This window comes from Pan paniscus, chromosome 14 (genome assembly GCF_029289425.2).
Source record: "Pan paniscus chromosome 14, NHGRI_mPanPan1-v2.0_pri, whole genome shotgun sequence".
In the NCBI taxonomy this organism is placed as follows: domain Eukaryota; kingdom Metazoa; phylum Chordata; class Mammalia; order Primates; family Hominidae; genus Pan; species Pan paniscus.
Genome location: NC_073263.2, coordinates 47,051,980 through 47,196,158, shown reverse-complemented (window position 1 = coordinate 47,196,158; position 144,179 = coordinate 47,051,980). Strand labels below are relative to the sequence as shown.

At 36.8% G+C, this 144,179-nt stretch overlaps 1 protein-coding gene across 3 annotated transcripts; it reads left to right on the top strand.

Annotated features, from left to right (window-relative positions):
• Positions 1-36,807: 36,807 nt before the first annotated feature.
• Positions 36,808-109,781, top strand: LOC117974809 (MAM and LDL-receptor class A domain-containing protein 1-like). Of its 3 annotated transcripts, XM_055096755.2 has the most exons (10): positions 36,808-37,804; positions 41,276-41,442; positions 48,538-48,630; positions 51,254-51,461; positions 57,407-57,553; positions 66,276-66,373; positions 75,427-75,600; positions 85,222-85,342; positions 106,903-106,979; positions 109,659-109,781. In XM_055096755.2, the coding sequence occupies exons 5-9, from the start codon at positions 57,487-57,489 to the stop codon at positions 106,965-106,967; spliced, it is 525 nt and encodes a 174-aa protein (XP_054952730.1). In that variant the 5' UTR covers positions 36,808-37,804; positions 41,276-41,442; positions 48,538-48,630; positions 51,254-51,461; positions 57,407-57,486; the 3' UTR covers positions 106,968-106,979; positions 109,659-109,781. The 3 variants fall into 3 exon arrangements, with proteins under 3 accessions (XP_054952730.1, XP_063451841.1, XP_063451840.1); XM_063595771.1 differs by lacking the exons at positions 36,808-37,804; positions 41,276-41,442; positions 48,538-48,630 and having other exon boundaries at positions 50,499-51,461; XM_063595770.1 differs by lacking the exons at positions 36,808-37,804; positions 41,276-41,442; positions 48,538-48,630; positions 51,254-51,461 and having other exon boundaries at positions 56,199-57,553.
• Positions 109,782-144,179: the final 34,398 nt, after the last annotated feature.

Genomic DNA, 144,179 nt, shown 5'->3' with positions numbered 1-144,179 from the left:
TTAGCGGTGTAGATATTTTCACACTTATAGAGATTGCGGTTTAGATATTTCCACGTTTATACGGATAGCGGTGTAGATATTTCCACGTTTATATAGCGGTATAGATATTTCCACGTTTATAGAGTTAGCAATGTAGATATTTCCAGGTTTATACAGATAGCAGTGTAGATATTTCCAGGTTTATACTGATAGCGGTGTAGATATTTCTCATTTATAGAGATAGCAGTGTAGATATTTCCACATTTACAGAGATACCGAGGTAGATATTTCCATGTTTACAGAGACATCTGTGTAGATATTTCCACGTTTATAGAAATAACGGTGTAGATATTTCCACATTTATAGGGACAGCCCTGTAGATATTTCCACGTTTATAGAGATAGCGGTGTAGATATTTCCATGTTTATAGAGACAGCGGTGTAGATATTTGCATGTTTATAGAGATAACGGTGTAGATATTTCCATGTTTTTAGAGACAGCGGTGTAGATATTTCCATGTTTATACAGATAACGTTGTATATATTTCCATGTTTATAGATACACCGGTGTAGTTATTTCCATGATTATACAGATAGCGGTGTAGTTATTTCCATGTTCATACAGACAGCGGTGTAGATATTTCCATGTTTATAGACATAGCGGTGTAAATATTTCCATGTTTATACAGATTGCCATGTAAATGTTTTCACGTTTATAGAGATAGCGGTGTAGATATTCCCACGTTTCTACAGATAGCGGTGCAGATATTTCCACGTTTATAGAGATAGCGTTGTAGATATTTCCACGTTCGTACAGATAGCGGTGAAGATATTTCCACGTTTATACAGATAGCGGTGTAGATATTTCCATGTTTACACTGATAGCGGTGTAGATATTTCCATGTTTATACAGATAGCAGTGTAGATGATTCCAAGTTTATACAGTTAGCGGTGGAGATATTTCCATGTTTATGCAAATAGCGATGTAGATATTTCCATCTTTATACAGATAGCGGTGGAGATATTTCCATGTTTATACAGATAGCGGTGGAGATATTTCCATGTTTATAGAGATTGTGGTGTAGATATTTCCATGTTCACACAGATAGCTGTGTAGATATTTCCATGTTTATACAGATAGCGTTGTAGATATTTCCATGTTTATACCGATAGCGGTGTAGGTATTTCCATGTTTATAGAGATTGCGGTGTAAGAATTTCCATGTTTATACAGATGACTGTGTAGACATTTCCATGAGATTACAGATGGCAGAGTAGATATTTCCAAGTTTATACAGATAGCAGTGTGGCTATTTCCATGTTTGTACAGATAGCGGTGTAGATATTTCCATGTTTATAGAGATGGCTGTGTAGATATTTCCATGTTTATACAGACAGTGATGTAGATATTTCCATGTTTATACAGATGACTGTGTAGGTATTTCCATGTTTATACAGACGGCAGTGTAGATATTTCCATCTTTACAGAGATAGCCATGTAGACATTTCAATGTTTATACAGATAGCGGTGTAGACATTTCCATTTTTATAGAGATGGCGGAGTAGATATTTCTATGTTTATGGAGATAGCGGTGCAGATAATTCCATGTTTATATAGATGGCAGTGTAGGTATTTCCATGTCTATATAGATAGTGGTGTAGATATTTCCATGTTTATACAGATAGCGGCATACATATTTCCATGTTTATACAGATAGCGGAGTTGGTATGTACATGTTGATACAGATAGCGGTGTAGATGTTTCCATGTTTATACAGCTCGCGGTGTAGATATTTCCATGTTAATACAGATGGCAGTGTAGATATTTCCATGTTTATATATATAGCAGTGTAGATATTTCCATGTTTACACAGATGGCGGTGTAGATAGTTCCATGTTTATGGAGATGGCGGTGTATATATTTTCATGTTCATAGATATGGCAGTGTAGATAATTGCCTTTTTCTAGAGATTGCGGTGTAGATATTTCCATGTTTATAGAGATAGCCATGTAGGAATCTCCTTGTGTATAGAGATAGCGGTGCAGATGTTTCCATGTTTATACTGACGGCTGTGTACATATTTCCATGTGTATACAGATGGCAGTGTAGATATTTCCATGTTTATACAGATGGAGGTGTAGATATTTCCATGTTTATACAGATGACTGTGTAGATATTTCCATGTTTTTACAGATGGCTGTGTAGATATTTCCATGTTTATACAGATAGCGGTGTAGGTATTTCCCTGTTTATGTAGATAGCGATGTAGATATTTCCATGTTTATTCAGATGGCGGTGTAGATATTTCCATGTTTATTCAGATGGCCGTGTAGATATTTCCATGTTTATACAGATAGCGGTGTAGATATTCCCATCTTTATACAGATAGCGGTGTAGATATTAGCATGTATACACAGATAGCAGTGTAGATATTTCCATCTTTGCACAGATTGCGGTGTAGATATTTCCATTTTTACACAGATAGCGGTGTAGATATTTCCATCTTTGCACAGATAGCGGTGTAGACATTTCCGTCTTTACACAGATAACGGTGTAGTTATTTCCAAGTTTATACAGATAGTGGTGTATATATTTCCATGTTTATGCAGATAGAAGTGTAGATATTTCCATGTTTATAGAGATAGCGGTGTAGACATTTCCATGTTTATAGAGATAGAGGTGTAGACATTTCCATATTTATGCAGATAGCAGTGTAGATATTTCCATGTTTATACAGATAGCGGTGGAGATATTTCCATGTTTATACCGATGGAGGTGTAGATATTTCCATGTTTATACAGATGACTGTGTAGATTTTTCCAATTTTTTACAGATGGCGGTGTGGATATTTCCATGTTTATACAGATAGCCGTGTGGTTATTTCCATGTTATACAGATAGCGGTGTAGATATTTCCATGTTTATAGAGATGGCTGTGTAGATATTTCCATGTTTATACAGTTGGCAGTGTAGATATTTACATGATTATACAGATAGTGGTGTAGATATTTCCATGTTTATACAGACGACTGTGTAGGCATTTCCATGTTTATACAGATGGCGGTGTAGTTATTTCCATGTTTATAGAGATGGCCATGGAGATATTTCCATGTTTACACAGATAGCAGTGTAGACATTTCCATGTTTATACAGATAGCGGTGTAGAGATTTCCATATTTATACAGATAGCGGTGTAGATATTTCCAGGTTTTTAGAGGTGGAGTTGTAGATATTTCCATGTTCACAGATCGCGGTGTAGCTATTTCCGTGTTTATACAGATCGCGGTGTAGATATTTCCATGTCTCTACTGATGTCGCTGTAGGTATTTCTATGTTTATACAGATGGCGGTGTAGGTATTTCCATGGTTTTACAGATGGCGGTGTAGATATTTCCATGTTTATTGAGATAGCGGTGTAGATATTTCCATATTTATAGAGATGACTGTGTAGATATTTCCATGTTTTTACAGATGACGGGGTAGATATTTCCATGTTTATACAGATAGCGGCGTCGCTATTTCCATGTTTCTACAGATAGCGGTGTAAACATTTTCATCTTTACAGAGATAGCATTGTAGATATTTCCATGTTTATAGATATAGCGGTGTAGATATTTCCATGTTTATAGAGATAGCGGTGTACATATTTCCATGTTTATAGAGTTAGCGGTATAAATATTTTCATCTTTATACAGATAGCGGTGTAAATATTTTCATGTTCATACAGATAGCGGTGTAGATAATTCCATGTTTATACAGATAGCGGTGTAGATATTTCCATGTTTATAGAGACAGCAGTGTAGATATTTCCATGTTTATACAGATAGCGGTGCAGATATTTCCATCTTTATACAGACAGCGGTGTAGGTATTTCCATGTTTATACAGATAGCGGTGTATATATTTCCATGCTTATAGAGATAGCAGTGTAGATATTTCCATGTTTATAGAGATATAGCTGTAAATATTGCCATGTTTATAGAGATACCATTGTAAATATTTCCATGTTAATACAGATAGCGGTGTAAATATTTTCATGTTTATAGTGATAGCGGTGTAGATATTTCCACATTTATACAGATAGCCGTGTAGATATTTCCACGTTTGTAGAGATAGCGATGTAGATATTTCCACGTTTATACACATAGCGGTGTAGATATTTCCACGTTTATACACATAGCGGTGTAGATATTTCCACATTTATACAGATAGCGCTGCAGGTATTTCCACGTTTGTAGACTTAGCGGTGTAGATATTTCCACGTTTATGCAGTTATCGGTGTAGATATTTCCCCATTTATACACATAACGGTGTAGATATTTCCACATTTGTAGAGACAGCGGTGTAGATATATCCACGTTTATAGAGATAGCGGTGTAGATATTTCCATGTTTATAGAGACTGCAGTGTACATATTTCCACGTTTATAGAGATAGCGATGTAGATATCTCCATGTTTCTAGAGACAGCGGTGAAGATATTTCCACGTTTATAGAGATAACGGTGTAGATATTTCCATGTTTATACAGAAAGTGGTGTAGATATTTCCACGTTTACAGAGATCACGGTGTAGATATTTCCACGTTTATATAGAAAGTGGTGTAGATATTTCCACGTTTACAGAGATAGCGGTGTAGATATTTCCACGTTTACAGAGATAGCGGTGTAGATATTTCCACGTTTTCACAGATACCGGTGTAGATATTTCCACTTTTATAGAGATAGCTGTGTAGGTATTTCCATGTTTATACACGTAGCGGTGTTGATATTTCCACATTTCTACTGATAGCGGTGTAGATATTTCCACGTTTATAGAGATAACCGTGTAGATATTTCCACATTTTCAGATATAGCGGTGTGGATAATTCCATGTTTACAGAGACACCAGTGTAGATATTTCCACGTTTATAGAGATAGTGGTGTAGATATTTCCATGTTTATACAGACAGCGGTGCAGATATTTGCATGTTTATAGAGATAGCGGTGTAGATATCTGCATGTTTATAGAGACAGCGGTGTAGATATTTGCATGTTTATAGAGATAGTGGTGTAGATATTTCCGTGTTTATAGAGACAGAGTTGTAGATATTTCCATGTTTATACAGATAGCAGTGTAGATATTTCCATGTTTATGGAGACAGCGGTGTAGATATTTCCAAGTTTACGCAGATAGCCGTGTAGACGTTTCCATGTTTATACAGACAGCTGTGAAGATATGTCCATGTTTATAGAGATAGCGGTGTAGATATTTTCATGTTTATACAGACAGTGGTGTAGATATTTCCATGTTTATAGAGATACCGGTGTAGTTATTTCCATGTTGATAGAGATAGTGGTGAAGATATTTCCATGTTTATAGAGATAGCGGTATAGATATTTCCATGCTTATAGAGAGAGCGGTGTAGATATTTCCATGTTTATAAAAATGGCTGTGTAAATATTTCCATGTTTATACAGACAGCAGTGTAAATGTTTACACGTTTACAGAGATAGCGGTGTAGACATTTCCACGTTTATACAGATAGCGGTGTTGATATTTCCACGTTTACTGAGAGCGGTGTAGGTATTTCCACGTTTATACAGTTAGCGGTGTAGATATTTTCACACTTATAGAGATTGCGGTTTAGATATTTCCACGTTTATACGGATAGCGGTGTAGATATTTCCACGTTTATATAGCGGTATAGATATTTCCACGTTTATAGAGTTAGCAATGTAGATATTTCCAGGTTTATACAGATAGCAGTGTAGATATTTCCAGGTTTATACTGATAGCGGTGTAGATATTTCTCATTTATAGAGATAGCAGTGTAGATATTTCCACATTTACAGAGATACCGAGGTAGATATTTCCATGTTTACAGAGACATCTGTGTAGATATTTCCACGTTTATAGAAATAACGGAGTAGATATTTCCACATTTATAGGGACAGCCCTGTAGATATTTTCACGTTTATAGAGATAGCGGTGTAGATATTTCCATGTTTATAGAGACAGCGGTGTAGATATTTGCATGTTTATAGAGATAACGGTGTAGATATTTCCATGTTTTTAGAGACAGCGGTGTAGATATTTCCATGTTTATACAGATAACGTTGTATATATTTCCATGTTTATAGATACACCGGTGTAGTTATTTCCATGATTATACAGATAGCGGTGTAGTTATTTCCATGTTCATACAGACAGCGGTGTAGATATTTCCATGTTTATAGACATAGCGGTGTAAATATTTCCATGTTTATACAGATTGCCATGTAAATGTTTTCACGTTTATAGAGATAGCGGTGTAGATATTCCCACGTTTCTACAGATAGCGGTGCAGATATTTCCACGTTTATAGAGATAGCGTTGTAGATATTTCCACGTTCGTACAGATAGCGGTGAAGATATTTCCACGTTTATACAGATAGCGGTGTAGATATTTCCATGTTTACACTGATAGCGGTGTAGATATTTCCATGTTTATACAGATAGCAGTGTAGATGATTCCAAGTTTATACAGTTAGCGGTGGAGATATTTCCATGTTTATGCAAATAGCGATGTAGATATTTCCATCTTTATACAGATAGCGGTGGAGATATTTCCATGTTTATACAGATAGCGGTGGAGATATTTCCATGTTTATAGAGATTGTGGTGTAGATATTTCCATGTTCACACAGATAGCTGTGTAGATATTTCCATGTTTAAACAGATAGCATTGTAGATATTTCCATGTTTATACCGATAGCGGTGTAGGTATTTCCATGTTTATAGAGATTGCGGTGTAAAAATTTCCATGTTTATACAGATGACTGTGTAGACATTTCCATGAGATTACAGATGGCAGAGTAGATATTTCCAAGTTTATACAGATAGCAGTGTGGCTATTTCCATGTTTGTACAGATAGCGGTGTAGATATTTCCATGTTTATAGAGATGGCTGTGTAGATAATTCCATGTTTATACAGGGGGCAGTGTAGATATTTCCATGTTTATACAGACAGTGATGTAGATATTTCCATGTTTATACAGATGACTGTGTAGGTATTTCCATGTTTATACAGACGGCAGTGTAGATATTTCCATCTTTACAGAGATAGCCATGTAGACATTTCAATGTTTATACAGATAGCGGTGTAGACATTTCCATTTTTATAGAGATGGCGGAGTAGATATTTCTATGTTTATGGAGATAGCGGTGCAGATAATTCCATGTTTATATAGATGGCAGTGTAGGTATTTCCATGTCTATATAGATAGTGGTGTAGATATTTCCATGTTTATACAGATAGCGGCATACATATTTCCATGTTTATACAGATAGCGGAGTTGGTATGTACATGTTGATACAGATAGCGGTGTAGATGTTTCCATGTTTATACAGCTCGCGGTGTAGATATTTCCATGTTAATACAGATGGCAGTGTAGATATTTCCATGTTTATACAGATAGCGATGTAGATATTTCCATGATTAAACAGACAGTGATGTAGATATTTCCATGTTTATAGAGATGGCTGTGTAGATATTTCCATGTTTATACATTTGGCAGTGTAGATATTTACATGATTATACAGATAGTGGTGTAGATATTTCCATGTTTATACAGACGACTGTGTAGGCATTTCCATGTTTATACAGATAGCGGTGTAGTTATTTCCATGTTTATAGAGATGGCCATGGAGATATTTCCATGTTTACACAGATAGCAGTGTAGACATTTCCATGTTTATACAGATAGCGGTGTAGAGATTTCCATATTTATACAGATAGCGGTGTAGATATTTCCAGGTTTTTAGAGGTGGAGTTGTAGATACTTCCATGTTTACAGATCGCGGTGTAGCTATTTCCGTGTTTATACAGATCGCGGTGTAGATATTTCCATGTCTCTACTGATGTCGTTGTAGGTATTTCTATGTTTATACAGATGGCGGTGTAGGTATTTCCATGGTTTTACAGATGGCGGTGTAGATATTTCCATGTTTATTGAGATAGCGGTGTAGATATTTCCATATTTATAGAGATGACTGGGTAGATATTTCCATGTTTTTACAGATGACGGGGTAGATATTTCCATGTTTATACAGATAGCGGCATCGCTATTTCCATTTTTCTACAGATAGCGGTGTAGATATTTCCATGTCTATAAAGATGTCTGTGTAGATATTTCCATCTTTATACAAATGGCGGTGTTGGTATTTCCATGTTTATACAGATGGTGGTGTAGACATTTTCATGTTTACACAGATGACAGTGAAGGTATTTCCATGTTTATGCAGATGGCGGTGTAGATATTTCCAGGTTAATACAGATAGCGGTGTAGATATTACCATGTTTACACAGATAGCGGTGTAGATATTTCCATCTTTCCACAGATTGCGGTGTAGATATTTCCATCTTTACACAGATAGCAATGTAGATATTTCCACCTTTGCACAGATTGCGGTGTAGACATTTCCATCTTTTCACAGATAGCGGTGTAGATATTTCCAAGTTTAAACAGATAGCAGTGTAGATATTTCAATGTTTCTACTGATGGCAGTGTATATATTTCTATATTTATACACATTGCGGTGTAGATATTTCCATGTTTATACAGATGGCTCTGTAGATACTTCCATGTTTATAGAGATGGCGGTGTAGATGTTTCTATGTTTATAGAGATAGCGGTGTAGATAATTCCATGTTTACAGAGAAGGCGGTGTAGGTATTTCCATGTTTATAGAGATAGTGTTGTATATATTTCCATGTTTATACAGATAGCGGTGTAGATATTTCCATGTTTATACAGATAGTGCTGTTGTTATTTCCATGTTTATACAGAAAGCGGTGAAGATATTTCCATGTTTATACAGCTCGTGGTGTAGATATTTCCATCTTTATACAGACGGCAGTGTAGATATTTCCATGTTTATACAGATAGCGGTGTAGATATTTCCATGTTTACACAGATGGCGGTGTAGATAATTGCATGTTTATGGAGATGGCATTGTATATATATTCATTTTTATAGAGATTGCAGTGTAGATATTTCCATGTTTATAGAAATAGCGGTGTAGGTAGTTCCATGTGTATAGAGATAGCAGTGCAGATGTTTCCATGTTTATACTGATGACTGTGTAGATATTTCCATGTGTATACAGATGGCAGTGTATACATTTCAATGTTTATAGAGATAGCGGTGTAGGTATTTCCAAGTTCATAGAGATAGCAGTGTAGATATTTCCATGTTTATATAGATGGCTGTTTAGATATTTCCATGTGTATACAGACGGCTGTGTATATATTTCCATGTTTATACAGATGGAGATGTAGATATTTCCATGTTTATACAGATGACTCTGTAGATATTTCCATGTTTTTAGAGATGGCGGTGTAGATAATTCCATGTTTTTACAGATATTGGTGTGGATATTTCCATGTTTTTACAGATAGCGGTGTATATATTCTCATGTTTATAGAGATAGCGATGTTGATATTTCCATGTTTATACAGATAGTTTTGTAGATATTTCCATGTTTATACAGATAGCAGTGTAGATATTTCCATGTTTATAGAGATAGCGGTGTAGATTTTTCCATGCTTATACAGATAGCGGTGGAGATATTTCCATGTTTATACAGATGGCGGTGTAGATATTTCCATGCTTATGCAGATGGCGGTGCAGATATTTCCATGTTTATACAGATGGCGGTGTAAATATTTCCATGTTTATACAGATAGCGGTGTAGATATTTCCATCTTTGCACAGATTGCGATGTAGATATTTCCATGTTTACACAGATAGCTGTGTAGATATTTCCATCTTTGCACAGATAGCTGCGTAGATATTTCCATGTTTATACAGATAGCGGTGTAGATATTTCCATGTGTATACAGATGGCAGTGTAGATATTTGCATGTTTATACAGATGGAGGTGTAGATATTCCCATGTTTATCAAGATGACTGTGTAGATATTTCCATGTGTTTACAGATGGCAGTGTAGATATTTCCATGTTTATACAGATAGCGGTGTCTCTATTTACATGTTTATGCAGATAGCGGTGTAGATATTTCCATGTCTATAAAGATGGCTGTGTAGATATTTCCATCTTTATACACATGGCGGTGTAGATATTTCCATGTTTATAGAGATGGTGGTGTAGACATTTTCATGTTTATACAGATGACTGTGTAGGTATTTCCATGTTTATGCAGATAGCAGAAAGTTATTACCATGTTTACACAGATAGCAGTGTAGATATTTCCCTCTTTGCTGATATTGCGGTGTAGATATTTTCATCGTTACACAGATAGCGGTTTAGATATTTCCATCTTTGCACAGATTGCTTTGTAGATATTTCCATCTTTACACAGATAGCGGTGTAGATATTTCCATGTTTACACAGATAGCGGTGTAGATATTTCCATGTTTACACAGATAGCGTTGTAGATATTTACACGTTTATACAGATAGCGGTGTAGATATTTCCATGTTTATACAGATAGCTGTGTAGATATTTCCATGTTTACACAGATAGCATTGTAGATATTTCCATGTTTATACAGATAGCAGTACAGATATTTCCATGTTTATACAGATAGCGGTGTAGATATTTCCATGTTTATACACATAGCCGTGTAGATATTTCCATGTTTATACAGATAGCGGTGGAGATATTTCCATGTTCATACCGATGGCAGTGTAGATATTTCCATGTTTATACAGAAAGCGTTGTAGATATTTCCAAGTTTATACAGATAGCGGTGTAGATATTTCCATGTTTATGCAGATAGCGGTGTAGATATTTCCATGTTTATACAGATAGCGGTGTAGGTATTTCCATGTTTATAGAGATAGCAGTGTAGATATTTCCATGTTTATACAGATGGCTGTGTATATATTTCCATGTGTATACAGATGGCTGTGTATATATTTCCATGTTTATACAGATGGAGCTGTAGATATTTCCATGTTTATACAGATGTCTGTGTAGATATTTCCATGTTTTTACAGATGGCGGTGTAGATAATTCCATGTTTTACAGATATTGGTGTGGATACTTCCATGTTTTTACAGATAGCAGTGTATATAATTTCATGTTTATAGAGATAGCGATGTTGATATTTCCATGTTTATACAGATAGTTTTGTAGATATTTCCATGTTTATACAGATAGCAGTGTAGATATTTCCATGTTTATACAGATAGCGGTGGAGATATTTCCATCTTTACACAGAGAGCAGTGAAAATATTTCCATGTTTTCAAAGATGTCTGTGAAGATATTTCCATCTTTACACAGATAGCTGTGTAGATATTTCCATGTTTACAGAGAGAGCGTTTTAGATATTTCCATGTTTATAGAGATATCGGTGTAGATATTTCCATGTTTATACAGGTAGCAGTGTAGATATTTCCATGTTTATACAGATAACGATGCAGTTATTTCCAGGTTTATGCAGATAGCGGTGGAGATATTTCCAATTTTATACTCATAGCAGTGGAAATATTTCCATGTTTATACAGATGGCAGTGCAGATATTTTCATGTTTATACAGATAGCGGTGTAGATATTTCCAAGTTTATACATATGGCCGTCTAAATATTTCCATATTTATACAGATAGCGATGTAGGTATTTCCATGTTTATGCAGATAGCGTTGTAGGTATCTCCATATTTATAGAGATAGGCGTGTAGATATTTCCATGTTTATACTGATGATTGTGTAGATATTTCCATGTGTATACAGATGGCAGTGTAGATATTTCCATGTTTATAGTGATGGAGGTGTAGATATTTCCATGTTTATGCAGATGACTGTGTAGATATTTCCATGTTTTTACAGATGGCGGTGTAGATATTTCCAAGTTTATACAGAGAGAGGTGTGGATATTTCCATGATTATACAGATGGCGGTGTTGATATTTTCATGTTGATACAGATGACGGTGCAGATATTTCCATTTTTATACAGATCGCTCTTTAGATATTTAGATGTTTTTGCAGATGGTGGTGTAGATATTTACATGTTTATAGAGATAACGGTGTAGATACTTCCATATTTATACAGAAAGCTGTGTAGATATTTCCATGTTTATACAGATGACTGTGTAAATATTTCCACGTTTATACAGACGGAGGTGTTGATATTTCCATCTTTATACTGATAGCGGTGTAGGTATTTCCATGTTTATACACGTAGCCGTGTAGATATTTCCATATTTATACAGATAGCAGTGGATATATTTCCATGTTTATACAGATAGTGGTGGAGATATTTCCATGTTTATAGAGATGGCAGTGTAGATATTTCCATGTTTATACAGAAAGCGGTGTAGATATTTCCAAGTTTATACAGATAGCGGTGTAGATATTTCCATGTTTATACAGATAACGGTGTAGATATTTCCATGTTTATACAGATAGCGGTGTAGGTATTTCCAAGTTCATAGAGATAGCAGTGTAGATATTTCCATGTTTATACAGATGGCTGTGTACATATTTCCATGTGTATACAGACGGCTGTGTATATATTTCCATGTTTATACAGATGGAGATGTAGATATTTCCATGTTTATACAGATGACTGTGTAGATGTTTCCATGTTTTTACAGATGGCGGTGTAGATAATTCCATGTTTTTACAGATATTGGTGTGGATATTTCCATGTTTTTACAGATAGCGGTGTATATATTCTCATGTTTATACAGATAGCGATGTTGATATTTCCATGTTTATACAGATAGTTTTGTAGATATTTCCATGTTTATACAGATAGCAGTGTAGATATTTCCATGTTTATACAGATAGCGGTGTAGATTTTTCCATGCTTATACCGACAGCGGTGGAGATATTTCCATGTTTATACAGATGGCGGTGTAGATATTTCCATGCTTATGCAGATGGCGGTGTAGATATTTCCATGTTTATAGAGATGACGGTGTAGATATTTCTATGTTTATAGAGATAGCGGAGTAGATAATTCCATGTTTATAGAGATGGTGGTGTAGATATTTCCTTGTTTATAGAGATAGTGGTGTAGATATTTCCATGTTTATAGAGATACCGGTGTAGATATTTCCATGTTTATACAGATAGCGGTGTAGATATTTCCATGTTTTTTCAAATGACGTGTAGATATTTCCATGTTTATACAGATAGCGGTGTAGATATTTCCATGTTTATACAGATAGCGGTGTAGATGTTACCATCTTTACACAGATAGCGGTGTAGATATTTCCATCTTTGCACAGATTGCGATGTAGATATTTCCATGTTTACACAGATAGCTGTGTAGATATTTCCATCTTTGCACAGATAGCTGTGTAGATATTTCCATGTTTATACAGATAGCGGTGTAGATATTTCCATGTGTATACAGATGGCAGTGTAGATATTTGCATGTTTATAAAGATGGAGGTGTAGATATTCCCATGTTTATAAAGATGACTGTGTAGATATTTCCATGTGTTTACAGATGGCAGTGTAGATATTTCCATGTTTATACAGATAGCGGTGTCTCTATTTACATGTTTATGCAGATAGCGGTGTAGATATTTCCATGTCTATAAAGATGGCTGTGTAGATATTTCCATCTTTATACAGATGGCGGTGTAGATATTTCCATGTTTATAGAGATGGTGGTGTAGACATTTTCATGTTTATACAGATGACTGTGTAGGTATTTCCATGTTTATACAGATGGCGGTGTAGATATTTCCAGGTTTATAGAGATAGCCGTGTAGATATTTCCGTGTTTATACAGATAGCAGAGTAGATATTTCCTTGTTTATACAGATAGCGGTGCAGATATTTCCATGTTTATACAGATTGTGGTGTAGATATTTCCATGTTTATACAGATAGCGGTGTAGATATTTCCATGTTTATATATGTAGCGGTGTAGATATTTCCATCTTTCTACAGATGGCTGTGTAGGTATTTCAATGTTTGTACAGATGGTGGTGTAGATACTTCCATGCTTATGCAGATGGTGGTGTAGGTATTTCCATGTTTATAGAGATGACGGTGTAGATATTTCTGTGTTTATAGAGATGGTGGTGTACATATTTTGATGCTTATGCAGATGGCGATGTAGATATTTCCATCTTTCTACAGATGGCTGTGTAGATATTTCAATGTTTATACAGATGGCGGTGTAGATATTTCTTTGCTTATGCAGATGGCGGTGTAGATAGTTCCATGTTTATAGAGATGACGGTGTAGATATTTCTATGTTTATAGAGATATCGCAGTAGATAATTCCAGGTTTATAGAGATGGTGTTGTAGATATTTCCTTGTTTATAGAGATAGTGGTGTAGATATTTCCATGTTTATAGAGATACCTGTGTAGATATTTCCATGTTTATACAGATAGCGGTGTCGATATTTCCATGTTTATTCAGATGGCGGTGTAGATATTTCCATGTTTATACAGTTGGCGGTGTAGTTATTTCCATGTTTATACAGATAGAGGTGTAGATATTACCATCTTCACACAGATAGCGGTGTAGATATTTCCATCTTCGCACAGATTGCGGTGTCGATATTTCCATCTTTACACAGATAGCCGTGTAGATATTTCCATGTTTATACAGATAGCGGTGGAGATATTTCCATGTTTATAGAGATGGCAGTGTAGATATTTCCATGTTTATACAGAAAGCGGTGTAGATATTTCCAAGTTTATACAGATAGCGGTGTAGATATTTCCATGTTTATACAGATAACGGTGTAGATATTTCCATGTTTATACAGATAGCGGTGTAGGTATTTCCAAGTTCATAGAGATAGCAGTGTAGATATTTCCATGTTTATACAGATGGCTGTGTACATATTTCCATGTGTATACAGACGGCTGTGTATATATTTCCATGTTTATACAGATGGAGATGTAGATATTTCCATGTTTATACAGATGACTGTGTAGATGTTTCCATGTTTTTACAGATGGCGGTGTAGATAATTCCATGTTTTTACAGATATTGGTGTGGATATTTCCATGTTTTTACAGATAGCGGTGTATATATTCTCATGTTTATACAGATAGCGATGTTGATATTTCCATGTTTATACAGATAGTTTTGTAGATATTTCCATGTTTATACAGATAGCAGTGTAGATATTTCCATGTTTATACAGATAGCGGTGTAGATTTTTCCATGCTTATACCGACAGCGGTGGAGATATTTCCATGTTTATACAGATGGCGGTGTAGATATTTCCATGCTTATGCAGATGGCGGTGTAGATATTTCCATGTTTATAGAGATGACGGTGTAGATATTTCTATGTTTATAGAGATAGCGGAGTAGATAATTCCATGTTTATAGAGATGGTGGTGTAGATATTTCCTTGTTTATAGAGATAGTGGTGTAGATATTTCCATGTTTATAGAGATACCGGTGTAGATATTTCCATGTTTATACAGATAGCGGTGTAGATATTTCCATGTTTTTTCAAATGACGTGTAGATATTTCCATGTTTATACAGATAGCGGTGTAGATATTTCCATGTTTATACAGATAGCGGTGTAGATGTTACCATCTTTACACAGATAGCGGTGTAGATATTTCCATCTTTGCACAGATTGCGATGTAGATATTTCCATGTTTACACAGATAGCTGTGTAGATATTTCCATCTTTGCACAGATAGCTGTGTAGATATTTCCATGTTTATACAGATAGCGGTGTAGATATTTCCATGTGTATACAGATGGCAGTGTAGATATTTGCATGTTTATAAAGATGGAGGTGTAGATATTCCCATGTTTATAAAGATGACTGTGTAGATATTTCCATGTGTTTACAGATGGCAGTGTAGATATTTCCATGTTTATACAGATAGCGGTGTCTCTATTTACATGTTTATGCAGATAGCGGTGTAGATATTTCCATGTCTATAAAGATGGCTGTGTAGATATTTCCATCTTTATACAGATGGCGGTGTAGATATTTCCATGTTTATAGAGATGGTGGTGTAGACATTTTCATGTTTATACAGATGACTGTGTAGGTATTTCCATGTTTATACAGATGGCGGTGTAGATATTTCCAGGTTTATAGAGATAGCCGTGTAGATATTTCCGTGTTTATACAGATAGCAGAGTAGATATTTCCTTGTTTATACAGATAGCGGTGCAGATATTTCCATGTTTATACAAATTGTGGTGTAGATATTTCCATGTTTATACAGATAGCGGTGTAGATATTTCCATGTTTATATATGTAGCGGTGTAGATATTTCCATCTTTCTACAGATGGCTGTGTAGGTATTTCAATGTTTGTACAGATGGTGGTGTAGATACTTCCATGCTTATGCAGATGGTGGTGTAGGTATTTCCATGTTTATAGAGATGACGGTGTAGATATTTCTGTGTTTATAGAGATGGTGGTGTACATATTTTGATGCTTATGCAGATGGCGATGTAGATATTTCCATCTTTCTACAGATGGCTGTGTAGATATTTCAATGTTTATACAGATGGCGGTGTAGATATTTCCATGCTTATGCAGATGGCGGTGTAGATAGTTCCATGTTTATAGAGATGACGGTGTAGATATTTCTATGTTTATAGAGATATCGCAGTAGATAATTCCAGGTTTATAGAGATGGTGTTGTAGATATTTCCTTGTTTATAGAGATAGTGGTGTAGATATTTCCATGTTTATAGAGATACCTGTGTAGATATTTCCATGTTTATACAGATAGCGGTGTCGATATTTCCATGTTTATTCAGATGGCGGTGTAGATATTTCCATGTTTATACAGTTGGCGGTGTAGTTATTTCCATGTTTATACAGATAGAGGTGTAGATATTACCATCTTCACACAGATAGCGGTGTAGATATTTCCATCTTCGCACAGATTGCGGTGTCGATATTTCCATCTTTACACAGATAGCCGTGTAGATATTTCCATGTTTTTACAGATAGCGGTGTAGATAATTCCTTGTTTATAGAGATAGCGGTGTAGGTATTTCCATGTTTATAGAGATTGCAGTGTAGTTATTTCCATGTTTATAGAGATAGCGGTGTAGATATTTCCATGTTTATACAGATAGCGGTGTTGGTATTTCCATGTTTATACAGATAGCAGTGTTGATATTTCCATGTTTATACAGCTCGCAGTGTAGATATTTCCAGCTTTATGCAGAGGACAGTGTAGATATTTCCATGTTTTTACAGATAGCGGTGTAGATATTTCCATGTTTACAGAGACGGCAGTGTAGATAGTTCCATGTTTATGGAGATGGCAGTGCAGATGTTTTCATTTTTATAGAGATGGCGGTATAGGTATTTCCATGTTTATACAGATGGCAGTGTAGATATTTCCATGTTTATAGAGATAGCGGTGTAGGTATTTCCCTGTGTATAGAGATAGCGGTGTAGATATTTCCATGTTTTTACAGATGTCTGTGTAGATGTTTCCATGTGTGTACCGATTGCAGTGTAGATATTTCCATGTTTATAAAGATGGTGGTGTAGATATTTCCATGATTATACAGATGACTGTTTAGATATTTCCATGTTTATACAGATGGCGGTGTAGATATTTCCATGTTTACACAGATAGCGGTGTAGATTTTCCATGTTTATAGAGATAGTGGTGTATATATTTCCATATTTATAGAGATTGCAGTGTAGGTATTTCCATGTTTATTCAGAGGGCGGTGTAGCTATTTCCGTGTTTATGCAGCTCTCCGTGTAGATATTTCCAAGTTTATAAAAATAGCGGTGTAGATATTTCCATGTTTATACAGATAGCGGTGTAGATATTTCCACGTTTACACAGGTAGCAGTGTAGATATTTTCATGTTTTTACAGATAGCGGTGGAGATATTTCCATGTTTTTACAGATAGCGATGTAGATATTTCCATGTTTATACAGAAAGCGGTGTAGATATTTCCATGTTTATGCAGATAGCGGTGTAGTTATTTCCATGTTTATACAGATAGCGGTGGAGTTATTTCCATGTTTATACTGATAGCGGTGTACATATTTCCAAGTTTATACATATAGCCATGTAATTATTTCTCTGTTTATACAGATAGCGGTGTAGATATTTCCATGTTTATGCAGATAGTGTTGTAGATATTTCCATGTTTATAGAGATAGTGGTGTGGATATTTCCATGTTTATACTGATGGTTGTGTAGATATTTCCATGTGTATACAGAAGGCAGTGTAGATATTTCCATGTTTATAGTGATGGAGGTGTAGATATTTCCATCTTTATACAGATGACTGTGTAGATATTTCCATGTATTTACAGATGGCGGTGTAGATATTTCCATGTTTATACAGTTAGCGGTGTGGATATTTCCATGATTATGCACATGGCGGTGTTGATATTTCCATGTTTATACAGATGACCATGCTGATATTTCCATGTTTATACAGATGGCTGTGTAGATATTTAGATGTTTATGCAGATGGCGGTGTAGATATTTACATGTTTATAGAGATAGCGGTGTAGATATTTCCATATTTATACAGAAAGCTGTGTAGATATTACCTTGTTTATACAGGTGACTCTGTAGATATTTCCACGTTTATACAGAGGGAGGTGTAGATATTTCCATGTTTATAGAGATAGCGGTGTAATTATTTAAATGTTTATACAGATAGCAGTGTAGATATTTCCACGTTTATAGAGATAGCTGTGTAGTTATTTCCATATTTGTACATATAGCGGTGTAGATATTTCCATGTTTATACAGATAACGGTGTACATATTTCCATGTTTATACAGATAGCGGTGTAGATATTTCCATTTTATACAGATATTAGTGTAGGTATTTCCATGTTTATAGAGATAGTGGTGTAGATATTTCCATGTTTATACAGATGGCTGTGTAGATATTTCCATGTGTATACAGATGGCAGAGTATATATTTCCATGTTTATACAGATGGAGGTGTAGATATTTCCAAGTTTATAAAGATGAATGTGTAGATATTTCCATGTTTTTACAAATGGCGGTGTAGATATTTCCATGTTTATACAGATAGTGGTGTGGCCCTTTCCATGTTTATACAGACAGTGGTGTAGATATTTCCCGTCTATAATGATGGCTGTGTAGATATTTCCATGTTTATACAGATTGGGGTGTAGATATTTCCGTGTTTATAGAGACAGCGGTGTAGATATTTGCATGTTTATAGAGACAGCGGTGTAGATATTTCCATGTTTATACAGACAGCAGTGTACATTTTTCTATGTTTATAGAGATAGCAGTGTACATATTTTCATGTTTATACAGACAGCGGTGTAGATATTTCCATGTTTACAGAGATAGCGGTGTAGATATTTCCATGTTTATACACATAGCGGTGTAGATATTTTCATGTTTATAGAGACAGCAGTGTACATATTTCCGTGTTTATACAGATAGCTGTGCAGATATTTCCATCTTTATACAGACAGTGGTGTAGATATTTCCATGTTTATAGAGATAGCGGCGTAGATATTTCCATGCTTATAGAGATAGCGGTGTAGATATTTCCATGTTTATAGGGATATAGGTGTAAATATTGCCATGTTTACAGAGATAGCGTTGTAAATATTTCCATGTTTATACAGATAGCGGTGTAAATATTTTCACGTTTATAGAGATAGCAGTGTAGATATTTCCACATTTATACAGATAGCAATGTAGATATTTCCACGTTTATAGATATAGCGATGTAGATTTTGCACGTTTATACACATAGGGGTGTAGATATTTCCACGTTTATACACATAGCGTTGTAGATATTTCCACGTTTATACAGATAGCGGTGTAGATATTTCCACGTTTATACAGATAGCGGTGTAGATATTTCCACGTTTGTAGAGACTGCGGTGAACATATTTCCACGTTTATAGACATTGCGGTGTAGATATTTCCATGTTCAGAGAGACAGCAGTGTTGATATTTCCACGTTTATAGAGATAGCGATGTAGATATTTACATGTTTAAAGAGACATCTGTGTAGATATTTCCACGTTTATAGAGATAGCGGTTTAGATATTTCCACGTTTATACAGAAACGGGTGAAGATATTTCCACGTTTACAGAGATATCAGTGTAGATATTTCCACGTTTATACAGATAGCGGTGTAGATATTTCCACATTTTTATAGATACCGGTGTAGATATTTCCACTTTTATAGAGATAGCGGTGTAGTTATTTCCACGTTTATACAGATAGCGGTGTAGATATTTCCAAGTTTATAGAGATAGTGGTGTATATATTTCCACGTTTACAGAGATAGCAGTGTAGATAATTCCATGTTTACACAGACACCGGTGTAGACATTTCCACGTTTATAGAGATAGCATTGTAGATATTTCCATGTTTATAGAGACAGCAGGGTAGATATTTTCATGTTTATAGGGATAGCGGTGTAGATATCTCCATGTTTATAGAGACAGCGGTGTAGATATTTGCATGTTTATAGAGATAGCAGTGTATATATTTCCATGTTTATAGAGACAGAGGTGTAGATATTTCCATGTTTATACAGATAATGGTGTACATATTTACATGTTTATGGAGACTGCGTTGTAGATATTTCCATGTTTATACAGATAGCGGTGTAGATGTTTCCAAGTTTATACAGACAGCGGTGAAGATATTTCTATGTTTATAAAGATAGTGGTGTAGATATCACCATGTTTATAGAGATAGCGATGTAGATATTTCCATGTTTATAGAGATAGCGCTGTAAATATTTCCATGTTTATAGAGATAGCGGTATAAGTATTTCCATGTTTATGCAGATATCAGTGTAAATATTTCCATGTTTAAAGAGATAGCGGTGTAAATATTTCCATGTTTATAATGATAGCCGTGTAAATGTTTACACGATTTTAGAGATAGCGGTGTAGATATTTTCACGTTTACACTGATAGAACTGTAGCTATTTCCATGTTTATACAAATGGCAGTGTAGATATTTCCATGTTTATAGAGATAGCGGTGTAGATATTTCCATGTTCCTACTGATGGCGCTGTAGAAATTTCCGTGTTTATAGGGATAGAGATGTAGATATTTTCATGTTTATACAGATAGCGGTGAAGATATTTCCATGTTAATACAGAAAGCGGTGAAGATATTTCCATGTTTATACAGATAGCGGTGTAGACATTTCCATGTATATAGAGATATCGGTGTAGATATTTCCATGGTTATGCAGATAGCAGTGAAGATATTTCCATGTTTATAGAGGCAGCGTTGTAGATATTTCCATGTTTATAGAGATTGCGGTGTAGATATTTCCATGTTTAAAGAGATACCAGTGTAGTTATTTCCATGTTTATAGAGATAGCAGTGTAGATTTTTCCATGTTTAAACAGATTGCTGTGTAGATATTTCCATGTTTATGCAGTCAGCGGTGTAGATATTTCCATGTTTATTTAGATAGCTGTGGAGATATTTCCATGTTTATACAGATTGTGGTGTAGATATTTCCATGTTTATAGAGATAGCGGTGTAGATATTTCCATGTTTATAAAGATGTCTGTGTAAATATTTCCATGTTTATACAGAGAGCAGTGTAAATGTTTACACGTTTACAGAGATAGCGGTGTAGACATTTCCAAGTTTATACAGATAGTGGTGTAGATATTTCTACATTTACAGAGATAGCGGTGTAGATATTTCCACGTTCATACAGTTTGCAGTGTAGATATTTTCACGCTTGTAGAGTTAGCGTTGTAGATATTTCCATGTTTATTCAGATAGCTGTGTAGATATTTCCATGTTTATACAGATTGTGGTGTAGATATTTCCATGTTTATAGAGATAGTGGTGTAGATATTTCCATGTTTATAGAGAGAGCAGTGTAGATATTTCCATGTTTATAAAGATGGCTGTGTAAATATTTCCATGTTTATACAGAGAGCAGTGTAAATGTTTACACATTTACAGAGATAGCGGTGTAGACATTTCCACGTTTATACAGATAGCGGTGTAGATATTTCTACGTTTACAGAGATAGCGGTGTAGATATTTAGACGTTCATGCAGTTTGCGGTGTAGATATTTTCACGCTTATAGAGATAGCGGTGTTGGTATTTCCACATTTATACGGATAGCGGTGTAGATATTTCCACGTTTAGATTGTGGTGTAGATATTTCCACGTTTATAGAGATAGCGGTGTAGATATTTCCATGTTTATAGAGACAGCGGTGTAGATATTTCCATGTTTATACAGACAGCGGTGTAGATATTTCTATGTTTATAGAGATAGCGGTGCAGATATATTCATGTTTATACAGACAGCGGTGTGGATATTTCCATGTTTTTAGAGATAGCGGTGTAGATATTTCCATGTTTATAGAGATAGCGGTGTATATATTTCTATGTTTATAGAGATACAGGTGTAAATATTTCCATGTTTATAAAGATAGCGGTGTAAATATTTCCATGTTTATACCGATAGCGGTGTAAAGATTTTCATGTTTATAGAGATAGTGTTGTAGGTATTTCCATGTTTATACAGACAGCAGTGTACATATTTGCATGTTTATAGAGACAGCGGTGGAGATATTTCCATGTTTATAGAGACAGCGGTGTAGATATTTGCATGTTTATACAGATAGTGGTGTAGATATTTCCAGGTTTATACAGACAGCGGTGTAGATATTTCTATGTTTATAGAGATAGCGGTGCAGATATTTTCATGTTGATACAGACAGCGGTGTAGATATTTCCATGTTTACAGAGATAGCGGTGTCGATATTTCCATGTTTATAGTGATAGCGATGTAGATATTTCCATGTTTATAGAGACTGCGGTGTATATATTTCCATGTTTGTAGAGATAGCGGTGTAAATATTTCCATATTTATTCAGATAGTGGTGTAAATATTTTCATGTTTATACAGATAGCGGTGTAGGTATTTCCATGTTTATAGATATAACGGTGTAGATATTTCCATGTTTATAGGGATAGCGGTGTACATATTTTCATGTTTATAGAGTTAGCGGTATAAATATTTCCATGTTTATACACAAAGCGGTGTAAATATTTTCATGTTCATAGAGATAGCGGTGTAGATATTTCCACGTTTATACAGACAGCGGTGTAGATATTTCCATGTATATAGAGACAGCAGTGTAGATATTTCCATGTTTATACAGATAGCGGTGTAGATATTTCCACGTTTATAGAGATAGCGATGTAGATATTTCCACTTTTATACACATAGGGGTTTAGATATTTCCACGTTTATACACATAGCGGTGTAGATATTTCCACGTTCATACAGATAGCGGTGTACATATTTCCACGTTTGTAGACATAGCATTGTAGATATTTCTACCTTTTTACAGATATCGGTGTAGATATTTCCACGTTTATACAGATAGCGGTGTAGATATTTCCACGTTTGTAGAGACAGCGGTGTAGATATATCCACGTTTATAGAGATAGCGGTGTAGATATTTCCATGTTTATAGAGGCAGCAGTGTAGATATTTCCACGTTTATAGAGATAGTGATGTAGATATCTCCATGTTTATGGAGACAGCGGTGGAGATATTTCCACGTTTATAGAGATTACGGTGTAGATATTTCCACGTTTATACAGAAAGTGGTGTAGATATTTCCACGTTTATAGAGATAGCGGTGTAGATATTTCCACGTTTATACAGATAGCAGTATATATATTTCCACATTTGTAGACATAGCGTTGTAGATATTTCCAAGTTTATACAGATAGCGGTGTAGATATTTCCACGTTTATGCAGATAGCAGTGTAGGTATTTCCACGTTTGTAGAGACAGCGGTGAAGATATTTCCACGTTTATAGAGATAGCGGTGTAGATATTTCCATGTTCATCGAGACAGCAGTGTTGATTTTTCCACTTTTATAGAGATAGCGATGGAGATATCTACATGTTATAGAGACATCGGTGTAGATATTTCCTCGTTTATAGAGATAGCGGTGTATATATTTCCACGTTTATACAGAAAGTGGTGTAGATATTTCGACGTTTACAGAGATAGCGGTGTAGATATTTCCACGTTTATACAGATGGCGGTGTAGATATTTCCACGTTTTTATAGCTACCGGTGTAGATATTTCCACTTTTATAGAGATAGCGGTGTAGGTATTTCCACGTTTATACAGATAGCGGTGCTGATATTTCCACGTTTATACTGATAGCGGTGTAGATATTTCCACATTTATAAAGATAATCTTGTAGATATTTCCACATTTACAGAGATAGCGGTGTAGATAATTCCATGTTTACAGAGACACCTGTGTAGATATTTCCACCTTCATAGAGATAGCGGTTTAGATATTTCCATGTTTATAGAGACAGCAGGGTAGATATTTGCATGTTTATAGGGATAGCGGTGTAGATATCTCCATGTTTAGAGAGACAGCGGTGTAGATATTTGCATGTTTATAGAGATAGCGGTGTAGATATTTCCATGTTTTTAGAGACAGAGATGTAGATATTTCCATGTTTATACAGATAGCAGTGTAGATATTTCCATGTTTATGGAGACAGCGGTGTAGATATTTCCATCTTTATACAGATAGCGGTGTAGTCATTTCCATGTTTATACAGACAGCGGTGAAGATATTTCCATGTTTATACAGATAGCGGTGTAGATATTTCCATGTTTATAGAGATAGCGGTGTAGATATTTCCACGGTTATGCAGAAAGCGGTGAAGATATTTCCATGTTTATAGAGGCAGCGTTGTAGATATTTCCATGTTTATACAGATAGCGGTGTAGATATTTACATGTTTATAGAATCAGCGGTGTAGATATTTCCACGTTTACAGAGATAGCAGTGTAGATATTTCCACGTTTATACAGATAGCGGTGTATATATTTCCACGCTTATAGAGATAGCGGTGTAGATATTTCCACTTTTATACAGATAGCGGTGTAGATATTTCCATGTTTATACAGATAGTGGTGTTGATATTGCCACGTGTATAGAGATAGCGGTGTAGATATTTCCATGTTTATACAGATAGCGGTGTAGACATTTCCACGTTTATACAGATAGCAGTGTAGCTATTTCCATGTTTATACAGATAGCAGTGTAGATATTTCCACGTTTATACAGATAGCAGCGTAGATATTTCCTCATTTATGGAGACAGCGGTGTAAATATTTCCATGTTTATACAGATAGCGGTGTGGATATTTCCACGTTTATAGAGACAGCGTTGTAGATATTTCCAAGTTTATGCAGATAGTGGCGTAGATATTTCCACGTTTATAGAGACAGCGGTGTAGATATTTCCACGTTTATACAGATAGCGGTGTAGATATTTCCACTTTTATATAGACAGCATTGTAGATATTTCCACATTAATAGAGATAGCGGTGTAGATATTTCCACGTTTATACTGATAGCGGTGTAGATATTTCCAAGTTTATAGAGACAGCGGTGTAGATATTTCCACGTTTATAGAGATAGTGGTGTAGATATTTCCACGTTTATAGAGATAGCGATGTAGATATTTCCACGTTTTTAGAGACAGCGGTGTAGATATTTCCACGTTTATACAGATAGCGGTGTAGATATTTCCACGTTTATTCAGATAGCGGTGTAAAAATTTCCACGTTTATACAGACAGCGGTGTAGATATTTCCACGTTTATGCAGATAGCGGTGTAGATGTTTCCACGTTTATACAGACAGCGGTGTAGATATTTCCACGTTTATACAGACAGCGTTGTAGATATTTCCACGTTTATACAGATAGCGGTGTAGATATTTCCACGTTTATACAGACAGCGGTGTACATATTTCCACTTTTATACAGATAGCACTGTAGATATTTCCACGTTTATTTTGGGCAGGAAGAAGGTAGAAATAAGAAGGGGCAATGTTTTTGGCCTTATCATTGGCTTGACTATTTCATCTGGGTAACTTTATTTGCTAGGCAGGCTAACAAAGCTGAATATTTAGCTTTTAGCCTTTGGAATAGAGGTAAGTAAGGAGAACAGACTTATGAGTGGAATAAGCAAATATATTAGCTACAGAAACTGGAAGTCAACAATGTTTAGAAGTAAACTCCAACTTTCTTTGAAAATCTGTTCCCTCTCGTTCATTCCCTGTTTTAGTCATTGGCAGTTGTTTTTTCTCACTCAAAAAGTTCAGAGTAATTTTTACATATTCTTCTCTTTTTTTCACCTTTATATCAATTTGGCTAAAAAGTATTATGGAGGGAATGTCCTTCCTTATTTCTTAAATTTTCTCCTCTCATTTATTACTACTATTTATCCAACCCTGACTTTGTTCCAGCCCACATTTTTTCCCCCTATGGGATTTTTTTTTCTTCCAATTTTAATGTATTCTACTCAACAATCTACTTCCAACAGATTATACTTTATAACAGACTCCTATGGCCAGGTCTCCACTTCTCATAGATCCATCAATAAGTCTTACTGCCTCCAGGACAGAATTCAAATATTTTATCATCATATTAGCTCCTCACGATACTGCTCTTTTTCAGTAGTCCAATGTCCTCCTTCACAATTCCCCCAAGAATCCCATACTCTGGTCAAAACAAATTACTTGTGAGTTCAGCAACACAGTGTCCTCTAATTCTTGGGTATTATGCAAACCTCTTTTCCTCTGCCCGAAAGCCTCATTCCATGACTTTTCTTTTTCTTCTTCTTCTCATTTTTCCTCTCCTTCATCCTCTCCCTATCCTCCCCACCTTCTCTTCCCTCTTTTCTCCCCATTCCTCTCCCCTCTGTCCTCCTCCTACATTTCTCCTCCCTCCTTCCTCCACCTCCCTTGCCTTCTTCCTCTCCTTTCCTTTTTCTTCCTTCTTCTCCCTTCTGCCTTCTTTGTTCCTTCCTTTTCTTTCTTTCTTTCTTTCTTTTTTTTTTTTGATATGTCCTTCCACCATTTATCCTCAGGTTTCTGAGCAAAAGTTTCTTGTGAGTTGAGGTTTCTTGTGCAGCTAATTTTCCCTTATAGACTATCCCTCCACATTGCCACTACCACCCCCTACACACACACACACACACACACACACAGACACACACACACAGACACATGTGTATTGATTTATCTCCATGACTAAATTCTAAGTGCCTTGACGCATAGTTCCTACCCTGTCTGATTCATTTGTGGACCCTAGAACAGAACAAGCACTTAATAAATATAGATTGACCAAATGATTGAACAAAGAACATGTGCAGTTATTCAAATGCCAAATATTTGAGATTTTGGATTATTTCTTCTTCCTTGTGAGATACATATGCTCTATTCCATAAAAAAAGCAGATTTAAATAAAATATCAAGGGAAGATGTTTTTAACAGTACTTACATTTGTGCTAAGTATATTATATTATTTCTAGGTTTTTGTTTTAGTATGAGAAATGAAGCTAAGTCCTCAAACTATATAATGAGGCTTTATTGAAGAAGAATTAATCTGGGCCAAGCATTTCCCATATTTTAATAGACATACAAGTACTTTTGCCATATTATAACAGAAATATTGTTTTTAGAAATGAGTGGACTTAAAGAAAATGAGTGGACTTAAGTTGTAACATAGCTGTCTTGTGGTAAGTCTTTTTGGTTTATAGAAATGATTGTTTAGGAGGCTGAGGTGGACAGATCACTTGAGGTCAGGAGTTCAAGACCAGCCTGGCCAACATGGTGAAACCCCATCTCTACTAAAAATACAAAAATTAGCTGGGAATGATGGCGTGCCACTGTAATCCCAGCTACTCCAGAGGGTTGAACCTGGGAGGTGGAGGTTGCAGTGAGCTGAGATGGCACCACTGCACTCCAGCATGGGTGACAAAAAAAGACTCTGTCCTGGAAAAAAAATGATATTTAGATTTCCTAAAAAGACTTCTTTTCACATACGTGGGCCACTATGCACCTGCCCTACACACCCCAGGGCTAGTATATTAGTCTATTATGGCTGCCATAACAAAGTACCTCAGACTGTGTTACTCAAACAATAGAAATTTATTTTTTCTTGATTATTGAGGCCAGACATCCAAGTTCAAAATGTCAGCAGGATTGATTGAGTTTTGTGTCCTTTCTTCTTGGCTTATAGATGGCTGTTTTCTCCCTGTGTCTTCACATGGTCATTCTATACCTGACTATGACCTAAACTCTAGTTTAAGTACACCAGCCATATTGGATTAGGGGCACCCTGGTTACCTCATTTTACCTTAGTTAGCTCTATAAATGCTGTATTTCCAATACAGTCACTTTCAGTAGTACTTTGGGTTAACACTTCAACATAGGAATTTTGGGAGGCATGATTTAGCCCATAATAACCAAGTTCCAGACAACTAGAAACAGCTTCTATGTTCTAGGGCCTGCTGACATCATTAAAACTAGCCAGTCCTAGGCTTGCTTACCCTGCCTCCCCTGCTTCTTCTCCTAGAAACCAGAAGAAAATTTCTTACCCACATTTCACTCCTCTTCCTCTGCCTCCTGACTGACGCTGGGACTTTCCCACGTGCTCCCTCTTCTTGGAGAGGAGGTGTCTAGAGACACCCAAGAGGAGGTCTATACTCTGGGTGACCAAATAATCTGTATAACAGACTCCCATGACACGAATTTACCTATATAACAAACCCACATATGTACCCCGAAGTTAAATTAAAAGCTTTTTTTTTAAAAGTAAAAAACAACTCATAGAGCTGAATACTGGAAAATAGGAACTTTACCATATGTAAATTTATAAATAAATTTGAAAATGAAATGACCAACTTTTAAAGTTGAAAAATTCTGAGATGAGGAAGTTTATAATATATGGCTTATTTATTATACTGTTATTTATGAAAATGAAACTATTATTTTACCATATATATTTCTCTTTACTCTAAAAATATATCATGAAGTCAGGAGTTCGAGACCAACCCGGGCAACATGGTGAAACCCTGTATCTACTAAAAATATAAAAATTAGCCAGGTGTGGTGGCACATACCTGTAATCCCAGCTACTGGGGAGGCTGAGATGGGAGAATCGCTTGAACTCAGGAGGCAGAGGTTGCAGTGAGCTGAGATCATGGCACTGCACTCCAGCCTGGGTGACAGGGTGAGATCCCATCTCAAACAAAAGAAAAAAGAAAAAAATACATATAAGCTATTTTATTTATAAAACTGCTTAGTATTAGGTATGTTCACAGTTTCTGAACACTTTGCAAATTGGACAATAAAACTAATTTTTAATATGAAAGAAATTGTTTAGCCTATTTCCAGATTTTCAAACAATACCGTTCTAACCTCTGCCCCTTCCAAGATATGAAATTTTATTGTACATTTATTGAAAAGAGGATCACTTTAGATTTTACCAAAGTAGCTAGTATGAAAAAAAAATCAAGCCTTGCTATTGTGATTAAATAAGAACATGTTTAATCACTGATTCTTGAATAACACTGATTCTTAAAGAAACAGCTGATTATAATTTTGTATAACGATTTCATGCTGTGGCTCACAATCAGAATATTTTGAATATTCTGTGAATATTTTTAGATTGGTTTTTCAGGACTTTGCCTAAGTCTCATTTGTAAAGCCCTCAAATATACCAATCATCCCTTTATTAGAATCTGAATGATGCATATATATTATCCAGTAACTAAGGACCTTTTTTATTTTAGTAGCTTCCAGTTCTCTTTTAAGAGACAGTAACTGTTCCTTCCTTGAAATCCACTACAAATAAGGATAACTGACACATTGTCTAAAACCTCTGGAGTAAAAACTGGATGTCAATTATAACTTTTACCACAATGGCCTTGAGACTTGGACTTCATTTTCTACCCTCTGAGAGTGTCTGGACAATTTCATTTAATCTGTTTGTGCAAGATAAGATTGGAAGGATGGCAGGCCCTAGACATGTGACTTCAGTGGTACAGACACCTTGAAATGGTTGGCAAAGCCTTATTCCACTAATCATGTATCATTGATGGAGGATTTGAAAACCCCTAAACTAATATTGTACTGCCAGATTGTGGTACAATGTAAGAATAAGAGAAAGAGAGTTGGGCACAGTGGCTCACACCTGTAATCTCAGCACTTTGGGAGGCTGAGGTGGGCAGATCACCTGAGGTCAGGAGTTCGAGACCAGCCTCAACCTGGCCAACATGACAAAACCCTATCTCTACTAAAAATACAAAAATTAGCCAGGCGTGGTCGTGGGCCCCTGTAGTCCCAGCTACTGGGGAGGCTGAGGCAGGAGAATCGCTTGAACCTTAGAGGCAGAGGTTGCAGTGAGCCGAGATTGTGCCACTGCACTCCAGCCTGGGAAACAGAGTGAGACTCTGTCTCAAAAAAAAAAAAAGAAAGAAAGAAAGAAAGAAAGAAAGAGTGAGAGGAGAGAGGGAAGAAGGGAGAATTAATATGAGTATAAATAACTGACATCTTTAAATAGCTTTGAGCTCTGAGATTGAATGCACTAAAATAAAAATAGCTGTCCAGATTTATTAATTGACAATTTATGCATACCAGGCCAAAATACTTACTCATATACCACTGGTTTTATGGTTGTAAATTCCAGTTTTCAGGCCAAAGGTAGTTAAAGTGGTAGACACTGGTGAAAGAAATGTAACACTTTTGACAAAAGCTACGTTTTTAATTCCATGCAATTTGTACTCAACTGTTTTGCTATTTTTGTTTATAGTGCTTCTGGGTTTTTTTTTGTCTTGTGTAAATAGTGATGAATTAGAGATAATATGCAACATTTAACTGAACTATGGCCAATATTTAGTTATGTAGCTCTAGGGACAGAAGATTTGTAGCTATTATAGGAATCTACAAAAATTACAGTTTTAATTGTTTCATGGTAATCGTTATTGTGCAATCTTAGCTTCATTTATTGCCAACATTCCCTTAATTGCATATGCAGCTTTGTTTTCAGTGCATCTTACATTCAAGAGGATTTGCATATTCATCATTTGTAAACTCCCATTATGAGAAACCAGATTGTGGATGCATTCATAAATCATTTCCATAACCAATTGCTTCAGTTTTATCACAAATAAAAGTGAACATGATGTATATTGAGTCTACAATGTTTTAAAATTTTTCATCAGGTTGTTCTTAGGCCATTTATTCATTTATCAAACAAGTATACATTGAGCACCTATTATGCCAATAAGTTTTTTAGATAGTCGTGTGATAGCAGTGAAAAGGCAAATAGTAATCATTGCGTTCACCAAGCTTACAATTTAGTCAGGGAGAAAAATGATACTAAGCAAATAAATAAAAAATATAGTTTATGTCAAGTGGTGATATTTGCTATGGAGAACAGTAAAACAAAAAACTGTGATAAGAAGTTCTAGAAATGAGGATGAGATGGTGATGTTTAAATAGTCAGTATGGTCACATTAAAACATATAATCTGAGAAAAATAGCCAAACAATAGAGGAAATAAGCCATGTGAATATTACATATGTTGACAAAAAGAGTCAAGCTTTGTAAAATATTAAAAGAGATTTATTCTGAGCCAAACATGAGTGATCAATGGCTCATGACACAGTCCTCAGGAGATCCTGAGAACAGGTGCCCAAGGTAGTTGGGCTACAAGTTGGTTTTACACAATTTGAGGAGACATAAAATATCAATCAATGAATGCAAGATGTACATTGGTTGAGTTTAGAAATGCAGAACAACTGGAAGAGGGGGCTTCCAGGTCATAGGTAGATTCATAGATTTTCTGGTTGACCATTGGTTGAGTTATTATCTGAAGACCTGGAATCAATAGAAAGTAATGTCTAGGTTACAATAAGAGCTCGTAGAGACCAAGGTTTTACCATGTAGATGAAGCCTCCAGATAGCAAGCTTCAGAGAAAATAGACTGTAGATGTTTCTTATCATACTTAGTTTGTTCTACCAGCAATTGCAAAAGGGAGGAGGGTATAATGAGGCATGTCTGGCTTCACTTTCCCATCATGGCCTGAACTAGTTTTACAGGTTAACTTCGGAATGTCTGTAGATGAGAGGAGGAGTCCATTCAGATGGTTGGGGGCTTAGGATTTAATTTTTTTATTTATATATCCAGCTATAAATGCAGAGGCCTTGAGGAAAGAGGCTTTGGTTTATATGAGGAAGGTCATAGTAAGGCATTGATGTTTACTTCATGTAGGATGAAAACCCATTGAAAGGCTTTAAGCAGAGGAGACATGATCTGACCCTCAAGATTATAGTGGAGCAGGGACAAGGACAGAAAGACAAATTAAGAAGTTACTAAGATGATCAGGAAAGAGATGATGTTTCCTGAGCCAGAGTTGGTAGTAGTAGTGGAGGTCGTAAGATGTAGTTGGATTCTGGATGTGGTTTATTGATAATGCAGAAATTTGCTGATGGATTGCATATTTGGTGAGAGAGAGAGAAAGAGATGAGTCTTGGAAGACCCCAAATTTCTCGCCTTAACTAGAAGGATGGAGTTTCATTAACTGGGATAAGAAAGGCTGTGGGAAGAGAAAGTTTACGTTGAGAAAAATCAGAAGTTTATTGAGATAGTAACCGCCCAAGGGGTTCACCTTGCCAGCTGCCTGGGCAGAGCCAATTCATCAAGATGGGAATTGCAATAGAGAAAGAGTAATTCATGCAGAGCCGGCTATGTGGGAGACTGGAGTTATATTATCCCGCAAATCAGTCTCGCTGAGCATTCAGGGATCAGAGTTTTTAAGGATAACTTGGTGGGTGGGGGGAAGCCAGTGAGCCAGGAGTGCTGACTGGTCAGAGATGAAATCATAGGAAGTCGGAGCTGTCTTCTTGTGCTCAGTTGGTTCCTGGGTTGAGGCCACAAGATCAGATGAGCCAATTTATTGACCTGAATGGTGCCAGTTGATCCATCAAGTGCAGGTTCTGTGAAATATGTCAAGCACTGATCTTAGAAGCAGTCTAGGGAGGGTCAGAATCTTGTAGCCTCCAGCTGCATGACTCCTAAACTATAATTTCTATTCTTGTGGCTAATGTTAGTCCTACAAAGGCAATCTAGTCCCCAGACAAGAAAGAGGTCTGCTCTGGGAAAGGGCTGTTTCCGTCCTTGTTTAAACTATAAACTAAGTTCCTCCCAAAGTTAGTCCAGTCTCCACCCAGGAATGAGCAAGGACAGCTTGGAAGTTAGAAGCAAGATGGAGTCGATTAAATTAGATCTCTTTCACTGTCTCAGTCATACTTTTGCAAAGGTGGTTTCAAGATTTACACCTATTTCTGTGACCCAAGGGAAGAGGCTTAAGTCAGTATCAGGATACTGCTGGAGTGTAGAGTTGGAGTCCACAAAAATTTGGGGCCTGAGGTATAATTTTATGAGTCCCCAGCATTTAGGAAAGGGTTTAATAGCATGTTACTAGGTGATATTAACAAGGTTGTGGGTGTGTAGAGAGGAGAAGAGATGGAGGGACTGAGCTTCCAGGCAGTCTCATGTTGAGCAGATGAGGGAAAACCACAAGAGAGACTGAGAAAAAAAATAGGTGGTAACACAATCAGAAAACCAGAAAAGAGTTTTATGCAAAAGCCTGGTGAAGAAAATATTTCAAGAAAAAGGGAGGGATCAGCTCTGTCCAATATTACTGATATGTCAAATATGTTGATGAAAAAAATTAAATATGAGATTTAGCGATATAGAGGTCAATCTTGATATATGCAGTTTCAGGGGAGCGGTAAAGGTGATGAAAAAACAAACAAACAAATAAGGAATAAAATACTGATCCATGCTACAACATGGATGAACCTCAAAAACATTTTGCTGAGTGAAAGGAACCAAGCACAAAGGCTACAGCCTGCCTGATTCCATTTATGTGAAATAGCAGAGTCGGCAAATCCATAGAGATAGAAAGCAGATGTAGTGGCTGCCAGGGTAGGGGGGAGAAGAGAGAATGGTGAAGTGACTGCTGGGTACAAGTGATGAAAATGTCTTGGAATTAGGTAGTTTGATGATTGCACAACATTTCAAATTTAATAAAAGCCACTGACTTGTACACTTTTTTGTTGTAGTTGTTGAAGCAGAGTTTCGCTCTTGTTGCCCAAGGTGGAGAGCAGTGGCACGATCTCAGTTCACTGCAACCCTGCCTCCTGGGTTCAATTGATTCTCCTGTCTCAGCCTCCTGAGTAGCTGGGACTACAGGCATGCAACACCACACCTGGCTAATTTTTGTATTTTTAGTAGAGACGGAGTTTCGCCATGTTGGCCAGGCTGATCTTGAACTCCTGACCTCAGGTGATCCATCTGCCTCAGCCTCCCAAAATGCTGGGATTACAGGCATGAGCCACTGTGCCCGGCCTTTTTTTTTTTTTTTTTTTTTTTTTTTGAGTTGGACTCTCACTCTGTTGCCCAGGCTAAAGTGCAGTGGTGCGATCTCGGCTCACTGCAACCTCCGCCTCCTGGGTTCAAGCAATTCTCCTGCCTCAGATTTCCTAGCTGGGATTACACGCGTGTGCCACCATGCCTTGTTAATTTTTGTATTTTTAGTAGAGATGGGGTTTCACCATGTTGGCCAGGCTGGTCTCGAACTCCTGAACTCAAGTGATCCACCTGCCTCGGCCTCCCAAGTGCTGGGATTACAGTTGTGAGCCACTGTGCCCAGCCTACTTGTACACTTTAAAATAGATAAAATGGAAATGGTTAATGATATGTTTTGTGAAGTGTATCTCAATTAAAAAAACTGTTATTGACATAGATTCAAGAGAGAATAGGAGGGGAAAGAACTGGTGTTTGAGTCAGTGTGAGAATAGGCAGAACTTTGAGAAGTTAGTTGGAGAAGGTTGTCGGATCAGGAGAATGTTTTTCTAAGATGGATGAAGTTTTGGCCATTTAGGTCCTGAAGGAAATGATCTTGTAGAGAAAGAGAACACATCGTTGTAAATGAGAGGAGAGGAAATTGGCAGCATGATTCCTTAAATAGCCGAGCAGAGATGAAATTTCTGTCTAAATGGAAGACGTCATCCAGAGAAGGGCATGGAGAGTTGACCCGCTCCTACAAGGGGCAAAGCGTGTGGACAGCTGGCCAGTGAGATTGATGATGCGACTAGTAAAGTTTTCTTCTGATTTCTCTCATTTTCCCAATGAAATGTGAAGCAAGGTGGTGAGCTGAGAATGACAATAGGGAAGGAAGAGCTGGAAGTTAAAAGAGGGAATAGAAAGCTTTGAATAGTTGTCTAGGAATGCGGAAAAGGAAAGAATGAGGGTCACCCTGATGCCAATGGAGTGAGTAGTCATGAATACGAAGTCATTTCAGTCTGCATGATTGTGGACAAAGTGAAATCTGCATGATTTCTTCACTCATTCAGCTGCACAGATACAGGCTAGAGTAAGTGAAGGGATTTATTTTCTAGAGTTTTTGCCATGAGAGTATGGAGAAGTATGAGCATGGCCAGGGAGTGATTGCTTGTCTGACATCTCTAATAAAGGAAATGAAGACAAAATAGGTGAGGGAAATAACTGAAAATAATTTAGGATCCTGGGCTTGTAGAAGCTGGCACAGCTGAAATATTGTTAGAGTAGAGATATGAAAAGAAGTGAGCTGGACAGATAGGGATGATGGTTGGTGAGTGGACCACTTGAAATGAAGACAAGGAAACGTTATCATCATTAGTAATGGTAATACTTCTTTTGAAGAGTGGTGGCAAAGGTTGTTTTTCATCGAAGTTCTCCTTCAAAGTCATCAATAAGAAGAGATCAAGAAACTGAGAAGCAAATAAAAGTGAATATTTACATGACAGAATGACAGTGAGCTCAGAGCTAGAATCCTCAGGGGTTGAGGGGCAGGGCATCCTCAGGGCTCACCTACAGTGTCTGTAGGTGATTGTAACAAGCTGGAACAGTGAGGGGTGACATTTGACATGAGAGTCAAAGCTTGGGTATTTAGGAAGGTCAAAGGGAGAATTGTCTGCAAGTGGTATGGGCAGAAAGGACTCCTAGTCTACCTTCAAGTCTTATATTGGGGGGCTTGGGGAAAAGAAAACAAAAACACAGGCACAATTTTATTTTTTTGAGATGGAGTCTTGCTCTGTCACCCAGGGTGGAGTGAAGTGGCGTGACCTTTGCTCACTGCAACCTCCACCTCCTGGGTTCAAGCAATTCTCCTGCCTCAGTCTCCCTAGTAGCTGGGATTATGGATGCATGCCACCACGCCCAGATAATTTTTGTATTTTTAATAGAGACGGGGTTTCACCATGTTGGCCAGGCTCATCTTGAACTCCTGACCTCAGGTGATCCACCCTCCTTGGCCTCCCAAAGGCCAGCCCATGCCTGGGATTACAGGTGTGAGCCACCATGGCCGGCCAACAGGCACAGTTTGGGAAGGCTCCAGAGAAAGCAGTTCCAGGGAAGATCCACCTTCCACGTTTAAGGGGCACCATATCTTGTATTGGACACATGTACAACTGTCCTTCAAATAGTAGACTCTGAGTTCCAACATTAGGGCAATTTTTTTACTCCTATGAAGGATTGGCTTTGGGGCTTGCCTGTCATTATGGAGAAATGATTAAAATTCTGAAACATTGGCATAGTTGTTTTGTTCTGTTTTTCTCTGTCTCTATTTGAGTGGTGTGTGTGTGTGTGTGTGTGTGTTTGTGTGAGAGAGAGAGAGAGAGAGATAGGGTTACCTAAAGGGTGATGATACCATAAAGAGAAATTGGTTACAGAGTGCTTTGTAGAATGAATATTAACATTAAAGCAAAATACTTGAGTCTTTCCAGTTGCACCTGCATTTCACTTCTTGCCAATCTTTAAATTTAACAGATGGAATTTTACTGTGTCAAGAAGCATTGAATGCTGAGCGGGAGCTATGTCATCCAGCTACAGATCTCTGCAGATTTGATGCTACAGATGAAGAGTTGAGATGTAAGTGTTAAATTGAGATATTCACTTTTCTGGTATATATGCAATATGTGAGACTCAGAGACCACTCACAGGAAAGTGCACACGCCAACCTTTGTTGACATTAATGTCCTAGTTTTAGCTGGAGTGTTATTGGGAGGCTGTGGTGGTTTATACTAAATACATCAATTTAAGGCGATGTCATTTTGTGAAACAAACTGAAGCCATTGTGGAATGATATGCAATGTTTCTTCTATAAAATTTCAGTGTGATTATGAATAGTAAATAATTTAAACTAACTAATCTAATCCCATAAAGTAGGTAAGGTAAAATATAAAGCCATTTTAAAAATTGTTGACTGGGTATGGTGGCTCATGCCTGTAATCCCAGCACTTTGGGAGGCCGGGATGAGAGGATTGCTTGAGGCCAAGAGCTCAAAATTAGCCTGGGCAATATAGCAAGATGTCATCTCTACCAAAAAAAAAAAAAAAAGAATTACCTGAGCATGGTGGCATGCACCTGTGGTCCTAGCTACTTGGGAGGCTGAGGCTGGAAGATTGCTTGAGCCCAGGAGTTTGAGGCTACAGTGGGCTATGATTGCAACACTGCATTTGGCCTGGGTGGCAGAACAAGACCCTGTCTCTTAAAAAAATTAAAACATATTGTGACTGAAGTGGTGACACATACAACAAAAACTAGGAATCTCCTTTTTTATGGCAATGGGTCACATTTGAGGGGATATTGTACATGTGGATCAACTGAGAAATTTTTGCAAAATGGAGTTGCTGGTACACTCTAAGGCTTATTGAATCCCAACTTCCAGATATAAATTAGTGTGTGCTGATGTGTATGTGTGTATATAAGCCTTTTGGTTGATTACAACACATAACTTGGTTAAGCAGCCACTCTAGCAGACTAATAGTCCACCAAGATCTTTTTCTCCCGTTTAGTGTGTCAGGCCTGTGGGTTTGAATTTGACATGTGTGAGTGGACGTCAGAAGCATCTGCTGGCCAAATTTCCTGGATGCGCACAAAAGCAAGAGAGATCCCTGCATTCGAATCCACACCTCAGCAGGATCAAGGAGGTGATGATGAAGGTAGAAAAAAAAATAATATCTTTTATGTATTACTTTCAGAATTCTGCTTTATGGTGACTAGTTATAAGACATTACATAGGAGGCCTTGGTGAATATACTGAGTATATTTTATTGAAAATACATTCTGCCATAGGAGCTGAAGGTGAAAATAACAATTATGTTTCCAACAGTGTAAAACAAGAATTATACTAGGTTAACAATATTTTTTAAGTTTTATTATTTCCTTCAGGATTTATTATCGTGTGAACAAAAATTATTAAAAGGCTTTTTTTTTTTTTTTTTTTGAGACAGAGTCTCACTCTGTCACCCAGGCTGGAATGCAGTGGTGAGATCTCGGCTCACTGCAACCCCCGCCTCCTGGGTTCAAGCGATTCTCCTGTCTCAGCCTCCCAAGTAGCTGGGACTACAGGCATGTGCTACCATGCCTGGCTAATTTTTGAATTTTTAGTAGAGACAGGAATTCACCATGTTGGCCAGACTGGTATCAAACTCCTGACCTCAAGTGATCCACCCACCTTAGCCTCCTGAAGTGCTGAGATTACAGGTGTGAGCCATCATGCCCAGCCAAGTCAGCCAGCTCTTTCTTTCTCTCTTTCTTTTTCTTTCTTTCTTTCTTTCTCTTTCTTTCTTTCTTTCTTTCCTTCCTTCCTTCCTTCCATCCATGCTTCCTTCCTTCCTTCTTTCTTTCTTTCTCTCTTTCTTTCAACACTGCTCTGTTGTCAATGTGTTTCTTCCTCTTGCTAACATATTAATTTGTATTTTCTGTTTACTTTTATTCTTTTTGCTTTTTTTTCTTTCTTCCTTTTCTTGGAGGGGTGAGTATTGTTACATTTTTATTTTTATTTTTTTCACTGATCTGGAAGCTTTAATTTGTATATCTTATTGTTATGACTATTCTTAATTTTTAGGGTATATTCTTTATATGAAATTTCTTTAACAAAACCTAAAGTGCTCTAGTATTTCTGCCTTCTTGAACATGAGAAAGACCAAACTATCATTTAATTATTTTTTGGTCCTGAGTTACAGTTGAACATTTTAAAGAGTTTTAAAGTCAATATCTTGTTATGATACTTGTAATTAGTAAGTTTATATATTTCATTATTTTTCTTACTCACCATTGTTTTTTAGATTTCATGCTTTCCTTCTTGGTTCCCTTATCCCCTTGCAAAGGTTGACTCTTTAATCAATTTTTCTTTTATTTAGAAAAGATCTGTGGTGATGAGCTCCCATAGTACCTGTAAACTTAAAATGTTTTAAAATTGTTCTCACTTCGAAATAATAATTTATCTGGTCATACAATTTTAGAATTTTTTTTTAAATTTCTAAGTACAGGGTGATTTTCCCTCTTTAGCTCCTGATATGTGCTGTAGTGACGGAGAAGTCTGAGTGCATGTAATGGTTTTTAGTTTAATGCAGATTTTTAAAATGTTTCTTTATCTTTGTTATTTGAAAATTTCAGTATGATGAGTGCAGGAATGAGTATATGTTTAATTTTTAATGCTCAGAATGCACATATATCATCACTTGCAGAAATTATGTTATTCTATTCAAGTAATTCTCTCTTACTCCCTCTAATCTTTTCATCTTGAGTTTCTATTAAACACAACTAATTTTCACACTCCATAACCTGACTCCTCCTTTTTATTTTCTATATAATTTACTCTATTTTGAGTTACATTTCAGGGCTTCTGGTACATGAATTTTCTCTTTGACACTATGGCCAGTCTAGGTTATATTCTGCCTATTGGGCATTTAATTTAAAGTCTTAATTTATTTTTGTTTTAAGTGTATACTTGCTAATATTTTCTTATTTATTTCCTAGTGTATCTTAATATGTTTTTAATAGAATGTATTAGAATTGCATGAAATTTAATTTCTTTTTTGTACAATTTATAAATGTAATTCGTTTTTGCTGTCTTTAGCATTATATTTATATATTTTACTGTGCAGATTATTATTTTTTATTTTTTTATTTTTTGGGGGTAGCAGTAATATTATTATTATGGTTATTTATTTTATTTAAGTTCCAGGCTACGTGTGCAGGATGTGCAGGTTTGTTACATAAGTAAACATGTGCTGTGGTGGTTGGCTGCACCTGTCAACCCATTACCTAGGTATTAAGACCAGCGTGCATTAGCTATTTATCCCAATGATCTCCCTCCCCTCACCCCTCAACAGGCCCCAGTGTGTGTTGTTCCCCTTCCCTGCGTCTGTGTTCAAGTTGTTCAGCTCCCACATATAAGTGAGAACATGTGGTGCTTGGCTTTCTGTTCCAGCATTAGTTTGCTCAGGATAATGGCTTCCAGCCCCATCCATGCTCCTGCAAAGGACATGATCTCATTCCTTTTTATGGATGCATAGTATTCCATGGTGTATATGTACCACATTTCCTATATCCAGTCTATCATTGATGGGCATTTGGGTTGATTCCATGTCTTTGCTATTGTGAATAGTGTACAGACTATTTTTAAAAAGATTAATAGACTTTACTTTTTAGAATTACTCTTTTCAAACTGCTTTTTGCCTTGCAGGTGCCTTGTAATTTTTTGTTGAAAGTCAGACATGATTTACTGTGCAAAAGACATTAATGTAAATAGTGTAAGCTTTTACATTACGTTTATCCAGTTAAGGATCATATTATGCTTAGTATTTGCTGTAGCTGTAAATATGTGAGGCTAAAATTTGGTCTCATGTTCTTGTTTTTGTCTTTCTTGTTGTATTTGGGTTTCCTTAGAGACTTCTTTTTAAATAAATGTCAGAGACGTGCAGCAGTTTCAGTAGCATGAAGAAGCATTTCAGACTTTATTTTTGAAAATGAAGTTGTAAAATTATAGAAATCTCTTTATAAATCTGTGTTGTCATTGTTATTAAGTTCAAGAACAGCTCCAACTGGTTTTAAATATCAGATGGGGAAAAATTTATATACAATATCTTTATGTAAAACAAAATCCATAGGTGACGTTTAAAAGGACTGTAGATATCTCATACCTCTATGTGGCTTGGTAAGAAAGAAGACATTTTAAGTTGTATTTCCTAAAACTATAAAGGATTTTCTACAAAAAGTAAATCAAAAAATCATCCAGAGGGGCAAGAATTCTGGGAAGGATGAAGAGAAATTCTTGATTAAAAAAGGATTGAATTGTGATATTTAAAAGAAAATGACAATAATTTGGTGGTATAGCAGTTTGTATATGTAGGTTTCTTTTACAGGAATCTTGAATTTTTACAAAAGGGTGTTATCAAATTTTGATTATAGAAATTAGGAGATTTCTCTACATATTGGAAATGATATATAAAAATGAAAACTTGTTATTTGTAGTTGATGTAATCATTTGAAAACACTCTATCCTTTTAAGTAAAATATTTGTGTTTTAAGTCTGGTTTTGAAAGCTTCAGAAATGTGATAGTTTTAGTCAGACAGAAAGAAGCTAATGTTTTCCTAAATTGCTTCTTTTTTCTTTTATCTTTCAGGTTATTATGTATGGGTAGGCGCTAAGCATGCTTTCACTCTTAACCATTTAGACAGCAGGGCTTACCTAAATAGCTCTGTGTGTCATTGCCTGTGCAAGAGCTGTCATCTTCAATTCTATTATGCAATGGAAAGCAGTGTCCTGAGAGTAAGACTGTATAATAATAAGGTAAGAAGAAAGTTGCATTTATTTCAAATTCATTGAATCAATGAAGTTTCTAACTCTTGGCAACTTGTGTTTCAATTTCTCAGTTGCGCATAGGCTTTTATTCTTTAACTTGACTTTATTTGGTGTACTTTTAAAAAGAATGATTAAGAAACTAGGATAGGGGACACTCTCATGTACAAAAGTTAATGTGATAACTTGCCCAATATTATTTCATAAAGTTTTCAAAATTCATGGAAGTATATTAAAGAAACTATAGATCTAATAAAAATGGGATAGCTGAGATTCTGTATTGTGAGCTCTGTATTGAAGCTCTGATGTGATCTGTTTTGGACATTACATCTATATATCATTAGAACTATAAATATAATGGTTAAAACTTACTTGTTTGGGTAGCAGTAGACATAATTTTTAAGACTGGTAATTATTGATTAAATATTGAACAATGGCACACTGGGTAGAGTGAGTCCATTCTTCTTCTCTCTCCTTGTCCAATATGCTCAATGAGTTCTAAAGTGTAAAGCTGGGTGAGTACTCCAATTAGTATAACAGATAAAAACAAACTGACAGCTGATTCCATAGTATAGGAAAACACCCTGCTTTTTCTACTCTTACGCACTCAGCACTCCCAATATCTCACTTCTGACACCAGATGCATGTTTTTTTTTTCCAACACAGCAATTCAGTTCTCTAGTGGACACCAACTGAGTGTCCTTTGATTTGCCTCAATTCTGACACTGCTACGTGAAGATAGTACAGATTCCACAGGTTGAGGTCTCAGGCCCACAAGACTACCCCTACTTCAGATGTCAATCACAAGCTTCCTATTGTGCCTCTTACCTACCAGCTATAAATTGGAGTTCCCATGACCCCCTTCTTAGGTTTGATAATTTGCTAGGATGGCTCACAGAATTCAGGAAAACACTTTACTCATGTTACCCATTTATTATTAAAAATGTAGATGAACAACCATATGGAAGAGATGAATAGGGCAAAGTATGTGGGAAGAGGGGTGGTGCTTGTCTTCCATGCATTCCCGGGTGTGCACCCTCTAGGAACCAAAATGCGTTCAGCAATCTAGAAGCTCTCTGAAACCTGTACTTCAAGAATTTGTATAAAGGATTTGTCACATAGGTATGATCATTTATTAGCTCAATCTCCAGCCCCTCTCTTCTTCCCCAAAGAGGTGGGGCTGAAAGTTCCAAGCTTCTAATCATAGCTTGATCTTTCTGGTGATGAGTCCCATAAGATTCTATTAACATCCCTACTGATTAGGAAATTAACAGGTTTTTGGGAACTATCTGCCAGAAACTGGAGATGAATAAATATATTCATACTAAATAATATATAATGTATAATTATATGTAATATAATATATAACAAATAATATATTTATTATTTTATGTATCCAGATTTATATGATTCACATAATTACATCTATATGTATGTGAGATATCTATAGATATATATCTCTACACATCAATATAGATATAAATATATAGATAGATAAATATGGATGTCATATATATATCACATATCTGTAGATATATGGATGTGATTATATATATATATATATCTCCCCACACATCCATATACACACATATAGATATATAAAATAATATACATATGTATATAAATTCTTTTTTAATTGAATGAGATATAATTTTCCTGGCATTCTGGAACTTGTTATGTTTTTGTGTTTTTTGCAATAGTACTTTGTAGTCACTGCCCTGCAATCTATTTAATATATTTCACTCCATTTGGTAAGGTGTGGGGGGAGGAAGAAAAGGGGACAACATCTCCCTATCCTTCCTGCAGCATTACAAACTGTCCATATACGTGGGATCAATTTTACCAAAAAGGAAGAGAGAAAAAATTTAACTGTATCCATGTATGTTCCACCATTCATGCCTCAATATTTCAGTTGCTGTCACCTGTGCTGTTTGAACCAATCCCAGCAAGCCTCCATGCAATCTACAACATTCTATAATTTCCAACTCCTTCTTCAATAAAGACATAGTAGAGAAATTCTTGAATAATTTCGATGAGTTTAAATTATAGTTAAAATGGTTAAATTATATATGTGGGCCTATGGTAATGCTTTTCAGATGACAGATAATTAATTATTTCATTAAAATTGAATGAATTTTTAACCTAAATTTAAGTGGAAATTTGTATTATAATATGGTCTAATCCTGAGGATTATTTTAATCTGCTCTGAAAATGAGTGATGTATTTTAAAAGTTTCAATGCATGTAGAATGGAATTGTGTATTTAATTATGAATGTGAGTATGTACTGTGTATGTAATTATGAATGTGTATATGTATTATGTAATTATGAATGTGTGTATTTAGTATGTATGTAATTATGAATGTATATAGATTGGAATTACTGAAAATGAGCCATGCCATTCTTCTGGTGGCTTTAGAACCATACAAGAAAAGAGTGAAAACAAATTGGCTTCAAGTGTTCCATCATATAAAAATGACGTTAGATACCACACATCATTAACTCTATTAATCAGTATTACAGTTATCAAGATTCTGTCTCTCATATTATAAGAAAAGAAGTTAATCATAGGGAAATGATCTAGTGTATTAACCAGAACCAAATGAATGTACATCTTAGAGATTGTTGACTGATGTTTGATTTGTTAGTATCCTGTGAGGTGTCCTCTCTTTTCTGACACTATTTGCTATCCTCTATACATATGTTACTCACTGATGCAAAATCTGCATCAAAGTACATTTAAGTCCCAAGACAATGTTTTATCACACACTTAAAATGACTCCAAACAAACCTATCATTTAAAAAAGTAGCTCTTGATGAAAATGATGATTTACATCTTTCCATGAACAGAATGCTGTTGTATGTTGCGAACATCTATTACTCTATAAATGTGAGGAGGTAAGCCAAGAAATATCTAGCAAGAATGCTGAAGGTTGTTTTCTTTATTTCCAGAGGACATTAGAACTTGAGAAGTGAAAAACTCAGGTGAAGGCAAGTTGTTAAATAAAGAGTTCACTCTTTAGAATCAGCTCAAGTGTGTAGCAATTCTAGTTTGTACCATCTAACCATTCTTGGGTTAGATCTGCGTCCATGATCTATAAAATAATACTCATAGCAACAGACTACTTTTGTTCTGTGTAGGGTTTCCATGTAATTATTTACCAAGAAATTTACATGTAATTTTTCTTTACAACCAAATTTACTTGTAATTCTTTACCAAATTACATGGTCTTATTCCTAGATGCGATCAAAAGTAGTGAAACTCAACAACATAGACTTTGGTACCCTTGATTTCTTCACTGGAAGAGAAAAGCATAGACTGGCATCTCTAAGAGATAGAGTGTTAATAAATATGTTAAATATTTTTCTTGAAAGGTAAATCGGAATTATTGATCCTGGACCGGCGGAGCAAAGATGTATTTTTAAAAAAATTATTTACTGATTTTAAGATAAAAGTAGAACATCACTTGAAAAGCTTTGCTGAGTTGGAGATTTCTTTTTTACATTAACACCTGTGAAAAGTAACTAGAAAGTGGAAGAGTAAGAACAGAAATAAAATGAAACCTGATTTCACTAAGAATAAATTCTTTTTACAAAACATTGCTAGTGCCATCAGACTGGAAAATGTATAGAAAAATATAGATCTCATTCACTGTGTACTATGAACTTGGCTTATGAAAAACTATTTAAGTTTGGAAAGAACACTGCTCACTTTTCAAAAATGTAAGTGCACCCATCTTCAGGGGGAGCAGAGGGGAATCAATTAGTCACTGTGAAAAAAGAGCACAATAGCTCTAAATTATTTTCATAAAATGAAAACGGGGGAAAGTGGTGAATGCAATTTGCCAAGAGGTGTCACTAAAAGTATCTGTGTAGGGTGTAAGTGTTTTGATGCTAAATAACTGAAGTTGTGTAAGAAATAAGCAGAAGAAAAATTAGTTGCTTGTCTCAACTTTTTATAACTCCAGTTCATCCTGATCCGCCATGAAAGCTATCAGCCGAAAATATGTCCACGCCATGTGCTTCATTGTCTTGTGGAAATCTTCACAGTTGATATGAATAAGTAATGAAGCAAATTGTAATGGATTTAGACTATCTTCTGAAATATTTAGGTCTTGGAAATTTGGAGTAGGCATCTGAGGGTGCAGGACTAAGTTGAAAGTAGATTCATTTTTAGAAAATCTTGGGCATGCATAAAATATGTGAGGCTGAGTGAGGACACAAATATTGATATCACTTATCATTTGGATTAAAACAAGATGTTGCCTTTCAGGGCCGTTTTCTATCTCATGCTAGAAAGTGGGACAGAGCCAGGCTCAGAGCTCAAACTGAGACATAATTATGTCAATCTTCACATTTTTACCATATTGTTACCTAAAAATTCATGCATTCTATATGTAAACATTATGAACAATTTGGTCTATTTTTGGGAAGAAATGTGAATTTGAATGTCTAATAAAATGTAAATAAAAATAAGATTTCAGAGCATAAAAGCATCAACATAAATCATAAAGACCAATGCCATACATGCCGTAGACAAAATTTTGAGTACCTTATAGACTTTTTTATTTTATTTAGTTTTTTTGAGACGGATTCATGCTCTGTCGCCCAGGCTGGAATGTAGTGGTGGCATCTTGGCTCACTGCAACCTGCGCCTCCCAGGTTCAAGTTATTCTCCTGCCTCAGCCTCCTGAGTAGCTGGGATTACAGGCACCCACCACCACGCCTGGCTAATTTTTGTATTTTTAGTAGAGATGGAGTTTCACCATAGACTTTTATTGAGCTTCTTACATTCAATACATGTTTTGAATGCAGTAAAGGCTTGTTACTACACTGATAGCATGTAGTAACAATTTTACATAGATTTTGCAATCTGAAAAATGATCATTGTACAGGTACATAACATAGATTTCTCTAAAAGATGTAAATAGGCCTTTGATAGAATGACCAAATTAAGAATATAATTTTCAGAATGTAACTGTATTGTTTGGAACTTCGACCAAATGTTTCCACAGGAAAAAATATTTAGTATAAATTGAAATTGTGCAGAAAATGCATCTGACAACATTTTTAACCTTTATATTGTTTGCCTGTAATCTTTTTCTTTTCTAGTATCATGGCAATATTACAAAATGTAATAATGTTATTGAGATCAACATTTAAATTGCTGATCTTATTAACTGTTATTTAGAATTTTATTTTTGAAACGCAGTACTGTTTTTTTAAAAGATTTCATCCAGAATACAGCACACTGATGGGTCTTGACTCTTTATCCAACTTGCCAGTCTGTGTCTTTTAATTGGAGAATTTAGTCCATTTACATTTAAAGTTAATATTGTTATGTGTGAATTTGATCCTGTCATTATGATGTTAGCTGGTGATTTTGCTCGTTAGTTGATGCAGTTTCTTCCTAGTCTTGATGGTCTTTACATTTTGGCATGATTTTGCAGCGGCTGGTACCGGTTGTTCCTTTCCATATTTAGCGCTTCCTTCAGGAGCTCTTTTAGGGCAGGCCTGGTGGTGACAAAATCGGTCAGCATTTGCTTGTCTGTAAAGTATTTTATTTCTCCTTCACTAAAACTGGCTAGCCATATGTAGAAAGCTGAAACTGGATCCCTTCCTTACACCTTATACAAAAATCAATTCAAGATGGATTAAAGATTTAAACGTTAGACCTAAAACCATAAAAACCCTAGAAGAAAACCTAGGCATTACCATTCAGGACATAGGCGTGGGCAAGGACTTCATGTCCAAAACACCAAAAGCAATGGCAACAAAAGACAAAATTGACAAATGGGATCTAATTAAACTAAAGAGCTTCTGCACAGCAAAAGAAACTACCATCAGAGCGAATAGGCAACCTACAACATGGGAGAAAATTTTCGCAACCTACTTATCTGACAAAGGGCTAATATCCAGAATCTACAGTGAACTCAAACAAATTTACAAGAAAAAAACAAACAACCCCATCAAAAAGTGGGCGAAGGACATGAACAGGCACTTCTCAAAAGAAGACATTTATGCAGCCAAAAAACACATGAAAAAATGCTCATCATCACTGGCCATCAGAGAAATGCAAATCAAAACCACTATGAGATATCATCTTACCCCAGTTAGAATGGCAATCATTAAAAAGTCAGGAAACAACAGGTGCTGGAGAGGATGTTTAGAAATAGGAATACTTTTACACTGTTGGTGGGACTGTAAACTAGTTCAACCATTGTGGAAGTCAGTGTGGCGATTCCTCAGGGATCTAGAACTAGAAATACCATTTGACCCAGCCATCCCATTACTGGGTATATACCCAAATGACTATAAATCATGCTGCTATAAAGACACATGCACACGTATGTTTATTGCGGCATTATTCACAATAGCAAAGACTTGGAACCAACCCAAATGTCCAACAATGATAGACTGGATTAAGAAAATGTGGCACATATACACCATGGAATACTATGCAGCCATAAAAAATGATGAGTTCATGTCCTTTGTAGGGACATGGATGAAATTGGAAACCATCATTCTCAGTAAACTATCGCAAGAACAAAAAACCAAACACCACATATTCTCACTCATAGGTGGGAATTGAACAATGAGATCACATGGACACAGGAAGGGGAATATCATACTCTGGGGACTGTGGTGGGGAGGGGGGAGGGGGGAGGGATATCATTGGGAGATATACCTAATGCTAGATGACGAGTTAGTGGGTGCAGCGCACCAGCATGGCACATGTATACATATGTAACTAACCTGCACAATGTGCACATGTACCCTAAAACTTAAAGTATAATAAAAAACAAATAAAATTAAATTAAAAAAAAAAAAGATTTCATCCAAATTTTTGTTCCATCCTAATACTGTTTATCTACAAAAAGCAGCTTTACTACATAAACATGCTTCATTTTCTTATTTTTTAATGATATTCAGCTTTTTCAATTTGACTACCAAGACTTCAGATTTCCTAGTACCTTATATCATACAGGTAAGGTAATACCTACTACAATGTAATTAAAAGAGCACGTATGTAAATGTGAAGATTAGAATATGGGTAATGAGTGATGTCTTTCTCTTCAAATCAAAGGAAGAAGAAATATTTTGGACATACAACATATCAACTCACAGCCAATGGGTGAAAGCAGATGTGTTAATACCAGAAGATCTGAAGACATTTAAGGTATGAAAGAAAAAAAAAGTATTTTTTTTATCATGGTTTAAGTTTTAGCTTTGCAGCAATAAATTGATCATGCACTGCTAAAGTTAAATTAGCATTTAAGTTAGGGATGCGTGCTTGTATATTTGGGGAGAGTGATTGCTTACTTTTTAAATTGTACCTTTTCCTTCTGAGACCAAATTTCCCATGGCGGGGGAAATAGAGTGTATCCACTCTTGTTCACAGCTTCCTCATTCTCCACAGCCTTCCTTTCTTGCTCCCCAGCACCATGCTTTGCCCCAGGGAAACAAATTGCATTATGAAGTAGGTAAATAGTAAACTGGTATTGAAACTTAGTAGAGTATAGGCAAATGCTTTGAATGCAATAATTCATACCTTTATAACACATGGAAAGCTCTATGTACACCAAGAAACATATGAAACATACATAGGCTCAATAGGAATGCTGTCTCTTAAAAAATTAAATTGATATTTTGTGTTGTATTAGGTTGGCGCAAATGTAATTGCAGCTTTTGCCATTGTGGCTTTTGCCATTGCTTTTAATGGCCAAAACCTCAATTATTTTTGCACCAACATGATATACGGAATGCGTAAGTTTATTTATGCTGGAGTGTGAGTATAAAATGATGATACTGATTATATGTGTGGGTTATGAAGCCAATTTCATTTCTTTATAGTGATATTCCATTTATACATCCTATCACAGCCTATTGAGTTAACATTTTGACACTATTTAATTTTCATAGGCTGATATCTGTTTTTATAACTCCTCAGGTACTAAACAAGTTTCTTTTTTTATAAACTGAAGATTAAATTTTGTTTTAACTCAAAGATAAAACAAAGTAAAATGTAAAGAAAATGAATTTGAGAGTTATTCCAGGTTCTCAAGTGGATATGTAATGTAATTAGCTGTTCAATAATTATAGGCCTTTGAGATCTAAGTTTAAAACCATCAATTTTTGAACCTCAAATTGATATCATTTCTGCATTTCTGATCTCTTGCTGCTATGAAAATATACAGCTATACATTAATAATTTTTACATGTATGATATTCATTATGGGAAAAGTATGTAGCAGCATACAAAGTTTTCTTATTGTTGGATATGATTTAAATTTAATATTATTTTCTAAACCAAATTATTAGACATATTTGCAAACTGAAAATCTGACCTTAAGTAATTATTAATGAACAAACCAATATATATCCCTCGTATTTTGTTTGTTTGAAATGGAGTCTTGCTCTGTCACCCAGGCTGGAGTGCAGTGATGGGATTTTGTCTCACTGCAGCTTCCACCTCCTAGTCTCAAGCAATTCTCTTGCGTTAGCCTCCCAAGCAGCTGGGACTACAGGCATGTGCCACCATGCCCAGCTAATTTTTTGCATTTTTAGTAGAGATGGGTTTTATCATATTGGCCAGGCTGGTCTCGAATTCCTGACCTCAAGTGATCCACCTCCTTGGCCTCACAAAGTGCTGGGATTACAGGTGTGAGTCACTGCACCTGACCTATCCCTCGTGTTTTGAAAAGAAAATCTATTCAGAAACTTTAAGCTGGATGAAACTGAAGGAAGTCAATTTTAATTCTTAGTATCTGGCTGGAATTTTAACCACATTTAGTGCTGTTTAATAGAACTTTCTGCCTAATGGAAATGCTTTATATCTGATGTCCAGTATGGTAGCCACTCATCACATGAGGCTATTGAACAATTGAAATTTGGCTACCATGACTGAGGGAACTAAATTTTATTTTATTTTCATTAATTTGAATTGAAATAGTCCTCTGTAGCTCATGGCTGATGTTCTGGACAGCAAATAATTACTTATCTGTGATACAGTCAGCTATTTATACTTCTGCACTTTTGGTGTTAAGTAATAATTGCTCTTGGTAGAAACTCAGGGAATGCTAATACTTTGACATTATCTTACACTTGACCAGCAATGTGTGGTTGTTTCATTTGCTAATATTGCTTATCTCCAGAAAAGCTAGCAATTCAATTGGTGACAACAAAATTTATTTACTTTAATTGACACTTCTTTTCTCATTAAAGAAATTACTCTTTTATGTAAGTTGAATAGAGTTTTATGTTTATTCCCTTACTTTTTTTATTCCTATATTGTGTCTGTTTCCGTTTGCCTGATATTTTTCTTCATGTATTCAAATACTAATTTCACTAGTTAAAAAATAAGTCAGATGCAGTTACAGCTCTTGTTCTATAAGTAATGACAATACTTCTTATTTTCCTTGAAAATGAAAGAAAGAGAGCTGTAAAGATGATGACCAAGTAACAAGTTTGCAGTCAGGGACATTTTTGATAGTTAAGTGGGATGCTTGTGTTTTGCCTGATCCTGGGAGGTTTCTCTGAGCCTTTAGTGGAGCAAATGTTTCCATCAGTTTTTTTTTTTTTTAATACTTTAAGTTTTAGGGCACATGTGCACAACGTGCAGGTTTGTTACATCAGTCGTATGAGCATGGGTTGAGCTTATCAAACAGGAACTTTGTTATATATTGCCTTGGTTGCTTTAAACACTTTTTCTCAATAACTACTTTGTCTTTATCAACCTTCTTTAGTTTTTTGTCTTATTAAGGAGATTGCAAACTCATAAATTAATCTTTTTCTTCCTAAAGATTACTTTTGAAGGGACTCTTTAGAGCCAGAGAAGTTTTATTGCCCTTGATCACCTCTGGGTCTATGCCTGTGGACAGACCCAATCCAGAAAGCTTTGCTCTGCAGACGAATTCCCTTGCACTAGTGGCCAGTGCATCGCCAAAGAATCTGTCTGTGACTCTCGGCAGGACTGCTCCGATGAGAGTGATGAAGACCCAGCAACTTGCTGTAAGTGAGTGAATGGCTTACTAGTTTACATGCTCTAATTCAAGACTGTTAGTTGGATTTAAAACAGTCTTTGTTTCTATCAAGGCAAAGGTAAGTCATATGTATGAAATGTGATAAATATGAATTATCGCTCTGAAACTATTGGTACTATGCCTTCAGGGATCTCTATTTTAACTTAATGTTTTGGTGCTTGTTGCAAAGTCTGCAACATCTCTCAATTTATTCTACAAATGAATAGTTGTGATTATTGTTGGCTGGGTGTGCGAATGTGTGTGCTTTGATTAAAGAGAAGATGTGTGGTAGAAGGAAATTTTTGTACCTTTGCCTTGGAGGCATATAGTATGGGTTGCTAACTTTTATTGTGTATGCTTTTTTCCTCTCTAGTCAATCATCTTGGAAGCTGTAGCTGGGAGGGATGAGTAGGAGGAGGGTGGCCCTTCCTCCAGGGCAGCTACCATGATTGTAGAAATCACTTCAGCCATCATGGCTGCCCTGGAGGAAGGGCGGCTCTCCTCTTACTTGCCTAGAAAACACTTCAACCAACCGGGTGCAATGGCTCACACCTGTAATCACAGCACTCTGGGAGGCCGAGGCAGGCAGATCACGAGGTCAGGAGTTCAAGACCAGCCTGGCCAACATAGTGAAACCCCCGTCTCTACTAAAAATACAAAAAATTAGCCAGGCGTAGTGGTGGGCACCTGTAATCACAGCTACTTGGGAGGCTGAGGTAGGAGAACTGCCTGAACATGGGAGGTGGAGGTTGCCGTGAGCTGAGATCACGCCATTGCACTCCAGCCCAGGCGACAGTGTGAGACTCCGTCTGAAAAAAAAAAAAAAAAAAGAAAAAGAAATCACTTCAGCCATGACTGGCGTTTGGGAGGGCCAAAGTGCCCCAACACCTGTCTTTCAGGCCTTTTCTGAAGAGTCTTTGATAGAAGTGATGACAAGAGATCCCATTGCTATTCAAGCATAGTCATAGTTCAACAAAAATATAATTTAATTTACAATCCACAGGATGATTCTCATATGAGGTAACTTAGCAACTGAGATCCCTGTGTCTCTTTAGAAAACATGAATTCCAAGGATATGAATCCAATTTCTGTATCACAAACAGGTGGTTTTTAAAAGATATTAAAAATTTGACGTTTATTTTACTGCAGTGTCTTATTTTAGTGAGATGTTTTGTTGAGCAGAGGTGAAAATATTGTAATAACATAAATGCCACCTTTTAAGAGAAAAGCTCTGTATAATTGGTTTCTCTTGGGAAGCTTGGATTTTATTAAGAGCAATGCGGAGGGACACAGGAGAGAGGAGATGAGAAAGTAAGGCTAAAATCCCCTTCTGCCATGTTCATCAACAGCAATCCAGTTAATACTTCAGACTCCTAGCTTTAAACCAAGTAATCGGCTAACCAGTGTGAGCTCAACGGAGCTTTTGGGCTGCTCTCTTCTTTTGTTCAAAACAAGCGATGTAAGAGCAATTTATTTACTCCAATGTATGTGAAATTTCTTTCTATGTTTTATTTAAATTTTTTACAGACAATTTGCTTCATTTCTGTTGGGGAAATATTTCTTTCTAACAGTTTCTATAATTCTTAATGTCAATAACTGAAGGAAAATATATTTCCTTTCTTTCCACGTATATAATTTTTTTTTTTTTTTTTGAGACAGAGTCTTGCTCTGTCACCCAGGCTGGAGTGCAATGGCATGATCTCGGCTCACTACAACCTCCACTTCCCGGGTTCAAGTGATTCTCCTGTCTCGGCCTCCAGAGTAGCTGGGATTACAAGCATGTGCCACCACACCCAGATAATTTTTGTATTTTTAGTAGTGACGGGTTTCATCATGTTGGCCAGGCTGGTCTTGAACTCCTGATCTCAGGTGATCCACCGGCCTCAGCCTCCCAAAGTGCTGGGATTACAGGCATGAGCCACTGCACCTGCGCACCTGTATATTTGGAAGCTTAGCTTTTTCCCCTCCATTATTTTCCCCGTAGTAAATCATACTTTATGTTCACCTTTAAAAAATTGTTTAGCATTTGATTTTCGACATATTTTCTCATTTATTGAAGTTTCATTGATTATGTATATGACATTTTTCCAGTTCAGTAGCTCTTGATGCCATATTCTGCTATTTTCTTTGGGTGAATGCAGGAATGGGTAATTGTGTTTCTCAACAAAAACAGTGTTACTTATTAGTCTTTTAAGTTTTTAAATAGTGTAACCTCATTTGTCCAAAGAAAACCTGTCATGTTTGCATGATTGAGATTGACTTGATATAGGGAATATGTCATAAAAATGTAGCCATATTGCATACAGTATATATGTGTATTCATGTATCTTGATACCAAAATGAGTGTTTCATGTAAATATATATACAATTATTTATGCTGTGAAATTATATAGATTTGGATTATTAGAATTGATATAAATTTACACTATTTGCTGCACTAAAGTATTTAATATATTTCTGCATATAGACACGTGCATATGTATATTCTTACAAAATAAAAGAGGCTTTCCTTTGAAATTTAAAACCATATTGAAACATTTTACACATACGAAAACATTTGTGTTTTACAAATTTGAATTTGTAATATCAAGTTTTTTTCATAAACGATTCTTCCATGTTCATGAAGCACAAGAAAAATATCTTTATATATATTTTTTTTATTGCACTTTAGAATGAATCTCTAGGAGGGTATAGCTTGTGCAGGCAGTTTGAATAGCACCAGGAATACTTACCAAATTCTGGAGAATGAGTAAATATGAACTCGTGAGGATTGTCAGTTGGTATTCCACAGCCAGTGTGCTTTTCCCCAAAGGCAGACTCACTCAGGTCTTCTCTCATTATCAAGTTGCTCTTACTTTTAGGTATTATTTTAATATATGGCATAACATAGCCTCCAGACCGGTGGCTTTTCAAAATCAGTTAATAAAAATGGCCTGTGGGTTTTGCTGCAACAGCAGACTCCATGGACCAGAGCATCAGCATTACCTGGGAACTTAGTGGAAATGCAGAACCTCAGGCCCTGGCCCAGCCTTACGGAACCAAAAGCTACATGGAACAAGGTCCCAGGTGATTTGTCTGCATATGAAACTTTGAGAACCACTGTACCAAAGAGGCTTCAGGAAGGAAGACAGCTAGGGGAAGAAACAGATGGCATCTAAAAAAATTGATTAAAACTAAAGGCAAACAAGTCAGAGTTCTCTCAGGGTAGAAGCAAAAACTCTCTTTACTTTGCTAGTCCTTAAGAGCATCAATATTAATAAAATATTTATAATGTGTATTTGTAATGTATATTAACACAATATTTATAATATAATCCTGTTAGAATCTAATATATTCTCATTAAATGAAATATTCCCCATTCATTTCCCATACATAGCTTTCTTTCTTATTTCACAGAGAGCTGATTAACTTCTGGAGGATTCATAAAATATTTTACTTTTCATGATCCAGAATTTTTCCCAGCTGCACAATGAAATTCTTTCTTGTCTGCTCATATGCTGTAGTGGTTAAATATGCAAGAGAAAGCTTTGTCATGATCTTAAAATATTACTTTAACTGATGAACTCTGAGTAAAATTTCTCTAAAACCAAACAATAGATTTTTGATGTTTATTAATATAATCCTGTATTAAATGAGGGCAGTTAAGATTAAAATATATCTGCACCCTCATGTTCATTGCAGCATTATTCAAAATATCCAGCCAAAACAACTGAAGTCTCTGAGAATGGATCAAACAAGTGGGGGGTGTGTGTGTGTGTATGTGTGTGTGTGTGTGTGTGTGTATAAAATGTATATGTGTTCACAATGAAATATTATTCAGCAATAATGAAGAAAAAACTTGCTATTTGTGACAATGATGAGCCTGGAGGGGATTATGCAAAATGAAATAACCCAGACAGAGAAAGACAAATACAGCACGATCTCACTTATACATGGAACCTAAAAAAGTTGAATTTGTAGAAACAGAGAGTAGAATGGCAGTTGTCCAGTGCTGAGGCCTGGCCGAAATGGGGAGGTGTTGGTCAAAAGATACAAATTTTCACTTACAAGATAAATAAGTTCTGGGAGTCTAGTGTACAGCCTGGTGACTATAGTTAATAACACAGTATTGTATACTTGAAATTTGCTGAGAGTAGATCTGAAATGTTCTGATCACTCACACAAAAGGTAACTATATGATGAAATGATGCTAATTAGCTTTACTGTGGTAATCCTTTCTCTATGTATATGTATATCAAAACATTACATTGCGTACCTTAGTTACAATTTTGTTTGTCACTTATACATCAATAAAGCTTAAAAAATTAATACATATATATGCAATATGTTTTAAAAATCTCTATCAAAATAATTAAAATACAACATGCCAAACATGTCCAAAGATACACATTGGATCCCTGAACAGTTTATACATGAAATAGATCTAATTTTCAGACACACGCTACAACATGGATGAACCTTGAAATAAGCCAGAGACAAAAGGACACGTATTGTTTGGTCCCAGTTATATGAAGTACCTAAAGTAGGCAAACTCATAGAGACAGATAGTAAAATGGTGGTTGCCAGGGTTTGAGGGGAGGGGATATGGAAAGTATTGCTTAATGGGGTTGGAGATTCAGTTTGGGAATGAAAAAGTTCTGGAGATGGATGGTGGTAATGGTTGTAAAACAATGGGAATGTACCTAATACCATAGAAGCTTACATTAAAAATTGTTAAAATGTTACATTTATGTCATGTATATTTTACCACAATAAAATACACATTTGTATTTATATATAAAATTTCAATAACTCATATAGGAAAAAAAATATATATATAGAATCTACTTCACTGTGTTCCAAAAAAGTTGGCATGATAGATATATCTTCAAATCAAAATAGTTCAGGAAATTCCATGAAAAAGGGGTTTTTTAAATTATAGGACTTTAAAAACAATTTTAAATGCTAATATGAATTGTGTACCTTCACAGGGGACATTGGTATAATAGTCAAATGAAAGTAATTTAAACCAAGGATCTTGTATGATGCATTAATTTTTACTGTGATATTGTCTCCAGATGTCTTTCATGTAAAAAAAAAAGTTGGGCCGGGTGCGGTGGCTCACGCCTGTAATCCCAGCATTTTGGGAGGCTGAGGCAGGTGGATCACGAGGTCAGGAGATCGAGACCATCCTTGCTAACACAGTGAAACCCCATCTCTACTAAAAATATAAAAAATTAGCCGGGCGTTGTGGTGGGCGCCTGTAGTCCCAGCTACTCGGGAGGCTGAGGCAGGAGAATGGCGTGAACCCGGAAGGTGGAGCTTGCAGTGAGCCAAGATTGCACCACTGCACTCCAGCCTGGGCCTCAGAGCGAGACTCTGCCTTAAAAAAAAAAAAAAAAAAAAAAAAAAAAAAAAAAAAAAAAAAGACAAAAGATAACACCAGCTCAGTTCCGAATATCTAATTTACCTGCAATTCCAAAATGGCTAGGTATTTTTTTTTTGAGAAAGTGTTAGGATAGAATAATAAAATGCATACTGAGATGCTGACCTCAAGTTATTTGTGTGTCCAGAATTAATTTAAACTTCCCCTTTCCCAGTGGATTTTTTTCATTTAAACTACCATCTCAGCAGGTTTATACTGGGCAAGCAAATTAGTTACTCCCTGAAAAGCTTTGGAGTTCCACCTTGTATCATTAAATAAAATGGAGATGGCCAACCAGAATGAAATGTACCAGACTTACAGATGGAAGCATGTGGAAGGGTCATGCCTCACACAGCACCTGAGATATTGTGTGTGACTAGATAAAGGAAAGCTATTCCGATCATTAGAGAATATTCACTGCCAAGCAGAATAATTTTGCAGGCCTCCTAAGATGATTAGCTAGCGTAGAGCAGTGTTTGCCTGCATGCTCTTCATTTCTCCTCACCTGTTTTCTCTTCTACGTGTAACAGCAAAGCATCTCGCCTGTGACTTTGAGTCGGGTTTCTGCGGTTGGGAGCCATTTCTCACAGAAGATTCACACTGGAAGCTGATGAAAGGATTGAATAATGGAGAGCACCACTTTCCTGCAGCTGATCACACAGCAAACATAAATCATGGTAGGACATTTTCCTCTTTAAAAAAAATAGTTTTCTTTCTTGCATGTTGTGGAATGATGATACTGTGTATTTTCATTTCTATTCTGTAGACTGTATACATGGAACTCTGGTTTGTCTTGCTTTAAAACCTCCTGACCAAGTTAATAATTGGCGGGTAATTGAGTTCCCTGAAAGGAGCATTGTTTTAATCACCAACATGTTTGTTGTTGCAATTTTTATAAGTTGGGTTAAAGGCATAAAGAGGTGGAAAAGTTTTCTGATCATTTTCTCAAGTTGCCCAGAATCAAGTACAGTAGGCTTGCCTTCTTTTTAGAGCAATCCAATTTTTTCAAAACAGGAAGAAAAATAGTCTAATCTTGTTTCTGGGAACTGAGAACAGAGATTTAGCACTATCTGTGAAATAAATTTACAAATACTTGAATGCAATTTAATCAGTCTTCGGGCTTCTTTATAATAAACAGTCTTATTCTTCCACATATATATTTTTAACCATCATTCCAGTGTTTACATATCATCTTAAAATAGAGGAACCATAACTACCTGTGGTATTCCAATAAGTGTCTGTGAAACTCCAATAAAACAGAAAGGGTTTGTTCTCTTTTCTCTTTTGTTTTGTTCACATTTATCATCGGATGTCATTCCCCATATACGTTAGCATCGTGTTAACTTTACTTTTTAAATGTATATGTTTTAAGTAAAGAGTGTCTCGCCATGTTGCCCAGGTTGATCTCAAACTCCTGGCCTCAAGCAATCCTCTCACCTCAGCCTCCCAAAAGTGCTGGGATTACAAGAGGGAGCCACCACACCTGGCAAACCTTACAATAGCACAACTGTACTTGTACTATAGATCATCTTTCAACCTTATTGAACATTATCCTATTTGTTTCTTCCTTCAGACTTCCAAAGAATTATACCAAAAATAAGTATTGATCATATTTTTAATTACAGCCATTGGAAATTGGGGTTGGTGGTAGTGGGTGAGGGTGCTAGGGGATGGGGTGGGAAAATTCAACCATCCATCTGTTGGCTACAGCCATAAACCTAGTTAATTGTTTAACAGTGTGGTAAGTTCTTAATTTTTGCTTTTGTGCCATGACTCATTTCTTTAACATTTTGTAGAAGACAAAGTTAAGTTTAAAGTTTAAAATAGAAAGGGGACTATAAATCATTGGAACTATGTATTAACAACACATTTTCTCTAAACTCATATAATATTTTACTTCTTTTTCTCTGTTCAAGCCAATTATTAAATACACAGCATAGACGATACCTGGATGCACAAAGATGGATGCCACGATCCCTGCCTTTGAGGTGGTCTCAGTCTGGTAGCTTAAGTAGATAAGCAAGGAATTGCAATCGGTTATGAAGGATGCTTTAAGAGGGATGGAAGGTGATTCAGATGGATTCGAGATGCCTTGTTGAAGGAGATGACTCCTGAACTGAGCACTGAAGGGAAATGAAAAGTAGTCAGGAAGCCAGAAGTAAGGAATTACTGAGAGAAGACGGAACCAAAGAGAGGTGGGAGGGATCATGTCCTAATTGGAGGGAAGAATCCCCAAAGAGGGCAGAAAGATGGGAGTAGTTAGGGATGAAAGACGTGTGTGATTGGACAGGGAGAAGAGAATTGATGAAACAGGAGAGGAAGGAAGGGGACTCTAGAGAGTGCTGAGGAATTGGAAATGTGTCTGCAGGATGATGGCGACCCAGGTAGTCATGTTAAAGCATGTGACCGATCAAATTTGCTCTAAAGGGCTGTTCTGTCTGAGACGAGGAGAATGGAGAGGGTGAAAGGCTGGAGTCAAAAAAACATGGATGTGCTGAAGAAATATCAGTGAGAGATGATGAAGTCCTAAGCCAAGGCAGTGATTCTCAAAGGGAAGCTGTGCGGGCAGTGTGTCATGGTGGTCTGATGTGAGCATACCATAACCAGTTAGGGAAGAGCACGGGCTGCCCAGGGTTCCGACACGATGTTGACACTGCACCCATGTCTAAATATTAGGGTGCTTCAGTTTTATTAGATAGAAAATAGAGAAAAGAAAAGTAGCTTCCCTGTGGAGTTGTCATGAGGATTAAATGAAATAACACCTGTGAAGGTTTTTCCATGTAGTAAGAACTCCATAAACATTAATAGATATTTGTTGTCCATTCTAATAAGAAGACTAGGAAAAACACCAGATAAGACAATTAGAAAATATGTTTGTAAATCACCTTTAGTCTTTTGCCATCTTATAATTACTACATAACTATGATTTGCATTAAAAAGATTCTAATAGAGCCCCTGTGTTAGATGTTGAAAGACCCATTCTTTTCCGGTGAGTTGAAGAATAGTGAAAGATAACAATATGACTGATAAAACTAGGGGCAGCTGGTCTCACCCAGAGTGTGAGGGACAAAAACGCAGTCTTTCTCATTTTAGAAAGGGCCAATTAAAAAAAAAATTATATATATATATATATATATATATATATATATATATATATATCTGGATCACGGAGTCAACATCTCTTTACCCATGATTGCCATGATCAAACCTTAAAGAGAATCAGTAGTGGTTTTAAATTGCAAGTGAGGAGGAAAATTTAAAAAAATGAAAAAGGACCGGGAAGGGAAAGGAAAGTGAAATGGAAATTTCTGGTAGAGTCAGAGGCAGCCTAATAGTTCCGATATCTAAGAAAGTGGAGTTCTAGTTCATTTTGTTCTTACAGCCTTAAACATATAGATTGCAGCTTTTAAATCTGTCTATCTGTCTATCTATCTATCTTTCTATCTATCTATCTAACTAGCTGAGACAGAGTCTCACTTAGTTGCTCAGGCTGGAGTGCAGTGGTGTGATCCATGCTCACTGCAAACTCCACCTCCCAGGTTCAAGCAATTCTCCTGCCTTTTCCTCCCAAGTAGCTGGGACTACAGGTGCACACCACCACACCCAGCTGGTTTTTTGTTTTTGTATTTTTAGTAGAGCCAGAGGTTTCACCGTGTTCACCAGGCTGGATATGTTGATATTATGTAGTTTTTGTGTGTATGTGTGTAATTAAGCCTCGAATTTCCTTCCTGCCTTTTTTGCTTCGTTTCTACCTTCCTATTCCTACTCTGTTAAATTTCCATTGAAATAGGCAACTCATGTTAATTATGTTCCACTTTTATCTATGTTCATATAGTCACACACAGATATATATATAGTAGATACATACATATTCAAAATTATATGTGTTTCTGTGATTGTTTTTTAAGAAATATATTATCTTGTAACTATTGTCCCTATCTTCTTACTAAAGATAGCTTATGGCAGTTGCCCCAAGTCATCAAATACTATCTATTTTTTTTCATTTTTTATGATAAAGTATTGGTTAAATGTAAAATTCAACCATTTTAGTGTACAGTTCACTGAGTTCTGACATACATACACAATTGTGTAACCATCACAAAAATGAAGATATAAAACAATACTATTCCTGCCCAACACATTGTTCTGTGCCATTATGTACTCAATAATTCTCCCACCTCCCACCACTGACACCAATGATCTGATTTCTAGCCCTAGTGTATGCCTGTTCCAGAATGTCTTGAAAATGGAATCATATCATATGTAGCATTTTGATTCTGCCTTCTTTCAATTAGCATATAGGACTTGAGACTCATCCATGTCGCTGGCTTCAGCCACAATTCCTTCCTTTTTCACTGCTGAATCGTTGGGTCCATTGTGTGGATGAGCCACACTTCATTTATCCACTAACCAGCTGAAGGACACTTAGATTGTTTCCAAATATTGTCAAATATGAGTAAAAACACCATTAAATTTGCATACGTGTTTTTGTCTGGACATAAGTGTTTATTTGGTTTGAGTTCTCTATCCAATGCCTATGTCTGTTTTTGTTTTTGTTTTTGTTTTTTTTGCACTCTGGTTGGTGAGAGAACTCTACCATTCCTGACTTTCTGTGACCTTCGGGAAATGTTCCAGCTATTCATTTCAGGTGTTTTCACCCCCAGACTCAGGTAGTTTTCTCCAATCCATGCACACGATCGGTCCTTACGTGGCAATTTAGGGGGGACTGTCTGCAGATCTCGGGAGCTTGCTGTCTTTTCAAAGCTCCAGTACCTGAAAGGGGCAGCTGGCATTCTGTCTTATGAATTCTACCCATGTGGGTCTCCCCAAAGCACTGACTCTATCTGTTTCAACTTGAGGAGACTACCACACTCCTGTGTTTCCCCTCTGCACAGGCACCTGGAAACTCTGTCTAGGCAGTAAGCTGTGGGAATTACAGGACTTAACTCATTTGTTTCCCCTCTCTCAGAGATCACTATCCTGTGATCTATCACTATCTTACATTCCCATTGTCCTATATTTGACAGTCCATGCTAAATATGCTTTTTTTCTAATATTTTTCTTTTGCTCGTTTAAGACAGAAGATAAAATCCAGTCTGTGATACTGGATTCATGTTTGTTTATTTAGCTAAATTTATTTGATTTGGATATACCATAATGTATCTAGCTATTCCCCTATCCAGTGACATCAATATCATGACGATGTTTCAAATTTATTCTTGTACACATTTCCTCCTGTAGGATACTTTCGATTTTATGCAATAGATAATAACTAGGAGTGAGACTTCTATATTTTTTAAGCAAGATATGTATTTATATTTTCAATAAACATTTATAGATTCATTTACCCTAAAACTTTAGTACTTCAATTTTTAGTGACAAAATGGGACTACTTTTTCCTATTTTCCTACCAGCAAGAGGCATTATAATTCTCTATAAAAATTTCCAATTAATGGGTGTAAAATGATTTCTCATATGTAATATTTATTTGCATTTCACTGAAAAATATTTTTTTCAAATGTTTCCAATGTCTCAATTTATTTGTGTTCTTTAATTTTACTAAGTAATATTTTACAGCTTTCGGGGTAGAGATTTTGAAAATCTTTTGCTAGTATTTTCCTAGGTTTTTGTGTTACTTTTAAAGAACTTCTGATTTTGATTATTGTTGACATATAGAAATGCATTTTTATAGAAAATATTGACCTTGTATCCAGTGGCCTTGCTAATTTTATTTATCATAGCTAGGAACTTATACATATATATTTTATTTTCTAGGATCACAATTATTTTGTCTGCAAATAATGGCAATTTTATTTCCTTTTTTCTAAATATTAACAGTTCTATCTTCCTTTTGTTGTTTTATGTACTGGACAGAATTTCTAGAATGTGTTGAATAGAACTGGTGGTAGCTGCTAGACTTGTCTTATTTCTCTCTCAGAGGAAAAGCTGTCAATAGTTAAACCTTAAGTGCCATGCTTACTGAAAAATTGTATTCTTTATCAGATAAAAATGTTCCCTTCTATTCAAGAGTGTGCTTTTTAAAAAAATTAAGAAATTGAATGTATGTTGAAAGTTTTCAGTATTTTTCAGCATCTATTATGATATGATTGTCAGATTATCTTTTTTGTCTATAAGGTAAATTGATTTTTTAAATATTAAACCCCTCTTGCACTCCTGAACCAAACCTAACTGGAGTAATTTTATTTATTATTCATTTCTTTATTCAATATGGTAATGCTTGTTTATAACTTTTGCATTTGTGAAAGTTATAGAGACTGGCCTCTAACGTTCTTAAGACATGTAAGGTGTTACTTCTAGGCCAGTGCATTAACAAGGTACCTGTTTTGCAGAAGGTGAGGTCGAGCCAGATGTGAACACTTTAACCCAGGGAGACTATTCACTCTGTCCTTTAATTTTTATATTGTGCTGGTCACATAGCCACTCTGGGGTATGTGGGTGTGTAAGAGTTTTACAATAAACAATTCTGATTACCAGAAGTAAACTCCTTGCCATGACCAGGAATAAAACTGGTAAATTCCACATTTCTCTAACTTGGCTCATTGTTTAGAGCAGGCTGATAGGAAGATAAATCAAGGGACATGTTCCTAGAAGTCCCTGGGCCTGTGGTCAGAGTTTAGACTCTCTATACCCCTTACCTGCACATATTAATTTTGACGCAATATTGACAACTTTATAAATATTTGGTTAAAATTATCATAGGATAGCATTTAGCTTCCAAATCAATGGTCAGTAACTTCATATTTTAATTCTATTATCTTTCCATCTAGAAACATGTTATCTCTTTTCATCTAACCAGAGAGTTTGCAGTCTTTCACAAAGTTTATAATGTTCTTCATATAAATCGTGTCCCTTTTCTGTTAAATTTCTTCCTACATTAAAAAAATTAATTTTGCTATCAGGAGTTGGACATTTCTTGCTGTTTATGTATCTGGAAACTTACTGCTAAGATAAGATAAGTAATTGTGTAATATATCTGTTTCCATTTAGCTTACCAAATTTTCTAAATGATACTATAATTATAAAAAATGGAATACTTTGGCTTTCTATTTTTACAATTATATTATTGGTAAAACATGGGAAATTTACTTCTCTTTTTCTATAATGTCTACTAGATATTTTATTTCCTTGACTTCTACACTCACCAGACCTTTAAGATAATATTAGTCTAAGATTATAAATATTGCCTAATATTATCTCTAATTTATAGTTGTGATAGAAATGTCATTTCCCATTTTAATTAATATTGTTTTATCATTTGCCACTTAGAATGCTATTTATTTTGAGGTTGTTCACTAGTCTTTATTTAATTATTTCCTTTTATTTTATTAAGATTTGTGACTTGAAATTGTTCACTGGTTTTTCATAGTCTTTTCAACATTTAGATAGGATTCGATGACTTGACACTTTCATTTGTTGTTGTAACTGAATATGGAGACCGAGCTCCTAAATTAAACCAAACCTACATTCTTGGAAGGCTCAGATTAATCAAGACACACTATTTTTGGATAACAATTTCAAATTTATTCGACATCATTTTAATTAGAATATTTGTTCCTATGCTCACAAGTGAGATTGCTCTCTAGAGTTTTAAATTTTGTCCTATTTTCATCCATTTTATTAAAAATTAAAGATATTCTGGCAACCTAATATGAATCAGGGAGCTCTCCATATTTTTCTAAGATCTGAGGTTTCTCGAATAATGTTGCAAATATTTGTTTTTTAAAAATTAAATAGGGAGCCAGATGCAGTGGCTCATGCCTGAAATCCCAGCACTTTGAAGGTCCAAGGCAGGAGGATTGCTTGAGGCCGGGAGTTTGAGACTCTGCCCCTACAAAAAAATTTAAAATGTATGTGGTAGTGTGCTCCTGTACACCCAGTGGGAGGCTGAAGCTGGAGGATTGTTTGAACCCAGGAGTTCCAGGCAGCAGTGAGCCACAATCATGCTGCTGCACTCTAGCCTAGGTGACAGAGCCAGACCCTGTCTCAGGAAAAAAAAAAAAAGAAAAGAAAATTAAATTTAACTCAGATGTGGGACCATACATTTCTCTCTAGATTTTCTTTTCATTACTTTTTCAGTTACTTTTGTTGTCTAAACGATTTATTCAGGCCTTTTGCTTCATTTAGATTTTGGCGTCTTAATGTGTACATGTTCTCACCTTCATTAACCAGCTTGTTTGAAATTGTGTATATTCTGTTGAATGACTGGAGGAGTAAGGTCTTTGAATATCGGTTCATTTGTTTTTAGAATTTTGATCATCTTTTTAAAAATATTCATTTGAATTTTACCTAAACCTGAGCATTTTTAGGTGGAAGAATTTTTCAAAATCAACTTTTCCCATTCTTTTCCTTTTTAGGTGAAGCATAGAGAATTTAATGAACTTGCTCGCATGCACTGTTTCCATTACCTGTAATTTGGAATTTGGGGACAGTAAACTTTATCTTTCCAAGTAGGTTTTGAGATTTAAAAACAATATAAACTGGGTTCTATTTTTCCCACTCAAAGATGACACTGCTGACTCACATCCTTGGTTGTTTGGTTAAACATGTGATGGAGTCTATAAAATAATACATTCTAATTCTAAATCCTTTCCTTTGTGTGCAGTCGGCATTGACTTGTATCTAGGAAAACTACTCTCTGAATACGGTATTTTCCAATGAAAATAGTTGGTTTTCCAAATTGCCTATCACTGTGATTATCAAAGGGCAGTATCAGACCTTGACATTGTTGGGTATAGCCTTCCTTGTAAGTCTTCAATATTCAATGAAACTACCCCAGACAGCAGCTCTGAACCTGTGATCTTTTAAGCTGCTGAGAGATGTTATCCCCTGCACATTTGCCATGAGCACATCCGTCGTAGTTAAAATCTAAAAGTGGTGATTTTATTAATGTTCAGATTAGATCTTTAATTAAGCTTTGATCCCCTCTAGCACAGACAACAATGTCAAACACGTAAGACCCGGGAGAAACTAAAATTCATTCCATAAGCTCATATCCTTCGGTACTTTGTGAAGAAACTAAAAAATAAAGTTCTTGTGGGTATTTCATAAGGGCGTGTTGAATATCTAATTGTCAGCTTAGAAGCTTCATTTAATTTGATGTCAAACTCTATGACATAAATGAAGCCAACAGAAATGTTTGTTTAGGTGATTTGGTTCAACAGCTTGTTTTAATTGATTAAATGTTATTTTAGGTATTTAATGTTATACCGGTATAAATGCTATTTGTTATCTACAAACCATAATAGTAAATATGTAAAAAATGTACTTTTCTTTATCTAATTGATAGTTTAGCATGTGCAAGGATAAGATTGTGGAGCAAAGAACAGCTAAGTGTGTAACAGAACTTGCATCCGTATGACTTTCCCTTTGTTTTTGCAGGATCGTTTATTTATTTGGAGGCACAGCGCTCCCCCGGGGTGGCCAAGCTTGGAAGTCCTGTTCTTACAAAATTGCTCACTGCCTCTACCCCGTGTCAGGTAATCAACTGTTCTGAATTTCCACTGGCCATTCTGTGGTTGTAAATCGCTGAGCTTGGGTTACTCAGCTAGTAAATGCCCGCCATGTTTTACTAGCACTTTAATAATGAATTAAGAGATTTACATGCACTATTTCAACACAAAATGCTATGTCCTTCTAGAAGACCATTTGTAACACATAACTGGCACCATTCTTTTGAGGGCTATTAAAGCTTTCTGTTATTTTATATTCTTTTCACACAGTCATTTCAATAATCTAAAGCTGTGGATACGTGTTGCCAAAATTTTTGGCCAACAATGTACATTGAGAAAAGTAAAATCAGTTAAATAAGTGTTTGTTGAAAGAAAGACAAATGGAAATGATTATATTTACTGAAATTTGAGTTTTTTAAATGAGTCCTCTGGTGCCAGGCAAACACAAACTAAGGAGTGAAATATCCATTTTATTTCAGCAGCATATTAGAGAGGATGGACTAGTTAGATTTGGTTCAAGTCTCTTTTGCCACTTTCTAACTGTGGCTCAGACAAATTGTATATTCCTTTTGAGACTCAGTGTCTACACCAGAAACATACATGATTGTATGGATTAAATGTCAGCGTTTACATTGGAAGCATACACGATTATATGGAATAATGTCAAGGATTAAAATGTGATTAAATAAAGCACCTGGCAAAATATTTGGTACATAGTAGGTAAACAATGTTTGTACCAAACATTGGTATATATGTACCAAATATAATGTTAATTCAGTAAACATAATTCCTTTGCTTTCCATAAAAGTAACACCTAAATCAGAGGTCTGTATTCAGCTTGTCTTATTTTCAGTCCTTTTGAGAGCTCCAACATGCCTCTCGGCCCTTAGGATTTCAGCTAATTTTTTCGTCTTTACTTATCAGAAAATAATGAAGAGATCAATAGTGCCACACAGTAAATTCATTGCCTGTAAGTGTAGTGTTAGAGCAGTTTACTTGGGCATTCCTGGTGATAAATGACATACTATTCCGAGGTATAAACCTAATTATACTTTCAGTTTGGTATAAGTCTCAGTGGGAGTGCCCTGAGTTCTTAATAGTGGTGTCCATAGATACTTTCTTTTAAAGTCCTAAAGATACTTTCTTTTCCTTTCTTTTGTTTTTTTTTTCTTCCCATTTCTTTGTGAGAATAAGAATTAAAGCAAATGCCTGGTCTCCATTTCCATTTTATCCAAATGCCTTTTACCCATTCCCATCTCTTTATTTTAATTAAACCCTATAAGATAGACAGAAAAAGAGAAAGATAAATATACAGTGTTTTTTTTTTTTTGAGGGGAAACTCCAGAAGCACTTCTTCTTTGAAAGTACAAGCTAACTTAGATTTAATTCAAGGTCATACATTAAAGTGATGAGATCACAAATGTTAGATATATAGAAAAAATTGAATGTAAAGGAATATGATGTCTTAATTCTGCCTGCTTTACAGAAATTTGAAGATACTAAGAGTGTATTAGAAATTCCTATGACTCACCTAGAGTCACTGAGAAATCATATGCATGTATATGATATTAAAATGTAATCTACCTTTCCCATCATTGTATGCTTCCCGGTAGCAATTGATTTGTGGTCACTGGGATTGAGTTTCAGTTTATCATTGTTTCCACTTGAGGACACTTAATTTTTGCTTAAATTGGTAACTTAGTTGGGGTTGGGGTGTTATTTAGGTGGGGTCTCAGTGAAAATGCTGTCATGGACATTTTGGGTGCTTGGTAGTTTATCTCAAAACCAAGGCTTCGATCTCTAAAGGCTATGGATACTGACTTAATGGTTTGCCTTGGTTTTTGAAAAACTGAGACTGTTTCAAGGCGCCACTGCAGACTGCCAGAATAGATATTTGTTTTTCACGCCTTTCTCTATGTGCTTGAATTTTAGGAGTCTTTGAGTTAGCAGGAAGGATATTTGAGTTACTTTGTAATGCTTTCCAGTTTAGGAAGTAGGAGTAGACTGTAGGAGAATGTTATTGATAGTCTGAGATACACATAGCTATGGTTCTCAGGATCTTTCTAAGACTATAATATGAATTTTTTAAATAAGTTTGTGGCAATATGTGATATTTTCTTTTTCTTTCTTTCTTCTTTTTTTTTTTTTTCCTGAGACAGAGTCTCACTCTGTCGCCCAGGCTGGAGTGCAGTGGCGCAATCTGGGCTCACTGCATGCTCCTGCCTCAGCCTCCTGAGTAGCTGGGACTACAGGTGCCCACCACCACTCCTGGCTAATTTTTTGTATTTTTAGTAGAGTTGGGGTTTCACCATGTTAGCCAGGATGGTCTCGATCTCCTGACCTCGTGATTCACCTGCCTTGGCCTCCCAAAGTGCTGGGATTACAGGCGTGAGCCACCGCACCCGGTCGATATTTTCTTACATAAAAGTTACAGAATAAGCAAACAAAACAAATTCTTACCTTCTTGGGTAACTGGAAAATCTAGCCAATCCTCTGAATTGGAACGTATTAATAATAGTGCTTTCATGGAACCAATGTTCTTCATTATAAGGTAGTAGAGTCAAGCAGTGAGATAACCAGTGTGGGGTACTTTGATATGATTAAAGCCTTCATTTTCTGAAATTATATGTTTTTTTTTTTTCCTACATAATCCTAGCAGACTAATACAGTTAAGAATTTTTTCTTTTTTTGAAAGGAATTTAAAGCAACTTGAGCTTTCTCGTGAGTTGCCATTTCTAACAGCACGATTTTAGGGCCATTTTGCATGGATTACCTTGTACTTTATATGTGGCCAACACATGCCATCAGCATGGACAATTGTTCTTGCAGCTAATCATTGTTCAAGATGCGGACTTTAATTTATGCTTCAAAAGTCCTTTCAGCCACTAGTGGAAAATTGGCATTTTTCTTTGAAATACAAGATAGGACAAACAGAACACGAGGGAGCCCAAAGCTACTCTATCTTACTGCTGTTGAAATGCTGTTACTGTTTACAATTAACTAGGAAATGTAAAGTATGAAGGGGATTAATGTGGGTACTAATATTTTCTGAGTTTTCATATTTGAGTTACTGTGTAAGTAACATAATCTCTTACTTTTAGGACTTCACAATTAAATACAGAAAGATGGATAATATGAAGCTTTTGCTTTCAAAGTTAGTTTGTATGTTCATCTATTGATCTTTCTTTTGTTTTTAATTCTCCAACTTGTTTTGCAAGTACATTAATATTCCTTAATTAAAAATAATTCATAGATTGTTTTACAAATATGAATGAGAAAGTCAGGACAAAGGTAGTTGAAACCAGAGATAGGTTGGATCCCAAAGTAAAGTTTATGAGGGCCAGCCTACACATTTGAGTCTGCCAATGCAGAGAGGGCCACATGTGGTTCAGATTCAAGGAAGTAAAGAGAAATAAACAAAACTGAAAATAGTTCTTCTGAGACTTCTCCCGAGTGCTTGCTATATTACAAAGTAAACATTATACCTACGATTCAACACATATATATTGCTTATCTACTGTGTGTTGATCACAGTCCTCAATGCAGGGAATATAATGACAACAACCTAAACACATGCTTGCTCTAACAAAATGTTGTTTAGTGGGGGATACTGACAGCAATTCAGTGTAAAATGCTGCAAACTACAAGAGGGTGAGTCCAGTATAATAATAACACTCTACAAATCTCTCTCAAAGAGTTTTAAAAGGCCATGTCTTACAATGTCCCCAAAGTAGGACAATGAACTGGAGTCAAAGAAGAATTTAGAAAAAAAGTAATTTTGGATCATGTCCTGCAATGGTGCAGTTGTGCTCTATTCCCTGGTCATTGTGTTTAATCCAAAGATCAATGTTAGAATAGCTGATGGATTCTAGAGGAAGCAACAGTCTACAGAGGAAAGGGCGAGCAGGTGCTCTCTCCAATCTGTATATCAAAGCACATAAAGATTAATCATTTAAACGGGAAAAACAGATTCTGTTGTATTGAAGATTCTAAACCTCAACATAAGCTTGTTCAGGAAAAGAATGCCCAGGAAAAAGCATAACTGACTAGGAGCCATAAAAATCACTATGGTAATGGTGAGGGATGTGTGTGTGTGTCTGTGTGTTTATGTATGTGGTGAATGATCCCCTCTTTCAATATATACTTATTCCCAGCTGAATTTTGAGGAGCTATAGATATCTTAGCTTGTTTTTTTTTCTTTTCTCCCATTTATTTATTTTGCTTTTTTGGCTATTCTTGTCCTTCTGTATCTTTGTATTCTAGATCTGATAAAGGTGCAGCAAGTGTGGCAATAAGCAGACTGAGGAAGGCATAAAGGGTCTGATGTGAAGCAGAGAAGGCAGAGGTGGCTGAGGGTTTGGAGTAAAATCGAGAATGGCCATGAAGATCTGACCAAGGAGCTCTGAGATTGAGAAGGAATTAGAACAAAGTCCATAGGGAAGTTGAGAAAATTGGCAGAAAATTTGAAGAGGAGGGTTTCAACAGGAGATGATCAAAATTAAAAAAAAAGAAAGAAAGAAAACAGAAAAATAAGGAAGAATTCATTTTGAACCTCTGAATCATGATCTTGGGTGTCCCAGACTGAAGTATCAGAGAGCCCAAGGTCCCAGAGGCACTGTACAGACACGAGAGCCAATGGAACTAAGACTATCACCCCCTCTCCAGCTTAGGTACTCATCCATATGCAGTAACTGGTGTAAATCACCAGATGTTCTTTCCTTTGGTAGTAAAATATATAATTTAATGTATACATCTATATTTTTTAAAAATAGAAATAATTTAAAATCATAAGGATACAATTAAAAATGAAATAATTGGAGCTTCCATTTTTATCTTCAATATTCAGAAAGAACTGTTTGTTGGAAACTTTTTTAACCACATGAAATTCTCTTGAATGCAGTGATTCAAAGTCTTGAATAGTCATACTATATATAAAATCTGCCTTAGTGGAGACCCAATAAAAATAAAAACAAGCCCTTTTTATTAACATTTTACTTAACTTGTTTTGAATGAAGCAGGCATGCATCAAGAAAATTTCCTTTAAAAATGATCAAGTAGTAAATAAAATTTGAATGTTTGGTGTAATTTTCACTTACATGCTTTGCAGACCTGTTTCATGCAACATTCTGGGATGATGGACAATGTTCCCTATGTTAAGTATAGTAGCTACTAGCTACATAGAGCTATTGAGCATTTAAAACAACTGAGAGGCCGGGCGCAGTGGTTCTGGCCTGTAATCCCAGCACTTTGGGAGGCTGAGGCAGGCGGATCACAAGGTCAGGAGATCGAGATCATCCTGGCCAACATGGTAAAACCCCATCGCTACTAAAAATACAAAAATTAGCTGGGTGTGGTAGCACGTGCCTGTAGTCCCGGCTACTCTGGAGGCTGAGGCAGGAGAATCACTTGAACCCAGGAAGTGGAGGCTGCAGTGAGCCGTGATCACACCACTGCACTCCAGCCTGGGCAACAGAGTGAAACTCTGTCTCAAGAACAACAACAACAACAACAAAAACAAAACCATAACTGAGAAAATGAATTTTTCACTTTGTTTAATTTTAATTAATTTAAATTTAACAGCCACACTATTTTCACAATTTTGTAGTTATGCTCATTATAATTAAATGTTCATTTTCTTTTGCCACTCTTCCTCCAAAAGACTCAAAGGTCCCTAAGGACCTGTAATGCCTTATACATTTTTTTTGACATAGAATAGATGATCTTTCTTTCTCTCTTTCCTCTCTCTCTCTCTCTGTTACTTTCTCTATATATATTTCTGAATGTTTATAAGCATTTACTGACAGTCTTCTCATTTCTTTCTTCTTTTTTTAATGCAATTAACTGAATACTTAGAAAATACAAATTACTATAATAAGTTCTGTGAGGAATTTATGACACGTTTCATGATTTGGAGTTTAAGGTTTAGTGTTCTGCTACTGGCATGTACCAGGTTGAGAGGCACAGAGTTTCCATACTTGAGTACTACTTATGTGAAGTCACAGCTTGTATCAATAACTTAAAATTGATCATTAGAGAAATTCAAATCAAAACCACAATGAGATATCATCTCACACCAGTCAGAATGGCCATTATTAAAATGTCAAAAAATAACATGCCGGCAAGGTTGTGGAGAAAAAAGTATGCTTATACACTGTTGATAGGAGTGTAGATTAGTTCAACCATTGCAGAAAGCAGTATGGCAACGCCGCAAAGAGCTAAAAGCAGAGCTACTATTCCACCCAGCAATCCCATTACTGGGTACATATACCTACAGTACTAGAAATTTTTCTACTGTAGGTCAGGTGCAGTGGCTCACGCCTGTAATCCCAGTACTTTGGGCAGCCGAGGTGGGTGGAGTGCTTGAGTCCAGGAGTTTAAGACCAGTCTGGGTAACATGGTGAAACCCTCATCTCTACTAAAAATTTTTTAAAAAATTAGCTGGGTGTGGTGGTGCAAGCCTGTAGTCCCAATTACTGAGAAGGCTGAGGTGGGAGAATTACCTGAGCTCAGGAGTTTGAGGCTGCAGTGAGCCGTGATCATGCCACTGCACTCCAGCCTGAACAACTGGAGTGAAACCCTGTCTAAAAAAAAAAAAAAAAAAAAAAAAAAAGACATCATTCTATCATAAAGATACATTCACATGTATGTGAATGGTCATTGCAGCGCTATTTACAATAGCAAGGATATGGAATCAACCTAGATGCCCATCAATGACAGACTGGATAAAGAAAGAGTGGTACATATGTACTGCGGAATATGCAGCCATAAAAAAAGAACAAGATCATGTCTTTTGTGGGAACATGGATGGAGCTGGAGGCCATTATCCTTAGCAAACTAACACAGGAAAAGGAAACCAAATACCGAATGTTCTCACTTACAAGTTGGGAGCTAAATAATAAAAACAATGAACACAAAGAAGGAAACAACAGACACGGGGGTCTACTTTAGGGGGGAGGGTGGAGGAGGGAGAGGAGCAGAAAAGATAACTATTGGGTACAATGCTTAGTACCTGGGTGACGAAATAATCTGTACAAGTCCCCGTGACACGTGTTTGCCTATGTAACAAATCTTCACATGTACCCCGAACCTAAAATAAAAGTAAAAAGGAAAAACAATGAATTAAAAAAATTTGTGGGCTGTATCAATAAATTTTGTTCAGTGATTTCACCCTCAAAAATTCAAAATATAATGGAACATTCCTTGGTATTTAATAACTTAAGAATTTAAGTCTGCATAATGCAAATTCTATAAAAAAAGTAAATTAAATATAAGTTCTGAGCTCTTATCCCATTGACTATGGATCCCGTTGGCATTTATACTTAATACACTATTAAAATAACTTCACACTGGTGATGTACTGAGTGACAGTTTGACAGCTCAAAATTCTGATGGGACATGCACATCTCTTGTACAACTAGGTTTAAAGCTCTGTTTTGCATATTTACAAGCTTGGGACATAGTGAAACTTACAGCAGGGATCTAAAATGTAATCGCAGTTGAGAAACATGAATCCTCTCTTTCCATGGAATTTAATTAAACCCTTCCATTATTTTTGTTTCTAACTCACCTGTCAAGGTGTGAATTAAGGTAAGCACAGTAATAAAATCTGAAATGAAATAAACAATCAGAATTTTTAAATCAGGTGGTCACAATTAAGTAGACATTGATAAAAATGTGTACCAAATAGATGCTTGGTGTTTTAAAATGAACAATTTTTTTAAAAAAGCATTTAAAACATTTTTTTGGTCAACATTCATCACTGGAATTGGGTCCCAACAGTGAAATACATGGCTTGCCTATACATACACTAGTATCTGTCCATGTATCAGTATAAAAGCACAATGATGAATGGGAAAACATTTTTAAAAAAGAATTTAAAATATAATGAACCTGAAAAAATGTCACTGAATCTAAAGAGAAGTATTCCACTTTTGTGGGACCTCATCTTTAAATGTTGGGTTTTTCTTTAAAACATACAGCCTTAGGACCTGTTATATGATAATGAGAAGAAGCAAAAAAATTTGACTGCAGCGTACCTGAACTTGTTTTAATGGAGGTTTTGTGGGCATATTTTACAGAATGAATCATCCAGACAACATTGAGGGAATTAATTTTTGCCTCACACAGCTCCAGGTACTTAGAAAGTGGTCAGTAAATTTTGGTTGAATCAATAACAGTACGCAATTTCATGTTAGGGCTACTGCTATCAGCACCTGGCATAATCCTCTCTATTCTCTTCACTATGTAGTTAAGCCATCAAACCTTTAGATGGTGTCATTATTGATGGTGAATAGGAAGTGAAATGATTAAGCCTCCCTACCCTCAAAGAATGTTGTCTTACTTGGCTCAATTATTGATGAACAGTATCCTGTGAGCTTCCCCATTATTTGTTAATGCTACCACAGAGACTAAATTGATATAAAGTATTAATTACAGTTTTTAAAATTAACCTAAGAAAATAATTTTTAAGGAAAGTTTTTCTTGTTTGAAACATCAAGTTTGTATAGTAATACTTGATTTTGTAACGTTGAGTCTCAACGTGTACCTCTCATATTTGTAAGAAGCCAGAGAGAAGGATTCTGGAAACTTCCATGGAAACAGTGGTACTGCCCATGACTGGGTTACACATCTGGGGGAAAGGAGAATTGAGAAGATTATATTTAACACAGAAGTTGTTTGGAATATATATATATATATTTTGTTGTTGTTGTTTTGTTGTTGTTGTTTGTTGTTGTTGTTGTTTTGTTTTGTTTTGTTTTTTGAGATGGCGTCTCGCTCTTGTTGCCCAGGCTGGAGTGCAATGGCGTGATCTCAGCTCACTGCAACCTCCCCGCCTTCTGGGTTCAAGCGATTCTTCTACCTCAGCCTTCCGAATAGCTGGGATTACACGCATGCAATACCACACCCGGCTAATTTTTTTGTATTATTAGTAGAGATGGTGTTTCATGCCTGTAATCCCAGCACTTTGGGAGGCCGAGGCAGGCAGATCACCTGAGGTCAGGAATATTTCAAATTATAGGAAAAACTACCAGAGACAGGTCAATGGAATATTTATATCATTGAAAACATGTTTTCAACAGGTGCAGTTTTGGTATCATTTGTCTCAACATTCAAATCTCTCAGTTTTTACAAGAACGTCTCTAGATGGAAACTTGCAAAAGCAAGGCAAAATAATCAGATTCTCCGAATCTCAGTGGAGCCACGCAAAAATTGATCTCATTGCAGAAGCGGGAGAATCTACTCTACCTTTTCAGGTAAGCACATACGAAATTAATACAACTCAACAGAAGACACTTATTTAATGCTAATCCTTTCAGATAACAATATAACACACATAGCTCATACCTTTTCAGGTGAGCACATATGAAATTAATACAATGCAACAGAAGACACTTATTTAATGCTAATCCTTTCAGATAACAAAATAACACATGCAGCTCATGAATTTATTCAATATTAATGAAGCAAACACATTCAGAGATCAAACACATGATCTGTGATGAGTAGAGAGGTTGTTTTGACTATGCACTCAAGACATGTGTAGAATAGTAGCAAAAATGGAGATAAGAAATGAATAAGATGGCAGAGAGAAGAGTAACTTAAAATCATTTCTAAGTGAAGACATTGGATTATATGATCTAGTGAAAAAAAGTCTGACGTGGGCTGTAATATTTTAATCCTATTGCCTCACTTTCTGCTGCCTGGTAACATTGAGAATGTTATCCACCTTTGGGAACTGGAGGACATTATACAAAGTGAAATAAGCCAGGCACAGAAGGACAAATATGGCAGGTTCTCACTCATGTGTGGGAACTAAAAAGTTGATCTCATGGAGGTAGAGAGGAGAATGGTGGTTACTAGAGGCTGAGAAAAGTGGGGAGGAGGAGGTTAGGAAGGGAGATTTGTTAATGGTTAAAAAATGTAGTTAGTTAGATAGAAGAAATAAGCTGTAGTGTTTGATAGCACAGTAGGGCAATTATAACAAGTTATTGTGTATTTCAAAATATTTAGGGGATAAGATTTGGAGCGTTCCCAACACAAAGAAATGAGAAGTGTGTGAGGAGATGGTATCCCAATTACCTTTATTTGATAGTGACACATTATATGCATGTATCAAAATATCACATTTACCCCATAAATATGTACAACTACTATGTATTAATAAAATATAATAATAAAAGAAGGCAATTGTATCTTGTCAAATGGGTGTTCTAATTTCTACCTTCCTGTGTATAAGTCTTCTGGATGACATTTGAAAAGAGCTATTTTGGAAACTAGATTGGATGGAGTGGAATATGGTGGAAAGCACACTGTTTTGGAGTCAGTGGTCTGAGTTTTAGTCTCTGCTCTGCTCATTGGTTGCTAAGTGACTGTGTAAATATTGTCTTTGTGCATCAAATTTCCTAATGTGTGAAAACCAGTGATGATAAAAGCAATATTCCAGGGGAGTCTGAATATTAAAGATAATATAGCTAAAATGGCAGCCATGAACATGGGCTCTGGAAACTTGGGTTCAAGTTAAAGGGTTGGGGGTGGTGGCTCATGCCTGTAATCCCATCGCTTTGGGAGGCTGAGGCGGGTGGATCACGAGATCAGGAGATCGAGACCATCCTGAGTAACACGGTGAAACCCCACCTCTACAAAAAATACAAAAAATTAGCCGGGCATGGTGGCACGTGCTTGTAGTCCCAGCTACTCTGGAGGCTGAAGCAGGAGAAGCACTTGAACCTGGGAGGTGGAAGTTGCAGTGAGCCGACATGGCGCCACTGCACTGCAGCCTGGGCAACAGAGTGAGACTCCATCTTAAAAAAACAAAAACAAAAAAGTGTATGATTATAGGGAAGTTACCGAAGCCCTCTATGCCTCTTTCATTAGTAGGGTGTGAGGATAATAGTTGGGGATTTAAGGTCATCTCATCCTCATTTCTGAACAAATTGAGATAAATATAGAGGTTAAACAGGTAGAGAATACATATTTTGGAGCAGATGGCTTTAGAATGTAGAGTCACTTATTTAAAATAATGCTTGATCTTAGAATAAATAGAATTACCCAGAGGACAATTGACTGTGCTGGAGAAATATAGAGCTCATACTCTAGGCGAAGTCTCTTACCTTTAGCCAGAGATAATATCAGTGTGCATGCCTCCTGAGGACAGGCTGGCTCCCAATAGTGGGTGTTGAATGGGAGAAGAGGATGAATCGAGCTCCCCCAGGTTACTCTTCTAACTTCACAGTCGGGTAAATCTTCCTCCTCCCACGGAGTGAGGGGTAAGTAACAGCAATGTTACTACAGGGAACCACCTCCCCATGAAAGCAGGAAGACTAGGGCATAAGCATCAACTGTAATCAATTACTGTTCTCTACTTTATACAGTTATTGTGAGGATTATATGGTGTATACTTGTAAAGCACATGGAAGCAAATCTGGCACAAACACAGAATTCAGCTGTTTTTATTGCTGTAGTTATTCCTTGGATATTGTCTGGAAATAGTAGACACTCAATAAATCTTAGTGTTCTCTGTTTTATAAAGGGAATTCCCGCTTGATCAGAACTCTAGGCTTGATCATTAAAGGTTTCTTTACTCAGTGAAGGTCCCCAACGTCCCTTCTCAAAGATCAATTTATTCTATTCTCATATTTAATGGACAAAGACATCATGAATACTACCAGCTCTTAATTGGGAAGCATTTGACACAAAGGCTGGTCATGGAATCATTTTGGTGTCAATCTCCATTGCAAGTAGCAGGGCAATGAAATCAGAACAATTTGATCTTTTGCCTCCTGCATTTATATTCTATATTCTATAGAAAATTGTTTTCATTCGGTTTGCTTTTAGTTAGAATGAAACTCACCAAGAAGATCGTTCAGAGTTTGTTATTAATTGACATATTGAGAAGAAAATAGAATGTCCTTTCTAGCAGTAAGTAATTTAGAAATATGAGTTGAAACACATGCCATTTCTGTCTACAGCTGGAAGCTCTCATGGACCCATCAGCATTACTGAAGAGTTTCAGTGAATGCAATTTTTGTTTTCTCTTTAATGTTCTCCTTTTTGGATATAGTAATGGTTTTGCTTTGCAGTGCAAATGGAGACTATCCCTTATTATCTGGGGGCATATTAACTAGTTTGTAGATGGGCAGTGGTTTGGTTAGATTCTGTGATTTGGCTGCAATGGATGTGTGAGGGTTTCTAACTCAGCCCTGCTCCTCCCTCTCCCTTCATCCCCCTGCTGGTGGCTCAACACCTTGTGTTGCTTTTTCTCTCCAATCAGCCTCAATGCTGAGTTCTTTCGAGGCCTCGGTCACATTGAATTCACCCCAGAGAAGCTAAGACTTTTCCTCTGTGCCTCCCCACTTAATCTGCCTATGAGTTGGCTACAGCACACATTTATTTTGGAAACTACAGATGAGTAAAAGAAAAATAAGAAAAAAACATCCCCTCACATTTCACTCTCAAGAAGCCCATGACAGCCCTATAATATCCAATCAGCAATTTAGAAAATTAAGTTTGGAAAGCAATAAGCTTTTTAAAAATGAGTTTAGAGGCAAAACCCAAGCTGCCCTGAACCACTGTGAGGCCTTTAGGCAGCTGATTTCATGATAGGTTTGATTAAACAGTGCTGCCCCCAATCTCCCAGAGGGTGTCATGTAATAAACACTCTCGGTGTTATGTTACCACTCTCAGCTCTGAGCTATTCACATTTCAAAACTCATCTGGCCCCAAAGACTTTAGATAAGGAACTGTGGACTTGCTTTGATGTTCTGCTGTGAATCAGTCTGGATTTTATACATACACAATATATAAAAATAGATACACTTGCACAGATACATACATTGTAATATTTAATCCATGAGTATTGCATATATTTACTATTAAATATTTCTAACTAGTAGTTAAAACAGAGAGAAACAAATACCTAAATACAGCTCAGGATTAACTAATGTTAACATTTTGTTTGCTTATAATGTTAAAGTTTGTTTGCTTATGAAGATGCAACTTTTGTCTTCCTTGTATCTCTCTCCATCCCATTTCTTATCCTCTGCAGAAAAAAAAAGATGCTAATATTATGCTGGCTTTAACCTGATTTCTCTGAGTGTATTTTTAAAGATATGAAAATATACATGAGGATTCTAGCTAGGTACAGTTCTACTTTGTTCTTTCATCAACAACAAATGAAAAAGATATTCTACCTACAAATAGTTAATCTAGCTTTTTAAATATTCAAATATTTAAAGTTTGTCTTCTTGGATATAGGCTAGGATTTAAGATTAGTAGCCTGAATCATTTAAGGGTGACCTTAGTCATTGTCTAGCTTTCAGTTCTACGTGACTAAGCTCTGAACATATTTATACAGTACAGTGTAATCCAGTCCAAATATTGGAAAGAAGAAAGACATCAAATCACGTGACCTCTGTGTTCCCTTTTAGCCATGAAATTCTGATTCAGTGTGGTTCTTTTGATGTCAATTGTAGACAGTATAACAGAATACAGATTGCTTTGGGTTTCATAGCAAATAAGCACCCCTAGTTAGGTAGGGCATTTGCTCTTCCTGCTGGCAAAGAATTAGGTTTACTGTTTTCTCTGTAAGAACAGCAAATTAATGACATTTCAATATTCCCTCTATTTCTTGTGAGAGTTTATTGGAAAAATTTAGGTCAAAGAGTTAATAGTATTTTTCAAATCTGTTTTAACTTGGCCTGCTCACTTGCTATGTTCAGCTTTTCACACAAATAGATTCTTTTAATATTTCTTTTCCCCCCAACTGTTGTGCTGTTTTAGTATCTCAAGGTGGCACTTTTTCTGAGTAGTCCATTGATTTCAAGTTGCTCTACTTTCTTCGAGCTTCCTATTAAAATGTAATTGTATCATATTTTAGATTTCATTTTGAAATGAACCTTTTGTGAAATTTCACACAATGATGGATACCATGTTCGCTCTTTATCGGAGTCAATGATATAAATCAATAACAATTTCCTGACATTATTTGACGATTCAGTGAAGGGTAAGATTCATAACACAAAAGTAAAAGGTGATCGAGTCTCCGTAAAGTTGCTGTGTCCTTGGTCTGCTTAATCTAGAGCTGCATGAAATCTTGTTTCTCCAGACAGCCCTATTCTGCAGCATCCACTAAAGCCCAGTTATCTCTTTATTTCATTAGAGAGATGCAGGATAGTATAATCATTAATGGCTCAGCTTACATATTTTTCTTACTTGACATGTGACATTCAACCAATTACTTCTATTCTCTAATCTTCTGTTTCTTTCACCTTAAAATAAGATGAAAATAGCATCATCTTCACAGGATTAAAACAAGTGAATGTGACTGGCATATAGTAAGTGCTAAATAAAAGGTGGCTGCTGCTCTTATTATTGATACCATCATCATTCTTCAAAAATTAATATATTCCTACTACTCTCTACTCCTTCTTACTATATCTCTATTTTCTCTTGGATTCATATTCATTTTTTGCTCCTGTTATTTTTTTTGAAAACAATATTTCTATGTTAATTGCGTATTTGTCTGGAAAAGCACCTGAGTTTTGCACTTGTAAAAAGTAATCACTTGATTATGAACATTTATGAATTTTTGTGGTTCCTAAAAGCAAGAAATTATTTCGTTCATAGAAGGAATAATATAATTGAATAAAACAAAAATCAACAAGATCCCAAAAAATAGTTTTAGAAGAGTGAGTCATCTAATTCAATTTAAAATGTAAATTATTCAATTACCTTGAGAATCTTATCAAATGAGGTTTTCACTCTTCCTCCATCTGTGGTTGAAACAGCTCTTCTGAGTGACCTCTTTCTCACTTACTGATTACTAATTGATGCTGACTGTAGTTCCGAAAGGGAATTGGTCACAACATTTTATATTTGTATATATATGTATATATATACAGATATATATGTATATGTATATATATACATATATATGTATATATGTATATATATACATATATATGTATATGTATATATATACATATATATGTATATATGTATATATATACATATATATGTATATGTATATATATACATATATATGTATATGTATATATATACATATATACGTATATATGTATATATATACATATATATGTATATATATACATATATATGTATATGTATATATATACATATATATGTATATGTATATATATACATATATATGTATATATGTATATATACATATATATGTATATATACATATATATATATGTATATATATACATATATATGTATATATATACATATATGTATATGTATATATATACATATATATGTATATATATACATATATATGTATATGTATATATATACATATATATGTATATATATACATATATATGTATATATACACACACACACACACATATATATACACACACACATATATATGTGTCTATGTGTGTATATAAATACACACACATATATATGTCTATGTGTGTATATATATACACACATATATGTGTGTATGTGTGTATATATACATATATACACGTATATATGTATATATACGTGTATATACGTATATATCATATAATATATGATATATATACACATATATGTGATATATACATCATATATACATATATGTATATATATCAGTTTGGTTACATATATACATATATACACATATATACACATATATACATATATACACGTATATACGGATATATATGTATATATCATAATATATGATATATACATTTATGTGATATATATATCATATAATATATGTATATTTACACATATATGTATATATATCATATATACATGTATGTGTATATATATCAGTTTGGTTATGTATATACATATATACACATATATACACATACATACATATACATATATACACATATATACATATATATATGTATATGTATATGTGTATATCAGTTTGGTTAAAACCAGCAATAAAAAATAGGAACAGCCAAGGTGATTTTGAAACCATGAGATGGTCATTATTTACAGGTGTAACAGACATTTTTTGAAGGAAGTAATTGCTTGTATTTTAAAATTCGTATGATTTTAATTAATGGTAGAATTACAATTTCTAATTGTATAATTATGAATTTAACTATGTAGAAGTAAGCAAGCAAAATATAGATGACCTAATATTACTTTTGTTTGGCTTTTGAAGTTGGATTTATCCTTCCATTTTAATATGAATATCTAAAGGAACCTGGTGGGTCCCTTCAGGTAAAATAATGTAACCACATTTTAAAGACTACCTCAGGATTTTACTTCACCTCATCCCAGGGCCCACCCATTCCATTCAAATAATGTGAGCGTGTACCTCTTTAGGAGCATAGAGAAGTGCCTCAAACTGTCGTTTTTTTTTTTCTCCAGTTTTCTCTGAGTAGCACAGACCTTCAAATATGATGGTCAACAAATGCTTGTCTAATGAGTCTGAAGAATTAAACATCTATTTTAATTGACATCAATGCAAGATGTATTATAATAATGAATATAGAAAAACTCTTTCAAAAGTTAAGCTGTCCAAAAAAATCACAGTCACTTAATGGTATTAAACACAATATATTTCTAAAGTACAATACTTGTGTATATTTTACCAAGATCCTTCTTCAAAACCTATGTTATTTTCTGCCTCTGGAATGAAGGCTAAATTTCTTAGTTTAAGATTCTACAGAAATCATCTCTAATCAGAATCTTAAAAAAGTATTATGTACATCACATTAAAATATCAAAAATTGCAAATAAAGCAACAGTCCCTGCTGACCACCCTCATCACCCACTATAGATTTTATCTTGAGTATCTTTAGATACCAGTTTATTTTTACGTCCAGTCCATTTTCTATTTACTTAATATGTATAAATGTACCACATATACTTGGAAATCTAAACCATTGTATGTTTTCAGCCTAAGTAATATTATACTATAATATTTTTCTGTAACTTAATTTTTTTACTCCAAAACACATGTTGAATTTCTTTCCATAATGACACATGGCGATAGATATTATTTTTAACTGGTATAGTATTTCTCACTATTGATTGATTCATTCACATGTAAGTTCTTTCCTGTCATTTGTCATCAAAACCAGCACTGAAATAAACATTCCTGCACAAGCCTTCATGTGTATACCTTTGAGTGTCTCACTAGGATAAATGCCAAGAAATTAACTCAATTTTTATAGTCTATGCAATTTTTCTTTTTAACAAATGCTATCTAGTTTCTCTCCAATTGAGCTGTACCAACTCATGGAATTTTCCTCTCCATCTATTATCTGATTAATTTGTTGTTCTCTTAAAATCTTATACTCCGTTAACACCCATCAACATTTTCTAAACACACCATACACTTTCTCATCTCTGTGTTTTTGCTGCGATTGCTGCCTCAGTTTCTCGAGGTAAAATGTTTTGCCCAACAAAATTTGGTATCATGGAGGCTTACTATTACTTATCCACCAAATCTTTTCCCAAACTCTCATTATTGGCAGAAATAATGAAGTGTCTTCTTTGAGTCTCCTAGTATCTTATACTTATTTCTTATACAGCATTTATGATGTAGGGTAGTGAATGTATCATGCGAAGTGTAGGAGAGGAAAAGTAATACCGTTTCCTCACTCATCACAAGGGATATGGCTGGAACCCCTATAACAAAAGAGAGGTTAAAAAGAAAAAAAATAACAAATTTATTAGCATTTTATGTGACATAGGGGCCTTCAAAAACAAAGGCCTGAAGACCAGGGAAAACTCTCTATGTTTATGCTTAAGTTCAACAATGAATGGACAATCATGAAGAAATACAAATGGACAGAAAGAATATGATCTCATTGTAAAAACTTGGAGAGAACTCAGCAAAGATCTTTATGGGCCTCTCTGTGTAGTGTTTCTTTCATCCAGGTATAGATAGGGTAGGACACCAGTTAAATGAGGTTCTTATGACCTATTTTGAGGAGAAGTAAGCCGGATAATTCCTTTATGGCTGGCTCTCACAAAGGAAAGAGAGGGGAAGGCAGAGAGGGACTCCAAGGTGCTATATTTTGGGACAGCATGTTCTGACTCCAAGGTGTTGTATTTTGAGATAGCATGTTCTGAGCCCTGGCACAAGTAAATTTAATGATCCTTGAGATTGGAGACCCTCCTTGATAGGATAGAAATGTACCTTCTGTCTGTGTCCTGGACTGGTGGTCCACTATGCAGGTTCATAAGATTCCTGGCATAAATTACTTCTTCCTTTCCCTCCTTTCTCTCTCTCTCTCTCTTTTTTTCTTCTTGGAATAACAACATAATATGAGTAATTAACAAGAAAGAAAACAAATTATATCAGTCATTATTCAGCCTTAGAATAAACTAAAATTAAATAGATGTCTCTGAGTGCTTCAGCATATGAATATTATCAACCACTGTATGTGGTTATTGATGTGTGCTTTACTACAGTGAGTATGTTTCTGTGTATGTATATAATATATATTATGTTTGTATGAATGTATATAATATTTAAATATTTTAATATGGAAATAAATCATTGCCTTCAGCACACTGATTACAAATCAATTCATATCTCAATTAAATTGAGTTGTAAGTCACACAGTTGATTACCCCAAAGAGCTCATTATAAATGCATATGACTCTTAATGGCTCCAATGAGAAGAGAGCCCTTCACTCGTGATGAATGTTACCACTTTAATTGAAACAAGGTTACCTTTGGCATTAAGGTACGAAAGACGCTGTCAAAGCAGTTATGGTTTTATAAATTTAAATTAGGATGTTCTGGTCAGAACAGTTTTCTAAAATTAGATTGGAGAATGGGACAGATGTAAATAGGGTTCCTCTACACAAAGAAATATGATTGTAAGACATTACTTTTGTGATGTGTTTTTAACAGTTTTATCTTTCTGTAATTATAGTTAATTTTGGAAGCTACTGTTTTGTCATCAAATGCTACCGTTGCTCTAGATGACATCAGTGTGTCCCAGGAATGTGAAATTTCCTATAAATCACTACCAAGGAGCAGCACACAAAGCAAGTGTAAGTTTTCCCTTGTCGTTGTTGCTGTTTTAAACATTGAATTAAGCTCTTCTCAGTATCAAAATATAAAATGTATTAGAGTCACGAATACCTAATACAGGGTGTGGATTATATCACCTGTTCTTGAAACCTAAACTATATATATATATATATATATATATATATATTTTTTTTTTTAAAAGGTAAACAACTGGTCTAGTCCTTAGGCCTCTCTTCCAGTAATATGGAAAATATTCTATGCTTGCAGCTGAAATTATTGCATCCAAATATTTTAATTATAAATATTATGAAAAAATTATAATTATTTTGCATATTTTAAATACACTTTTATAAATATTCACTTCTCCATTAATTTTATTCAGAACTTCAAATGAGCATGTAATAATATTCATATTTCAGGACCACCCAGGAGTTCAAAAAAAGCAAAAAGGTTGTGTTTGGGAAAATGATGTAAGGCCAACCAAAATTTAAAACTGGACCTTAAAATTCTGTGTTTCTATTCAAAATTTAATATTTTCAAATCACAGATGGAGTTTGTCTAATTCTTTGACTAAATTTTTTGGAGAGAATATCAATTACAGGCCAGAAATGTTGCCATAAAAATGGATCTCATATAGTCAACTATGTATTTTAAAACCTAATCATTATTTAGATTCTGGGATCATGTACACATTGAAAGAATTTACACTATACCTTCAGTTACTTTCTCTTTCTAGTACTAATTGATGTTTCTCTCTGACCACTCCTACCCTCAGATCTCAATGAATCTGACAATATTAAAAATGTTTTCTGAAAAGTGTCACACTTTATTTTTCTTAATCTGTATCTATGGAAAAGATTTGCATATGAAAATCAGACATACTGTATATTCCTAAGTTATATTTACTTAAACAACATATTTAGTGAGTGCAACAGTTGTATTCTTACAGGAGCTGAATGGACTAATCAAGAAAAATTTGGGTCACATGATTCTGGATTGAGACGATTAAAGAACTTTTAATTAAAGGTCCTTTATTAAAGATATTTTTCATTCGAGAGAGTGTATATTTCTGGGTGCTAACTTATATTGGGTTAACGTGTATTTACTTTGTTCAGAATGTGTATCCTGCATGCATAATAGACCATTCTAAGCTCTGCGCATGTGTTCATGCAACTGTGTGTGTGTGCATCTGTGCGCGTGTCTGCCTGTGTGTCTGCATATGTGTGTGTGCATGCCTGTGTGTCCGTGTGTGTGCATGCATGTGTGCATGTGTGTGTGCGTGTGCATGCGTGTGCGCATGCTTGTCTGTGCACATGTGTGTATGATTCTGATAGACACCGAGGAGTGCAGAGCAGCAGATTTAATGATTCATTTAAAGATTCATGAGTTTGGCCAGGCGCGGTGGCTCACACCTGCAATCCTAGCACTTTGGGAGGCTAAGCCGGGCGGATCACTTGAGGTCAGGAGTTCAAGACCTGCCTGGCCAACATGGTGAAACCCTGTCTCTACTAAAAATACAAAAAAATTAGCCAGGGCATGGTGGCGGGCACCTGTAGTCCCAGCTACTCGGGAGGCTGAGGCAGGAGAATGGCGTGAACCTAGGAGGCGGAGCTTGCAGTGAGCCGAGATCGCGCCACTGCACTCAAGCCTGGGTGACAGAGCAAGATTCCTCTCAAAAAAAAAAAAAAAAAAGATTCACGAGTTTTTAAGGGTTAAACAGGATTACCTTATTTTTGTTGTTTAATTAAAGATTTTCTTTCTCCTAATTAAATACCACATCACCAGAATCATAATAGCTGAAAAGCATTAAAGTTGACATTGAAGAGCATTCTCTTGTAATGTAGTATTTGGAGGTATAGGGGCAGAAAGGTGTGACAAAAACCTTTCCTCACCCATCATAAGGGTCACAGCTGACACTCCGAGAATGAAAGACAGTTTAATGAGAGAAAAGCATAACAAATTTGTTTATCAAAGTTTTACTTGACACAGGAGCCTTCAGAAATGAAGATGCAAAGACCCAGAGAAAAGCATGTGCTTTATTTTATTTTTTCGTTTTTATTTGTTTTTCAGCCCCTTTTCCTATATAGAAAACTGTGTATTTTTCTGCTTAGTTTTGGTGAAGAACAAACAGCCATTTTGAAATGTGATCGGACAAAAGGGTATGATCCAATGGTAACAGACTGAGCAGGGAAACTTAGCAAAGCCTCTGTGTTCAGAGTCTCCTTGACTCCTTTGTGTAGAATTTCTTCACCCCTGGGAACAGGAAAGGACCCCTCTAGAATGAGGATCTTGTGACCTAATTTCAGGCAAGATAAGCCAGATAATTTCTTTATGACCAGCGCTCACAAAGAAAGGTCAGGGAAGATCAGAGTGACCTTGCTCCTGGGGTACCTCCCAATCTCCTTCAGTTCAAAGTACTTTGGGGCAGCCTTTCCTGAGCTCTTACCGAGGCAAAAGTGTGGTTAAAGGTTTTAAATCATTACTAAAGTTAACCTTAGCAAAAGTTTTTGAGACACTTGATCTTGCTTACGGATAATTCTTTTCTTAAATTCACTCAGGATTCATGGATATGTGCATCCATCTGAACACCAGATCAGTTGGATAGGTAATATATCTAATTAGGACAATTACATGAATGATTCCTGAAAGATCAATGGATGTACACAAAGGGAAAAAAAGGCGTTTCTTATTGTTTTTGCAAATATGTCCAGTAGACAATTATAGGATCTCATTTGTGGAGTTCAGTATTAGTAATGGGCAGAAGTTTATGGAGAGAAACTGAAAGGAATATTTAAAAACGTGCCATGCTCCATTGACAGTAAATTGTTATATGTATGGAGCAGAATGGCCAAAGGTTTACCCAGACTACCCAGACCCTGTACAGGACTTGAAGTTTTGAAATCTTTAATAGGCATACAAATGGCTGCACCACTTCAAAGCAATCTTAGAGCTGTAGTTTTCTGCTCACAGTCCGCGTGATGAAAATCGCAAGTGCTACTTTGATTTGGCCTTTAATCAAGCTTCTTCTCCTTCAGAATATTTAAAAGCTACTGTTGATGAAATAATTTTACATTCTGTTTATTTGTTAAAGGGAGAGAGCCTGTTTTACGCTCTTAATCTCAATTTTGAAGCCAGATTTGTGCCTGGTGAGGATGCAGGTTGTATTTCATCCAGGAAGATACGCGATTTTCCAACTGAGTGCCCAAAGGGAGCACATGAAACTAATTGCTGTGAGTGCATTACTGACTCCTTCAGCAGATATTTATATGTACATATTTACTCTCTGAACGTAAAGTGCACACTACTCAAGTGAGCATTGTATGATGAAGACAGTCAGAACAGAGACCTCTGCATGATGGAAATGACTTGCCGGTGAGAACAAACCAGATTCTCTTTAAACTAGAGGCGATGAATGAAAACGTCCTGCTAACTTTCAGTTTTGCCCTGTTGGAGAATAACATTTGAAATATATGCAGGATAGCGCTCAAAACACAAGAGCAAGGATGTATCTAGCCAGTCGTAGAAAAATAAGTAACACATGACACCACTTATATGAGGTATCCATGTAGTCATATTTGTAGAATCAGAGTAAAATTGTGGTAACCAGGTTCTGGGAGGAGAGGAAGTGGAAAATTACTAATCAACAGGCATACATTTTCAGTCAAACAAGATGAATAAGCTCTAGACATCTGCTGTATAACATGGTATCTAAAGTCAATGACAATGTATTGTACACTTAAAAATGTGTTGTGGGGGTAGATCTGGCTGGATGCAGTGGCTCAAGCCTGTAATCCCAGCACTTTGGGAGGCTGAGGCAGGTGGATCACTTGAGGCCAGGAGTTCAAGACCAGCCTGGCCAACATCACAAAACCCCATCTCTACTAAAAATATAAAAATTATCAGGGCATGGTGGCACACACCTGTAATCCCAGCTACTCAGGAGGTGCAGGTTGCAGTGAGCTGAGATCACACCACTGCATTACAGCCTGGGTGACAGAGAGAGACCCTGTCTGCCACCCCCCCATAAAAAAGAGGGTAGATCTTATATTTTCTTATCACAATATATGTATTATAAACATTTATTTGTTAAATTATTTTTAACATCATAGTATTCTTATCGTAAGCAGTTGCTATTTCAGTACAACTAGCAGTAGAAGACTTTATACTGCTTACAAATGTTATTTCAAATGATAGTGTATCAATAAATAGTTCTATGGTCATAAAACTATAGATCCTGCCTAGTTCTATATATTTTTCCACCTTTAAGAGTCTCCTTTCAGTTTGTCCTTTTCCAGGGCAATGCCTCCATTCTTTCTGCATTCTACTTAAATGATTCTAAAACTATCCTAGCATCCCTGAAAAAGTAATACAGAAGAAGAAAAAAAAAGAAGGTTGTCTGTTGGTGGATAAGCTTTTCCAAAAGTATTTTAATAACTGTGCTATTGAACACAATAAAAAAAGGTAAGAGGAAAGGCAAGAGAAGCATCCCATTTTATTGATTACCCATACCCGAGGTGAAAACCAAGGTGGTTTTGAGTCAAGACAGTGGAGGAACACAGACATTTTTCAGAAGTGTGGTGCCGCAAAGAGTTGGAGAGACTCTTTCCTCTGCATTCAAAACGTACATGAGAATGACGAGAAAAATCAGGGCCATTGCTGATTGCTAATACATTGGCAAGCAGCCATGCTGCGACCCACAAAAAACCTTATGAGCATCTTTTCTATACCAAGAGATTTGGTAAGAAGAAAGTGTGATCATTTCCCTCGAGAAACATAATCTATTACAGAGAGCTCAGAAATAAATCTAAGCATAAAAGACCAAATAAGTTTTGACAAAGGCACCAAGAGGACACAGTAGGGAAAAAATAGTCTCGTCAATAAATGGTGCCAGAAAATCTGGTCGTTCTCATGCGAAAGAATGAAATTGGACCTTTGTCTTACACCGTACACTTAAATAAATTCAAAATGTAAGAAAGTCCTAAATTTAAGACCTGAAATCATTAAACTCCTAGAAGAGAACATGGGGAAAAACTCCTTGACATTAGAGTTGGCAATGGTTTTTTAATATCACACCAAATGCTCTGGCTACAAAAGCAGAAATAAATAATGGGATTACCTCAAACTAAAAAGCTTCTGCACAGTAAAGGAAACACTCAGCAAAATAAAATAGCAACCTGCATATCGGGAAAAATATTTGCAAACCATATATCTGATAAGGGGTTAATATTCAAAATTTATGAAGATTTTATACAACTCAGAAATAGATAAATAGATAAAAAATGGGCAAAGGCCCTGAATAGACATTTCTCCACAGAAGACATAAAAATGATCAACTGGTATATGAACAGATATTCCACATTTCATTGGCATTAATCATCAGGGAAATACAAATCCAAAACTCTTTTAGATACCTCCTTATATCAATTAGGATAGCTATAATAAAAAAAAAAGCGTAACACATTTTAGTAAGAGCATGGAGAAAAGAGTACTCATACTGTTGGTGCAAATGTGAATTGTGCAGCCATTATGGAATATGGTATGGAGGTTTCTAAAAAAATTAGCAATAAAAGTACCCTATGATTTAGCAATCTCTCTTTTGGGTATATACCCAGAAAAAATGAAATTACCACTTCATAAAGCTGTCTGCACTCCCATGTTCGCTGCAGGATTATTCTTGATAGCCAAGATATGAAAACAACCTAAGTGTCTGTTGATGTACAGATAGATAAACTGTGGTATCTAAAAAACAGTGGAATATTATTCAGCCTTAAAAAAAGAGATTCTGCCATTTTTCACATCCTAGGTGAATCTGGAGGAAATTATGCTATGTGAAATAAGCCAAACACAAGAAGGAAAATATTGCATGATCTCAATTATGTGTGGCATCTAAAAATTATATACAGATATAGAGAATGAAACAGTGGTTACCAGAGGCAGGGGCCAAGGGAAGGAAATGGAGATATGTAGCTCGGAGGATATGATGTAACAGATATGGAGGAGAAATGTGTCTAGAGATGTAATGTACAAGGTGAGGACTACAGTTAATAACACTTGAGGACTACAGTTAATAACAGATTTGAGATTTGAGATTTGATAAATGAGTAAGTTTTAGCTACTCTTGCCACAAAAAAAGAAAAAAAAGGGCAATTATGTGAGATAATGGATAATTTGCCTCACTGTAATAACCATTTTACTATCTGTATGTATCACATAACCTTATGTTGTATATCTTTAATATACATAATAAAATTTGTTTTAAAAATTAAGAAAAGAAGCTTAGTCTATTAGGTAAGAAATGTATCGATTTAATAGTGTTGTAATGATAACTGGAATAGAGATGTAAACAAGTAGCTATTTTAACTCTAGGAAGTTGGAGAATATATTCAATAGAAAGTAGGTAAGTCCTCAGCAGCAATTTTATTTTATTTTATTATTATTATACTTTAGGAATTTCTTAAGATGTTTTCTAGTTTTCTTGCTGTGTAAGAAGAGTGTCTATTGCAAGTTCTGCCAGGGATTAACAGTTCTAGGCCTGTCTCTGATATACATTAAGACTGTTACCAAATGTACATGGTTTAAGAACCTTACCTATATAGTCTTTTAATCAGCAAAATAAATATGAGGTACTATTTTCCTCATTTTACGAACTTTCTTGTCATTTAGTTTCTTATCAGTTAGAATTCCTTTTTAAACACAGTCTGCCTCCAAAACCTACATTTTTTTTTTTTTTTTTTTGAGACGGAGTCTGTTGCCCAGGCTGGAGTGCAGTGGTGCGATCTGGGCTCACTGCCAGCTCTGCCTCCCGGGTTCACGCCATTCTCCTGCCTCAGCCTCCCGAGTAGCTGGGACAGCAGGCGCCCGCCATCACGCCTGGCTAATTTTTTTTTTTTGTATTTTTTTAGTAGAGACGGGGTTTCACCGTGTTAGCCAGGATGGTCTCTATCTCTTGACCTCGTAATCCGTCCACCTCAGCCTCCCAAAGTACTGGGATTACAGGTGTGAGCCACCGCACCTGGCCCAAAACCTACGTTCTTAACTGCAAATCGTATAGCCTTTCTATCCTTTTAAGGTCATCATTACATTGAGAATGATGTTTTTAGAAAATGTGAAAAGTTCCCTACATGAGCAGTTTAAGCAATGGGAAGTTTGAAGCCAATGATCAAAACTTCACTTCTGGAGGAGAAACGATGCCCTTAGTCTCTAATATGTCAAATGGTCACTTAGTAAATGCTGTCGAGAAGTTTAAGGAATGAATGTCTTTAAAAAATAATACTTAATACTTTCTCCTTAGTAATTATTTCTTTAATCACAGTACCTTTTATAATCTGAAATGTATTAAATTGCTTTTAATTCTTATAGTGCTTTTCGGGAACCTAAAAGATAATTTTTTAGACATAAAAGGAAAATAAAAGATCACTATTTGGATAAGGGACCCACCCTCATAGGGAATTGAATTAGAAAATTAGCAAACGACCTCCAGTTCTCTAAAGTCTTATTTTGAGGGTTTTTTTTTTTTTTTTTTGCCTGCTTTTTTGAAAAAACTAATTTTTATACTGTGAATCTGTTTATTCATAGAAATGCTAATTCTTCATCTCATTTTTGTGAATCCTTTCATTAAAGATTCTGGCAATGAGTGGAGGTGAGGTAAAGACACAGTGAAGAATACAGAGAAGTAGGAGTCTTTTTTTTTTTCTTGTCTTCTTTGCAGCAAAAAGGTTTGAAGGAAGCATGCAAAATTTAGGCTGCGATTCTAATGTTGAACAAATGAGCATATCACTTCTCTTACAGAGACCTTAACTGCTTGAAAAAACAGGGGTTTCTTATAAGGAGGAAAAGGCAATGCCACCCTCAGGATTTCTATTTATGAACTTAAATCCTCCTAAAAAGGACCATTGCCATTCTTGAATTTCAAACATTTAATATTTTAATGCTATTTATTTTAATTTTTCTCACTTTCACAACCATCTTTAACACAATTTACTTTCTTTTTTACATGAGACTGATTATGACCTACTTCAAACGGGTTATTAAGTTTGCTAAAAATTTAGGTCTTCAGTGCCTTGAAATATTTTCAGATTTTGTAGAAAAAAATAGCAAACATAAATTGCAACCAATTTTGGTAAATGAGAGAACAAGTTATTGGATTTGTTCAAGAACTGTTTGGGATACATAGAGGTTAGGAAGTTTTGCAGAATTTTGATAGCCTTGGATAATTTAATCGAATGTTTCCATACTTATTTATATTATGATATAAAAGTGCAGTTACTTAAAATGTAACCCAGGTGTACAGGTTTTCAAGGAGTCTCTCTCTCTCTGCCAGTTAAAACACCACACACTGACTATGATGTTAAATTATCTCTGATTTTTATTTATGATAACTGAAGGGCTGAAAAACCTACATAGCATGACAAATACAACACATCTCAACAAAACTTCTCTGGACCTTCAGAAACTCTAAGGGACAGGCTGCAGGGTGAATCACTGTTGGATGTAATTTTTGCCTGGACGTAGCGAAATTACAGTGTATCAGAAAAGTTCAATGCCAGAGTGGATTTTAGACCTGGGATCATGTTGCCATTTATGAGGAACTAGACAAATACTCTGTATGTTTTCATTTAAGGGAATGTTTAACATGATCTGCACATCTTAGCTCTCAAGTCAAACTTGGCATCAGGACAAACCCTAAAAGAAGGCAGATGAGGAGTGAGCTCCAGAGAGCAGAGCCAGTACCTAGGTGTCTTCCCATAGTTCCAGTGTTCTGAAAAGTCCATTTCTCCTGGACGGGTTATTTGATGTTGAGGCCAATCAAAATGCTACTTCATCATTTTTGAAAGCTTATCTTTATTTTTTTTTAGATCAAAATTGTTACTCTGAATTGTTTCTTTAGGATAGATCATAAAAAGGGAAATTTGGGGTTTGAGTTTTTTGCAGTTGTTGTTTTGTTTTGTTTTTGAAACAGGGTCTTGCTCTGTTGCCCAGGCTGGGGTGCAGTGGTGCGATCTTGGCTCACTGCAACCTCTGCTTCCCGGATTCAAGTGATTCTCCTGCCTCAGCATCCCTAGTGGCTAGACTACAGGTGAGCACCACCGTGCCCAGCTAATTTTTGTATTTTTAGTGGAGATGGGGTTTTGCCATGTTGGCCAGGCTGGTCTCGAACTCCTGACCTCAGGTGATCCACTCGCCTTGGCCTCCCGAAGTGCTGAGATTACAGGCATGAGCTGCCATGCCTGGCCTAAATTGTCATTTAATGACATTCAACACATTTTGCCAAATGTTTCCCCAAAACATTATGCTAATAAACAATCATATCAACAAAGTAAAACTGTGGCAGTGTCCCTGTGTTTGAAGTCCATTTTGAAATTTACTTTCACTTTTCATGATTATGCAAATACTATTTATAAGTTCCTATTTTTGTGAACAAATACTTTGTTTCCTCAAGACTAAAATAAATAATGCTACTTTATGTAGTGCTTTCTTTCGTTCCAAGAGATAATGTGTATACTGGAAAATGAAGATATTATGTGCCAAATAGTATAAATGGTACATTTTCTCACACCTACATTGTATTAACAGGACATATATAAACTATTTTGTTCTGGCTGTGCTATGTAATGCAGGCAAGAAAGCCAAAATTTACTTAAGCAGCTCTGTAAGTTGTAAAGACATTTTAATATTTCCAAACAACATTTAGTGAGCACTATAATTTATTTCTGTCTAAAACCTATTTAGTGCAAAGTGCATGTACTAATTTTATGAAAAAATTCTAAACAATTTCCTATATTCTACTTTTCTGTCTACTCATGAGAAAAAAAAAACATGTAAGTCTCTACTTAGTAGTTGAATTCAATGAAACCTTAGCCAAGGTTGAATAGTACAAGGAAAAGGAGTGATTTATTATTTATTTATTTATTCAATCTTAGATGCTGATTATATATTTTCCTCAAACTAGTATATCTGCTAAATACAGAAATATGTGCATTAGACACTGGCATTTCCACAGCAGAGATGCATAATAGAGACAAAGTCATTTTATGTGTGTTGATACTTTGCAAGCCATGTATCTTATGTACTCAGTATTGACCAAGAATAATTGCATTACTCTGCACTGAGACTTATGTTTTCTTTTATTACATAAATGCATTAAGAGAAGGCTTGAATTTCCTATAGCAACTCTCTGCTCTATATGTTTTGAGATGTGTGTGTATGTGTGTGCGCGTGTCAGTCTTTGAATTAGGACTACTTTTTTCAGTGTATTTTCTGAAAAATGTTTCTGAGTAGGCCTTTTTGGCTAGATTGGGGATACTTCATCTTAATTATAATATTAAAGGATTTCTATGATGTGTCTCTCTGTATAATTACAAATTACTTTTAATTTTGTAAGGTCTAGAAAAATGAGCTGCTGTTTTCTATGTTCTATCATATATTCTTTTTCCATAGCCCTGAATACAAGGAAAAAAAGTCTGAAAATATACCTACACTTGCTAATTATTGAGTATCTTCCCCTTTTATTAAATGCATATTGGCAAATAAGTCTCTGTAGGGAAAAAAAGGCTATCTAGTTATTTTTCCTTAGTAAACTGGATTTCCATTCTCTTCTCATTGTCCTCAAGTTTAAAATCTAGACAACTATTTTCTATTCAGACAAACCCCTCTAGACAGATGTCATTGTGAAAGACCCTAATGGGAGGTTGTTTCTGGTGAAGGCTCATCATTTCTGTGGCATGAAATCAAGAAGTGGAGAAAACGTCCATTCACCCTCATTTATGGAAGTCACTGATCTCCGATAAAGAAAAGTGAAAACTATTTCTATAGTCAGGTAAAATCTGATAAATAACCCATGCTATTTTGATCAATCTTTGCTGCAGATAATCATGTTGTTAAATTAGGAGAATTCAGGATAGTAGTGAAAATAAGTGATTCTTCTTCCGCCATTGAAAATTCTATTGAGAATAAAAGTCAGGCATTTAACAAGAAAGCCTTTTTCTGTAATTATTTAAGATTAAGTTTCAATACATTAGATTATTAATGGTGACTGTGGAGAGAGTGGATTTTTTTTTCCATGTCATACTTTGAGCTCGGCTGGGATATTATTTTTTTTGACAAGATCATTGTTCTTCTTCACTCTTAAAATTGTGTTAGAAGTATTACTGCCTTTCCTTTTCTTTTTGTTGCTTATCTGCTGAAACTATTCAGTTCTTCTGTTTTCTCACATGCCACTACTCTTGTTCATTTTGTTTCCATTTTCAGGTTAGCAATGTGTGTGATAGGTAAAAAGGGGGTGTAAAGAGCCTTCCCCACCTAACACTAAGTGTTCCAAGCATCCAAGCAATCGACGTCTCCCTGCCTTGCAGAAACACACCACTGTAGGGAGTGAAATGTACACTGCTTCTGATGTGATATAATTATCTCTTTGGGTTATACGTTGAAAGACACCTAAAAGACCACATAATAATTTAGTTAATTTATGTAGTATAAATACTCACATGCTTACTTTTAAGCACTTACTTTATAGCTGACAGTGTTTGAAGTAAATTTGCATGCACAAACTAATTTATAGCTCTGTAAAATAAGGCATAAAGAGGATTAATATTAGGGCCCTGCTTCCTAGCTTGGGAGAGACTGACCCTTATAATGAGTGAATAAATTATGTACTATTTTTAGAAGGGATGTATGCTGTAGAAAAAAAAATGAGGCAAGGAAAGGGCAATGGGGGAAGGCAAGGGAACTTTGCAATTTCCAAGAGAGTGGTCATAGTACATCTCAGTTACAAGGTGGCATTGTAACAAAGACTTGAGAAGGTGAGGAAACAAGCTTTGAGATATCTCAAAAGAAAAGAAAGAGTGTTCTAAGCAGAAAGAAGGAACTAAGGGATTGGGATAGGAATACATCTGGTGAATTTGAACAATAGCAAGGGGACCAATGTGGCTGGAAGAGGTTGATTATAGAGAACAATTATAGGATAATAAGGCTGAGGAAGAGCAGCCCACCTAGAGCAATGGTTCCCAACATTGGCTGTGTGTGAGAGACACTCAGAGTTCTTTGCAGCAACATGGATTGAGTTGGAGGCCGGAATCCTAAGCAAATTAACAGAAACGGAAACCAAATAACACATGTTCTCACTCGTAAGTGGGAACTAAAACATTGAGTTCACATGGACATAAATATGGACACAATAGACAATGGACTACTGGAGGGTGGAGAGGTGGGTGGGTTTCAAAACTACCTATTGGGTACTGTGCTCACTACCTGGGTTATGGGATCTGTACTCCAAACCTCAGCATCGTGCAACATTGCCATGTAACAAATTTGCACATGTATTCACTATATCTAAAATAAAAGTCGAAATAAAAAGTCTTGAGGCAGGGCTAATTAAATCACAATCTCTAGGGTAGAATCCTGGCATTCACAGTTTTTAAATTATGTGCAGCCAAGGTTGAGGACCATTTCAGCCGAGGCCTTATGGGTGATTGTAAGGACACTAGCTTTTAAATGAGACTGGGAGCATTTTGAACAGAAGACTTGCAAGATCTGACTTGCCACAATCACTGTGTTTGCTACATTGAGAAGAGATAGAAGGGGGTTATTGATGCCCATCGTCAATGACCACCTGTAACAAGATTGGGTTTATTGATAGTTGCTAAGCAAGGAAAATAGCCTACTAGGAGAAACTGGGACGTGGCTTAACAAGAGGAACTTGTTCTAGGATTTGGACTTGTGTTGGGTCATTTAGAGAAGGGCTCAAGGAAGCAAGAATTTTCTTTTGATTGGATGTTTTCAAGAAATAGGATAATTCTGTAATTGTATATCTGAACAAATTTTATTTAGGAGGTGAGAGAAATTGAACTAAAGTTATAATTGGTTAAAATACAATACTCATGTCAGTCAGGAAAGGGGAATGAATATTTGAGGAGTTTCGAGTTTACACTGTGATCTTTTTTTGTCTGTGTTCAGAAATGAATAGAGTGGCCTTCTTTTTGTGTGGTTTTATTTCTCAGTCTACGGAGTGACCTTGTTTAATGTTGTTGATATGTGCAAATCTTTATGTTCAACGGAAGATCACTACAGCTCATCTGTTATTGTAAGTTCAGGTACTAGCAACATCAAAGTCTAGACGACATCACCAGCAAACTGCCAACTGTTGGCCAGTGTCAGAAATGGAAGCAGAAAGAGCAGTTGGGGAGTATTCCAAGGACTGAATAAGGAAATGATGGTGACTTGAGCTAGGTAGGGAGAGAGCAGTAGAGATGGTCAGAAGTGGGCAGATTCTGGATCTATTCTGAAGGCAGGTAGAAGTGAAAAGCTTTGATAGAAATGAATAAATAATATAAAGATAATAAAGCAAATCAAAGAAATCAAACATTGATTCTTCAAAAAGATTGGTAAAATTGACAAACCTTTAACGAAATGGACCTAGGGAGAGAGAGAAAGGGAGAGAGACAGAGAGAGGGATAGACAAAGAGAGAGAGAGAAGATTCAAATTACTATAATCAGAAATAAAAGTGGGGACATTACTTTCAATTCTACATAAATAAAAAAGATTATAAGATTAGAGTACCATATACAAGTACATCCCACAAAATTGGATAACTTAAGTATAATAAACAGATTCCTAGAAATGTAAAACCTACCAAGATTAAAGCACAAAGAAATAGAAAATCTGAATGGACCTACAACTAGCAAAGAGATTTGATAAGTAATAAAAGATCTGCTGACAAAGTAAAGCCCTGGAACTGTCCCATTAGTGTCAGTGGTGAAGTTTACCAAGTATGTAAAAAAGAACTAACAACAATCCTCTCAAATTTTTCCAAAAAATTGAAGACAAGGAATATTTTCTAACTTATTCAATGAGGCCAGCATTACCCTGAGACTCAAGCCAGACAAAGAGACTGCAAAAAAAACTATGAACCTATATCCTTTATGATCATTTATGCAAAATCCTCAACAAAATATTAGCAAACTTATTTCAGAAGCATATTAAAAAGATTATACAACATGACCAAGTGGGATTTTTTTCCTGGAATGCAGGAATGGTTCAACCTAGGAATATCTGTCTATGTAATGCACCACATTAACAGAACAAAGGAAAGAAAAAACACGTGGTCACCTCAATTGATGCAGAAAAAAACATTTGATACAATTCAATATTTAATTCAGGATAAAAATACTCAACAAACCAGGAATAAAAGGAAACCACATCAACATAATAAAAGCCATGTATGAAAAACTCACAGCTACATTATACTCATTGGTGAAAGACTAAAAGCTTTTCTTCTAAGATCAGGAATAAGGAAAGGATGTCCATCCATATCCATGTTTGCCACTTCTATTCGTAGTACTAGCAAAAACAATTAGTTTAAAACATAACAAAAAAGAAAATAATAGGAATAAAGAAAATGAAATAAAAGTCATACAAATTGGAAACAAAGAATTTTTATATGTAAACATCCCTGTAAGTTCTACAAAAAACCCTGTTAGAACTAAAAAATGAATTCAACAAAATGTAAAGTTAAAATACAAAAATTGGTTGCATTTCTTTACATTAGCTATGAACCATCCAAAAAGGAAATTAAAAAACCAATTCTCTTGCAATAACATAAAAAAGAATAAAAGTCTTTAGGAATTAAGATGGTGAAAGACTTGTACAATAAAAAATAAACATTTCTGAAATAAATTTTTAAAAATATAGGTAATGAAAAGATATTCCATGTTCATAGATCAGAAGATGTAATATTCTTAAGATGTCAGTATCACTCAAAGTGATCTACAGATTCAATATAATCCCTGTTAAAATACCAGTCACATTTTTTAGCTGAAATAGAAAGTAAGTTCATATTGAATCTCAAAGAACCCCAAATAGACAAAATAATTCTGAAAAAGAGGAACAAAGTTGGAGGACACACACACCCTGATTTCAAAACTTATTACAAAACTACAGTAAACAAAACAGTATGGTACTGCCAAAAAGACCAATGTATAGATCAGTGGAATAGATTACAGAGTCCAGAAATAAATCCTCACATATATGAAAAAGTGATTTTTTTTTTTTGGCAAAGGTACCAACACCATTCAATTGGTAAAATCCAATATTTTCAATACATGCTGCTGGGAAAACTAGATATCAACTTGCAAAAGTATGAAGTTGGACCCTTACCTAACTTCATATTCAAAAACTAACTCAAAATCAATCCATAAACTAAATATAAGACCTAAAACTATAAAACTCTCAGAAGAAAATATAGGACAGAAACCTTATGATGCTGTGTCTGTCAATGATTTAATGGATGACACCAAAGACACAGGCAACAAAATAAAAAATAGACAAATCGGACTTTATGAGAGCTTTAAAATTTTTTGCATCCTAAAACACTATCAACAGAGTAAAAAGGCAACCCCAAGAAGGGGAGAAACTTCTTGCAAACTATATATCTGATAAGGGATTGATATCCACAATATAGGAGAGAACTTCTAAAACTCAATAATAGACCAACAGCTCAATTCAAAAATAGACAAAATATTTTAATGGACATTTCTCCAATAAGCATGTGAAAAGATGTCCAACATCACCAACATTAGGGAAATGCAAATCAAAACAATGAGATACCACCTTGCATCCATTAGATTACTACCCCAAAATAATAAAAACCCAGAACAAAACCAAACAAAAAACCAATCCAGAAGTGAACAAGTGTTGGTGAGGATGTGGAAATCAGAACTCTTGTGCACTGTTAAGGAATGTAAAATGGCATAGCTACTGTGGAAGAGGAAAGCAATTCTTCAAAAAAATTAAAAATATAATTACCATATGATTTGGCAATTCCAGTTTTGGGTATATACTCAAAATAATTAAAAGCAAGATCTGAAAGAGAGATTTGCACACTCGTGTTCATAGAAACATTATTCACAATAGCTAAAACCTGAAAGTAACCCAATTATTCATTGACTGATGAGTGGATCAGAAAAATGTGGTGAATGCATACAATGGAATGTTATTTAGTCATAACAAGGAAAGAAATTCTGACATGCACTACAAAGTGAATAAAACTTGAGGACATGGCCAGGTGCGGTTACTCACACCTGTAATCCTAGCACTTTGGGAGGCTGAGGTAGGTGGATCACCTGAGGTCAGGAGTTTGAGACCAACATGGCCAACATGGTGAAATCCCATCTCTACTAAAAATACAAAAATTAGCTGGGAGTGGTGGTGTGCATCTGTAATCCCAGCTACTCAGGAGGCTGAGGCAGGAGAATTGCTTGAACCTGGGAAGAGGAGGTTGTAGTGACCTGAAATCGCTCGTGCCACTGCACTCCAGCCTGGGCAATAGAGCAAAACTCTGTCCAAAGAGATAAGTAAATAAATGAAAAAAAAAAAAAAAACAAAACTTGAGGACATACTGCTCAGTGAAATAAGCCAGTCACAAAAAGAAGTAATGATATGATTAGACTTATCTGAGGTATAGTGAATAGCCTAAATCTTAGAGACAGAAAGTAGAATGGTAGATTCCTGGGCCTGAGGGAAGAAAGGAGTGGATAATTCTTGTGTAATAGGTACAGATGTCAGTTTTGTGAGATGAAAAGAGTTTTGGACATGGATGTTGGTGATGGTTGTGCAACAATATGAAAGCACTTAATACTCCTAAGTTGTGCACTTAAAATGGTTTAGATAATAATACATTTTATGTTATGTGTATTTTATCACAATAAAGAAAAAGTAGGGGAAAAAGCAAATAAGAAGAGGGCTTGATATACCACTGCTGGTTTAAAGATGTAAGGAGCCACATGAAAAGATATGACAGGTGGGCTTAAGGAGATGAAAGAAATCCTCAGCAGACAGGCAGCAATAAAACAAGGATCTCAGTCTTGTAGCCACAAGAAACTGAATTCTGCCAACCATCTAAATGAGAATAGCCAGGAAGTAGATTTCCCCCCCCCAGCCTCCAGATGGAGCCATCGTACCTTGTACTTTTATTACTACCTTTTGAGACCCTAAGCAGACAGCCATGCCATGCCATCCTAGACCTCCGACCTACAGAAACTAAGAGATAATAAATGAGTGTTGCAAGTCTCTAGGTTTGTGGTTGTTTGTTACATAGCAATAGAAAACTAATAGAAACTAAAATAAAACAAATGCCCTGGGTATCAATAGAAAACAAATGCACTGGCAGTTACTTTCTTTCAACGCTCTAAAGATAACATTCCTTTTCCTTCTGGTTTCCATTGCATCTATTAAAGAGGTCTAATAATTATTCTTTGAAGGTGATTTATGCTTTTTTTTCCAGCTGCTTTTAACATTTTTCTCTCTGGCACAGATTTTTGGCAGTTTGGCTAGGGTGTGCCTATGTGGGTTTTCTTTGTATTTGTTCTTTTGTGCTCACAGGGATCCTTGAAATATGGCTTTATATTCTTTTCAGTTTTGAAATTTATTAGACAGATTTTTCAAATATTTCTTCAGTTCCTGGAAATACTGTATGCCCCACAATGAGTTCTGAAAGGAGGCCAACATTATTTCAACAAACGATCAACAATATAATTGTTAAGAGGGAATGGGAAGTAGTGATAAAATAACTTACAACATCAGGCATACATAGTCATGAAATAAGATGGAACTATCAAGCCAGGCTCAGTGGCTCACACCTTTAATCTCAACACTTTGAGAGGCTGAGGCAGGAGGATCGCTTAAGCCCAGGAGTTCCAGACCAGTCTGGGCAACATGGCAAAACCTCATCTCTACAAAAAATACAAAAATTAGCTGGGCATGGTGGCACATGCCTGTAGTCCCAGCTACTCAGAGGCTGAGATGAAAGGATCTCTTGAGCCCGGGAGGTTGAGGCTGCAGTGAGCCGTGATCATGCCACTGCATCCAGCCTGGGCAACACAGCGAGACCCCATCTCAAAAAAACAAAGAAAAGAAAAATGGAATTATTAAATTGTGCTACAAGACATGGGAATATTAATGCAATTGCACTTGATTTGGGTTGTAAAAATGGGTAGCGTTAATATAAATAATTCCTTATATCCTGGAGAGCAGGTTATCTTGGGTAATAAGAGATCCCTGTGAATTTTAAGCAAGCAACTTGAGTTTTAGCTTAAAATATTCATATTTTGGCTCTTTAGGTAATTGAGCTTTTGTCAAGAAGTATGAAACATTTGAGATCATTAGCCTAGTCTGGGGAAAAAATATATATATATATATACACACACATATATATAATGCAAAGACAATATAAATAAACATTTAACATGACAGAAAAAAATCACGTTATTTTAAAAATACATCACTGATTTCTGCCTAACCCCAGAGAAAAAATAGTAGGGTCTTTTACGAATCATACATTTTGTTCATCTATATTACTATAGTATACTGTTAATGTGATTATCTAAAAAAAATTATACTATTTGTCTAATAACAACCCACCTCATATCACCATAGCACTAACAATCTTCTCATAAATGTAAGCATAGTAGTGGGTACTGTTATTAACATGAGCTGACTAATACAATTTCACATTTCAAACGCAATTGTGGGTGCTGTGCTACTCCATATTATATTAGTAATTATTGTTCTCTAAAGGTTCTTAAAAGCAAATAAACAAATGCAAGGCAAAACTTATGAAATGCAAGGCAAAACATACGAAATGCAAGGCAAATGCATTAAAAACTTTTGAGTGTTAATATATAGATTTTATTTTATCTTTTTAATTTCTTTTGCTTAACCAAATAGATTATGTAGTTTTGATTAACTGGCCATGAAATAGCTCTGCCTACATAGAATTTCCCATGAATAATTGGTTGTGGAGACTTTTGTGTGTGACCCAAATCCTCCCTCAAAATTGAAGTTTGCCCAGCTATTGGGAGTGTTGGCAAATCATGCCTCTCAGCTGATTCTCTCTAGAATTTATTCTCAGGAGATCTAATTAATAACTTGTCAAGCTGATGTCCATCCTTGGGGACAACTCGTATCTGAAGAATGGCCAGTGAAAGGTATTAAAACTCCATACTCCTGCCTCAATTTAGGGCAACTCTGAAGGGTCACCCCAGCTTCTCAGCTCCCCCTTGAGATTAGCTGAGGTATTTGTTGTGACTGCCTCACATCTCAACTCCCTTTGTCCAATTTAGCTTTTTCGCCACAGTTGTTAGTTCCTAGGATTTTACCCAGTTAAATGTTCTCTACACAAATCTCTATCTCAAATCTGCTTTACAGGGAATGTGGCCTCAGACAGGTTTTCATTAGGTTCTGGACATAACTCTCATTAGTCATTGATATGATTCGGCTGTGTCTCCGCCCGAATCTCACCTTGATTGTAATTATCCCCACATGTCAAGGATGGAGTCAGGTGGAGGTAATTGAATCATAGGGGCGGTTTCCCCCTACTGTTCTCGTGGTAGCGAATAAGTCTCACGAGATCTGATGGTTTTAAAATGGGAGTTTCCCTACACAAGCTTTCTTCTCTGCTACCATTTAAGATGTGCCTTTGCTTCTTTTTTGCCTTCTGCCGTGACTGTGAGGCCTCCCCAGCCATGTGGAATTGTGAGTTCATTAAACCTCTTTCCTTTATAAATTACCCGGTCTTGGGTATGACTTTATTAGCAGCATGAGAACAAACTAGTACAGTCTGTTCTATAAGCCCAAGTCGGATCACAGAGTCCCGCTTTCTTTTTTTTTTTTTTCTAGCCCATATTTCTACTAAAACTTGACTCATATAGACTTAAAACAAAATAATTAAGCATGGCTAATATTTATTTAATATTTTATACGTGTCAGGTACTGTATTTTGTAACTTATCTTTTAATAATCTTTCCAAATCTCTAAAAGGAGAATTCTGCTCTTTTATAGAGAAAATAAGGATGGCTCTGAAAATGTTAGTATTAGGGGAAGTAGGGTGAGGGACATAGGGGGCACTTTGTGTTATTTGTGCATTTTACTATCAGTCTAAAATCAGGTCAAAATAAAAATAAAAAAAATGAGTAGTAGAAGCAGGTTGTTAAGATTTTCAGTGTGACTCTAGAATTTTTTTGTTTGTTGTTTGTTTTGGAGTGTAGTGGTAAGATCTCTGCTCACTGCAACCTCCACTTCCCAGGCTCAAGCAATTCTCCTGCCTCAGTCTCCCAAGTAGCTGGGATTATAGGTGCCCGCCACCACACCCAGCTAATTTTTGTATATATATATATATTTTTTTAGTAGAGATGGGGTTTCAGCATGTTGGCCAGGCCAGTCTCCAACTCCTGACTTCAAGTCATCCGCCCGCCTCAGCCACCCGAAGTGCTGGGATTATAGGCATGAGCCACCACTCCTGGCCCAAAGTTCATATTTTAACTACTAACCTAAATTATTTTAAAAACAAAAGTCTCCTTGGACTCAAACCAGGTCAGAGTGACATGATCATGTGCCTGTTTTGTGCAGGGTGAAGTGAGATTATTATCTAGGAAATAGCTGAAATGTCCTGAGTGTGACAAAGAGGAGCTGTGTTTTCAGCCAAATATCAGAACCAGGGCCACTGCCTGCCGCCGAACCCCAGCGGGCACCCCTACTTTGTGTTTATCTGTGGTGGCTATGCTTGCCCACCTGGGTGGGAACCCCGAGAATGACTCCAGACTTTTCCAGGGACTGCATGCCAGGGTATTTTTACAATTTATGTGTAGACTTTGTTCGGGTGGAAAAGTTATTTTATGAAGACGAAACAAGCAATTGGGGTACCTACCTTATGGCACTTTTTACATTGAGAGTGTTAAAAATACCCCTCCCCTAACCAAAACCCTGACAAATAGAGCCAGGGAAGCCCATGCAAAAAAGGATTCTTGGGCTTGTATGCCTGATAACAAAAACTTATCACAGAAGACTGCAAAAAACACAATCTTGCACAAAGCCCATTGCAACTTTGCACACAACAATGCTTCTGAAGGATATTTGCACAACAACTGCCTGTCCAACCTGGGCCTGGCATCACCTTTGTTATTGATCTTTGTAGCCAAGGATAATCATTTCCAAATGATCATATAATCTTCCTCATTTTTTCTTTTGTCTTCCTTTACCTCCGTGAATATGCATATAGTTTACTCTGGCTTGCCTATTTCTATTGCAAGGCTCTGTTTCCAAACGAATATCTTTTTCTTGTGGAGAGCCTCTCTCTGTTTGTTATTTAGGTTGAGAAGAGAAATGTGAACATTTGAGAGCTCAGGTAAAAGGCCTTAGTCTACAGTGACACTTTTTTGCACCCTTAGATGCTTACTTCCACTACAACTTGCAGGTGGGCCTTGAAAAGTTCTTGGAATAAGTTTGAGCTTTGGTCTTCTCCGATTCATTTAGCATAGATTCTCAAAATGTGGTCCCTGGACCCACAGCATCAGCATCACCTGGAGATTGTTAGAAATGCAAATCATCGGGCCTCATTCCAGACCCTCAGCTGGAAACTCTAGGGGCGTGGCCAGACCCTCTGTAGCTGAACAAGCCATCCAGGTGGTTTTGATGCAGCTAAAGTTCTGGAACAAATAATGTAGCCCCATTTGGAAAACTTGGCTGTACAGGCCTCCCTAGCTGGTAAGCTGCTAGCATTTTTTGTTTGTTTGTTTGTTTGTTTTGATACAGGGTCTTGCTCTGTTGACCAGACCGTGACCTCCTGGGTTCAAGCGAGGACTCAGCCTCCTGAGTAGCCGGGACTACAGGTATGTGCCACCACCATGCCCAACTACTTTTTGTATTTTTTTTTTTGTAGGGATGGGGTTTTAGCCCAGGCTAGTCTCAAACTCCTGGACTCAAGCAATCTGCCCACTTTGGCCTCACGAACTGCTGGGATTATAGGTATGAGCCACTGTGCCCGGCCCTGCCAGCTTTGTATAAGCTGAGGAGTTTTTAAAAATACCTAGACTCAGGGCAAACCCCAGACACTTAAGTCAGATTCTCTGGGAGGTGAAGCCCAGGCACTGGCATTTTTAAAATCTCTACAGATGGTTCTAATGTGCTGCTAAGTTAGAGAACCGCTGATCTAGACCAGGCCTTTTCAAACTTAATGTGCACGTGAATTACCTGGACCTTGTTAAAATGCAGATTCAGTCTGCATAGGCCTGGGGTGGAGCCTGAGCTTCTGCATTTTTAACAAGTCTCTAGAGGATGCTGCTGCATCTGGGCTGCTAACTACACTTGGAGATAGGAGGTTCTGGAGAGCAGAGGAAAGAGCATGAACCATAACCTAGGGGCTGGTAGTCCTGACTTCCGAGCCAAGGTTTGCCTTTATGTGGCTGGCAACTTGCTTGGACTCCTACCTCAATTCTTTGGGCCCAAGGTTTGTCCTGCCTCAGAAGGATGTCAAGAAAATTGAGTGAGTAATGCAGAATTGTTTCTTAAAGTGTGTGCAGATGCTCCATGAATTTAGAGAGTATGTGGATGCACATTAGTAAATTTTAATAGTTGTGAACATGTTGTTATGAGTACTTAGAACAAGTAATAATGGCTTTTGATGTATAGTAGTAAGAAAGCTTCCTTTTAAAAGGCATGTATTTAAGTTTCAAAAGTGGGGCTATTTAAAAATATATGAAATAAATAATAGTAGAGATAATTGACAGAGCAAAATTAGGAAGGCAGGATGAGAATGACTCAAGTTTGGGAAATGCTGAGAAAGCAGATGCCCAAGGGCTATGAAAACTTAAAAAAATAGGTAGCACTTGATTTTGATTGGCTGAATGAGATGATGTGTTTGATCATTTATGGGGTTGGCATTTGGCAACATGCACTGGGTGGCTGGGATCACTGTTTATTAAAAAATATTTGAGTCTCTACTTTGCACTAGATACTCTTTTAGTCTCTTGGAAAAGGGATTGGGGGGCAGGCAGGATAAAAACAAATCATTTATGCCCACAAGAAAATTGCAGGAAGATAAAAGTCATGAAATAAACTCTGTGCTTCTAATTTAATATTTTTTTATAGATTATGAGAAAAAAGTTTTGCTCACTATCAGCTAGGAAAGCTGTCTTAGCACAACCATTCATTCTTGCACAAATCAAAATCAAGACGAGCCAGATTTAATTTAATATTTTTTCACAGATTATGAGAAAAAAGTTCTAATTTAATTTTTTTATAGATTATGAGAAAAAAGTTTCGCTCTCTATCAGCTAGGAAAGCTGTCTTAGCACAACCATTCATTCTTGCACAAATCAAAATCAAGATGAGCCAGAAGGCTCCATTCTGACAGCTTCTAATGGAGAAGCTACATTTACTGGACATGGGGAAAGTTGCTGGGCTCTAAGGACTGTGCTCATTTCTTGAACTAGATAAATGGTCTTGGTGTAGCATAATACCAAAACTTCTTGTCGCAGCCCGTAAGGACAGAACTCAATCAGCCTGAAAAGGAAGTCAGTGACTCCGACTCAACACAGGAATGTTCTGTGATTCCTAAAGAAGGATGTAGGAGTGTGGCAAAATTCAACCACAGTCTGTGGCCCTGTGCCTCTGCCTTGACATGAGTGGGATTTCCCAGCTGGTCATTTTCTTCTTATCTAAGACATTGGGAACAAATTACTTGACCTCCTCTGGGCTTCAGTACTCCCACTCATCAAATTAGAGGACTGGGCAGTCGCTAGGCTCTCTTTAGGCATCATATTTTAGTTTCTGTGATTTTAAATTTGAGAAGGGGTGTCTAAGGGAGAATACATAGGGGAGGGGGAAAGGCTTATTAAAAGTGTAGTTAGACACTGAATTTTTAAGAATTGCATTTTGTAATAATACCTTTACCTAATCAGGACTGACAATCTTACCTGATGACAGCACCTGGAGGAATGGCTGCATTCAAAAATAAAAATGAAATAAAACAAGACCTTATTTGAACTTAGCAATAATGCTGATTCCTCTTTTGGATTTGAGGAGGTTATAGCTGTTGTAAATGCTTGAATTGGGTCTGCCCAGGCAAAACGGAGTCAAGAGTCCATGTCGGATGAATTTTAACAATGTAGACAATAGAAAGGGTTGCTTAAACTGCCCCTCTTTTACCAAAACACATTTACAAATGAAAGAACAACACTTCCATTTTTTAAAAACATTTTTTGAGATGAAGTCTTCCTTTGTCACCCAGAGTGGAGTGCAGTGGTGCGATCTTGGCTCACTGCAAACTTTGCCTCCCGGGTTCAAGTGATTCTCCTGCCTCATCCTCCCGAGTAGCTGGGACTGCAGGCGCCCACCACCATTCCTAGCTAATTTTTGTATTTTTAGTAGAGACAGGGTTTCACCATGTTGGCCAGGCTGGTCTCGAACTCCTGACCCCAGGTGATCCGCCGACCTCGGCCTCTGAAAGTGCTGGGATTACAGGCGTGAGCCAACACGCGTGGCCAAAAAATTTCCATTTTTAATTGCAGGGTCTGGGGAATTAAAATGCATCCGTAATTTCTTGCATCTCTCCGCTCGGGCTTGCATGAATGTAGAGGGATGGGGAGGACTTCTTGAGGCAAGCATCCCCCTCTTGTCGCCTGCCAACTAGAGAGAGAGGGCTGTGATTTATCTCACTTTAATCAGGAAGGACCCGATGGGTGGATGGAGAGGACTGATGGCTTTGTTGCTCCATGTGGGAAAGAAACGGATAGAGTGAATTTGTGTATGATCCCTAAGGAGCAAGCGTCTTTGTGCTCTATTTCTTTTTGACCTGGAGCCCCTGAAAGCAAGCTAGTTACAAGTTGAAATAGGCCGTTTCTAAAATGTGATTTTGTTTGTGTATGAGCCTTGATTACAAAGGGGAAAAAAACCCGGTTAATTTACATACACCACAGGTAGTGCAGGATCCCCTGGGCTGTCTTTTCAGGTATCAGGAAACTTTGATGAAAGTCGCTTGTCTCATCTAGGAGTCATTTCATATTGTTTAGCAGAGCCTGGTATTAACATTTCCTTCCAACTGTTTACTGGAATCTGTGTGTTCCCTTCAAGTGATGCATACTAGGTGCACAGGCTTCCTGCCACTGTCATCCTAATCTTTCCGTGCAGACAGGAGCAGAGGGGAGAGCGCTAAGCCAGGCCCCAGCTTGCTTTTCTTTCCTGACACAGCCCGGCTCCGCTGCACTTCTCAGCTCTTGCTCTAGGTGGTGCTGTTTGACCATTTTCTTCATGTGACCCTCCACTCGGTAATATAAATTCATTCGGAGGATGACCTGATATAAAAAAAAAATTCCTTTTGATTAGTAGAATCAACTTGTTTCTTCACACGATACTCTTCCCACTGAGACACATGGAGACAATTCTGACTCCAGGTTTGCAACCTTGAGATTTCTCTCAGATGCAATAAAAAAAACAAAAAAGCATTTTGAGTGGCACAGTGATGCCTAGTGCATGATCATGTTTGTCTGCTCAAACATTAAAGGGAAACTGGTGGGTTTGAGGATGCCCAGCAGCACGACAGCTGCCAATGTAAATGAGCCGTATAGAGAGAGAGGGGGCGGGAGGGGACTACAAACTTCAGAATATGAGCTGATCGTTTATAAGTTAAAAAAAAAAAAAAAAGTCAAAAGGGAGCCCAGGATGGTGCAGGAAAAAGGAGAAAGGAAGATTTTCCTTGCAGCTAATCAGGAGAGTTAATAAGGGCTGATTACATGAGTGGAAGCCTTAAGTTCTTTTTTTAAAAAAATGTGAAAGTTTGCATGTATGTATGTATGTATGTATGTATAGCTTCGTGTATTACCATTATTATTGCAATCAGCAAATGGATTTACTTCCTTTATCTCATGGGCTCCTTCCCACTCACTTCTGGCAGCACATTTTCCTTTCTCCTTCATCCCAGAACACCAAAGAACAGATGCGCTTCCTAACCCTGGCTCCAGGGGACTTTATACAATGTAAACAGTGCACCTCTAACGTGGTTCACCGCTTAGAGAACGTGTGTCCCATTTTAAAAGTGTGACTCCTTTATATTTTGCAGTGCTTATTTTAATAAGAGACATTGGACTTGTGACGTATTTTTCATGGAGGAGTGAGCTTAATGGTTGAAAGTAATCGATAAACTTGTTTTTCCTCTGATGCCATCAGCCAAGATCCTATGGCAATAGTAAGAGGATGATCCTGGGCTGGCACCCCCTCCATAACATATTTGGACCATGTTTTTCCCCCAGAATGCACATGCAATAGCTTTGGTTTGGTAAGAGAGAGATGGTGTACTTGGTTTCCTTCTGTCACACTTTTGGTGAAATGAATTAGACTTTTAAATCAGGAAATTCAGCGAGATGAGTTAGATTTTTACACAAGAGCAGTGGAGGACTTCCAGCTGGTTGGGGGAATGATACGGAAATGTCTTGCTAAATCAGGGTCTGGTGGAATGCTGCTCCCCTGGCAGGCTCCTCTTCACAGGGAGCAATCTGTGGGTTGCTTATAGAACAGAGCGAGCAGGAGGCATAGCATGGTCTTGCTCATGGGAAGACCCGGTGTTCAGATGTTTGTCATTAGGAACTGGGTGTGGGCTTTTTCAAGTTAAACTGAAGCAGCAGTTCTATTAGGAAGAGCCTCCCAGATCAGCATCTTCTGTTTCTGGATACTCTCCCTTTGAAAAGCCAGATTTCAGCGAAAAGCTTTGCTAATGGTGAAATTGCACAACTGAAACCCTATGGGAGCAATGGGAAAGATGGAGAAAGAGGTGGTTATATCATGTACTTCAACAGTTTATTTAGAGGCTGTTGACGTTAGAATAACAAGCCAAGACAAACAAAAATACTCATTTTGGATGAAAATATTGTCTTTTCATGTTATTATAGATAGCTGAGTCCTAAGACTTATACAGAAACACATTTTCCTAACGAGTGGCTGATTTTTCTGGTTGTGCAAGTAATATCCAAATTATTGTACAAATTTTTGGCTCAGGAGCAAACATTGTATTGCATATTGAGCTAATCACTTGCCCTTTCTAAGGTAAGCCCTTACCTCTGCTTTCCCTTCATCTTGTCATTTCTGTTTGTTGGGTACAGGTTTCCTGTTGGTTCTTTCTGTTGGCTCTGATGTAACATGAATGAAGTTCTTAACATCCTTTCAGACATAAACACAACTTAGCTCATTGTTTCTGAGTTCATATAGAGGTTTTCTTGTCCCTGAGACTTTCGTGTCAGACAGCTGGATGTTGCTGTGTTCAAGGCTCTACATGTTGATTTTGTATCCTACAACGTTACTGATTTCACCTATCCGTTCAGTTCTAACAGTTTTCAAATTTTATTTATTTGTTTTTGTTTTTTAAATATTGTATGTTTCATTTTAGAGTCAGGAGGGTAGATGTACAGGTTTCTTAAACAGGTATATTGCATGGTGCTGAGGTTTGGGCTTCTAATGATCCCACCACCCAAGCAGTGAGCATAGTAATCGATAGGTAGTTTTTCAACCCTTGCTCCCACCATCCTTCCCTCCCACCTTTGGAGTCCCCCAGTGTCTATTGTTCCCTTCTTTGTGTTGAGTTCTAACCTTTTTTTAGTGAAGTTTGTAGGGTTTTCTATATATAAAAAGATCATGCCGTCAGTAGAGACAGTTTCACCTCTTCCTTTCCTATTAGGATGCCTTTTATTTCTTTCTTTTGCCTAATTACCCTGAGAAGTGGTGTCTGTGGGCATCCTTGTCTTGTTCCTGATGGTAGAGGAAAAGTTTCAACTTCTCACCATTGATTATGGTGTTAGCTATGGGTTTGTCATATATGGCCTTTATTTTGTTGGGATACAGTCCCTCAATACGTGATCTGTTGGGTGTTTTTTTTTTTCACCATGAAAGGGTTTCGAATTTTGTCAAAAGCTTTTTCTATATCTATTGTGATGGCCATATAGTTTCTATCCTTTATTTTTCTAATATGGTATATTATATGTATTGATTTGCTTATGTTGAACCATGACATGATCATGGTGAATGATTCTTTCAATGTGCTATTGAATTTGGTTTGCTAGGATTTTGTTGAGGATTTTTGCATCTATGTAGATCAAGGATATTGGCCTGTCATTTTCCTTTCTTGTAGTGTTCTTGTCTGGCTTTGGAATCAGGGTAATGCTGGCCCTGTAAGATGAGTTTAGTAGTATTCCCTCCACTTCAGCTTTTTGGAAGAGTTTGAGAAGGACTGGTATTAGTTCTTCTTAAAATATTTGGTAGAATTAAACTGGGAAGCCATCAGGTTTTGGGTTTTTCATTGATAGGAGACATTTTCTTACTGATTCAACCTCCTTGCTTGCTATTAGTCTGTTCAGATTTTTAAATTTCTTCATGAGTCAATCTTGGTAGGTTTTATGTGTCTGGGAATTTATCTGTTTCTTCTAGATGATCCAATTAGTTAGTGTGTAATTATACCTAGCAGTTTCTTAGGATCCTTTGTATTTCTGTGATATTGGCTATGATGTTTCATCTTTCATTTCTGATTTTATGCTCTATTGAAAACACGAGGCATAGCAGGTAGGGGGCACTGGTCAGGACTTGGGGTATAAACTGGCAGATGTTAAGGTGGGTGATTCTGGTTAACTCAGAAACTCTGAAGTCCCGTGTGGAAGAATTAACTGTCTGTACTCACCTAGTAATGTATATCCTTGGTCAAAAAAGATCCAGCTGAGAATGTTGGATGAAGGGACCAAATCAATATTCATCATTATATTGAAAACAAGTCAGATTGGCTGTGGTCTTTTGACAGCAGGTCAGTGGCTAAGTCTATTTGAACAAAGTTAGGGCAGGTTCAAGGGAGAATCCTGAGATCGGTATTCTTTGTTCCATACAAACTTGCCTTTCAGTTTCTTCTCCCCATGCCTCCAGGATGTCCCTGCACAGCCCGTAGGGCCCCCTCCTTCAGTACCTTGCCTTACGAAGGGGAGAAAATGAGTTTTCCAATGTTAGCATATATTTAGCCTTCCAAAACTTTCTATTTCTATTTTAGGGGAGCTCTAGGAAAACAGCAGATTACTCTAAATCCCCAGGTAAAAATCTGAAATGGTGGAATTTCATATGACCAGGAGACATATTTTGGGGCAAGTGGGCTTTTTACAATCACTTGGACATGAAGGCATCTGCTTCTTCTATGCCTAAAATAGTCCTTCAATTTAGTAGTTTAATTCCTCTTCCTCTTTTTCAAATTTCAAGACAATACATGTAGTGACTGAACAATTTGGATCCAAGTTTCACTATTTAACTGCCAGTGTGACCTTGGGCGAGTCACTTAATCTTTTCAAGGCTCAATTTCATCATGTAAAGTAGAAGTACAAACAATCCCTGACTTAGAATATTTTGACTTATGATTTTTCAACTTTAAGCTAGTTTGAAAGCAATACACATTCAGCAGAAGCTGTACTTTGAGTACTCATACAACCATTCTGTTTTCCACTTTCAGTACAGTATTCATTATATTACATGAGATATTCAAAGCCCACTTTATTATAAAATGGGCTTTCTGTTAGATGATTTTGCCTAACTGTAGGTTAATGTGAGTGTTTAAGGTAGGCCGAGCTAAGCTATGATGTTTAGTAGGTTAAGTGTATTAAATGCATTTTCAGCTTACAATATTTTCATAAGTTTATTGGAATATAACCCCATTGTAAATTGAGGGGTATTTGTAATAATGATATCTCTTCAAGGAGACTTTGTGAGCCTCTCATAGGAAAATGCATACACAGATGCATATAAATATATAATCTTTCTTTTCCATACATATGATATTCTTTAAGGATATTCAAAAATCTGGAAACAGTTGCCTCCAGGGAGATAATTGGTAGTGGGTTGGGAAACTTTTAACGGTATACGCTTTTGTACCTTTTGCATTTTGAATCGGATGAATGTATAATCTACATAAAATATTAAGATTAAAACATCACCGAATAACTTATCAGGAGTTTGGTGAACATAAGGGAAGGCCACCTATGGTGGCTGTATTTTATTCAGTGTTGGTCACTGTTGGGCACTTCATAGAGCTTATTTCATTTCATCCTCACAAGCGCCGTAGGAGGAAGGGGCCCCAGAGGGATTCATGGTTAGAACAGCAGAGTAGGAGCATTTGGCAGCTATGTTCTGTGTAGGTGATAACTTTAAAGATATTTTTGTTATAAAATGTTTCAAACATACAAAAAATATAGAGAAGCAGTTTTCTATAGTTATTAAATATTCTTAATGGGTAGTCACAGAAATTATCATCCAAAGTGGGATATTCTTGAGAGAAAAAGGAGGTTCTATTTATAATTATGGTGGGATAACAAACTTAAGATGAACAGCTCTGGACAAACTGGGTTGTATGCTCCCTGGAAAACAAGGATTACTGTAAATGTGAGTCCCGCCTTGTGCTTCTCTCTGTCCCACCAAGAAAATATGATCTTGATACAGATGTTCATTGTGTCAAGGCAACCATGGCAACCATGATCTAGATACACTGTTCAAGTTTTATGCTGATCCTACCTATATATGTCTCAGGAACTTTCCAGAGTTTCCTTTGAGTGCTTCTAAATTTTGCATAAATGGTATGTTGTCCCTTGTCTCTTTTTAAAACCAGTAAGCCATTTTCCCTTCTTTTCCTGGAAAATTAAAGGAACAAAGACCAGGAAATAACAACGTATTAGCTAAGGTTCTGTTGATTGAAAGCAACAGAACCTAATTCTGGCTAGCTTAAACCATGCTAGGATTTAATGAAGAATACTGCAGAATCTTAGATATCTTATGACTGGGAAAGAGGAGGTTCAGGCAGTTCCTGGGATGTCAGCAACAGGTAGCTGTCAACTAACTGCCCCCACACCACCCACTGCTGCTGTCATCAATATAGCACACCACGATGGCTCCCAGCCTCCGTACGTCTGGGTTCCGGTGTTCAAATTCTAGAGACAGCAAGAGAAATCCCATTGAGTCAGGGATCCTTCCCTGGGTCGCACTCCCTGCATATGGTCAGAAATGCAGGATTATGTACTAAAGACACAGCTAAAGAGGACCCACTTCACTGTTTTGGGACCATTTGCATGGGAGGCAAAATTGTGAGCTACTCACTTAAAGAGGTGATAACCATAAGTTTGCAGGAAAAAAAAAAATTGGAGAAGAGAAGGATAACACTATCCTATGGTTTCTTCTGAAAATGGACGAAGGGAACAGCATTTCCATTTGGAAATTCTCTCCTGGCATTTCAATATTTATGGATTCTGAATTCTGAGAAAAATCAGTTGAGAAATTAGGAAAATGGGAAGGAACATTCTAATTTTCCTGTGAAAATTACAGCTTAATAGTCAGTATAGAGAACTTACTGGCTTGAAGAAATGCACTGACTTCAAGTCAAGCAAGATGAGGAAGCACTGACATGTGGAGATGAAAGTTAAGGTGAACAGGACAGGAGCAGTAAAGGAGCCTCAGTCAGACTTTCTTGTATCTGTTGCTGTGTTACAAGTGTGTGTTCATGGCCTTGTCCACTGCTAACCGTGAACCATTTCTGCAAATAAATATTAATGTGTTCATAGGCATAGTATATGTTTTACAAATCCTATGAGAGGTTTTCTAAGAAATGCCAAGTTTTAGAAACAAAATATGCCCTTAAATCGGCAACTTTGACAGTTGCTTCTTTCTAGTGCTATTCATCTTGCCAGGAGATCAGAATGTTATGTTATTTAAATGGTATTGGAGGGGATGATTGATGCCTTGTTTAACAATGTCATGTAAACAATGATTAAAGCATTAAGTATTTGTGGTGTTACCTTTCAATCTTTAAAGGACTTTTCTTTAGCATTTATTTTGTGATAATATTCATTTCTTTTTAATGTTTTCTCTATTAATGCTATTGGATTTTATAATCTTGTTACAATATGTTGGCTCATAATAATAATAAATCATCATTTGTTATCATATCTTTTTAAAAGAGAAGACTACTAAAACTTTTCATATAATCCTGTTACAGAAAAAAAACGACTATTTGCTTGTTATTATAGTCACTTATTATTTTTAAAAAACTTGTAAGTGAAGTGTTATGAAAATCATATGAATTTGGGAATTCCCAAGCATTCTCAGAAATTCTATTTCCTTGTTCCCAAATCCCAGTGATTAATATCTGCCAGGAGTCAGAAAACAGTGAAAGGAAGTAACATCCTATGTTGGATACCTGGTAGGGTTAGTGAAGAAACGTTATTGCTGAGCTCTGTGTTACGCTCACGAATGATGCCATTGAGGAAGTCACGCTTGTTGAAAGGAACACAGATACACAAAGAGTTTTGCTGCTGTCTGTTGGATAAGAACCCCCTGGTCGATTTCAGCTCCTACTGCAAGTTACAAAAATCAATCCAATGATAAATGAAAAGTGGCCAGTGTGCTGGGAAATAACTTATTTTTTGGCTTCAGAGGAAATTTTAGAAACAGTGCCAAGTGAAACGTAAAAACAAACTACGAAGACGTTCATGAATTTCCCTCTGAAGCTGACAGCCGTATTTTAGCAGATGGAACTCCTACTATTAGCCCAACTCTTGGGTTGAAACAGTGTGTCCAGGAAACCCTATGTTAAAATGCAATGTGTTGGGGATATTGTTCCTCTATTTGCTTGAGTTAATTTTCAAATTAGTGTACTCTTGCTTAGCTGTGCTCTGAGGGAATGAAGAAAAGATTGGTAAACTCTGATGGAGAACACTGGTCAGGCAGGGCACATAGAATCCCTGGGGATGGTGGTTCCTGACAAATGGGGGAGGAGGCCCTGAGCCAGGCTTGGGCTGGGCTGGAGGAACATGAAGATGGGATCTACTCACAACCCCCAAAACTGAGGGGTCCTGGTAACACATTATTTCACCCTCAGCCATGCAAATTCATTATTTTTATGGATAAAATAGCTTTAATAACCTAATTTACATTGAAATGTTAAAATATTTATATAGAGATTAGAAATATTTATATAGAGATTATTGGGAATCCCCTCCTAAAGCCCAAACATAAAAACTACCAAAAAAAAAAAATTCCGTGTAGGCTAAGATTGCAAATGACTGATGGAATGTAATTTAAATTAAACATGGAAAATATATTTCCTCTTTAATAAAGATCTAAATTCTATTCTTTTTAGGAGCCTTCAGAAATGAAATTCAACTATTAAAAAAAGTATAGAGAAGCCTTTAGAAAAGAAACTTTTCTTTTGCCGTATTATATATTAAAGAACTTTGATGAGAATAGTTCTAAAGTGTTTAATAATCGATTACACTGATGTTTCTAGGTATCGTGGGGAACACCTAGAAATTAAATCTTCATCTTTGGCAGATCAGAGGCCTATTATTTTTAGGTAAAACAATTAAAATCTGCTTTTAATAAATCACAAATTTTGCAAGTTAGCCATTAATAGTAAGTGCTTTTCAAAGTTTGGCCCAATACATGAAAAAGCCAGAAAAACATACCTGCATTAGTTTTGCCCATCACCTTCTTATGCTGGCCTCAGGAGATTTATTAACAGCATTCAATATTTTAGGTAGGCTGGATGTGGTGGCTCATGCATGTAATCCCAGCACTTTGGGAGGCTGAGGTGGGAGGATGGCTTGAGACCAGGAGTTCAAGACCAGCCTGGTCAACCTAGTGAGCCCCTCGGTCTCTCTGAAAAGAAAAAAAATTTAGGTATCCTGTGGCTACCTCCAAAAACAAACTCCAGAGGAACTGAATTTTTTTTTTTATTTCATGTGTTGGGATAATGGCTTCTTTTGCAGTTACTTACGAAGAATTTAAGGGTCAGTAAAAATATTTTTTCATCCTTAATAACATGAATTCTCTAATTTGTGTGTGATATAATGCTAGATATTGTGCCAAAAGTGTTACATAGACATAATCCATGCCCATTTTCAAAGATAATACTAATATAGAGAATAAGAATCATTATTATCGTAGTAATTATTATTTTAGTAATAGTAGTAATAATCAAAACAATTACATCAAACACTTATTAAACCCTTATTATGTGATAGGTACTGTGTAAGCAATTTCCACATATTAGCTCCTTAAATGTGATCACTAACCCCATGAGGTAGGTAGCATTATGTCCATTTTATAGATGCAGAAACTGAGCTTTGAAGAGGGAAAGCAACTTGCCCAAGGCCATGCAGGCAGTCATTGATAAGGGTGGGGAGCGAGAAGTTGAAGTCTGAGATGTAAGTTCACAGACACGAGTACACAAACACGTACAAGATACTCGTATGACATGTGGGGTTGCTTGAAATATGTAATTCACTTTCCCCAGCACAAGAAAGTGTTTGGACAGATTTCAAAGGGATCTAACACTTCCTCAGAGGACTGCCCTACGACATTTTTCCGTGTGCTTTTCTGCCTCTTGTCCTATACTTTTGGCATTTCTTCTGCTCTTAGAGGCAATGAGTCAACAGCATATTTTTAGCACCTCATGTGTGCATAGAAGTGGCCCCTGACTCAATGGGAGTGTATAACTACCATGGGCCAAATCAGTGTGCTTTCCTGTTAGCCAGGGGATTATAGAAGAACACGCTCCCCTGATTCCAACAGAACTTGCTGCCACTCTGATGTCTTCATTGTAAGGCCTCTAAATGAATGTTCAAGAAATTCATGTTAAAGGCACGTGTCATATGTGTAACTTGTAAACATTTGTGTACTTGCCTCTGTGTCCTTACACCTCAGGCTTCAACTCTTGTTTTTACCTTTATCAATGACTACCTGTGTGCTGTGTGGCTTTGGACCAATTGCTCACCCCCTCTAAAGCTCAGTTTCTGCATCTGTAAAATGGATATAATGCCATATATACATAGATATAGATATACATACACCAATATATATACACACATATATATGTGTGTATATACATATATATATAATATACAAACTGAAATATATAGTTATATAAATATTTCAGTTTAAGTTTCAAAAATCACTGGAGGGTATTTTTATAATACCCTTCAGCAATTTTACCTGCTGCCTTTGCACATTCTGGTGAATTTCTAAATGGAAGTCTGATAGAGATTAATCTTTTAATGCATCATAAATAAAAAAGAAAATCACAGAATGATGTAGCTGGAGAGGACCCTGGGGATCTAGTGTTTCATGAAAGATTAATGTCCTTGATCTGTTTGTAAGTGTTTTGGAAAAATCTTCCATGGTCAAATAAAACTTGGCAATGTTGGATTAAAGTTAAATAGGTTTTTTTTTTTCCTGCAGAACTTCATAGTCTTTAATATGCTAATATGTTTTGTGAATCTACAAGGAATGAAGTGTTTCAATGCTTATTTTACCCAGATTCTCATTTTGGGACAGGCTGGTCAAGCTGAGTCAGCTAGTATATTCTCTAGATGGAGATGATGGCTGATGCCTTTTTGAGAGCAAGAGAGTCCCCAGGGGAAGCAAAGGTGTATCAGTTGCTCCATTTCATGCCAAGGATCCTCAGTCTTTAGAGGCTCAGAGAAGGCTGAAAGGCTACTCTAGGCTATCAGGGCTACCATTCATTGTGACCCATGCTACAGAGAAGCTTTGAGCTCAGTGCAAAGGAGTGACCATCCCTTGAGAATCAGGAAAATTTATTTATTCCTGACCTAGTCCACTGAGGGCATACAAGGAATGGGGCAGGGGAGTGTCACCAGCTATGGTTACAAGCTAGTCTGATTCTCTTTCATTAAGAAAACTGGTCCCTGTGAGTTTAGATTGGGAAGCACCAGGTTAAAAAATGTTTAGGCCAGGAGTGGTGGCCACTGTACTCCAGCCTGGGTGACAGAGTGAGAATCTGTCTTAAAAAAAAAAAAGTTAAGTGATGTCTTCTGTTGAGGACATCTCAGAACTTTTAATATGAAAGTGTGCATTGTGAAGAATGGGAGTAGAGTGTACAGGAGTTTTAAAAGCTACTTGGTCATGAAACTCTTGCTTTGTGCAGGATTCGAGGGGCACTAACATTCTGAGGAAAATATTTTGGGAAACATTGATCTAATCCAAACTTCTCATTTTACCAGCAAACAACTGTGGGGCCCTCTAAGTTTCCTTTCTCCATCATTGTGACAAATTCATTGGAATTAATTCAATTAAACCTGGGGTCAGCTTTGAAGAGATTTATTTAGCAGGTAAATCTGTTTTGTACATTTTGAGGGAGTTCTGAGTTTCCATAGTCAAAAACCACAGATCAATTTAACCAACCTTTATGGAATATCACCTATGGCCCAAAGACCCTTTAGCTACAGTGATGGTCTACAAAAATATAAACTGTAATTCTTGCAATACAGGAGATTAGTAATAATGGTAAATATAATGATGATGACACCATGAATAGCTAACATTTATTGAATGCCTTTCTATTAGTCAGGCACTTTACTAAGTATTTTAATCCTCCCAACAATTTATGAGGTAGGGATTATAATAATTCCCATCTTATAGTGAGGACACTGAGGTTAGGAAATTATCCTAGCCTAAATGTTAAGTATAAGCATGAATAGAAAGGTGTTATCAGCCTATAAGACATTCCTTTATGAGTGATACAAAGTCCTATATAAATTCAGAGGAAAGAAAAGTGGTTTTAGAAATCCTTGATCAGTGAGTGTGAAGCATGTGGTGGCCCGGTTACTGTTTGGTTGCCCATCTGTCCTCCCTCTGGGGATCAGCACCCCCTTACTTTGGAAGAATTGTTTTCCTTTTCACTGTAAGGTTCTTTCTGGCTATGCGATGGGGCACATTGCCTCAAACTAGCCCTGTTCCAGTCTTTGAGAACCTTGAAATTGGAACCAAGGGAAGAGGATTGCCTCTTGAATGGTAATTCTCTAAAATCTAGTCTGAGGTGCTGGTGCCTAATCCCTGGGTCTGTGGAAGGAGCTGGGCTGTGAGAGGGGAGGATGATGTTGATGTCAAGAGAGAGGCAGGTGCTAGGAGCAGAGAGATGGAGGCCTGGAGGGTTTCTGGGCTTCTCTGAGGCTTAGGGTTTGGATCATTGTCTTCGTTACTGGAACAAAGGATTTACCATACCTGCTCTTCTGGGAATGAAACTGTCCTGCTTTGCAAAATAAAGTGTCATTAGAAAGAGATCTTAAAAACCCCACACCATAGACAGGTGCACAGATCCGTAGAAGTGTTAAAGTTCTGTCTGTTGGATGCTAAGCCAAGACTCTTAAGTATGTTCTAAAGAGAAACTGGTGTGTGTAGGCTGTGCACTCCCAGGGAGATAAAAAGTTAGGAACTTTATGGGTTGGGCTTGGTGGCTCCCACCTGTAATCCCAGCACTGTGGGAGGCTAAAGTGGGCAGATTGATTGAGCTGAGGAGTTCGAGACCAGCCTAGGCAACATGGTGAAACCCCATGTCTACAAAAACTACAAAAATTAGCTGGGCGTGGTGGCATGTACCTGTAGGCGGGAGGATCGCTTGAGCCCAAGAGGGAGAGGGTGCAGTGAGCCATGATTGTGCCACTGCACTCCACCTGGGTGACAGGAACTTTATGGGGAATGGGATCTTGGAGACTGAGTAGAGACTAGAGGAAAAAAAAAAAAAACTACCTCCCCAACTGGCCACACTATTCTTTTAAAAAAATGTTAATTGACAAATTAAAATTGTATGTATTTATGGAGGTATAATGTGATGTTATGATATATGTGTACTTTGTGGAATAATTAAATCCAGATAATTAATAGATTCATCACCTCAAAACCTATCTTTTTTGTGGTGAGAACATTTGAAATTTATTGTCTTAGCAATTTTGAAATACACAATACTTCATTGTTAACTACAGTCACCATGCTGTGCTGTAGATCTCAACAAAATGTATTCTTCCTGTCTCAACTAAAACATTGTACTCTTTGACAACATTTCCCCATTCCTCTCACCCCCTCCAAAAACACCCATTCTTTATGTTGAAGAGAATGGCTAAAAAGTCCCAGCAGGTTTCAACTGACGGCTTCAGTGGTTGTCCCATCACACTTCAATGTTATTAATAGAAAGGGGAGGGGCAATACATAATTCGGACAGGCGGAAAGTACCATTGTAACCACTTTCCTGACTTCACAGAAAAAGTCCTCTTGTTTTCATCTGTAAAATGGGAACTGCGTGAATACCATTCTTCTTTTCTTCAGCCTCCAAAGAAAAAACAGATGCAAAGCCTTTTATCAATTGCAAAACAGTATACAATGTGTGTTATTACTCACAGTTGTCTTACTGTGACCAAACACTTTATAAGCCTGTGGCAAGTCAGCCTTACTCTCAGGAAGTGGACAATATTTGGGGAAGGAGAGGCAGCAGGATCTTTCAGGACAGTAGCCTTGGTGGGTCCAAAAATTCCTTGAGCGAAATGGGAGACAAAACTTTCTTCCTGCTTTGGGGTTTATCCTGTTAGTCTTTTCTCTCTTCACTCCTATTTTCTATGGAGAATTTCCTGGTTTTGGAGGTTGGGTGCGTTTTATGGAGAGGAGGCAGAACATCTTTAGCTCCAGCAGAATGAAAGGATACATGCAAAGGAACCTAGCACAGTATGTGGTACCCAGTTCCCCTTTAACTTGGCTTTATTCATTCACTCCTGGTAGGGCATTAATAAGGGATTTAGCCCCCTCCTATTGAAAACGATTAATTCCGGGAAGAGTTCAGGCAGTGTGGACAGATACAGTGTAGGCCAAGCCTGTTTCTAAGGCAGGAGCTGGGTAGGGAGGGTGAGAAGGGCGAGAAGAATAGGGAAATATGTGTCGTCTGTGTTGCTGCTGTTGCAACCACCACAACAAACAAACAAGTGAAAAAAAAAAAAAAAAAGAATTGTCCATACCGGAAAGTGTGCTGTTTTGGAGGAGGCTGGGGAAAGTGTGGATGGCTCGAGTGGGTCCTGTTGGATTGAAGTCTGACAGTGGTGATTCCCTTCAACAAATGGTCGGGGTGGGAGGGTACACACACACACACACACACACACACCCCACACGCAGCGCCCAGCCTCCGATTTCAGCGCTGGCAGGAGATAACCATTCTTAGCTCGCCTTTCCAGGGTTATTTTTGGCTGAGGCTGTTCGCTGATGGCAAAAGGTTTCAGCCCCCTCCCAAATCCCTCCCCGTGCTTGTTCTAAAGAGAAACTGGTGCGTGTAGGCTGCGCACTCCCAGGGAGACAGGGAGACGGGCCTGGCGCCGGAGAGGAACCCGGACTCTGCCCAAAGTCTCGCTGCCCGCCGGCTGTTTTCTGGCGGAGGGTGTGCCCCGGAGGGCGGCGATCGCGCCTGAAGGCTGGGGCCAGGCGCGGGTGCAGGCGTCACCGGGGTCGGGCTAGCAGGCCCTGGAATCAGGCTTTTGGGACACCCCGAAAGTGAGTCCAACTTGGGGAGAAACTGAGGGCACCTCGGGCGGTCTGGCAGCGGAGAAGGTGGGCGGGAGAAAACTTTACAGGAAGGCAGAAGCAATCTCCACCGAGGGAGTCAGCGAGCGGCCGCGCGGAGAGGAGGGGCGGGCGGTCCCCAGGCGGGCGGGCGCAGGGCGCCGACCTGCCGGAGAGGGGGCCCGGGCGCGAGGCGGAATCCCGGCGCACGGCCAGGCTGGCGGAGGCCCCCGGCAGGCTGCAGATTCCCTCCGGCCCCGGGAGCCGCAGCAGGACCGGCCAGGAGGCGCCACGGAGGGGAGCCCCATCCTGGTGCTGACAGTGCCCACCGCGCCCTACGAGGACCGGCGGCCGGCCGGCGGCGGGGGTCTGCGGCGACCTACCGGCCTCTTCGAGGGCCAGCGCAACTACCTGCCCAACTTCATCCAGAGCGTGCTGTCGTCCATCGACCTGCCCGACCGTCGGGGCTGCACCATGGTGGTGGGCAGCGACGGCAGGTACTTTAGCAGGACGGCCATCGAGATCGTGGTGCAGATGGCCGCGGCCAACGGGGTGAGTGTCCGGATGCCCCTCGCTTCCCGCCGCGCCGCCGCCATGACCTCTCCTAGCCCTTGTCCCTCTGCTGCCTCCGGGCCCAGCTGGGAGGCTCCTGCCCGGCCCCGGCTTTGCTTCCTCACTCCCGCGTCCTCACCCTCCAGCGCCCCACTCCTGCCTTGCTCGCAGCCTCCCCGGCGCACCCCGGACACTGGGTTCTATTAGTACCTACCGCCCCCAAAAGCCTTGAGGGGTGTCCGTCGTTCCTGGAGCCACTCCGGGCGCCCTGGACTCTTCTCCGACTCTGCACACATCCCGCACCTGCTCATTTTTCTTTCGGACATTCTCTTACCCGGCCCTGTAGATTCCAAGGCAGCTCCCAGTTTTCCATATTGTTCCCAACGCGTTCACTGCCCACAGTCCCCACACAAACTTCTTTCCCAGGCTCACAACATAGTCCCTCTGCCCCGTGCCCTTTTTGCAATAATCTGCCAGTCCCCTAAGTCTTAGCTCTGCCTATTTAACAGTAGTGGTGTCTCAGAACACACACACACACACACACACACACACACACACACACACGATCCCTGACATATTTGGCAAGAGTAGGCCCTGAAGGTTTTTAATATTTTGGTTCTTTAACCCAGTGGAATTACTGAATGATTTATTTAATTAGGGTAGGGATGGAGTGGATCCATTTGTTTGATGCTAAACAGCCTGAGCTCGCAGTTCCCAGGGGGCATATCTCTAAATGGTCTGAAACGAGATTTGCAGTGGTTTTCTTAATGCAATTCCCAACTTCTCTCCAAATGCCTTTTGACATTTGACAACATTTCATGCCTCTTCCCCTTTCACTTTTCATCCTTGTTTTCTCTCCCTTCTCCCACGACCTCGGTAGTCTTCTGCAATCCAGATTCTCAGACTTCGGTTTTTCTCCCTCTGCCCCTTTCCTCTCTGTCCTATAACTAGAAGCACCTTTTGGCATAGACCCGTATCCCAGTTTCCTCTTTCCCAGGTCCAGCAGCATCTCAAGGACATCTACAAGAGGGATACCTAACTTCAGGGGTCTCTGAATGATATGTGGGAAACATCGTCTAAAAAAGTAATTTTATCATTATTCATGCAACCAGACCCACACTCATAGAACTTTTCTTTAAGGGGAGTGTCTTGCAGATGTATAAATGAGTGTTAACATCTTTAAAGGCGAAACTGAACAATTCCCTGGCATTTGAATTCCCTCCTTCCTTCCCAACCCTCTCCTTTTCATTTTCTCATTTATTATTAAAAACATTTTTAAAGGATCTCCATGCTTCATATTTATCTACTATAATTCCTCCTTCTCGGTGTTGCAGGGATGGGGAAAGAGGATTTTTTAAAAAACACAATAAAAAGCAATTGGGAGAAACAGGGCCAGTGGTGTTGGGGTGGGTAGTGGAATTGTGATTTTTGACTCCAGTAGACAATGATGCTGGATATATGGGGTTTGATTTCTCTCTGGCTCCTCACTTGAGATTGATGAAGTTTGGCTAGAATCAGGGAGTTGAAGAGAGGTTGACAAATGGTCTTTCACTCTTCTCTGACAGGCTGTTCCTGTGGAGTGATGGAGAATAATGAGCCTTGGGAGAGCTATGGGAGCTCTCATACTCCTTCCCGAGCCAATTTCTTAGGGAGTGAGAGAAACATGGCCTGTCCAATATTTGTTGTGGGTCAGGATATTTTTGAAGCTACGGTTGTTGATTTGCATGGGAAAATTATTATGTCTTATTATTTCTTGTCCCACTTTACCATAAGGGCTCCTCAGCTTCTTACTTCAATGGGTCTTCCATGACAAACACACTTTATTAACTCTAAGAGTGGAATTTATTTTAACAGATAATTAGCATAGGTCAATATATGCTTAAAATAGAGTCAAATTAAACCTACTAGCTGTTATAAAGGACAGATGACAAAATCCACATAGAAGCATCGACTCTTAAATAATCTGAAAGTACTACTTCTAAGAGGGGCGGGCATGGGTGAAGGGAATGGTGGACATGTTTCAGAATTTCAAAGGCCAACTTTAACCAATCGTTTCCTCATTTTGTTCACCTTCTTGGGGGCTTATGCTAAAGTGAAGTGAATAGCCATAAGGTTGGCTTCAGGAGAAAGGTGGTCTAAAAGTACTGGATAATTATAAGCAAAATTGGTCTCGAATGATTGAAAATTGATGAGAATGTGCTTGTCTCCTGATTTGGCATCCTGAGTTAGACTCAGGAATACTGAACATGGATCCCAAAGGCTTTGGTCTTTTTTGATATCCTATTGGATAATCATAAGCAGGCTAGAAAAATAGGAAACTAGAATTTATTCTCTTTGAACTGACAAATCTGACCAGTGGGCTGCATTCTCTATATCTGAAAAATCTTGGTTTTGATTGAAAAAGTTAATTTTACAAAGCAATTATTTTTTTAAATTAAATTTCATTTTTTTTGAGACAGGGTCTCACTTTGTTGCCCAGGCTGGAGTGCAATGGTACAGTCTTGGCTCACTGTAGCCTTGACCTCCCCAGATTCAGGTGATCTTCCCACCTCAGCCTCCTGAGTAGCTGGGGCTCTAGGTGCACGCCACTACGCACAGCTGATTTTTGTGTTTTTACTACTCATAGGGTTTCTCTGTGTTGCCCAGTCTAGTCTCAAACTCCTGATCTCAAGAGATCTGTCTGCCTTGGCCTCCTAAAGTGTAATGAACCACCATGCCCAGCCTACAAAGCAATGTTCTAGGAAAAACTACAGTTACTCTTTGATTATGTAATTGCTGGAGAAGAAAAGCATGGCATTTCTAAAATGATGAACTATATTACTTATATTTTAATATCTCATAAAGTTTGAAACAGACATTTCAAACATAAACATGTATAGAAATTTTTATAAATTAAAAATATAAAATCAAAAACATTTTACAATTATTTTATTATAAAATTATTATAGAATCAAAAACATTATAAATTTAAACAACTTTTTAAAAAATTTATTTTGGGATTTCCCATGGAGTGATGGAGAATAATGAGCCTTGGGAGAGCTATGGCAGCTCTCATACTCCTTCCTGGGCCAACTTTTTTAGGAAATGGGAGAAATATACCCTGTTCAATGTTTATTGTGGGTCAGGATATTTTTGAAGCTATAGTTGTTGATTTGCTTCAAACTTTAAAAAATTTATTATAAAATTATGGGATGTAAAAAAATTTATTATAAAACTTTGAAATTTTCAAACTTTCAGAAAAGCAGAGAGATGAGATTAATGTCACTCACAGGCAAGCATAGAACATAGATTGTAAACATTTTGCTATATTTGTGTCATGACTATTTTTTGCTTGTGTTTGAAAGTATATTAAAGAAAATGATATTTTACCCCTAAATTCTTTAGTACAGATTTCTAAAAAAATAAGAACATTTTCCTGTATAGTTACAAAATCATCTTTTCAAACAAAATAAAAAATGGCTTTTTTATATCATTTATTACCCAGTCCACATTCAGATTTCCTCAATTATTATGAAATATCCTTTTATTTTTTGAGACAAAGTCTTGCTCTTTCACACAGCCTGAAGTGCAGTGAAACAATCATAGCTCATTGCAGCCTCAAACTCCTGGGCTCAAGTGATCTTCCTGCCTCAGCTTCCTGAGTAGCTAGGACTATAGGTGCACACCACCATGCCCAGCTAATTTATTGTTTTTGTAGAGATGGAGGTCTTACTACGTTGCCCAGGCTGGTCTCAAACTCCTGGCCTCAAGTGATCCTTCCAGCTTGGTCTCCCTGAAATATCTTTTGTGGCTGGTTGGTTCAAATTAGTTTCTTCTAATCAAGGGACACACATTGCATTTGATTATTTAGCTCAAGACTTTTTTACCCTGGAAAATACCCATACTCTTTGTTTATGTATTTATTTAGTGAAATTGACTTGTTGAAAAACTAGTCAGTTGTCCTGTAGAATATTTCCCCTTCTGGAATTTTCTGGTTGCTTTTCATGGTGTCATTTAACTTTTCACTCTGTTTTTTCCTGGTTAACTGGAAGTTAGTTCTAAAGGCTTTTAGGCCTGCTATAACAAAATACCAAAAACTGGATGACTTATAAAGAACAGAAATTTATTTCTCACAGTTCTAGAGGCTAGCAAGTTTAAGATCAAGGAGAATGTGGTTTGGATATCTGGTTAGGACCAACTTTCTGGTTCATAGATTGGCCTTCTTGCTGGGCCCTCACATAGTGGGAGAGACTAGCTAGCTCTCTGGGGCCTCTTTTATAAGGGCACTAATTCCAATCATGAGGCCTCTTTCCTTATGATCTAATGACCCCCTAAAGGCCCCACCTTTTAATACCAGCACCTTTGGGGTTAGGATGTCAACATATTAATTTTGGGAAGACATACACGTTCAGCCCATTGCAAGGTTTAGTTAGATTCAAGTTCAACTTCTTTTTTAAAAGACTATTTCATAGGCAATAATGTGTAATCACATCCCATCGTTAGTGATGGTGAGATGATCGCAAGGTTAGGGTGATCACTGCCTATCTCCTCTGCTATATTCCCCCTTGGGTCAAGCCAGTAGTCTGTGACGTGAACTTTGTACCATGTGTATATTCAGTTATATTCTGTATCAATAGTTACTTGATTGTTTTAGCATTTATTAATGATCCTTGCTTGAGTTGATTATTTCATTAGGGGTTTCAAAATGGTGAATTTCTAATTCTCTAATTCTATCTACATGTTTTAGCTGGCATTTTTCTATAAGCAGACCATTTTCTTCACAACTGGGTTATTTGGCTACCCTGAAACATAGTTCCTTCTGGGAAGGCAGAACATATGTTTATTTCTGTCTTTTAAAAATTACTGGTGTTTGGAGTGAAGATTAGGTGAGTTAACTACCTCCACAGGTGACAAATGAATTTTGTTTTGTCTCACTTTTCCTTTTTTGAATATCACTGTGGCTGCTTGGATTTTTATATTTAATTTGAATGGATTAGGGAATAAATGAGAAGATAGGTTTTATCTGTTTCTGTAGTTTTTATGTGGCTGTGTGAACTTACTTTTAAAAATTCCCAGAAATATTTTAATTCCCCTTTTAAGATATAAACTATGTCATACTATAAAGCAAAAGAAAAACCGATCATGTGAAGAGTAAATAGTATCGTTTAAACGAATTGTGGTTAAGCTTAGTTTGTAACTAATTAGTTTTTTATTTTCTTTCTACTTTTATCTGCTTCAGAGCCTCTTCAGTGGTTTAGATCTTCTATGTGTCAAATTATTCTAATCTCTTAAAAAGTTTAAGAGCTAAAATACAACACAATGACTACAAGAATGCCTTTGTCCTTTTCTGGGTAGGTACACCTAAGGCAACTTCTTTTTCTCTTCTTTGTTCTCTTCTTCTTTCTTATTCTTAAATCATCTTCAATATTGGACAGATGACAGCACTATGCCTGCCTCAAGATCTTTCTGACTTTTTCTTTTTTTTTTTTTTTTTTGAGATGGAGTCTTGCTCTGTCACCCAGGCTAGAGTGCAGTGGCACAATCTTGGCTCACTACAACTTCTGCCTTCTGGGTTCCAGTGATTCTCCCAACTCAGCCTCCTGAGTAGCTGGGGTTACTTGCATGCACCACCACGCCTAGCTAATTTTTTGTATTTTTACTAGAGATGGGGTTTCACCATGTCGGCCAGGCTGGTCTTGAACTCCTGACTTCAAGGGATCTGCCTGCCTTGGCCTCCCAAAGTGCTGGGATTACACGTGTGAGCCACTGCGCCCGGCCGTTTCTGACTTTTTCTAAAGTCTTCTTTCTCTGGAGATGACATTATATAATAGCACTGTTCAATAGAAGTTTCTTTGATGATGGAACTGTTCTATAATCTGCATTGTCCCAGCCACTAGCCATACGTGACTACTGTAACACTTGAAATGTGGCTAGAGCAACTGAAGAACTGAATTTTGCATTTTACTGAATTTTAATTAATTAAAATAGAAATGCAAATAACCATAAGTGGTTAGTAGCTACCATACTGGACAGCAAAGATCTATAATTCAGCATTTAAAATCGATTTTGTTTTGTTTTCAAAAATGGAGTCAGACTGTTACAACCCAAAAGAACTGTTGGTTAAATTAAGGTAAATCGCCAAATACTACATACACATTTGGGAAATCCAAACCAGATTTTTTCATGTGATAACCACACCCTCTTTTGACTTTAGCCTTGGAGGTAATGGAGTATGGCAGAAAAAACCCTGTATCAGCAGCTGGAAGACTCACCTTCTTTTCCTAGCTCTGCCATATATTGACCAAAAGAGTCAAAGTCCATTCAGATGGTTGAGGGGCCTTGGAATTTTGTTTTTGGTTTTCACATACAAGTTGGAGGGCAGATGCGTTAGCCTCTTGAAATACCCAGAAACCACTTGTTTCCTCATCTAAAAATCAGGTATGACAGGATCATTTAATTATCCTGGAAATCAGATGAAGCACTGCATATGAAAGCACTTTGTAACATCGATAGCACTGGGAAATGTAAAGACCTTTTACTGAAATATAAAGGTGTATGGTCAACTGAATATATCTCAGATAGTTATGCTTTGACTGTATATATTGAATATAACCAGTAGTGGGCCCCTTGGTAAACAGCTTACAGTTTTGTTGCAAGTTTTAGCCAAGAGAAAATTTATTTGTTGACTAGTCATGCCCTTTATTGGCCACATGATGAGCAGCAAAGATATTAACACACAGTGCACCTTGCAGAATTCAAGAATGTCTCAGTGTCTTGTGAACTAGGAAGCTGAAATGCAGTGGTATGCAGAAGGCTGGCTCAGTAGGAGCCTTGGGAGTGTCCTCCAGATAGATGTTTGTGCAGGTTGTATTTGATTCCAGTTGGCCATGAAAAGCTGGTTGCTCTAAAGAATGAGAATATACTTGGTTTTGCATTTACCAGAACTATCTGGGGAACAAATCTTGGGGTGGAAGAAAGAAGGGAGGGAGGGAAAGCTGTGCTTCAATACCTAGGGCTTCTTTCCTGGAATGGATCTGAGAATCTGGGATTGGGTGGCTAATATCTCATCTCTAGAAGGGAGAAAGAACTGGGTGGTGATGGCTTTGTATTTTCTATTGGAGTTCACTACAGAATAGGTGAATGGAATGGGCTGCTATGATCCAGACATTAGGGAGGACAGGTTTGTGATACATTAGAAAACTTGAATGAGCCCTTCTATGATTCTCTCTTCCCTCTTTCTGCTTCCCGTTCTTAATCACCATCCGCAGGTTGTGGAATTAGCAAATCTATTATGTGAGCAATAGCAAACTTACAGGAGCCCTTGGCTCCATCTATCTCCCTGTTTGTGTCAGTTCCCTCTGGATGCTTTTAGTCTGTGGCCTTCATTCACTCTTTTTATGGGGAAGTAAAAGGAGTGGGACAGATTATGAGAACAGCTGGGTCCTCCCAGTTGCTGGGGTGGTTATTTTAAGCTTTGTTTAATGTGTCCAGAGACCTAGATGGCATTTTTAACTAAGCTGCTTTATTAAATCTTGTGATAAAGCATAGTGATGTTTATTGAAAAGGCAGACACACATCAGCAACATTATGCGTGAAAGTTGCTCTAAGAATTTTCTATAAAACATCTGTTCTCTTTGAGCCTTTTGTGAACTCTGGAAGTTTGCTAGTTTCTATACAGACTTGAGGACAAGAAGTTGGAACCCACTTTTGGAGATGTCCAAGCATAGGTATTGGAATCATTAATCCTAACCCTCTCAGTTTTAAGGCCCCGGATACCCTTCTGTTAGACAACAGTAACATGAGCAAGCACTGTAATAACATTTAAAGAAGATTATTTGGAAATAATGGACAAGAAAAATTAGTATAAATTGTTTGGGAATTTTAAAATTAAAGATAAAAAGCTAGGGCTTCAATGACCTGTGCCAGCCTATAGCCTTAAGAGTCAATTTGCAAACACTCAAGATTTGGCCAATATGCCTCTACTACTTCTACTTAACACAGTCAAAGGGAAATTTTTAGATTCTTTCATCTGATTTGACTCTCTTAGTTACGATTAAGAGGATATCTAGAATATATATGTGACTTGTTAAAATGAAAATCCACCTTCTCTGAGTCTTCAAATATCTTTCATATCTTACATTTTTAGTCACATCAACTTTTGAAGTCATGTCCGTAGTTGTATGAAAAGAAAAATTTCAGGAACATTCAACCTCAAAAGTTCTTTTTCTTAGTCTGAAGTCGTAGAAGCATTTGACTTTTACTTTCTCTTTTTAAGTTTGTACTAGTAGGTATTTTGTATAAATATAATATTTAATTATTGCCTTTGTATTCTTTTTCTCTAGTAAACATCCTGGTTTTTAGCTATCAATATGTAGTTTTACATTTAGGGATTTCTAATGGAAAGAGAAAGGAATCTGAAATCAGAGGACGAGAGTTCATTCTACTTGACCAAACACATACCAAATACTGGAAGGAGAGTTTTACAACAAATATTTTATATCTATGACATGTAAAAAGTTTTTTGAAATCAAGAAAATTCAAACAATTCAATACAAATATCATCAATAATAACACATGAACAGGTGGCCAACCTTATTAATAACCAGAGAAATATAAATTAAAACAATCCATCAACTTGTAAAAAAGATGAAATTACCCAGAGTTGGTGTAGGTGATGGAAAATTGTCATGTTTGTATACTGTTCATAGAAGTTAAATTGACATAACTTTTTGGTCAGGCAATTTGGAAGTATATATCTAAATTAATAGAGTAGTTTTCTAATAACCTGGGAATCTCTTAATCTAAGAATCTTTACTGTAGATTTTTCTAGAACAAATGTACAAACATCTGTGTACAAGGGTACTCACTGCAGCATTTTGCTAAGGAAAAACTCAGAAAAAATCGATATGTTCAACAGAGAACAGGTACATAATTTATGACACAACTGCACAATATACACCACTAAAATAAAGGATATAAATTTATATGTAATATGAAAAAGATGTGAATGATAGCTTGTTGGTGAAAAACAGCAATGACTGGAATATTGTGTGTAACGTAATCCTGCTTTTCTGTATATAATGTAGGCATAGACAATAGGATTGAAAGGACATACTCTAGTCAACAGTGTATATAGCTTGGGTGGAGGGGGTGTATAATGGGGAAGGAGAGTCCCTTTTCCTATCTATTCCATATACATCTCTGGATTTAAAAGATCATACATGCATATGCATTACCTTCAAAATTAAAATGATAAAGACAAAAGGAGAAGCTTTGGATTTGAATCATGATACTACTGTTTGCAACTTCTAGGACCGTGGGGAAGTCGCCTAGCCTCCTGGGGTTTATTTCCTCATTTATAAAAATAGGGAAAGTAATAATACTTGTCTACATATCTTCTAGGGTTGTTGGGAGGATTGAATGTGATAATGGGTTACAGCATTATGAATTATTTATTCATATAACACAATTATTATAAAAATAGTTTGCTCTGATTAAAATAAAAGAAGGACGAGATCGTGTGTGTTTTTCAGTCCCAGTAGCTTTACTAACCAGAAAGCGCCTGCTGATGTGGTGATCACAGTTGCTTTGGTGCAGCTTCCTCTTGAGTTTTGGCATTTCTCCATGCTGCTAGCTAAGGCTGAGGTGGCGACTGTGGAAGGTGTGATCTCCTCCCCCTCCCAGCACACATTTGTGTGCATACTCACACTCACGCACACACAAACACACACATGCACACTCTATCACAGTACATGAGGTGGCAGCAGCTGCTCCGGCATAGATGTTCACACAACATAAAGGGCTTTTTTGGTGTGGTCTGTGCATTATTTCCTCTTAAGCATGAGCTGAGTCAGTGCCATGCTTTTCCATCTGAAACCTTTCTGAGGCTCAGGCTGTGTTAAGAGCAAACCCTCTCCCCTCCATGCCCACCCCATGGCCCTCTACTGAAGCCAGATCACAATCTGCTCATTTCATGAGGACTTTCAAACCGAATGGACTGGGCCATGTGAGAGATCACTGAAAGGAGCAGACCAAGCAGAGGCTAAGAGACTCCACGCTAATCTGCTGAGTCATCTGAAAATGCACAGCTGTGGGAGCTCACGGTGCTTTAAAGTACTTTGGCAGGATGTTTGTTCAGGGGGCCTGTTCCTGCAGCCCTGCTGAATGTTTGGTTAGGAGGCATAATCATTTTTTGGACAGGATCTCCCAAATGTAAAGTGATAGATGCTAATGTGGAATACAATACAGAAGATCCAGCTTGGATGTCATAAATAACAATAAATTGTTTAATCTTGCTGAGTTGTAAATCTATGATTGCCAGAGGTCTTTAGTTCACTGGAACATAGTATGGGGGCAGGGGCACTTAGCAAATAGGCACTTATTATTTTCCAACCAGACAGAAACTGGTCTGATGGAAGTTATCTAAAAAGGCATACACAGGTATTTTAATTAATTGTGACAATTACTCAGAGAAAACACATGGCCCTAAAGAGGCTGAGGGGTTTTTTTTGTTCTACCTATAAATGTATATGTATATTCACCTATATTCTACCTATGTATAAGTAAGAGAATGAGTTTTTGTTTTGCGAATATATATTTATACGTATATATACAGATAGATATACACATACTTAATTTCTGTCTACCTATTAAGGTGCGGTGAGAGATGGAAAGTATTTTTAAACATTTAGATAGCTTATTCTATAGCATATGTGAGCATATAGCCCCCACATAAAGCTTTGTCTTTTTTCTGGATATATTTAACAAGAGGCTAGAACAGAGTCCAAAATGTCAGAAATGTTTGAACATTCCATAGAAATGAAGGAGGTGTTTCCAAATGACCTATGTTTCTATGGCAATAAATAGAACTTGTGCTGCGTTGGATGGGTCAGGAGTAAGGAATATAAACAGTGTAAGTATGACTATTCCAGGCAGAAATCTACCTTGTAAGAACAGCTTTGTGCAGTGAGCTCAGCAACATTGATCAGTTAGCAGTCCGGTTCAGTACAACATTGATCAGGTAGCAAGCCGGTTCGGCAGTGCCAGTCGGAGACACAGATGGGGACAACCAAAGAAGATGCAGGTCAGGACAAGGATGCAGACATGTACCTGTCACTAACATGGACTTCAGCAGCTTCTTAGTGAGCAGGTTTATGATCAAAGAAGAAAGACATCGTTGATAGGTAAGCATGCTACAATTAATTTGCTGTTTAGTTATTAGCAAACTACATCCAGTTTTTAGTTTTTAGGTTTTTTTTTTCTTTTTTCTTTTTTGAAACAGGTTCTTCTTCTGTCATCCAGGCTGGAGTGCAGTCGTTATCCAAGCTAACTGCAGCCTTAAACTCCTGGGCTCCGTGGATCCTCCCACCTCAGCCTCCCAAGAAGCTGGGACTACAGGTGCACGCCACCATGGCCAGCTAATTTTTATTATTTTTTTGTAGAAATGAGGTTTTGCTGTATTGCCCAGGCTGCTCTTGAGCTCCTGGCAGTCTAGATATTTCCATGTTTATACTGATGGTGGTGTAGATACTTCCATGTTTATACAGATGAGTGTGTAGATATTTCCATGTTTTTAAAGATGGCGGTGTAGATATTTCCATCTTTAAAGAGATAGCGGTGTAGGTATTTCCATATTTATACAGATAGCGGTGTAGTTATTTCCATGTTTATACAGATAGTGGTGTAGATATTTCCATGTTTATACTGATGACGGTGTAGATATTCCCATGTTTATAGAGATCGCGGTGCAGATATTTCCATGTTTATACAGACCGTGGTGTAGATATTTCCATGTTTATACAGAGAGCGGTGTAGGTAATTCCAAGTTTATACAGATAGTGGTGTAGATATTCCCATGTTTATACAGATGGCGGTGTTGATACCTCCATGTTTATAGAGATGGCGGTGTTGATATTTCCATGTTTATACAGATGGGGGTGCAGATATTTCCATGTTTATACAGATGGCAGTGTAGATATCTCCATGTTTATACAGATGGCGGTGTAGATATTTCCATGTTTACATGGATGGCGGTGTAGATATTTCCATGTCTATAGAGATGGCGGTGTAGATCATTCCATGTTTATACAGATGGCGGTGTAGATATTTCCAGGTTTATACAGATAGCGGTGTAGATATTTCCACGTTTATATAGATAGCGCTGTAGATATTTCCACGTTTATATAGATAGCGCTGTAGATATTTCCACGTTTACACAGATAGCGGTGTAGATATTTCCATGTTTACACAGATAGCGGTGTAGATATTTCCATGTTTATAGAGATAGCGGTGTAGATACTTCCATGTTTATACAGAGAGTGGTGTAGATATTTCCACGTTTATATAGATAGCGCTGTAGATATTTCCACGTTTACACAGATAGCGGTGTAGATATTTCCATGTTTACACAGATAGCGGTGTAGATATTTCCATGTTTATAGAGATAGCGGTGTAGATACTTCCATGTTTATACAGATAGCGGTGTAGATATTTCCATGTTTATAGAGATGGCTGTGTAGATATTTCCATGTTTATACAGATGGCTGTGTAGATATTTACATGTTTATACAGATGGCAGTGTAGATATTTCCATGTTTATACAGATGACTGTGTAGATATTTCCATGTTTATACAGATGGCGGTGTAGATATTTCCATGTTTATACAGATAGCAGTGTAGATATTTCCATGTTTATACAGATAGCGGTGTAGGTATTTCCATGTTCATAGAGATAGCGGTGTAAATATTTCCATATTTATACAGATAGCGGTGTAGATATTTCCATGTTTATAGAGATGACTGTTTAGATATTTCCATGTTTATACACATGGCTGTGTAGATATTTCCATGATTATACAGATGGCAGTGTAGATATTTCCATGTTTATGCAGATGGTGGTGTAGATATTTCCAGGTTTATGCAGATGGCGGTGTAGATATTTCCAAGTTTATAGAGATGGCAGTGGAGATATTTCCATGTTTATAGAGATGGCGGTGTAGATATTTCCATATTTACAGAGATGGCGGTGTAGGTTTTTCCATGTTTATAGTGACAGCGGTGTAGATATTTCCATGTTTATACAGATAGTGGTGTAGATATTTCCATGATTATACAGATAGCAGTGTTGACATTTCCATGTTTATAGGGATAGTGGTGTAGTTATTTCCATGTTTATACATATTGCAGTGTAGATATTTCCATGTTTATACAGATGGCTGTGAAGATATATCCATGTTTTACAGATGGCGCTGTAGATATTTCCATGTTTATACAGATGAAGCTGTAGATATTTCCATGTTTATACAGATGACTGTGTAGATATTTCCATGTTTATACACATGGCAGTGTTGATATATCCATGTTTATAGAGATATTGGTGTAGATATTTCCATGTTTATAGAGACAGCGGTGTAAATACTTCCATGTTTATACAGATCGTGGTGTAGATATTTCCATGTTTATAAAGATAGCAGTGTAGATATTTCCATGTTTATACTGGTAGTGGTGTAGGTATTTCCATGTTTATACAGATCGCGGTGTAGATATTTACATCTTTCTACAGATGGCAGTGTAGATATTTCAATGTTTATAGAGATAGCGATTGAGATATTTCCATGTTTATACAGATAGCGGTGTATATATTTCCACGTTTATAGAGATAGCAGTGTAGATATTTCCACGTTTATACAGATAGCGGTGTAGTTATTTCCAGGTTTATACAGATCGTGGTATAGATAATTCCACGTTTATACAGATGGCCTTGTAGAAATTTCCATGTTTATACAGATGGCGTGGCAGATATTTCCACGGTTATGCAGATGCCGGTGTAGATATTTCCATGTTTATACAGACGGCGGTGTAGATATTTCCATGTTTATAGAGATAGCGGTGTAGATATTTCCATGTTTATACAGATAGCGGTGTAGATAATTCCATGCTTATACAGATATCGGTGTAGATATTTCCATGTTTATACAGATAGCGGTGTAGATATTTCCATGTTTATAGAGATAGCGGTGTAGGTATTTCCATGTTTATAGAGATAGCGGTGTAGATATTTCCATGTTTATACAGATGGCTGTGTAGATATTTCCATGTGTATACAGAAGGCAGTGTAGGTATTTCCATGTTTATACAGATGGTGGTGTAGATATTTCCATGTTTATACAGATGACTGTGTAGATATTTCCATGTTTTTACAGATGGAAGTGTAGGTATTTCCATGTTTATAGAGATAGCGGCGTAGATATTTCCATGTTTATACAGACAGCGGTTGTAGATTTTTCCATGTTTATAGAGATCGCGGTGTAGATATTTCCATGTTTATACAGATAGCGGTGTACATATTTCCATGTTTATACAGATAGCGGTGTAGATATTTCCATGTTTATTCAGATAGAGGTGTAGATATTTCCATGTTTATACATATCATGGTGTAGATATTTCCATGTTTATACAGACAGCGGTTGTAGATTTTTCCATGTTTATAGAAATACCGGTGTAGATATTTCCATGTTTATGCAGATCGCGTTGTAGATATTTCCATCTTTCTACCGATGGCAGTGTAGATATTTCCATGTTTATAGGGATGGCGGTGTAGATATATCCATGTTGATACCGATGGTGGTGTAGATATTTCCTTGTTTATATAGATGTCTGTGTAGATATTTCCATGTTTATAGAGATGGCGGTGTATATATTTCCAAGTTTATAGGGATAGCGTTGTAGTTATTTCCATGTTTATAGAGATAGCTCTGTAGTTATTTCCATGTTTATAGAGATAGCGGTGTAGATATTTGCATGTTTTTACAGATGGCTGTGTAGATATTTCCATATGTATACAGATATCAGTGTAGATATTTCCATGTTTGTACAGATGGTGGTGTAGATACTTCCATGTTTATACAGACGACTTTGTAGATATTTCCATGTTTTTACAGATGGCGGTGTAGATATTTTTATGTTTATAGAGATAGCGGTGCAAATATTTCCATGTGTATATAGATGGCGGTGTAGATATTTCCTTGTTTATGTAGAAGGCGGTGTAGATATTTCCATCTTTATAGCGATCGTGGTGAATATATTTCCATGTTTATAGAGATAGCGGTGTAGATATTTCCATGTTTATAGAGATAGCGGTGTAGATATTACCATGTTTATACTGATAGCGGTGTTGGTATTTCCATGTTTATACAGATAGCGGTGTAAATATTTCCATGTTTATACTGCTCGCGGTGTAGATATTTACATCCTTATACAGATGGCAGTGTAGATATTTCCATGTTTATATAGATGGCGGTGTAGTTTTTTCCATGTTTATGGAGATTGCTGTGTAAATATTGTAATGTTTATAGAGATGGCGGTGTAGATATTTCCATGTTTATACAGATGGCTTTGTAGATATTTCCATGTGTATACAGGTGGCAGTGTAGATATTTCCATGTTTATACAGATGACTGTGTCGATATTTCCATGTTTATATAGACGGTGGTGTAGATATTTCCTTGTTTATGTAGATGGCTTTGTAGATATTTCCAAGTTTATAGAGATGGCGGTGTATATATTTCCAAGTTTACAGAGATAGCGGTGTAGATATTTCCATGTTTAAAGAGATAGCGGTGTAGGTATTTCCATGTTTATAGTGATAGCGATGTAAATATTTCCATGTTTATACAGATAGCGGTGTAGATATTTCCATGTTTATACAGATAGCGGTGTTGATATTTCCATGTTTATAGGGATAGCGGTGTAGATATTTCGATGTTTATACAGATAGCGGTGTAGGTATTTCCATGTTAATACAGATGGCGGTGAAGATATTTCCATGTTTATAGAGATGGCGTTGTAGATATTTCCATGTGTATACAGATGGCAGTGTAGATATTTCCATGTTTATACAGAGGGTGGTGTAGATTTTTCCATGTTTATACAGATAACTGTGTAGATATTTCCATGTTTTTAAAGATGGCGGTGTAGATATTTCCATATTTATACACATGGCGGTGTGGATATTTCCATGTTTATACAGATAGCGGTGTAGATATTTCCATGTTTATAGAGATAATGGTGAAGATATTTCCATGTTTATACAGATAGTGGTGTAGATTTTTCCATGTTCCTACAGATCGTGATGTAGATATTTCCATGTTTTTACAGATAGCGGTGTAGATATTTCCATGTTTATACAGATGGCGGTGTTGATACTTCCATGTTTATACAGATAGCGGTGTTGATATTTCTATATTTATTCTGAAGATGGTGTTGATGTTTCCATGTATATATAGATGGCGGTGAAGGTACTTCCATATTTATACAGACGGCGGTGTAGATATTTCCATGTTTATAGAGATGGTGGTGTAGATGTTTCAATGTTTATACAGATGGCGGTGTAGATATTTCCATGTTTACACTGATAGCTGTGTAGATGTTTCCATCTTTACACAGACAGCGGAGTAGATATTTCCATCTTTTCACTGATAGCGGTGTAGATATTTCCATGTTTACACAGATAGCAGTGTAGATGTTTCCATGTTTACACAGATAGCGGTGTAGGTATTTCCGTGTTTATACAGATATTGGTGTAGGTATTTCCATGTTTATAGAGATAGCGGTGTAGATATTTCTATGTTTATACAGCTCGTGGTGTATATATTTCCATGTTTATACAGATGGCAGTGTAGGTATTTCCATGTTTGTTCAGACGGCGGTGTTGATATTTCCATGTTTATGCAGATTGCGGTGTAGATATTTGCAAGTTTATGGAGATGGCGGTGAAGATATTTCCATGTTTATAGAGATGGCGGTGTCGATATTTCCATGTTTACAGAGAAAGCTGTGTAGATATTTCCATGTTTATGCAGATGGCGGTGTAGATATTTCCAAGTTTATGGAGATGGCGATGAAGAAATTTCCATGTTTATAGAGATGGCGGTGTCAATATTTCCATGTTTACAGAGATAGCGGTATAGATATTTCCATGTTTTTACAGATAGCGGTGTAGTTATTTCCATGTTTATAGGGATAGCGGTGTAGATATTTCCATGTTTATGCAGATAGCTGTGTAGATATTTCCATGTGTACACAGATGGCAGTGTAAATATTTCCATGATTATAGAGATGGTGGTGTAGATGTTTCCATGTTTATACAGATGTCTCTGTTGATATTTCCATGTTTTTACAGACGGCGGTGTAGACATTTCCATGTTTATAGAGATGGCGGTGTAGATGTTTCCATGTTTATACAGATGAGTGTGTAGATATTTCCATGTTTTTAAAGATGGAGGTGTAGATATTTCCATGTTTATAGAGATAGCAGTTTAGGTATTTCCATATTTATACAGATAGCGGTGTAGTTATTTCCATGTTTATACAGATAGTGGTGTAGATATTTCCATGTTTATACAATTGACGGTGTAGATATTCCAATGTTTATACAGATCGCGGTGCAGATATTTCCATGTTTACAGATCGTGGTGTAGATATTTCCTTGTTTATACAGAGAGCGGTGTAGATATTTCCAAGTTTATACAGATGGCGGTGTTGATACTTCCATGTTTATAGTGATGGCGGCCTTTATATTTCCATGTTTATACACATGGCGGTGCAGATATTTCCATGTTTATACAGATGGCGATGCATATATCTCCATGTTTATACAGATGGCGGTGTAGATATTTCCATGTCTATAGAGATGGCGGTGTAGATATTTCCATGTTTTTAGAGATGGCTGTGTAGATATTTCCATGTCTATAGAGATGGCGGTGTAGATCTTTCCATGTTTATACAGATGGCGGTGTAGATATTTCCATGTTTATACAGATGGCGGTGTAGGTATTTCCACGTTTATATAGATAGCGGTGTAGATATTTCCAGGTTTACACAGATAGCGGTGTAGATATTTCCATGTTTATACACATAGTGGTGTAGATATTTCCATGTTTAAAGAGATAGCGGTGTAGATATTTCCATATTTATACAGATAGCGGTGTAGATATTTCCATGTTTATAGAGATGGCGGTGTAGATATTTCCATGTTTATACAGACAGCTGTGTATATATTTCCATGTTTATACTGATGGCAGTGTAGATATTTCCATGTTTATATAGATGGCGGTATGGATATTTCCTTGTTTATGTAGATGGTGTAGATATCTCCATGTTTATAGAGATGGCGGTATATATATTTCCATGCTTATAGAGATAGCGGGGTAGATATTTCCATGTTTATACAGATAGAATTGTTGATATTTCCATATTTATTGAGATAGCGGTGTATATGTTTCCATGTGTATACCGATGGCAGTGTGGATATTTCCATGTTTTTACAGATGACTGTGTAGATATTTCCATGTTTTTACAGATGGCGGTGTAGATACTTCCATGTTTATAGAGATAGCGGTGTAGATATTTCCATATTTATACAGATGGCAGTGGAGATATTTCCATGTTTATACAGATGGCGGTGTAGATATTTCCATGTTTATACAGATGACGCCGTAGATATTTCCATGTTTATAGAGATGGCGGCATAGATATTTCCATGTTTATGCAGATGGCGGTGTAGATATTTCCATGTTTATGCAGATGGCGGTGTAGACATTTCCATGTTTATACAGATAGCGGTGTAGATATTTCCATGTTCATAGAGATAGCGGTGTAGATATTTCCATGTTTATACAGCTCACGGTGTAGATATTTCCAACTTTATAGAGATGACAGTGTAGATATTTCCAGGTTTATACAGATGACTGTGTAGAGATTTCCGTGTTTATACAGATGGCGGTGTAGATATTTCCATGTTTATACAGATAGCGGTGTAGATATTTCCATGTTTATACAGATAGCGGTGTAGATATTTCCATGTTCATAGAGATAGCGGTGTAGATATTTCCATATTTATTCAGATAGCGGTGTAGATATTTCCATGTTTATACAGACAGCGGTGTAGATATTTCCATCTTTATACAGATAGCGGTGTAGATATTTCCATGTTTATACAGATCATGGAGTACATAGTTCCATGTTTATACAGATAGCGGTGTAGATATTTCCATGTTTATACAGATCGCGGTGTAGATATTTCTTTCTTTCTACAGATGGCAGTGTAGAGATTTGCATGTTTATACAGATGGCAGTGTAGATATTTCCATGTTTATATAGATGGCGGTATA

Bases quoted from the DNA above. Each gene is read 5' to 3' on its own strand.
- LOC117974809 (XM_063595770.1), top strand. From the start codon at position 57,361: ATGCTCTTCATTTCTCCTCACCTGTTTTCTCTTCTACGTGTAACAGCA. The intron at 57,554-66,275 runs GTAGGACATTTT...TTGTTTTTGCAG, and splicing joins CACAGCAAACATAAATCATG to GATCGTTTATTTATTTGGAG. The intron at 85,343-106,902 runs GTAAGTTTTCCC...GTTTTGATACAG, and splicing joins GAGCAGCACACAAAGCAAGT to GGTCTTGCTCTGTTGACCAG.